The sequence below is a fragment of the Prionailurus viverrinus genome, chromosome B2 (genome assembly GCF_022837055.1).
Source record: "Prionailurus viverrinus isolate Anna chromosome B2, UM_Priviv_1.0, whole genome shotgun sequence".
NCBI classification, from domain to species: Eukaryota; Metazoa; Chordata; class Mammalia; order Carnivora; family Felidae; genus Prionailurus; species Prionailurus viverrinus.
In genome coordinates this window covers 89,159,511-89,303,689 of record NC_062565.1, presented here as the reverse complement: position 1 = coordinate 89,303,689, position 144,179 = coordinate 89,159,511, and the positions used below count along the sequence as shown (strand labels likewise).

Below are 144,179 nucleotides of genomic sequence, written 5' to 3'. Positions count from 1 at the left end.
CATTTTTTGTAAATCCTGTAAGTTAACATAACACTGATGCACAATGAAATCTATTTTTAACCTTCTATATTGCCAATAATGGTAACTTAATTTTTTTCTTATAAAATAGTAGAAAATGTTTTTGTTGTTTCTGTCCTACCTAATAGCTGAATACAAGCTCGGACAAAAAATAAAAATCAGATGTATATGTTGGCTACTAGATTCATTAAATCAATTACATCTGAAATTGAGCCATAGAAAAAAGTAAAGAATTATGGGATATTGTTTCTGAATCATTTGAGAAACTTCTGTGAGATATTGAGGCTCTGTAGGACAGTTTACAAAACAACGTACAAGAAATTAGAGTATAACATTAGTCGGCTTCCTACAAGAAGAAAAAAAGAACAATTTTTGAAGTTCCTTCAAGGACAAAAGATAATGGATGTTTTTATAGTTTGCATCTGGACTAACTCTATTAGCATCATTAGTGGTAATGTATTCCAGAAGCCATTTAATGTAATTATGCAGATAATATTTTTTCGTTAAGAATGTTGTGGAATTTCAAATAAGTACATTTTTAGATGAAATCTTTTAATCTTCTAAGAGTGCTTTCCTAGAAAAGTGTATTACCTCTGCAGTAAGAACTAGGGAAACTGTAGGTTAAGAGACCAATAACATTCATTTTTGTAACTCACTTAAATAATGATATGACCTTTTTTTTTTTTTAAGTTGCTAAGTCAAGATAGAGTTCTGCAAGTATCCTTTCTTTTAGGTCGTAGTCTAGAAATGTCTTTTTTTTTTTAATTAAAAAAATTTTTAATGTTTATTTTTGGGAGAAAGAGACACACAGAGCATGATAGGGGAAGGGACGGAGAGAGAGAGAGACACAGAATCCCAAGCAGGCCCCTGGCTCTGGGCCGTCAGTACAGAGCCTGATGAGGGGCAAGATCATGACCTGAGCAGACATCTGACACTTAACCGACTGAGCCACCCAGGCACCCCTAGAGACTTTTTTTTTAATGTTTACTTATTTTTGAGATAGAAAGAGGGTAAGCAAGCAGGGGAGGACAGAGGCTCTGAAGCAGGCTCTGGTGCTGACAGCAGATAGTCCAAAGCGGGGCTTGAACTCATGAACCGTGAGATCGTGACCTAAGCCGAAGTTGGACACTTAACTGACTGAGCCACCCAGGCGCCCCTAGCCTAGGGACATTTAAAAAATATAAGCATTACTGTACATTGATTATAGTAGACATTATTTTTCTTTATTCCTCCCCCCCCCCCCCATTCATGCTACCTTTTAACCCTTCTTGCACCACCCCCCTGACCTCCTTTGGGAAAACCCCTCTTGGACTCTAGGGACAAATGGTTTAGAAAGAGCTGATTCCTTGTATTTAGAAGTTGGCACGTAAACTCAGGCTGGCCAGTCAGAGCACTGCAGCTCTTACACACGCAAGCACACACACATACACACCACACACTGACTGTTTAAAAAGAATCAGTGAGACTAATTCTTGGCCTCAGATGCAACTCTTCAAGATGAGGCTCTTTGTAGTACAGAATACAGACCTAACTTTTATCACAAAGCCAGCAGTTCTCGTCACCAGAAGGAGTTCACCTGTCAGGAGATGAAGAGAACCTGACTCAGTCCTGATGATGCAATTTGTCTCCCTGGGCGAAGTCATTTCAAAAGTTCTATGTTTCATGATCCAATAAATTCCTTGGGGTGTGTGTGTGTGTGTGTGTGTGTGTGTGTGTTTGGGGGGGGCAGTGGTTAAGCCCGCTTTATTTAGTTTCAGTGACATGCAAATGAGAGAGTTCTAATAGTCAAATACTAGAATTCAGAGGAAAAAAATATTCTTATAAGCAGCTATTCCTCCCACCCATTTCCTATGAAGGGAAAGTTTCCTTTGCCTTTTCCAGTTGTTGCCTCCGTAAAGCATCAGCCCTTTTCTGCTGGATCACATCTCCTCATCTTACTGAACATTGCTAAATCGTTTTCTTATATTACTCTTCTGAGCTTTGAATTCTCCAACTAAGAATTCTGAGTCAGCTTACCCATAATATTCATATGCTTTTTAAAAATTTTTTTAATGTTTATTTTTATTATTGGGAGAGAGAGAGAGAGCGCGCGCGAGCAAGCGTGTGAGCGGGGGAGGGGCAGAGACAGAGAGGAAGACACAGAATCCAAAGCAAACTCCAGGCTCTGAGGCCTGCACAGAGCCCGATGTGGGGCTTGAACCCAGACCCTAGGAGATCATGACCTGAGCCGAGGTTGGACACCCAACCAACCGAGCCACCCCCGCGCCCCTTCATATGCTTTTGTTGTCCTGGAAACTGGTACGGATTTGTGTACTCAGGTTATAAACTCCTTGTGGTAATTGTAAACACTATCAATATCAGAATAGTTCAGGATTCCCGCACACTTAGCTGTAAGTGCAGTGTCATTTGACCTGGTTGTTTGAAACTTTTCATCTCGTGTAAAGGCTCACTCCTAATTGACATACCTCAGAGGACGGTGAACGGGCAGGAATGGCACCCTACGAATTTTTGAATATTTAGTTTTACTAAGATGCAGAACTGCTAAGACTCTTTCGTGAGCATTTTTTTTTATGACTTCACCTCACAGTGCAACTATGCCAGACCTACGGCGCAAACCCATTCTCATATTACTCTTTCTTTCAGTTACTTATTGCTGCATGGTAATTACCTCAACACGTATGGCTTAAAACAACAATGATTTATTATTTCTCATGACTCTGTTGTTTGGCCCGTTCTCCTGTTCTTGCCTGGAGGCACTCGTAACTGCTTTCGGCCAGCTCATTGGCTAGACTTGGGTTCAGCCAGGTTGTTGGCGGATGCACCTCATCTCTTCTTTCCCTCCAGGGGTTCCAAGAGTTCAAAAATAGAAGTCACACGGACTCTTAAACCTTAGTGTTGCAAGCCAGGTAGAGGCGTTCCTAATGGCCTCATTTTCTTGATCAAAGTCAGCGGGCCAGCCCAACTGAGATAGGACTTGTGGTCCTGTTTTCCACCATGTGATGAGACAACGGCAAAATCTCATTGCAGAGAGTGTGCGGGATGGGGGCCATTGTTGGGACCATCTCTGGAAACAACCTACCTCAGTGTTGTTTTTATTCACCATTGGAGAAGGAAACTACTGTACCTTTTTATTTCCAAATTCTCTTGACTCATGTCAGGAGAATCCTTCCTGAACCATTTAATACTTACAAAAGTACCCAAAATGAGAAGACAATGCTTTCCATTGGGAAATGAATATTTCTGAAGTGGCAAGTATTAGGACATACAGTTATTTATAAGTACACACATAGGATAGTCTATTTGGCTTATATGTACAACTAAGGTGATAATTTGTAAAAATATATAGGTTTTGCTTATTGAAAAAGGCCAAACATAAATATTGCAATTGTTATCCATTCTTCATTTTACTACGTCCTATGGAGTTTTAATTTGTGAAAGCATAACTGGTTTAGAATAGCCATATAGGCTTTTGAACCAATATATTACGTCTGAAATCAATAAATTGAACCAATTATTAAGTCTGAACAGGATAGCAGTGTATCCAAGATGTCAGTCTTTTGCATTTGAGATCTTTAACATTTTTTTATGACGTGTGGCTTATTCAAAGGGTTTTTTTTTTAAAGTTTATTTGTTTATTTTGAGGGGGGTAAGGGAAGAGAGAGAAAGAGAGGGAGAGAAAATCCCAAGCAGGCTCTGTGCTGTCATCACAGAGCCTGACATGAGGCTCGATCTCACAAACCATGAGCTCATGACCTGAGCTAAAACCAAGAGTCAGATGCTTAACTGACTAAGCCACCCAGGTGCCCCTCAAAAGTTTTAACTCATTTATACAATACAAAGTTTGAAAAACACTAAAAACTCTTAAGAATAAAAATATATGTGTAATAATATAAAGGCATTAATGGGTAGAAAATACTAAATCCAGGACAGTAGTCACTTCTGATGGAGAAGAGAAGAGAAGGCCACAGCGAGCCATAACTGAGGGGCACATAACATATTGGCAACGTTCGATTTCTCAAGCAGTGTGGTAGGTAGGCAGGTATAGGTGATATGTTCCTTTAGATCTTTCTATATGAACTACTGTAAAATTATAAAGAGAAGGCTATACTTTATCACCTGATTAAGATTACCTTCAAAGTGATGCTACCTGAAACTCTTTCAGAAATATTTTTTTTGGGGTTCTAGAATGGCGCTCCACTATACAGATCATTCTAATCGCTCAGCCCCCACCATGTACTATTTTATACTAGCTCTTTCTCTTCTTTCCAAGTTAACTGTGGTGATGACAGGCCCAGAAAAGAGGCAGGCAACACTGGCCGGTCCTCCAAGGTACACGTGCACCCTCTAACTCAGAGGGCTACCCATCTAGCCAGTTGCCCCTGAGAGGTTTTTACAGGATGCATTTTGTAAAACATTTCAGGCGGTGGTGTGGGCCGAGAGTAGAATGTTTACATCCGAAAAAGTGCTTTCAAAAGGACTCCAGAAAACGCTAATTCCTTTAACAAATAAGGACTAAATCCTATTCTGACAAATACTGCAGAAAATGGTTTCTCATGTTTTTTCCCCAGGATCCCCCAAATATTCATTTGTAAAAACATTTTCTGGGGAAAAGTTCTTTTCGGAAAAATGGAGCTCCCAAGGAAAAAAAAAATCAAGACCGTCTGGCTAGTGTGCTTCTACATGGGGAGTGGAAAGTAAAAGTAAGCAATGTAGGTTGATGATCCGAGGCATACAAAAGAGGAAGAGAAATCATATGGAAGTCCGTTCATGCTCTCTTAAAGCAGGCACTCTCAGTTACTTTATGCCATATTCAAGAGAGCATCAACAGACTCCTGTTCCACTGGCCTCTGCAAATTGTCCTCCTTTCTTCCTAACTCAAAGTAATCCACTATAGTGTTCCTATTTTTTCTTTTCTTTCTTTCTTTCTTTCTTTCTTTCTTTCTTTCTTCTTTTGTTTCTTTCTTTCTTCCTTCTTTCTTTCTTCTTTTTTCTTTCTTTCTTTCTTTCTTTCTGAAGACAAATAAATCTTGGAGAGGGGTTTGTGCACTTTAATTGGGAAGTAGTAGTAAATATAAACAAACATATTATCCCCAAATCTAACCCCTCATTGGTTTAGATCCTTGACTTGTTAAATAAGGCAAGTTTAATGTGTATCTAAATTTCTTTAAAACAGACTTCTTAAACTCCCTTAGAAGCAAGTGAAGATTTAGATGAAAATATGTAGTAGAAAATACATGAGGAAAAAAAAGTGATATGCCTTAAACAGGACTTCTTCTGGGAAGTTACAAGAACCCTGGCTGTGGTCTGTCTATTAAGATTTCTCACATGGTTGGCACCTAGTATGTAGGAAAAACATTGTGACCTCTGATATATGTTTGTTTTCTCTTCCTTCCTATTCTTTCCAGTTCAGTTCTAGAGATGTCATTTAGGAAAGGGTCTAACATATGATAGGTGCTTAATAAAAATTTCCAGAATTGAAATTAAGTTGATTTTACTGGCTTAGCCTCAGAGGTAGATTCAACAAATAGATAAGTTGTTGCTGAAAAACCTGCTACGGTGATTACTATGATACTGTGTGTGTGTGTGTGTGTGTGTGTGTGTGTTTGTGTTTGTGTGTGTGTGTGTGAGAGAGAGAGAGAGAGAGAGAGAGAGAGAGACTAGTGAAACCAGTACATCTCAAACTGAACACAATTTCTTTGTTCCCATTTCTTCTTGTCCATCTCATCCCGCAAGAATGTAATCATGGTCTCGCAATTCTTTATCTCTCCTTTTAGCCCCTACAGCCATTTCAGTACCATCATCTGCCTGTCTGTTTCAGACTTCCCTGACAACTCTGAGTCAGGACTGCTCCTGCAGCCCCCTAGCTAACCTCTCTGCTTTTCATCCTCTCTAATCTATCTGATGCACGGCGCCAACTCTCTTCCTTTCTGAAGCATTATTTTCATCGGATCACTCCTCTACAATGGCTCTTAATTGCCTTTTGAATCTAATTAAAACTTCTTCAAGATCCTCTACCAATTAACTCTGTACGCAGGCTCCTTTAGCAGCCTTCTTACGCGGGCGCCGGCTCCTGTTCTCAGGCCTGGCTCAAACCTGCTCACCCTCTGCCTTTTCCTGCTCCCCTGCCTCACTTAGTGCCAGTTTCCTCCTACCCACAGTGCCCACTCCACTTCTTTCCTCTTTGTGCCAAAATACTCTCTCTCTCTCTCTCTCAAAAAAACAAACAAAACAAGATTGCTAAATTACCGTTCCCTTCCAGCTCTGATTACTCTAAGAATCGTAATGGTTTGAGCATGGGTCTGTCCTTTTGGAAATGCCTGTGTATTCATGTACCTGCATTATCGACGCCTTGCTGCGGGGAGCAGTGCCCACACACCTCTGCTCAGGGACTCCGCGCATTTGGAAGAAGTCCTGCTGTCCTGGGGCTAGTGGTTTAGCTTCTACAACCAGGCGAAGGTGCACCTAGTGTGCAGTCCTTGGCTCACGCCAGATAGGCATGATCTGGGGCGTCTTGGTACTACCTCGCTTCCCTTCTTCACCGGCAAGGCATGCTGCCCTTGCGGGGGAGGGCGGAGGGTCCTCGGGCAGCCTCGGCTGCCCCTCCCTCCCCACCCCTGAGCTCTTGGACTGAGGAAACCCCAGGGGTCTCCAGGCGTTCAGGAGGTAACCATCTAGGAGAGAGGTCCTTGGAGCACGGCTGGGGCCACCAGGGCGGTGGACCGTAAGGTGCAGGTCATTTCCCGGCTGGGCCACCTCCTCTTCAGCGCGAGGCGTCTTTGTCGGGTCCCGGAGGGGGCTCCGATGGCGGGGCCCAGCGGGCCGGCGACCGCCTCCATCTTCCCCAGGAGAACTCCTGGGAGACAAAGTGTAAAAGTTGGCCCTGGCTGCCCCGCGTCGCCAACAGGGAGAAGAGGGGGCAGCCCAGAAGCGGCCCGGGGCGAAACTCTTGCTCCGCCTGCACTTCGGGCGCCGGAAGCCTGCCCGCACCTTCGAGTCTCCAGCGCGGGGACCCGCGCGCAGACTTCGCCCCAAGGGCACGGGGACCCGAGGCTTCAGCGCGGGCGGGGAAACGCCCAGAACCTCTCCCTCTACCCCCCGCCCGGCTGGGCGCCCCAAGAGGGCCTCCCGACGCAGGCAAAGGGAGGGACTGGCCGGAGCCACTCCTCCTACGCCAAAGTGTCAGAAGGGACCCCCGGACCGGCGGAAGGGACTTTAGGGTGGTGGAAGGACGCTCCGAGTGCGATGGGATCCTCTGAGTAGCGAAAGGGACCCTCCACCCCCTAGAGTGGGGGACCGGCTTCCGCCACAGCGCCCCTCCGGGGAACTCCCGGGTGTCGCAGATGACTTGGATCCAAACTGTCTTTATTGCCCAAGCCCAGTGACTGGATGTGGCCCGCGACCACTGGAGCTCTCCACAGGTGGGAGGCCTGCATCAATTCCAGCTAAGCTGCCGGTGGTTGGTGCCAGAGTTGCTGTTGCTGCTTTATGTGTGTGTGACTGGTTCTAAGTGTATGATCCCAGGATTCTCTTCTCGACTAATGCAGGCTGCTATAAATGACACCTAGAGAAAGATGCTATAAATGTCAAGAGGTTGTAAGACGTTAAAGAGAGCTGGGGTGGGGGTGGCGGGGGGAGGGGGGCAGTGGTTCACTGGAGTACTGGGCTGACCCTGGCATCACAGCGGAGCTACAATCGCTGCGACTACTGTTGCTGGCGCTGGAGGCCCTAATGATGGTTTTAGCCACAAGCCAGAGGTTGAACATCCAAAAAAAAAAAAAAAAAAAAAAAAAAAAAAAAAAATCCCGTGCAATGGTAGCCCTGATTTAAAGCTAATCAGAATCCATGGTTCCCTTCCTAGATAACGCAATTGAGATGGCTATTTTTTTCCTTCCTCCACAATGATAGACATAAGGCTGCATCATTATTTTTTAAGCTACATTTTTTTTTCCTGAACAGTCACAGCAGAGGCCTCGGGTGGAGCTGGCGGCAACAGCCGTTCACATCGGTCTTGCACTTTATACACTTTCTGGTACGTTATTTCAGTTGAGCCTTACTTTAAATCCTGTTGGAAAGAAAGGGGGTATTATCCTCATTCTGCAAAAGAGAAGGACTGAGGTCTGGAGGTGTCCGCTGACCTCTCCTAGGCTGCTCACACCTAAGTGCAGAGCTCCTACACAAATGCAGGTCTTCTGACTGCAGGCACATTGTCAGCTCCCTTAGTACTGTGGCCTGTGGTCCTTGGCCTCCTCTCGCCCCTTATCACGTTGCTGGGATAACAGAAGAGGGAGGAATCACCATTCCTGGCGAAAATGGCCTACAGTGTGGGAGAAGGACTAATTCACTGGGCTCTGAAGGAAGCAAAGTTCAACTCCATATACCGAGTTGCTACTTTTGGTAGTTTATTTGGGGGAGGGGTGTTCTTATTCTGGAAAGCTCTTCCATGGAGAGGTCTCTGTTCAAGTGACAGCTAGAAACTCGCTTTTGAAAACTAAGACTGAACAAACCTACTATCACAGGTGAAACCTAGGCCGAATTAAAATAGCATTTACTGGGGCTCCTCCCCCCCCCCCCCCCCCCCCCCCGGCGAAGCATCCTATTATTAACCATTACTTCTTACCTAGTATTCTGATGCCCCTCAAAGGCTGGGGCTTCTCTGAGAGACTGAACACTTGCCAAAGTCCAAACACATAAGGATCATAGGTTGGGGAGCAGTTCTTTCTTCTTACCTTTATTTAGGGGGAACCTTTCTGGTATAAAATGTATGGTCTTTGCAGATGAAGCTTTTCAAGTCGGTACTCAGGAACTACCTAGAACCGGATGTTTAGAGACCTTCGTATGAGTCATATGTACAGAGTCACCTTCGTAAGTGTTTGGCTAGGAGGAGTTGAGGGAAAGTACGAGTGGAGAGGGAGAGAAAGAGGAGGGGGAAGGCAATTGGTTCTGAAACAAAACATTCGAACAGATTGGGAGGCTGTAAAATCAGGAGTCATTCCGAGCCGATGCCACTGTGGGGCGCCAAAGTTCTACTCGGCTAAGGCCTGCGGCCGTGGTGCGAGGTGCGAGGACAGAAGTCGCGGCGAACAGATGCACTGGGGGAAGAAAAGGGGGAGGAAGGAGGGAAGGAAAGGAGAGGAGGGGTGGGGCTGGGGTGTCCTTTATTCTCCAGTTAAACCCGCCGGGGAGATTTTGTTACATAACAAGTCTGTGCGTGGTGGAGGAAGACTTTGTTGGAAGGAGGAGAGAAGGAGGGTGTGAATGGGGGGGAGGGGGGGAAGATCCTAGAAAAGAAGACAATCTCAGACCACTGGGCTGACCAAAGAACACAGACGCTCCTCTTCGCCTCAGAAATTCTCGGGCTTCTTCTCAAACTGGGGCCACGACCTCTTTTAAAGGGGCGTGTGAGGGAGGAAGATAGATTAGGAGAGGATCTGCTTGCTCCCCACAAACACTCGGGCCTCCCCGCCCCACTTCCTCGCCTCCCCCCACCCCTGTTTGGGGGCTGTCGCCTCCGGGAACCGGGGCTCGCTCTGTCTCCTCCAGGGCGCTGCAGGGCGGCCCAACTCCATCTGCAGCCCCCGAGGACTCCTCGGCCGGTATAAAGGGCGGCCTCCCTCCGCCTGCGAGCGTCCCGGATGCTCAGCCGTCAGCTGCCGGGCCGGGAGGCGCTGATTTCATTCCCGCGCGGCTTTCGCGGCGGGCGGCGAGGGGCGGAGGGCGGGGGGCTGGTGGGGCGGGGTGGGGGCGGGGGGGCGGGAGGCTGCGGCCGAGACCCCGGGAGTCTGAACCGCCCGGCCCCGCCAGGGTTTATTACATCGCAGCCACCGGCAAAGGTTAGGAACGCGCATTCAGAGACGGGATAATCCGAGTTTAAATATTAACAGTAAAAGCAGAACCGGTGGAATATTTACCTAGAAACTGAGCAGATCTCCTTTTGCCAGGGGAGAGGAGCGCGGAGGAGGCCGGGCTCCCAGGCCTGCGGCTCGGAAGCGGCGCTTCCCGGTGGCGTCTCCGGACCGGCCAAGACCCACCTCGGGAGCTTCCTCAGATCGTGCTTAAGGCGGGGAGGGCCGCTGACCCCCTCGCCCTGCCAGGTCGATCCGAGTCTGCGGGACTCGGTCCAAATCTTCTGCTTTGTCATATTCTCCTTTTTAAGGGTCTCCCCGAGCAACACAAAAGGTGCAGGAAAGTGCGTTGGATCAATAGCAAAGATTGTTATTTAGATAACGAATTAATCTCCCTGTTATAATACTTTTATAGTGAACTTTGCACCCCTTCCATAAGAAAAAGGAATTTAAAGGGAAAAAAGTCTCAAACAGGATTAAGGTTTTAATTACAATTCCCTATCGAAATAGTATGTTTGATGAGCTGATCTTATCAATTAATAGTAACATTAAAGCCCAAGAAACAGATTCACGGACAATATGCTTAAGGGCGTCTTTTAAAAGTAATCGCACCCAGGCAACCAGCGGGGCAGCAGGCCAGCGATGCGGCGCCGGAGCGGGTTTCGGATCCACGTCTGCCTGGACTCGGCCAGTGCCTGCGCGCATCTAGGGCTCGGGATGGGGCGGGGGCGGCGGGGCCCCGGCGCTGGGAGACGCGGCCGCGCGAGTGGGAGGGAAATAATAAATAACAAACGCCTCTTCCAAGCTGAGGCCCACATCAAAGTTGGGGCCCCACAAGGGCCGTGCAGTTCACTGCGTTTGGGTCAGCGTTATATTCCAGGGGCAAATAAAGTAATTTGAACATGCACCAACAGTTTTCCATAAAATACGAGTTAAAAGAAGTAATAGAACTAATCACTGTCTCCTCAAATCAAGTAGAAAACATTTCAATGCACTAATTAGAGTAATTAGAATAATAAGCCTCTGCCTATATGTGGTAAGACAATGTGTACAAACAACTTTATTTAATGTATACTGGTAATCAGCGATGCGTGCCTGCTTGAATGCTTAGCGCAATAAAACTACCCTCCGTCCGCCCAAACAATCAAATACAAATTAGTTTAATGATTGTGCCTGCTGAATGTCTTAGAAATCCACAGGCAGAGGCGAGTAAATAGAAGCATCCTTGTTTGCGTGCGTCCTCGCCCGGGATGGCCGCGGGGCCCGGTGAGTGGCCGCAGGCTGGCGCGGCGGGAGCGAGCAGGAGGCCCGGAGCGCCCGGCGGAGGCCGGGCCAGGCGCCAGCACCGACCTGCGCCCCGCCAGAGCCCCTGCTTCCGTCCCTGGCCGCCTTCCCACCCCTTCTCAGCCAGCTTCCCGCCTCCCTGGCCCCGCCGCGCCCCCCAGGCCCGAAGAGCCCCTGTTCCCCGCCTGGCCTCTCCTCCTCCAGAGGCAAAAGGCCGTGCTAGAACTCCCAGCACCTGTCTACGAGGGCTTTAAGAACTGAGTGATCTCTTCCCATTAGGTGACTCCTCCCAGGAGCCTTGGAGGGCTGAGGCGGGGTTTGGGGGCGTCCGGCCCGTGCTGTGACTGCCCAGACTGCAGAGGGGAACTCCGTGCCTCTGATCGTGGGGTGTGGCCCCTCCCCGCTCGCTGCCCGCTTCTCTGACTTGGGAGGCTGGGGTGCCCAAGAAGGGCTCCCTGGTTCCCTTCGCTGGGGAACTGGTTTTCCTCCTGTACGGTCGATACAAGAGCGACTTTAGACCCAGCAGGGAGTGGTCCGTTTCCGAGGGGTTTAGAGGTTCGTTTTCTTCCAAGCTTCAGCATTTGGTAGGTAGGTTCTTCTTCATTGGAGGCAGGGAGCTGAGGTCAGGAACAGCCAGAAGTTTGATGGGTGTGGGCTGAAGGGAACATGCTTCAGAACTTCGTTTGCCAGCTCTTGGCTCCTTTGCTCTACTCTTTGCCTCCCTCCCACTCGCCCCCCCCCCCCAAACAAACAAACAAGAAAGGGCCAAATTGCTCTCCTTCCCCCTTTCCTCCCCAGTTTTCCAGCAGTTGCCTCCTCTGCCCTCTTCTCCTGGGGCACCTTCTCCCACGATTGCCTCTCTTGTGAGGAAAGCAAGGTCCTGGGCCCAACTTTGCAGAGTCAAGCGGAAAACCCGCGCAGGCACAAAGCTCGGAGATTCCCTGGAGCCTGGACCCTCGACCCTCGGTCACCTCTGCGCCCCATTGCATCTCTGCCCCAGCCTCACGCGCCCCTAGAGAGGCCCCGCCAACTCGCTGCGACTGTAACCAACTTTCCCGGGGGCGGCAGCTGTGCCCAAGGCATCTGCCCTCCCCCGCCCCCACCTCTACCTTCAGCTTCGGGTGGGAGAACCCACCACTCGTTGGCTGCCTCCCCCCCTCCCGACCTCCAGGGTCTCCTTGGAGAGTGAGTGCGATGGAATAGCCGGCGACGTCCGGGCTATCGACCCTCCCCGTAAAGATTCGGACGTCGGAGCCGCGAGAGCCGCAGAGTCCCCCGGTTCCTGGCAGACACTCTGGAGCTGTTCGCTGTCCCGGAGCGAGGGCCGGGGATGGAGTACAGGGAATGCCCGGCTCCCCGCGCCTCTCTCCTTCCTGCACCCGCAAGCTGGGCAGTCTGGGCCTTCCTTTCAGCGGCCTGGGCTTCCCCGAGGTGGGGGTGGCACCGCGGGGCTAGGGTGCCTCCTTGGGCCTGAGCATCGAGGAGAAGCGTCCGGCAGCACCCTCGACCTCCTTGGCCAGGCGCTGTAACAACTTTGAAGAAATATTTGGTGAAGGGAGCAAACAAACAAAAAGTTATTAATGTCGAGTCATTGTCTCCAGAATCGTGCGCTGTGGAACGTAAAAATTCTTCTGCCGGAATGAGATTTCTGAACAGAAGGAGGGAAAGAAGCCCCCCCCCCCGCCCCTTTCCACGAGGATTTGCCTGAACCCTAAAGCCTAGTGATTTACAATGGCTGATGTGTATTACACACCCGCAAGAAACTTTTTCTTTTTTTCCCCACTCTCCTGCCAAACTCTGGCCAAATTTGTGTGTGTGCCTTACTCTCCCCCTCTCCCCAAATTTAAACAACAAACCCAGAGGAAACACTGGCGGGAGGAAAAATATATGCCCCAAATAAAAAAGGATGCAGGTTCAAATTTACTCCACAGCGAGGTTTCCTACTGCTGTCGTTCTGCACGCCGAGAGTTAATCGTATACAATTTATAACAATCAAAATCCCCTCCATATTGCTCAGATGGGGTCCTAATGCTCCCCTGTCTTTCTAAAATCAGTGACAAGTGAGTCTTTGTGGGGCATTTATTTCCTTCTTTTTTTCTAGATGACAGCTCCCCATTCTGAGAGCAAAGAGCTGTGTGCCGCCAGCTACAGACCACACTCCAGAGCCCAGACTCTTCACGTACGAACCGCATATGGAAGTTTTTTTGCCCCCCTCCCCCCAAATCTCAGACAAAGAGCTATAAAAACTCAGAAAGACGTGAAAGGAATAAACTTTAAGATATAGATGCACTTTTACTGGTGTATTAAATAACATTTCAGACATGTTTGTTTTTTTTTTTTAAAGAAATACATCTTAATGTTATCAACAACCAGAATTCTAACAATAAGAGGCCAGGGTTGTTTTGATGGGATATGATATTGTTTCTAAAACCTCTAACAGCTAAGCCAAGCAGAGTTGTTATTAAGGTAAAGGGAAAGTACTACATGATAAAGTTAATTAACTTTCTTTTTCTTAAAAAATAAAGGAGGGAACAAATTTCCCAGCTTCCCACAAAACGTAAGAACAATGTGAAAGTATTCTGATTGTTTATCTCCATAACCAAGCGAAGGCTTTAAGAAAACTCGAAAGCCATTTTCTGGTCCTCCTGTACCCACCTCTAGATAAGGACGCATTGGAATAACTCTGGCCCAAGTTCTACAAAGGTGGGCAAGTTTATTCCACAGTTTTCTAGCTGAGAGGCAAGCCCCTACCACTTTTGCATTATTTCCTGTACTGAATCCAGCGGTGAGAATAGGTACCAGGAACCCTGGTTCTCTCCTCCCACCATCTGCCCCCTGGGTAAGAGATTATGCATCACTGAAAAAGTAAACTTTCCCGAATAGGGATCCTGTTGGTATAAAATTTAGCTGAACATCCCATTCCGTCATATTGTGAAGCTTCATTCATAGTACCTCCAGATGTACTTTCATTTTAAATAGACACTGTCCCTTTTGCCTCATTGAAATATACAAGCAGACCCAAAGAAACACTTTTACCTTTGACCCTCCCTTCACCATCCTTCTTTCTTTTTCTGTAAAAGCTCCGCTCTTTATCTCATTCTTTAACTTGTCTAGGCATTCAATAGAATCTAGAACAGAGTTCTATAAACCGATTGAAAAAAAAATCAACAAAGACAAATCACAGAAACCAGTGACAAAACGATAATTTCTCTCCCCCAGAAACACAGCACTATCCAAGCTGCTTCCATAGTAAGGCAAAGGAAAGGCAGATGTATGCAGCTTAGAGATGCACAGGCACAGGTACCAAAGCACTCCCATGCCATCCCCCCCTGTCCCCCATTGTTGCTGTTGCATCTCTTTATTAGTTGGCTTTGGAGAAATAAGAAGATAGAAGGATGAGTGCCTTTATGAAAGCCATTTCATCAGAACGTGTTGCCAACCAGTGTGTGGCTTTCACTGGTAGGAGCAGGAGGGGAAGGAGAGTGCTTTTGTTGCCGCCATCTGAAATATAAAGGAGGTAACTTCATGGGAACTGAGAATGTCTACAAGTGCCAAGCACAGTGTTATTTGTGGCCATTCCCTCTATCTGACCTTCACACGACTCTCCCACATGATCCGCTCTCCCCCATCGTACACCATCAATTTGAAAAGTGACATATTTTGAGGAAACACAGGAGCTTTTTCAGGACGGCCGCGTTCTGCATTATTGTCTTTGGGGAAAAGAAAGGGTTTGTCACTGTGGCTAGCCAACATCTTAGGGATGGCTGCCCCACAAATGTCTCCCAGTGGCAGTGATGGAGTTTTTTACGTTAGTGTGTAATACATTCCCCAAACCGGCAATGAAAGTGCCCGAGTAGCTTTCTAATCTGAACGGCAAGCATGGGTCAAAACCATGGCGTGTCCGTTTAACACGTGATGGTTTCCAGTCAGTAGCCCCTGTGGCTAAGAACAAAAAACGCCTTCTCAAGGTCCACTAAAATGCCCTGCAGAGGGCAGATGCTGCTTGTTTTCTGCCTACAATGGAGGAGGATATTGACCCAGAACTCAAATCTATATCCAGCTTAAACATTTTACCCATCAGCATGTCTGCGGTCACAAAACACTTCTTCTTTCTGTCACTTCTCGTTCAGACTATTGATAAGATCATTTGGCTGAATCTGTTTGGGACCTGTGTAATATTGACTAGGAGTTAGAAAAGATGATCAGATGTAATAAGCCCAGAAACTACCTTTCAAAATGGACATTTATGCTTAAACCAGTGTTTCAAGGAGCACTCCAAATATATCAGCAAACTTGTAAACTAACCCAACACTGCTTGGATTTTCCACTAACCTTAAAACTGATTTTGGTAAGTATAATGCTCCATAGAAGACTATCTGAAACAATCTGTTATTAACATCACAGCCTGAGTCTCTCCCATACATTCTTCTCTCTTTTTTTCTCTCTCTGTTTTAGAGCCTGTTTGCTTGCCTGAAGAGAAATAGATACTATTGTATAAACCATTGCAAAATCCATTCCCCCCCCCCCCCCCCCGCAACCCCTGTAAACCTAACAGGAATAATATTTAGGTCCTACCTCTAATCACTCGGTAAACACACATCTTGCATATTGTCAGAGTTACTCTTTGTTGGAAGATATTTGTTAATTATTAAAAAGAATAATACCCTTAACTAAGCTTTGCTCTTTTAGATCCCAAATTATGTGAGAACAAGTGGGTAAAGATTAAAGTCCACCTAGTTGATTGATGCTCTCCAAAAAAGCACAATCAGTTAAGGTAAAGGTAACCTGGAAAGAAGATGTAGGGATATCTGCATATATTTAAAGGGGACAAACATCTCTCTGTTGGACACTGAAATGGCAAACGAATCAGAACTCAAACCCAATGACCATTTCAATTTAGTGCTATGGGCACAGTGACTGAAAGGTCTGGGACTGATAGTTTTTTGCAAAGAAAAGTGAAGTAGAATCAGAACAGTAGTCTCTCTTAAAAACAAACAAACAAAAAAGCTCTGAAAGTTATAAACATGAAACCTGGCAGTATACGCATAAAATTTATTCCAAAACTTTATGAAGTATAAAGGAAGGGAAGTATTTTACACACAACTCAACTCAGTCAGTATAAGGTCTAGGGTTTCCCCCCCCTTAAAACTTGGCACTATCTTTAAAAATAAAATAAAGATATTTCAATAATTAGAACAAACTATGAAGGTATTGTGCATTTCTGTTTTATGTAGATAATAAAATATTACTTTAACATAAATATATAAGGATCTCTGCGTTTTTATTTTCCCCACAAGCACAACCAAATGTACCAAAACAAAGTATTTTTAAAGAGACTGAACAAAAAAATTACATCCCATATAGATTTTGCTCATCTACTCATTTAAAGCTACAGAAAAACAGTTTCCAGAACCTTTTTGCTTTAAAAGAAATAAATATACATTGAGGCAGGCCACTTAAAAATGATATGAAAATATTTCCCTGGGTAGCATTAAAAAAAAAAAAGAAAAATAGACAAAGAAACATTTAAACTATTTCTGCATTTCAAAAGACAGATATTAAACATATATACATAGTGGTAAGGTTCAGTGGTAACTTTCTTCTTAGTAAACCCAAGAGAGTTAGAGGAGCTATAGACAAGTCCCCTGAACTCCAGCGTCTGACCTTACCCACTTGGTAATAAGAATCTGAAAATTCATTTCCTCCCTTAACCATTGGCTATTTGCCCTGCTCTGGATTGCTTCACTAGAGGCCAGTCCCCACACCTCAGGAACAAGCAGTATGATACAGCCCGAAGCAGCAGCTCTGTGTCCATCTCCTCGTGACATTCGTTGGGGGAAATGAAATACAGGCAAATAAATATGCCCATTCTAAGTCATCATTTATCTTGCAAAAACATTGAAAATGAAACAATCACAGGTGTTTGAAAAGACAATATAAAGCATATTTCCTAAAACCTTAACTACTGAGTGCAATGCTAATCTGATGCTGAACCATAATTTTATGGTATTGAGAATTTAATTTTTTAAATAAAGATTTGCCTAATACTTAACCAGAAAAAAAAAGCCCCAAACTTTTAAGATTAATAAAAAGTGTTTTCCCTTTTAGCGCCCTTTTGTGCTGATTATTTTTTTAAAATATTTTAACTGGTCACAGTTTAATGGTATTTATTTTCAATAGTTAGAAGTTTTTTCACCTACACTTCCCAGTAGAGTCTTTTGTTATGGGAGTTAACCATTTTCCATCAAGATAAGGTAAAAGCGCACTTAAAACTATTAACAAAGGGAGAAAAGGAAGGATAGAAAATAGCATTTTTTCCCCCAGTTCATTTGGCTTCCTTAGTGAAAGAAGGGGGGAAAGCTGTCTAGGTTAAACTGGTATTTTCTGTGATAAATTATAGGAGAAGAAGGTGTGGGACCTTAAATTTGATTTGATAAACAAATGAGCTAGTGAAGACAAAACCAGCCTAGAGTGGAGATATCCTCTGTATGCATATGGGTATTTGTGCAGTAAAAAAAGTCTCTGCATACACCATTAAGTTCCCAGATTATTTTCTTTATGTTAAAAAAAAAAAGCTATTAGAGGAACAAAGTTTAACTGCTGCTCTCAGCACAAATAATTCCTCATAATTAAGTTATTAAAACTGAAGGCAGAGAACTATACAGGGGTTTCTGAAGATATATATTTCCCTAGTTCTCTTCAAAGTGCCACTTTCTGTTGGACGACTCTGGAAATACATTTATAACCTCCACATTTCCTCTGAGCTCTTTCACAATGGGCCCGCCTGATAAAATGAAGCAATCAGTCACTCACTATCGATTTTTCTTTTTCTCCCCTCCACAACCTCCCCCAGAAACACTGCCTGAAAATGAAGTTTACTTTGTGGCTGGTCACAAAAAAACCAATGCTTGACTCATTTTTGTATTCCAAACTGGACTCTTGCCTTGGATAAAGCGGGTAGACCATGCACGTTTCCTGAAAGCAGAGAATTATTTATTTTGTATGAAGCCAATCGTTTTTGCTTTGGTAAAAGAAGCAACTAAATGTTACACCAATGTTGGGGGGAGCCTGAAGGTAACCAAAGTTCACAAACAGGAAGAAGAACAAGGGGCAACACAAGAACGTTAGAAATGGAGAGTAGCCAAGAGCTGGCTTCAACTCTCCCTGCTGAATAAAACAACAAAACAAAACAAAACAAAACAAAACCCGGCAATTTCAAAATTAACCGTGGGAGAAAGAAAAATACGTTCAATGAATTTGTTGGTGTAAACTTCAATTTTCTTGCAGTGCAAATTTATGCGGTTAAATTTTGACTACATCAAAGAACATGTGTATTTTTTCCTCCTTCCTGATGAGGATCCACATTAAATCAACACAGCAGAGCATGTGCCAACTCCGAGCATCAGGAAGCTGTTTTGTGTTTATCACGGTTTGGTGGATTTTTTTTTCTTTTTGGTAATTTATTTAGTTTTGCCAGGTATTTAACTCAGTGCTTGCCATCTCTCCTTCTCTCTCTCTCTCTCTCTCTCTCTCTCTCTCTATTACACACTCTCTCCTCACTCTCTCTATGAGACACTCCACTCCATTGCCTGGGTACTAGCCTGTAAAGGTCAAAACACATCATTACACCTGCTACCGTTTAAAGGATAGTCCAGTGCCTTAGTTGCTTTCCTTATTATTTTTTTCTTTTTAAGGGACGGGGAAATAATAATTAAAATAAAAAGAACAATCAGAAGTTAGAGAGGGAACAAGGGGGCCGGGAAAGGGCCGTGGACCGTAGGGGAGGGGGAGCCCCGCGCTCTGCCCCTCCCCCCGCTCGAGTTCACTGGACGGGCGTCTGCACCCCGTGGTGTGGTGGCGTGTCCCTACTCCCCCCGTACACATCCTCGGCGCCCGGCAGAGTCCCTCCGGGAGGGGTCATCCTTTTCTCTTTCTGTCTCCTGTTACAAAACCAAACTCTCACCACCTCCTTCTCCAGCTGTAAGCTGTCCGCGAGGGAGGTGATCTCCTGGGCCGAGGGCTTGGGGCATTTGAGGAAATGGCTCTCCAGAGCCCCCTTGACGCTCACCTCGATGGAGGTCCGCTTTTTCCTCTTGCGCCCCTGCGCTGCGATCTTGTCTATGCTCGTGGGGCTGCCCGAGGACGAGTCCGCCTCCTCCAACCACTTGTTCAACAAAGGCTTCAGCTTGCACATGTTCTTGAAGCTCAGCTGCAGGGCCTCAAACCTGCAGATGGTGGTCTGCGAGAACACGTTGCCGTACAGGGTGCCCAGCGCCAGCCCCACGTCCGCTTGGGTAAATCCCAGTTTGATCCGGCGCTGCTTGAACTGCTTGGCGAACTGCTCCAGGTCATCCGAGGTCGGCGTGTCCTCGTCCGAGTGCGGGTCGTGGTGCGCGCCGGGGTGGCCCGGCGGGCCCTGCGGGGGCGGCGGCGGCGGCGGCTGCTGATGCGGGTGCGAGTGCGGGTGAGGGTGGTGGTCGGCGTGGTGCGGCTCGTCGTGCGCGTCCCGCAGGCCGTGGTGGTGCAGCCCCGCCGGCTGCCCGCCGGCGCCCAGCATGCCGTTCACCGTGAAGCTGGGCTGCGAGTAGAGCAAACCGCCGTTGGACGCTCCCATGGAGGGCGGGAGGTGCGCTGCAGCCGCGGCGCTCCGCCATGCCCCGGGCCCCGGGTGGTGGTTGGCGGCGTGGTGCACCAGATGCGGCGGCCGCTGCTGTTGCTGCTGCTGTTGTTGTTGCTGCTGCTGCTGTTGCTGCTGCTGTTGCTGCTGCTGGTGCTGCTGCTGCAGGGCGCCTGGCCCGTGCAGCTCGTCGCCGCGGCCGCCCTGCTGTACCACCACCGAAGGCTTGATGTCCGGCTGGCCCAGGGGGCTGGTGGACCATGGGGAGCCGTCGCCGCCGCCCCCGCCGCCGCCCCCGCCCCCGCCGCCGCCGCCACCGCCCCCGCCGCCGCCGCCGTGGGACAGCGCGGTGATCCACTGGTGAGCGTGGCTGAGCGGGTGCCCGTTGCTCTGCAGCGCGCCGTAGTCGCCCTGCACCAGGCTCTGAGCCTCGCGGTAGCCCCCCGCGCCCTGCTGCATGCCGCCCGGCGGCTCGGCGTGCACGATGGAGGCGCTGGAGGTGAGCAGGCTGTAGTGGTTAGACGCTGCGGTCGCCATGACTCTCGGAGCCGGACTGAGCGCTCCGGTTAAAGGAGCCGCGCATTTGACAGTTACTTTTTTGCCTCGGGCTCCTCTGCTCGCTCGCTCTCTTTCTCTCTCCTCTCTCTCTCCCCCAGCGGGCAGCTCCGACGCCCGCTCCGACGCCTTCTGTTGCTGCTCCTGCTATTACTGCTGCTGCCGCCGCCGCCTCCCGCCCGCCCTCGCTCTCTTTCTCCTCCTCTCCCTCCTTCTTGCTCTCGCTCACTCTCTGACTAGCTCCGCGCTCCCCCCTCTCCCTGCTCTCTCCAGCTCTCTCCCGCTCTCTTGGCAGCGCCAGCTCGCAGCGGCACGCGCCTGGGCCCCGCCCCCTCCGCCCCCTCCCATTGGCTCCGCGCCCTTTGATTTACGTGGATACCGCTAGCAACCTCCCAGGCCGGCGCCACTGATTGGCGTAGAGCTGCCCCCTCCTCCTCCCCCCCGGGCGCCGAGTCCTCTCAGCCCTCCTCCAGTCCCCCCTCTCCACCCAATTCAGATTCTCTTAGTTCTCACCACCCCAGCTCTCCAACCCCGGGGCTCCTCCGCCCCTCTTGGATGGGCCCCGCCCCCCATCTGTCTCCCTAGCAGACGCGCGGTGCGCGCGGTGGGGGGGGGGGGTGCTGATGGTGGGGGGCGGGGGGCAGCCTCAGTCTTCTTTCGACCACAGCCACTTGGAAGACTTGGGTGTGTGGGGGTTGTGGTGGCGGGTGGGGGGGTGTTGGTCTACCTTTTCTTCCTGTTAGGGCTGGGGTGGGGGGTGAAGAAGGAGAGAGAAAAAGAAAAGCTGAGTCGCAGGAGCCAGGGGTAGTCCCGTTTTTATTCACCTTGGGACACACACACACACACACACACACACACACACACACCAGCGTTTCTTAAACCAAGAGTCAGAAGCCAGACTTGTCCCCCTGTTGAAGTCTCCTTTACCCCCACGGATAGAATTTCAATGTCCACGTGCTTTTTGCTTCAGGATGTGCGGACACTTTTGCCCCCAAATAAAGGTCCTTTTCCTCCCTTCCAACCCGCCGCTAGCACAGGCTCCCTTCCTTTTAGGTTCCAGGCCCAGTTGTCTCCCAGCCCCTGGGCGAGAGGACCCCATGAGAGGCAGGCTTAGCCTGCGCTCATCCACTAGTGAGAAACTCCTGTAAAGGCGCGGAACTGCCTGCTCTGACAGCGCAGCGGCCTGGACCGAAAACAAAACAAAACTCATAAAGTCTGTCAGATTAACTAACACACTGGGGCGCGCGCAGTTTTTGGCTTAGTAAAACCAGGAGTCTGGGCGGGAAGACCTTTGCCCTGTGTGAGGCCACAGAAGCGCTGGCAAGGGGTGCTCAGCCTCCGGGTGCGGTGGCGGTGCTCAGCCTCCGGGTGCGGTGGCGGCACCCAGGGCCGCTCCGGGAAGCCGAGACGCGGAGCTGCGTGCGCGCTTGCCTGTGCGGCTGGCTCTTCTCGATACAACTTTTCCGTTAGCTGCTTCCAAAGGGAGGAACGGTGTGTGAAGGAAAATGGGCTGATGCTAGGGGAATCTTCCTAATTAGTAACTTCTACGGACGCCAGCGGGTGGGGCTGGTCTAACTCAGCTCTCGGGCGCTCGCTGGCTAAGCTCCAGCTTAGCCTTCAGCCGTGAACTCCAGAGCAAGACTGCGGGAGAGTACACCGCGGCGCCGCTCTACTGGGCGCGAGCGCATCGCTTGGTCAGTTCCCTAGCCACCGGGAGCAGGTGCCTGCCGCGGGCTTAGGAGCCTGCGAGCCTGGTGGGAGAGACTCAGGCGCGGACCCTGCCTGCAGCAGCGGGACCACCACGCAGGGCCAAGTGAAGGGCGCGGATACTGCCAAGAGAATCAAAAGTTGCTGCCGGGAAAAGAAAAAAAGATCCCAGGGAAAGTGACTTTCGTCCCCACCTCTCACCCTTGGCCCTGTGCGTTGTAGCGCTGGCGCTGCCGGGGGTGGTGGATTTGTAAAGGAAGCCAAAACAACGCTCAAGGGGAGCACTTTGGGGCCTCCGAGCATCTTAATCTAGACAGCAAAGTGGAGCGGGCCAGAGAATTCATCATGACTAACGAGGAACGAGCTCTTTGGGGAGTGGCTGAGTTGTTTATAAATCACCACGTTGAGCACCCGCCCGGGCAAGGCGCTTTGGCTGAGAATTTCCACGTGCCCTGTGTTTATGAGCGTGTGTGTGGGAGAGAGAAATGGTTAGGGGAGGGGCGAACCCACAGGCCGCCAACAGGACGGACCTGCTTCCCCCCACGCGCGCACCCGCGCGGCAAGGCGAGGACACACACGGAGTGGCGCTCAGTCCCAGCGCAAGCGCGGAGCCACTGCAGCCGCGCGCCTGGGGGCTGCTAGGAATCCCGTAACTTTGCCCGGTTAGGAAAAAATGAAAAAGTCCTAGCCTCGGAGCGCGCAGACTCGGCGGCTGGCGCTGGAGGCTCCTCGACAGGGAGTGAAGGGGCTGGGCGGCGGGCAGGACCGCCTCCTCACGACAGCGGCCCGGAGTTCCCGGCGCTGGGCGCGCGGCTCTCCTGGGGCTTTGGGAGCGCACGGGCGGCGTGCCAGCAGCGTCCCATCCAGGCGGGCCTCAGCCCTCTGCCCCCCACCCCCCTCCTCCGCCTCCCAGCTCGGAGAACTCAGAGATCCCCAGATGGAGGAATCCAGCCGCCGGGAAAGGCAGTGTCCGAATACTCAGCAGCTCACCCCCCCCCCCCCCCCTTCGCCCTTTCAGGGCAGGTGTCTGCTTTTCTCTGGATTTGATTTCACATTTCTCAAGGGACAAGGCCCTCTGCAGTCCGTGGGGTGATACACTCAAGAGAAGACAGGGTTTCCAGACACATCTCTGAGAAAGCCGAGGCGGCCGGGCTCGGGCTCGGAGTCAGTTTAAAGGTCTCTCCACCTGCCTCTTCTTCTGCCGCCTCCCCTCAACCCCAGGCTTTGGGCGCTCGGTTGCGGAGTGGGGGCAAGAATATGCTGCACGTGTACATCAAAACTTCCTGTCTGTAAAGGGACTTCACTGGGACTCTGATATCCATTCCACGTAGAGGTCCCGGGTCTCTACTCCACTCCGCCCCCACCCGCCCGCCCCCATTTTGCTGGCCGACGTTGGAGCCAGAACGTTCTCAACAGGGCAAGCGGGGTAGTTCTCCCGGATTAATACACCCAATAAATCCCCGGGAGTACACAAAGCAATGCTCAACCCCTGGGCCTCAGCCTCCGCACCCCACCCCCAACCTCGGAGCCGGGCCAATCGCCGGGCGGGCAGGGCTGGGCGCGCACCAGGGCTCTGTGTCCCACCTCCCCCCCGCGCTTCCCCCGCCTCCCTGCTTGTCGCCGGAGGCCCGGCTGGCGCGAACGCCGGGTCCAGAGTAGCCTCGGCTTCCTGTCTGTCTCCCGGCGCGACTCTTCCCTGGGGCTCCGGGAACCGAGACTCTCCGGGGTTTTAGCTCCAGATGGGGGCTTCTTCATCTTCCCTCCCCCGCCACCCCCACCGTCGTGGGCGCCTTTTTTTTTTTTTTTTTGCGGCTGACCGGGCCAGGGCAGAGTCTGCAGGTCTGCCTGCCTTTCTCCAACCCGCATAAAAGCGCGTTGAAGGTGTCTCGGGGAGACACCTCCAGGTTTTGATTCAGCTCATTCCCTTTCACTGTTCAAAGCAGCTGTTCAAATACTGAGGCTGCTTACGTTGACGTGGAGAGGATTTCAAACAACCCTAAAATGCTTTGAACTGACAAGGTGTCTTGATATCTCCCTCACTCCAGCACAGCTCTCTGAGATCACTCGCTAGGACAATGGCTGAGCAGGCTCTTCGAGCGGGCCTCGCTGCCTGGGGGCGGCTGCAGGGTCCCCTGGGCCCTTTCAGCGAGAACAGACTTGAGGCACCCTAAGAAGAGATGCAGGCAGCGGCGCTAGCCTGGGCCCTTCCCTTAGGTCCCAGGAAGGGCTGTACTCTGTGGGTATCCTGACCTGGACTGGTTTGAAGAAATAGTGCGGACTCCCTCTTGCCCGGGTGCTCGGCGTGGAGAGGAAACAGCTCAACGTATCCGAACGTAACCGAAAAGACCCCTATTTATCTCCACCCTGTCACACTCCTCAAAAGAGTGAGCTGGGCCTGGCCCCTTAACCCATGGCCCCCAAAGTCTTCACTTGAATAACAGTAATGGTATCAGTCCATGCTCTCTAACTTGAACTCTAATTTATTAACTCATTCGTCTACTAAACACACTCACACTATAGGTAAAACAAAAACAAAAACATTTATTTATTTCTCTGTACCAGGACTTGGCAGAAAAAACACCCATAACCATCCCCACACACTGTGCTGAAAAGGCACAGTTATTAAAATAGAGAGATGGTACTCATTTGATAGATCTTAATTTATTTCTTATTTAGGTAGTCTCATGATAATAAAAATCAGGAAACAGGGAAATTTCTTAGGAGGTGGCAACTGGCTTAAACTTGGATAAAATTGCCTGTTGGTGTCTCCTTTTAAATGTATCTTCCTTGGAGGAGGGTTGTTTGAATCTCTTCTTTTCCCACTCCTCCCTCTCTCCCCCCTCCTTTCCCCCTTCCTTCCCTCTTTCCTCCTCCTGTGTCCCAGCCCATCATTCCTGTGCTTTCTGCTCTCCTGCTGGCCCCCCAGATGACGTTTCATTTGAGAGCTCCCCCACATTCGAATGGAACTTCTTTGCTAAGGGCCTACAGAATGTCAAAACTGAGGCTCCCACCTCAGAGCTATAGCTTTAAACAGCCAATCCACACAAAGAGGCAGCTGGCTGCTTTAATGAAAACCTCCTGAAAGCTTCAAGAACTGCAGTCTTGGGGATGCATTCATAAAGAGCATGGAAAATGCATTTTCAAGTTGCCAGTCCTTATGAGAGACACAATAAACATTTAGCTTCTTAAAAAAAAACAACAGAAATTAATATCTTTAATTATGTAGCAGCACACTGTCACTACAATTTAAAAAATCTCATATTTATATGAATTACTGCCTATACATGTATTTTACAAGTTTCTAAATGTGCATCTGGCTCTATGTCATGAATGGTCTTGAAGAAGGAAAAGTTTTCTGAAAGTGGAAACTCCCATTCTTCATATGCTTGGCAACTCTATGTTTGTCCACACCTCATATACAGATGATTCTTCGCTACTGTGTAAACCAGTGAGATATAATGTTCTAAGTTCTAAGTTCAGTATTTGAAATGAAATTATTTGAATTCATGGATATTAATCTCTTCCCCCTTTACTCCCAGTTCTGAATCTTGTCATTAAAAATGATCCCCCCTTTGTAGTCCGCAAGTGAATATTTTATAGACAGGCACGGTTTGAAGACTTCTAAAACCACATCACCCAGGCAGTCTAGCTGTTTCAGGGATTACTTTGAGTAATTTATCAAAGGAAGACTGCTAAATTTTGAGTGGTGAATAAGAGGCCTTACAGGGGAGAAAGCATAAAGGACACATTCCATCAGTGCGCGAGATAAATTCTATTTGGAGTTAATACAGCTTGTTTATATTGAAATATCAGGAACAGAACAGGAGGTGATTGGTGGCTCCTAGTTCCTTTCCTGAAATTTTGCTTTTAAAGGACTAATGACTTCCTAGCAATGGAGCCTGAGGGTGCCCACCTCCACCCCCTCCACCAGCCCCCCTCCGCCCCTGCCCTTCCCCCCCCCCGCCGCCGCCTTAAAGCAGGTGGGTAGCTGACTACCAGGAGGGAATGACAACTCTGATAAATTAAAGGGATTTCCCACAAACCTCCTTAGCTCTAAAGCATTTAAAAATAAAGCTCTTGCCGCAGTCCGTTCCCTTTCTTATGCTCTGGAATAATTTGAGAAGCGAAAGGCAAGGGGTGAGAGCACGGACACACACCTGCGCAGAGGCGCAGTGAAAGGGCGTCCTTAGCAATTGCACTGGTGCGGCGTCCAACAGCTAGGGCTGGGTTTCGATCGCTGGGGGAAACAAGACTGCATTTGGTTGAGGCTGGACTTCGGTTTTCTTATTCTGGCTGCACAGATCAGGAATGTAAATCCCTTCTAAATTGTACGAATGCACTTAACAATCGTGTTGTTAGTGTCCGGGGGACCGCATTCAGCGGGGAGGGATGATGCGCGGGAGCGAAGTTTTTCTTAAGGGCAGTTAATCACAGCGGTATTAGCTGTGGGCCAAGACTTCCTCCTGGCTTTCTGAGTTTTTAGATCTGTCATTCTAGGCACTTTTCGACTTAATAAAGTTAGGGATGACTATTTTTTTAAAGGGAGGTTTTCAGAACGTGGGTCCCGGTGATGTAAAGGGTGGCATTGTCCGGAAAACGACGCAGAAAGCAAAGGTCTAGGCAGGTTAGAGCATTGAGAACAGTTCACTCCTCTTGTCTTTCCTTCGAGTTTTCGATGGTAATCTGGGGCAGCCGGGTCCCAGCATTAAATGCAAAATAGGAAAACAGGACACGGCCGAGTCACAGGCCTGATCATATTAACGCCCTAGGTCAGAGGGAGAGAATAATGAATAGGCGCGGAGCTCGGTTCGTGGAAGGGAACCTAATTAACCTTGGGAGAGTGAAAGAAAGTCAGAGATCATGCCTAGGATCGTGGTTTAGGATGCTTATATTTACGTGAATGTGAATGTGTGCGGATGGGGGGGGCGGGAGGGAGGGAGTAGTCTGCTTTGTGCATTATACTAATAATTGTTTTCTTAACCCTGAAAGAAAGCTGGAGTTTGTGCTACTCAGGACCATCTAACCACCCACACAATCCCGCGGAGAACTCCGCTGTGGGAGCTCCCGAGCTCTGCCAGGAGGTTCTGTGTCCCGGCCTCGGCCTGCGTGGGGGATCAGCAGGGGTAGGGAGAAGGGGCTGCGCCGGCGTCCCAGCGCCCTGGCCTGACCTCGGGAGGGACTGCTAGGGAACAGAGCAGGATGGGGGTGGGGGCGTTCCCTGCCACTGAGCCACTGAGCTCCTAGGCAGGTCCTGGCTGCGATCCGGTGGAGGAAGACGAGGGCGAGAAGCGGGAGGCCGGGCCATTGTCCAGGGAGGGCGCATTTTTGTCCGGATGCTGCTGGTTGCTATAGCGAGGAGGGAAATCCAAACAGAAGGGCTCAGTTCGCCTTCTTCGGGCCTGGGAGCAGCGTTCTCTCCTCTCAGCCAAAATAAAAGTGCCGCCCGGGGCCTGGCACCCCTTCCCGGGAGAGCTGACCGTGGGCTTGAGGAGAGAGGCCCGAAGGATCCGGGCACCTAGCAAGGGGAGGGGGTATCCAGCCCAGCAGGGAACAGCCAAGCAGGTTACTGCTGGAGCGGACGGAATGCACCAGCCACAACTCATTCTCTCTCTCTCTCTCTCTCTCTCTCTCCTCACTCCCACCCGAGGTGACGTCTTTTATTTAGGAAAAACCTTACAACCTCAAACTCTTGTGACATTACCAGTGGGTGAAACTCCCTCTTCACCGGGGCTGATGGCAGCTTTTCGGTGTTGGAAGCGCCGTCGGAGGAGAGCGACCCGCGCGCTGCGCGACGCTGTGCCGGGAAGGAGCGACAATACCAGCGGCAGAAAGACCTGTTTGTTATAAGTTTAAAAATCACTCAAAGGGAAATTTCACTAGAAATGGGGGGTGGATGAAATTTTCTCACATTTAGAAGAGACTCTTATTTTGCAGTAGTGTGTGTGTCTGTTTTAATGTCTTGCTATTCAACTTTAGAAACTGTGTGTGGTGGAGAGGTTACAATAAAGGCTCTTTACGGCTTATAATTTCTCCCAACAGTATAGCTCAGAATAGCTAGGGGAAGACAGCAATATTTAGTTAATTGTGAGCTGTTATCTTTAGAAAAAATTGAGTTGGTATTTTAAAAAGGGAGGATATTAGTTTACTCTAGGTCAGGTAAAAAGTTAGGAGGTTATTTGTGGGGACAAGTTATCCACACCAGATGGGACAAGATAGTAGGGACTTAAAAAAATTAATTCTCTTACTCTCCTGTGACTTTCAAATTCTCTCTCCTCCCTCCCTCTTTTCTCCCTCTTTTTTTCTATTTTCTCTGTTTGTCTCTTGCCTAGACGCTGCCCAAAAAACTAGGGAGAAAACTTTCATTTGACCAAAGGAAGCCACTTGAAAGACTTAGTCAAAAGCATTTTTCTCCCTCCTCCATTTAAAATATATCCTTTCCTTCCCAGTGACAAGTCCCTTAAAACACACACACACACACACACACACACACACACTTCACACACACACACTTCACACAACTTTGTAAGAAGTTTCTTAATTCATAATAACATTCACATTTTTAAAAATGCTTGAAAGAAATCATGTTAATGAAGAGAACATTTGCAGTAATTTGGTGATAATTATCAGAATCGCCACATATTCGCAGAGGCTTGAACAATACGTGTTCAGAGAAAAGCAAAACACATTATTTTAATAGTCTGATATGCAAACTATGGACCGTTCAATTATGTGGCTTAATAATGCATACATGATGTGATCTTGTTATTGGGATGGGAAGGTCTACGGTGAGTCACTCCTAAGACCAAGTGTGCTTTCACATCCAGTAAAATCCATTGCCATGGATCAGGGGCCCCTGCCAAACTGCATTTAAGAGAATAAAAATTAATGACTGAGAATTTGAGCGTTAAATTAACATTAATTATATGACCTGCATGCTGGAAAGATTAAATTTCTTACGCCCTAATTAGATAACGTCTCCTCATATATCAAGCAATTTCCATTTTCATTTCAGGTTTCAGGAATACAATGCAAGGTGGGGAGAGGCAGTTAGTTCAGGGTTTTCCTTCTCTGAGGTCAGAGTTGGAATGTCCACCCACCATCTCCTCTGCTTTCCTTGCCTTCGCCATGCAAAGCCTCAGGTTGGAGGTCATATGAGAGAGAAGTAAGCTCTCTCCACTTCTTATTGTCAGCGGTAGTTAGTGAGCAGGGGGCTTGGTGGGCGGACCCCTAGTAGACCTGGAGCATTGGAAGCTGTCCCAAAGAAGGATGGGCCACCAGTCAATGTCTCAGGCCAGGAAAACTAGGGGTTAAGATCCCTGGCAGGGACTCAGAAGAAAGGAAAGTCCAGCCAAAATGCACCCCGGACCCTTTTAGAGTAGACACGTCTAAGCTAGAAGTGTAAGGACACAAGTGATCCTCAGTGTTGTGTTTGGAAAAGAAAAAAAGATTTTCTTAGGTGAGGAACAACCAAAGGCAAGACAAAGCGCACTCATTTCTTTCCGGGGGAGGTTCATAAGAGGTTGGTCTGTGATCTCCGCAGCAGGGCCCTGACATTTTGAAATCTCGCACCATGCTAGCCACAGGCACCCATGCCAACGAGACAAGTACGGCCTGTCTGACCCTGTCTGGGGCCAACACGTGGCTGGCGCCGGCCACCAAGGTGAAGAGTGAGCCAGGTGCGTGTGTATGTGCCTCTCCCATGTTTGAAAACCTGTTGCCAACGGCGGGGGTGGGGGGGGCAGGGAAAGGGCAGGATTAAGGTAAACAGTACCCTTACCCCCCAAGGACAGATGGTCTGTGGTGGCGCGTCCCTTCTCTCTATTCCTAAAATACAATTTAGGGGTCCTAGGGCTCCGAAGAGAGCTGCCATGTGCATTTGGTTTGGAAACAATGCACGTGGACTTAAATTCTTGGGATTAGAATTCGGAGTCTCCCCTTGGATATTCCTTGTGGCCCCAGACCTCTCACGTTTCCTCCTCCCCCTTCCTCCTCGCCTCCCCATCCCTAGGGACAGTAAAGACTGCCGGGACCGTTCGGACAGCTGCCCGGAGCACCGGGCGGGACGAGCAGGGCAAGATTAAAACCTCAAGGCGGCGGATACTAAGTCACTCAGAATAGAGTTTTCACGTGTCAGTGTTTCCATTCAGCCACTTTCAGGCTTCTGGGGAAAAGGGCAGGCGTGCGTGAGCGCAGTCTACGCGGTCGTAAATAGTGTGTTACATGGCAGGGTGAGGGGGGAGATGTTAGGAAAGTTAGCAGATGCGGGCGGGAGGGGGTCTCTGCCCGCGGGTTCCCCATCCCCGCGCAGCCTTTGGGCGCCGCAGGGGCTGTCGCGGAAGGGGGCGGCGCTGAGAGGGGCGCCCCTGCGGGCCCCAGCAGGGCAGATGCTTTCCGAGGCTCCAGGCGCCGCGGCTCCCTCCAGCGCTCCTGCCCGCCGGGCCCTCGGGCCGCCCGCCGCACGGCTCCCCCGCGCGCTGACCGACGCACGCTCTCACTTGGCTGCTGCTTAGCGCGCACTCCGGGTCGCGGGTGAAAAGGCAGTCTCAGGGTTGGGGGTGGACCTGAAAGTTGGTCCACTCGTTTTCGGGGGCTCGAACACGTCGCCTCGGATCCGTGCGCGGCCTGGGGCCCCGGGATTGCGGGGCGGGGAGGCGGGGCTGGGCTCCGAGGCCGCGGGTGGGGAGGGGCTGGGGGGGGGGGCGCTGGGGAAAGTCTGGTGGCGTTTAGCTCTCGGCCAGCGCCAGCTCGCGCTCCCCGCCCACCTGCTGCTCACCGAGGGGGTCGGAAGGGAGGGCATCAGGATCCCGGGGTAACGTAGGTGAGGCGGGAGTGAGAACGGATGAAAGATGGTCCTTCCCGCCTCCCCCCCCCCCCCCCCCCCAATACAGAAATTTCTGTCTTTTGGCAGAGAAACTTCTCTCCTGGCTGGTCTACAGAATTAGAACGTCGCAGCTGTTGTGGCGAGAACTTCGCAACCCCCCGCTACTTGGGCAGAGAGGAGCCTCTGTTCGCTCACCACAGCTCCCTCTTCCCATCTCCGCAGCGCTTTCGGTTTGCAATGTGTTTCTCCTTTACGCAGACCCCACCCCCACCCCCCAGCGTGCCTTTGCTCGAAATGGTTACTCCTTTTAGAAATTGGAAAATCAATACTAGTTTAGCTTCTTCCGTGAGATGATGCACTGTCTAACCTTACTGGGAGGGAAACAGCCGAAGGCACAGCTCCAGCCCCTGGGGAATTTTACATAGAAATTTACAATGAACGATCCTCCTGAGCGCTGCTGAAGTGCGCTTTGGTTAGTAGCATTACTATAAGCCCAAGATACACCTCTTACGTACTATTCACTGGTCGTGGTTGAGGTTTGGTTAAATGATTGATCAGAAGCTCTCACTGTGGGTGTTTATTCTTCCTGTTTTCTTAAACCACTTCTTGGATGGTTTCCTGTTAGTTTTCAGATGTCATTTGCAGCACAGACAGATTTCATATGCCTAGTGCAGATTGTCTTCAAAGTTCTAGTTTAAAGAGCATTATGTAAGCCTCTCTCTATTTACATAAGAGCTTTAACTCAGACGTCTCAGAAAACCATTTATTACCAACTGAAACCCATCCAGGGGAGCGGCATAACCGACCTGTATCTTTATGACACTCTCAAGAACAGCAGTAGTTCATTCTATTTGAAAAAAGAGAAAAGCAGACGTAACAAAGAATTGGAGTATTTTGCATTTTTATTCAGCTTGGTTTTATATCACTTAAGCATTATTCTTAAGCTCCAGGCAACGCCAGCTTTTATAGGATACACTTTTTCTCTATGTGGTCAGTATTTAGGCGACAGAGCTGGCCCGTCTCCCTCAAGTTTAATCCTAAAACAAAGATCTTTTAGAAGTAGAATCAATCAAATACAAATTTTACTAAATTCTAAGTCACTAAAAGGATTCATGAATTCATGACCACTGTAAACAAAAACCAAGCCATAATAAAATATATAGAATGAAAAGGCTTATTTTTTTTTATTAACTATCTGGACCTTCATCACATTCCTTTTCCTGCAGATAATCACTGCCAGTGGTTCTTGCCTCCCTTTCTTTTCCCCTTCTCTTCATCCCTCCTTTTTTTCCTTCAGTCTACTTACTAAACTTTGGGGAAGGTTTGTATTGTTATACATTGTTACAGTTACTTTTAGGAAGATGGAGCCTGAGATAGGAAACTTAGTAATAAGGGGTTCAAAATTGGGACAATATAGGAAAGGACAGTATCTTGTCCCAAATCGCATGGGATGCCAGCTTTGGGGTAGTGCTCTGTGTTAACTGCATTAGCTGAAAAAAAAAGCCATTTAGACACTGGCACCTTCATATCAATAGAAAAGATCAACAAGGGTCCTAGGGATATGCATAACTATTAGAAGCAAGAAACACTTCAAGAGAGTTGTTAGAGTCTGAGGTTCTTCCTGGTGGCTCTCTTTTGTTTAAACAATCTTCTTTCTTCCTGTAGACCCAGGACAGATGCTCTTCTACAGCCATGTCTCAAATATGGAATTTGCCTTATTAAGAACTTGTCTTGTTAGGACATTTTCTCATAGGACGCCCCTCCTAAGATGTAATTAAGTGCTGTAATGGGTAGTTTTACCAAGAGGATTTGTGAATTAGACAGGTTGTGTCTCAAGTGTCCCCTATCACCTGCCAGCCTTCTCCTCACTCTTCCCTATCACTGTGGCCACACAGTTCCAAGTCTGCCTTTTGTGATAGTTTAACACATTTAGACTCTTTTCTCTGAGGGACCCCTCACTATTGCCTTCCCTAGCATCATTAATCTGATAAGGTAATCAATACTTAGGTGTTAAAAACTGATAAATGTGGGGCATCTGGGTGGCTCAGTTGGTCGAGCACCTGACTTTGGCTCAGGTCATGATCTCAGGATTCAAGTCATGATCTCGAGGTATGTGAGTTCAAGTCCCACACCTGAATCACTACTGTCAGTGCAGAACCCACTTCAGATCCTCTGTCCCTTTCCCTCCCCCGCTTGTGCATGCTCTCTCTCTCAAAAATAAATAAACATTTTTTAAAAAGCTGATAAATTCAAAGAGACATTTACTTTTTCCAAAGCAGTTGGAGGGTCCATGTTATAGGCTCACAACAATGAATCTCAGTAGTGGAACTGGAATTTAAGACTGTGGTTGGCAGATGGGGAAGATATTTTAGGCAAGAGGAATTCACAGCATGCCTAAAATAAAGCCACATGGCCGTGAGTCATGTTCTTTGTCCTCTCTTTAAAGACCAGCTCTACCTCTGTGATGTACCCAGATATAATATTTCTACTGAAAGAACAGTGCCATTGTAGAATTCTTTAATAGTAATTGAGCAGTTTTGGAAACATTTTAATAGGATTGAGGTTGTATTGAAGAATTTGCTTCTAGTAACAGGTTCCATGAAACTGAAACCACTCTCTGGGGAGAATGACCCATGATTGGCCAATAAAAAGTATTTATCCCCATAGTGATTGGTTCAGGAAGTGCACATGACCTGAGCAGACCAATCAGAGCCAACGAGCATTATCCTATAACTTTGGCCAGAGTGATGATAAAGGAGAGAAAAAAAAAAATGTTCAGATGCCTTATACACTAAAATAAAAGCCTTGATTTTCTAGGTGCTTTGTGGTGGAGATAATGTGCTAGATAGAAACCAATTCAGAGAAAAGCAAAAGACAGAGTAATATAACATGGTGTAATTGAGCCCCTGGATTCAGCTGTGTGTGATTTTTGTTTTGTTTTGTTTTGTTACATAAGCCAAGAAATTAGCCCTTACCTCCCCCCAAGTTAGTTTGATTTTTGGTCACTCGCAATTCAAAACAAAAATTTTTTTTTTGAGAGAGAGCGAGAAAAAGAGAGAATCCCAAGCAGGCTCCATTCTCAGTTCCCGCTGTGGAATTCATGATATGAGATCATGACCTGAGGCAAAATCAAGAGTTGGTGGCTCAACTGACTGAGCGGCCCAAGTGCCACTGTCATTTGCAATTTAAACTCATGATTCTCATGCTCTTAAGGGCAAAAGGTTGAGTTAATCATAAATCTCAATAAATGACATGTTATAATCATCGATTCATGCAAAGTCCTTTTCATAGATACCTTCTTTCCTCCCTTTTACCCTCCTTCCCTCCTTCCCTTCATTCTCCTTTATGTCTGTATCTCACTTTGGTTCCTATCTCTGTCATAAGCCGCCATTCTAATATGTTGCATGTATTCTTGAAAATACATACTGATTTTCTGAAGGAATAATTTTTAATTTATGTAAATTACATCATGTTGATGACCGTGTTCTGTTTCCTGCTCTTTAACTCAGTACCCTGTATTTAATATTTATTTATTTATTTATTTATTTATTTATTTATTTAACATTTATTCATTATCGAGAGTGAGAGAGGCAGAGTGCAAATGGGGAAGGGGCAGAGAGAGAGGGAGATACAGAATCTGAAGCAGGCTCCAGGCTCTGAGCTGTCAGCACAGAGCCCGACGTGGGGCTTGAACCCACCAACCGTGAGATCATGACCTGAGCTGAAGTTGGACGCTTAACCAACTGAGTCACCCAGGCACCCCAATATTTTTTAATGTTGCTTATGTCTACATTAATTTGTTGCTTCCAACTGTTACACAGTTCTCCTTCATGTGTGTATTAGTCAAGTCCCAGCAGGCAAAGAACAAACCACACTAGGTATCTCAATAGAGAATTTAATAGAAGGAGTTGATTACACAGGTGTTGGAGAGCTGAAAATGAAAAAGCAAAGACTAATGGAATATAGAGGTTATAATTGCACAAAAAAGTGGGGCTGGGAGAACAAAAATAAAAGATTGAAGCTACTAAAGCTTTCAAGTCTGGAGAAGGAACCCCAGGGAACTGGGACTCAGACCTCTGAAGAGGGAGTGCTCCTCAGCTGGTACTAATACATAGAGGTAAAAGGAATAGTCTTGAAGAGTTGGGACTCAAACCTCAGGGGTATTGAGGGCAGAACTAACAAGGCTGCTTTTATAGGAGTGAAAAAAAATGTTGGAGGTTGAAACACACTGCTGCTTCTACGGTGAAGTATCTTTGGGTGACACTGACAGGTGTCAAATACTTGGCCAATTTTATGTTTTGCTTTTATTTTATACACTTATTATTTTAATTTTTCTTTTGCTTTTATACCAATTGGTACTCACATATACAGCTTCCTGTGAAAATTTTCTTTAACATGTTATGTTATTCAAACATTTAATGGGTATGAACTTACCAAAGTAGATAAGTAAATAACAAGGAAACACACACACACACACACACACACACACACACACTTTTAAACTATTTTGATGCTGAAGAAAGAATTTTGCAGGATAAATTCAGTAAACGTTTCATACTCAAAGATGAGAGTCTGTGGCTTTGTCTTGTAGAGTTTAAGAATATTTCAGCCTTATTTAGGCCAGGGGAGCAAGCAAATCTCATCTAATTCACACTGTGGGGGAGAATATAAGAGCAAACATTCACTAAAATTGGAAGCAGGCATTACTGGCTACTCAAAACAGTTTCTAAGAAATGACCATCCAGTAAATAATGTGTTGTGTACATTAACGTTTGTGAGACTGTCCTCTCTGGATGATGGTCTCAGCTCTTCCTGCAGAGCCCAAAGCAGTCCAGATAAAAGCCAAAAAGGGTGCATTTGCCCATTTGTTTCCTAATTTTCTCCGGGTACCCAGTCAAGGCAAAATTGTCTGTTGTATACTGGCTATTTAGTACATAGTTCTATATTTATGGAATTATCACAGTACATATGAAAGTAGAACTCGTTTTTCTCTTTTTCCATTTGAGATACATGAGCAAATCTAATCTTTTCTTACGCTTTTTATCTACTTAAAAAATCTTTCATTTAATTGACCAAGGAAACTCTTTTTGCCTTATTTCATATTGTCTTTCTCAACCCACCATCGAACTCTTAATACACGCCCAAGGGTATAAAGCCAATAAGACACTGTGTTAGATGAAGATGGAAAACAAATATAATGGCGTTTCTCATACTATGAGCTCACAGACTAGTGGCGGAAGATGGATAGGTCAATATTGTAATGTGGTATGTGACATCTTTCACTCATTTACGGACTAGGTTTACTTATTCTATTCAACATGTCCCCTGTACACCAGGTACCGTGCAGTGGTTCTCACTCTTGGTTCACGTTAGGTGAACCCATCTGAGAAATCTAAGAAAGACATGTTGGTCTACCCTCAGGGATAATCATTTAAATGGTTAAGCTTGGGTCCTAGGGTTTTGGAAACTGCCCAGGTGATTCTTATGTGCAGCCAAGGTTGAGGACCCCTGTTCCAAAGACATTCTCCTATCCCCTAGGAAACTCGTAATTTCATGGCAGAAACAGACAAGTAACCAGCCAATTGTAATCCAGTGTGAAGGACCTTATGACAGATGAGTATGGGGAGCTATGGCCCTTCTTCCTCCCATTTTTACAGATGAAGAATTTAAGAGTCTTACATGTTAATAGATTTGTCCAGTATCATGGATCGATAGATCCAGGATATAAATTTAGATCAGTCAAATCTGACTGATCTAAACCATTCCACTAACTCCCAATAGAAGGAAACTATACTTCCCCATAAAAGGAAAAGGTAAGAACCAGGACTATTTATTTTCATTATTTTACAAAGGAATTCATAGTGTTTTTGTATGTGTTCTTTTTTTTATTAAAATTTTTTTTAACATTTATTCCTTTTTTTTTTTTTTTTGAGTGAGAGAGACAGAGCGTGGTTGGGGGAGGGCCAGAGAGAGAGGAAGACACAGAATCTGAAGCAGGCTCCAGGCTCTGAGCTGTCAGCACAGAGTCTGACGCCGGGCTCAAATCACAGACTGCAAGATCATGACCTGAGCTGAAGTCAGACGCTCAACCGACTGAGCTACCCAGGCGCTCCTGTTTTTGTATGTTCTAATATGGATATAGTATTCGTATGAGTTTCAAAAGGTTTGCAAGTGAAAACCTATAGCAGCAGTAAAACAATACTCAGGTGATTCCATGTTTCAAAATATTTTCTGAACTAGATATCCATTAAGAAATCCTGCAAAGGCAATATTTTTACATCATGATTTCTATGTGCCTTGGAATATCCACCTAAAACAATTGGGCAATGTTTATTTACTTATCATTCTCGTGAGAGCATGATAATAGCAAATACAATTCCGAAATTCAGGGTGGAGTCCTCTTGGATAATCTGACCCATGATGATTATATCTTGAAATATACAACATGATGCAATTTGGACATCCCCTACGCCTTCTCAAAAGTGTCATTCTAGTTAGACATTTTTGCTTTCCTAGAGACTTCACAGCATCTTCTATTTTTTTATGCAGGAAACTGTAAAAATCTGAATGCAAAGTTTCTGTTTAAATTATTCTATTTTAGGTTTTTATTTTTTATAGTTTTTCTTTAGGAAAACTTTTGCCTGTGGAAAAACATCTCAGCTCATCATAAAAAGGGTATACGCAGGCAAAAAGCAAAATAACTTTTCTACATTTTCTACTGATGTTTTATACATCAGTGAGGTTGTGCATGACATGTCCAAATTGAAAAGAAAAAAACTGAACCAGCATCTCTGCGATGTCCATCTGGAGGTTTCCTGAGTAAGGAGTATTAGCCAAACTCTAGAAGAAACCCCTAGCCCTTGCCAATACAGCGCTGGAGCTGGAGCTGACAAAAAATATGAAACAAAGCAGAACTTTACAATTTTAACTACACTGCAGCAGTGACCCAGTAAGAACAAGTCACTGGGAGATAGTCAGCTTCTGAAGTTTGTTTATTTATTTATTCATTTATTTATTTATTTAGAAAGGTGGGGGGAAGAGAGAGAGAGAGAAACACAGAGAGAGTGCCAACAGGGGGAGGAGTAGAAGAGGGGCGGAGAACATCCCAAGCAGGCTCCTCACTGTCAGCACAGAGCCTGATGCAAAGCTTGATCTCATGAACCATGAGATCATGATCTGAGTGGAAGTCAAGAGTTGGATGCTTAACTGACTGAGCCACCTGGGCTCCCCGAGAATGAACTTCTAAAAGTAAACTTTGAAAAGAAAAAAGCCCAGTGATGCAAATACTTTATGAGGCAATAAACAGTTAAGTGTCATGAGATATTTGAATATTTTTTTTAATGTTTATTGATTTTTGGGAGACAGAGAGACAGAGTGGGGGAGGGGCAGAGAGAGAGGGAGACACAGAATCTGAAGCAGGCTCCAGGCTCTGAGCCTGTCAGCACAGAGCCTGATGTGGTGTTCGAACCCACGAAGCACGGAGTCATGACCTGGGCCGAAGTCAGACCCTCAACCAACTGAGCCAGGTGCCCCTAGTGTCATGAGATATTTGATAGTTATATTATAATGGTTTTGATTCAGAGATTTCAGAATATCTGAAACAAACATATCACAATTATTCAAATTATGAGTATCTATAGGGGCTCTTTTAAATGTCACATAGCCCTTTCATTTTTATCTGTGAAATTGTGTAGAAACTCTATTGAGCTGATTGTATAAAAAGGTCCTACAAAGTTCAAGATACATTTTCTCCCCTAGATCTCATCTTATAATAATAATAAGCAATGATTACTATTTTTGGTCATTGTGTATGATAAAAACCGCTTATTTCCTTTCATGGGTTGATAGATGTAAACCAACTTCTTTCTGGGCCACATTGAGGAAGCAGATGTTTGTATTTATTTGGTACCTTAAAGAGATTGGGATCTACCTGAAATTTAACATGGATACCTCAGCATGAGATGCCCCCCAATAGGCATTTGATTCCCAGGAAGCAATTTATGGCGGTTGGAAAGGGCTATATTCCAGGATGCAAAGTTGTACATGTGATATATAGCTTGCCTTACATACAGATTGTGTGTTTTTAAAAAAAATTTTTTTTTCAACGTTTTTTTTTTTTATTTATTTTTGGGACAGAGAGAGACAGGCATGAACGGGGGAGGGGCAGAGAGAGAGGGAGACACAGAATCGGAAACAGGCCCTAGGCTCCGAGCCATCAGCCCAGAGCCTGACGCAGGGCTGGAACTCACGGACCGCAAGATCGTGACCTGGCTGAAGTCAGACGCTTAACCGACTGCGCCACCCAGGCACCCCCAGATTGTGTGTTTAACTGGGCTGTTGTAGTGTTGCTACTGAGCACAGTCCCCATATGAGGAAGGATGCAAGTGATGATTCCTAACCCCAAACCTAACTGTCTTATTGTCCTACATACCAAGAAATCTCAAGAAAGCATAGCTCCAGTGTTGTTCGCTCATTGGCTCCTTGATTAATCAAGAACCAATGTCTTTCTATTTTTTTCCCCTCAGTTATCTCTCCTTTATCCTCCACTAGCTTCCCTCAAGGTTACAAAGTTGTTGCTGCAGGTCTAGACGTCAGATGCAGGTACCACGATGTTGGATAGAAGGATCTTTGATTTCTTTGATTCCAGTGTCTCTTTAGTGAGAGGCAGTTACATTTTCCTGAGGTCTCCAGTAGTCTATGACCATAGACTGGAACTAAGTGATATATGCACATGCCTTCACCAGCTGCTAGCCAAGGAAACAGGATCATCCCAACAGGATTCCTAATCATGGCTTATCCTGAGTCTTATGAGGAGAATGGACACTTAAATTGGAGCCACTTGGTAACGAAGAAGGTGGAATGACTCTTGGCTGGGGAAAACTAGGTGACTCTCTGGGGAGAATAAAGAGCGTGATAGAGGAGAATGAGAGAAAAAAACAGTTTAAGGAAATAAAAGCTCAGAGATGATTCTTCATAGGAACAGATCAGTTTACAGCTATTGGAAGCAGGTGGCAACAGGGTAGAAGGATTATAATTTTAGCCACCTTAAGTGGTCCTCTATGCACACTAAGTCAGCAATGTGGGTAAAACAGAACGGGGAATTGGAAGCTTCCGGTATTGGTTACTGAATTAATGTCATTTTTTTTGGTTGATTAAGCCAATTAAGGTGATTTTACAATAAAACTTTGCAGGAAGAGGCTGCAGTTAAGTGACTTGCTCAGACTCACATGATAAATTTGACTATTCCCTCCACTTATGCAACCTGGAAACAGATGTGGAAATAGTCTAGGGTGAATGCCCAATTCCCATTCGTTCATTCATTCATTCACTCATCCATTCATTCCCTCCCTCATTCATTTCTTCCAAATATTTATTGAGCACCTATGTGCCAAGTACTTTTTAGGTTCTGGAATTAATATTGAAATAAGTATAGAATGTGTGTCATGGAGCTTACATTCTTGAGGGAAGAGAAAAATAATAAATAGATAAAGAACAGATGGTGATAAGCTCTATGGAGAACAATAAAGCACTACAGACAAGGGTGAGGCAAGTTTGGTATTTTATATGGTGTGTTGAGAAAAAAACCTTATTAAAAGGGTTTTTGATCTGAGAACTCAAGGAAGGAGTGGCCTTGTGGTTATCTAGGGGAGGAATGTTCCAGACAGAAGGAAAGAAATTTCGAAGGTCCTGAAGTAGGAGCTGGCTTGAAGGCCAAAAAGGTCAGAGTGGCTGGAGCAGCGAAAGAAGATGGGAAATAATGGGGGATGAATTTAGAGAAGTAAAAAATACTGCAGGCTGTTGGTTTTCACAGCACGAACCCCAGACCAACAGCCTCAGCGTCTCCTGGAAACTTGTTACAAATGCAAATTATTGGGCCCTACCCAGGGTTCCTAAATCTGAAGCTCTGGGGAGGTGGGATCTAGCAATTGGCGCTTTAACAAGACCCCAGGTGATTCCTTTTTTTTTTTTAAATGGGTTTTAAAAAGTATTTATTATTTATTTATATTTTTTTTAGAGAGAGAGAGAAAGCATGAGTAGGGGAGAGGGGCAGGGGAAGAGGATATCAAGCAGGCTCCACACTCAGCTTGCCAGGGTCACTGGGCGGGGAGGGGGGGGGTGTGCGACAGATGGAAAGGGGCAGGGAGCTCCATGTGGGGCTCAACCCCACAATCCTGGGATCAAGACCTGAGCTGAAATCAAGAGTTGGATGCTCCACTGACTGAGCCACCCAGACACCCAAGACTCCAGGTGATTCTGATTCTGTTGCAGGTAAACTTTTACAAGTAGTGTTAGAGGCTAGTGTAAGAACTTTGGATGTTAATATTTAAACAAAATATCACCTTTCACACAGAAACAGGATCTGATCCCACCTTTAAACATTTACTTTGCTCCCCTTACATTGGTCTGAGCCTGATCAAATGCTGTCTTCATTCAAAATTTTGACATTTTGTTCATCATGAAGTTTTTTGCATTTATTTTCTTTGAAAAATATTACATTGAAACATTATTTATGTCAGTTACTGAGTTTTTGGCACCTCCTCAAAATTTGCACCCCAGTGAATATCTCTCCCAACTTGTTCCACTGTCTGGATAAAATAAAGACAGAGGATTGGAACACAGTCAGGGGTGACTCCAACAATAGATGTCTCAGTGATGCTGGTTGGATAAAATTAAACTGCGCAGGTTCAAGAGGGAATGGGCAGGGAGGAACTGACAGACAGTGAGTTTAGACCATTCTTTCAAGGAGTTTTGCTATCAAAGAGGAGCAGAGAAACGGTTATTAGCCACAGGGCACGTGGGGTCAAATGTGGGTTTTATTTTATATGGAGAATATTGCAGCACAGTTGATGCAGAGAGAATGTTGAGAAATTGGGGGGTTGGTAATTCAGAAGATAGAACGTGTGTCATAGAGGAGAACAGAAGCTGGACACCTGTGAATGCAAATATGTTAATGAGAGGGTCCAAGGCTTGGAGTGAGGGCAGGGATGTAGTTTTGGTTTTCCTAGAAGCAACTCAAACCGCCTGTTAAGAAGACAAATGCAATACGTTCCTGTAACTAACCCTTGTAACTATTGTATATGTAACGTGTGTAACGGAATGGGTAAACATTCTTAACGAGTGCTTCATCATGCATACAGCAGTGTGATCGACATGGATCATTCTTGTAATGTCCTTTGACAAAGGGCCAGGTTGTATCATGAAGAGAAGTTGCCCGAGTATGTAACCTTTTGATGTTTAATAAGATGTAAGTCTAGAACTTAGACTTTCAGAGGAGCAGACAGATGAGCATTCTCACATTTACTTTCTGTCCATTGGGTTTTTGGTTGGAACTGGATGTCAAACGTTTCAAGGTGATTCTTTCAAGAGTGGTGTATATCAGTTATGCCCGCTGTGGAATAAGAACAGAGGGCATCTTTTTGGGAACCAAGTGGTGATATCAACACATTTATTAAGAAAGTTAAGGAGCCTGCTTTTGTGTTCTGGCCCTGACATGAGGCCTCTGAATCTCCACCTGCGGGGTCATGGACAGAACAAGGGCTTTCCCCAGAAAGCGATTGAAACAATGTTTGGTTAAGACTAGGGGGCATGGCAGAGAAAATTTTAATTTTAATTTTTTTTAACAGAGGGTGTTACCACACATCCATACCCATATAAAAACGATAGGTTGCTACAGTATGCATTTACTAGCCCCGCACCCTGATGGGACTCCCAGGGAGTGTGGAATACACTCCTTAGATGACAGCATGAATTGGAATCTTGTATGAAATTATTTGTCATTGATGTTTTATTTTATTTTTTATTTTTTAAAAATGTTTTTGTTTATTTTGAGAGAGAGGGAGTAGGCATGATCAGGGGACGGGCAGAGAGAGAGGAAGACACAGAATCTAAAGCAGGCTCCAGGCTCTGAGCTGTCAACACAGAGCCTGATGAGGGGCTCAAACTCATGAACCGTGAGATCATGACCTGAGCCAAAGTCGTACACTTAACTGACTGAGCCACATAGGTACCCCTCGTATTGATATTTTAAAGGTTGGAGATATCAGCCTGGAATTGTAATTTTCATTTAAATTTTGTTGTTGTTGTTTTTTAGTGTTTTTTTTTTTCCTCCCGAAACTAAGATGGTTCCTAGGATCATTTGGCACTTAAAAAAAAAAAAAAAACAGTCAAATAAGCAAATACCACAATTAAAATATAGCCAAGCTAAATATTGTGTGTCATACAAACTCAACAATGGTGCACTGACTAAATTTTGCAAATTTTGGCTTGTGAGGTTAGTGACAAGTACATCCAGGCATAGCATGTGTCTCAAATGTCCTTTTTTCTCCCTTTTTTCTGTCACCAGTGAAGAAACTCTGTAATGGGGGTGGGCTGAGGAAGTGCAGCCAGAGTATCTGAGTATCAGCCTGCCCAGAAGAGCTTGGACATATCAAAGAGGGTGGAAGGAAGGAGCAAAGTCTTCGGGCTATGCTGGATGACAAGGGAGTGACAGCGTGCTGAGGGACCCAGAGAAGAGTCATAGGGTTAAACTCATGCAGACACCAAAGTTTCACTGGGGGAGGATCACCAACTGCTATCCCCGGGTTAAAGTGCCAGGATTTTTATGAAACTGCTAAGAAGTCCTATATTTAAGGGGGAACTATTCAAGTCTCTGGTCTCTTGGAGATGACTCATCTCAAAGTCATTTTATACTTTTGAAATTTGTCAATGATATAATGGGAGCAAAGTTTTTCCTGTAAAGAAGACATAGGCTGTTTGTTCCCTGCAAAGGAAGTGAAAAATGAGGAAACCATCTGGCATTCACTCAAAATATCTAGATAATTGAGACCAAAGTATCTTTTAGCTTAATTTTATATCAATGAACATCCTTCATGCCCCCTTCCACATTCACTGTATAGAAGGTATCTTAAGGAAAGAGCCTGGACTTTTCTAAGTAGAGTTTTGAGATACAATGGTTATTAATACTATTGGATTGTGCTCTCCATTATCCTTAGCAATTCTGCTATTCTTGAATTTAATATATGTGTGTGTATGTATGTATATATATGTTAATTAAATAGATGTTTTTAAGAGTTTTTATAGATTGAAAAACTCCTACCTTTATTGAGAATTTCATAGCATTGATCAGATATTTCTCACAGGGGATGTTATCTTGCTGTTATCTCTCAAAATTGCATTTCAAAGCTGGTTGATAGACTAAGTGAGAGGAAGTTAATGTCCTTTCTGTACAACACAGGTGTAGAATGCATTTCTGCTTAGAAACATTATTATTTATTGCCAAGGTTATTTAATAAACTTAGTTTTGCATTTCTAATTCGGAATTGTATGTTTTGTACCATATATTCAAGTTCTGTTATAAAAACTCACATTTCGGGGCCCCTGGGTGGCGCAGTCGGTTAAGCGTCCGACTTCAGCCAGGTCACGATCTCGCGGTCCGTGAGTTCGAGCCCCGCGTCAGGCTCTGGTCTGATGGCTCAGAGCCTGGAGCCTGTTTCCGATTCTGTGTCTCCCTCTCTCTCTGCCCCTCCCCCATTCATGCTCTGTCTCTCTCTGTCCCAAAAATAAATAAACGTTGAAAAAAAAAAATTAAACAAACAAACAAACAAACAAACAAAAAAAAACCAACTCACATTTCTTGGGAAGACAGGGCCATATTTAAAAGACATTTAATAGTTGTTTCCTCACTCTCTACCTAAGTGTATAAAGTATTGTTTTATTATTCTTAAGTGTGATTATGTGATAATATCTTGCCATGTCAAGGATGAGCACCACTTTTCATTCCTTATTTTAATCTGGGTATAGATCATTTTCTGTTTTCCTGGGAATAAATGTACAAGACTTGGGAAACATTGTAACTCCCTAAAGAAAAAGAAAATCTTTATCACCTAGGAAACCCAGTATTAACACCCAAACTTGCAGCTACTATGTCAAACTGGTGTTAGTATATTCAGCTGGATTAATTAAATCTCCCAACTAGTCAGTATTTGAAAGTTGCTGTCAATTTTCGTTTGCATCAGAAATTTTCCTAAATTTCATCACCCTAAATGATATACAAAGATTGTATTATATGTCATGTCCTTTAAAGTTGAGAAATTGAATGGTCCAATTAGGTCCTAGGCTTAAAGGGAGCACATTGACCCAGAGTCCTAAAAATATAGAATTTTGTGGTTTTACTGGGAAATGATATATAACAGGAAGTTATATGGCAGAAACTTGGTTTTGTCCTTAGTATTCTGTATTTTAAAAATATATTCCTACACTTCAGGTTTTTTCTTCTTCCTCTCCCCTCCTTTCTCCTCTTCCTCTTCCCTTTCCTCCTCCATATCCTTTAACTTAGGATTCGACTCCATTTTCAACAAAAATTGCAAACGTCCATTGGGGACCACTGTGGTTAACTAGCCAAACAGGAGATGAGCAGCAGCTTTTCTTAGCTGAAGAATCAACATGATTCCTAATTCACATTTCCCCCCTTTGCCCTAGGCCATTCCTTAACTAGCCATCAATTGAAGATAACTCTGGTTGATCATTTTGGATGGAATTTGCCTATTTTTTCCCCTGTATTAAAAAAAACCTTCTAATTTAGAAGGAGCTGGCTTACCTTCTTACCCTAAGGAACTACAAATCTGGAAAACATATATGAGATAATGCTTTTTAAGACATGACATTAGACAATGAAGAACAGTGATTCCTGACAGGTTGTAAAACTAAATGGGGAGCCCTATGATTACCCCAGTTTACTGTCTGTAGAGAGTTTCAAGGCTACAACACAGGGAGGAGGGAACCCAAGTAGACTGTGGTAGTCTCTCTGAATTCTATACCCAGTAAAAGTATTTATTTTTAAATAAAAGTTAAAAAAAACTGTCTGGGGGTGCCTGGCTGGCTCAGTTGGTGGAGCATGCAACTTTTGATCTCAGGGTCGTGAGTGGGTCAAGCCCCATGTTGGGTGTAGAGTTTACTTAAAAATAAAATAAGGGGCGCCTGGGTGGCGCAGTCGGTTAAGCTTCCGACTTCAGCCAGGTCACGCTCTCATGGTCCGTGAGTTCGAGCCCCGCGTCGGGCTCTGGGCTGATGGCTCAGAGCCTGGAGCCTGTTTCCGATTCTGTGTCTCCCTCTCTCTCTGCCCCTCCCCCGTTCATGCTCTGTCTCTCTCTGTCCCAAAAATAAATAAACATTGAAAAAAAAATAAAAAATAAATAAAATAATATAGCTTTAAAAAGTAAAAAAATAAAAAAAAATTGTCCATTTTATTGAGATATATTTGACATATAACGTGTTAGTTTAAGGTGTACAGTGTGTCGATTTGATATACTTACATATTATAAAATGATTACAACCACAGCATTAACAACTCCACCATGAGAATATTTTCTAAAAACAATGGTGAAATAAGGACTTTTTCAGACACACAAAAGCTGTAAGAATTTATCACTAGCAGAAGAGTACTAAAGGAACTGTTCGTGGAAGTCCTTTAGGCAGGAGAAAAGCGATACCAAATGGAAATCTGAACCTATAGGAAGGAAAGAAGACACTGGATTAGTAACTATGTGAATAAATGTAAGATATTTAAATCTCTTGGAAAGATGATTGTTTAAAGAAAAAATAGTAATGTATTTTGGGGTTTACAGTAGAAGTAGAAGTAAAATGTATGAGAAAAATAGAACAAAGGTCAGGAAGAGAGAAATGAGACATTATTCTAAGATCCTTATATACTGTACCTAGAGTGGTATAATGTCATTTGAAGGTAGACTACGATAAGATATAGTATAAATCCTAAAGCAACCACAAAAATAACATGGCAAAGAAATTTATCTACTAAGCCAACAAAAGAGATAAGACAACATCATGAAAAATGCTCAATGAATTTCAAGGAAATCAGGAAAGGGGGAACCAAGAACAGGTGAGACATGTAAATATGACGTGGTAGACGAAACCAAATTTTATTACTAATCACATTGAATATAAATGGTCTCAATATCCCCATTGAAAAGAAGAGATTGTCAGATTGAATAAAAAAGCCAGACTCAAATATACACTGTTTACAAGAGATATGTTTTAAGTATAAGGACAAAAATAGAATAGGTTACAAGTAGAAGGAGGGGGAAAGATACACTGTGCTAATCAAACAAAAGCTAGAGTGGCTATGTTAATATCAGACAAGAGAGACAAATGACATTTAAGACAGGTTTTACAAATTATTCATTGCTTTATCTAAGTCTGAAATACAAATACTACAAAACTTTGTTCTGATCTCATTCAGTAATGTGATTCTTCAACCACAGTTTTTAAAAATTGTATATGCATGCTCCTCCATGCATATCTTTCTTTTAAAATGTTTTTTCAAGGCTGGAGAGAGAGAGAGAAAGTAAGTTTGTATCGAAACATTGAAACAAGCACACAAATACAGAATGGATTCTTAGCTCTACAGCTGATTTTGGGTCAGAAGAAGGGACAGAGGAAGCTTTCTTTCTTTTCTCATGAGGACCCTCCCTATTTTTTTTTTCCTGTTTGCAATTGTTTTACCAATGCCTTAAGGTTTCCTCCAAACATGCTCAGGCACTCCCATTTGTCCCACTTGACAGTAAGTTCACCTTTTCGGTTGCGTAGGCTAAGAGCCTTGGAATCATCCTTGAAACTTCTCTTAGCGGTTAGCCTATTTACTTTACCTTCAAAATACACCTGGAATCTGATACCTTATCATCTTCCTTGCTATTACCTGGTGGGAGCCACTATCTTCTCTTCCCTGAGTCACTGCAATGGCCTTTTATATGGATTCCCTTCTCAGTGATATGCTTTATCCATTTAAAGTCAAATCATGTCCTCTTTCCTTCAACAACCACCACACTCTACCTTCACTAGCATTCCCTCTTCTCTCAGTGTAAAATGTGAAATCCTTACAATGGCCCTTAAGGTCCAGAATGATCTGGCCCTAGTACTTCTCTGCCCCCCCTCTTCTGCTCTTTCCCTTCCCTCACTGACTCTGCTCCAAACCACCCCCTTCCTCTGTTTTCCTCCATCACGGGGCACATTCCCCCTTTAAGGCTTGAATTGACTGTTTTCTCTCCCTGGGACATTTTCCCCTCCGATATCCTTATGGAGAACTCCTTCACCTCTTTCAGATCCTTGTTCAAATGTTAGCCTCTCTAGGAGCTCTGCCCTGATTGCCTTATTGAGGTCATAAGGCTTCAAGGTCCCTTTCTGCCTAGGTCCACTTCCTAACTGCCTACTCTGCTCTAATTGTATTTCTTACATTTTGATCTACTATATAATCTGCTTATTTATTATGTTTATTCTTATTGTTGGTCCGTCTACATGAGCATAGAATCTCCATGAGGACTGGGATATTTGTCTGCTTTCTTCATTGGTGTATCCCAGTGGCCTTAGAACAGTGCCTAGTACGAAGTAAGAGTTTCATATTTATTAATGATTGAATGGCCATTTGCAGAAAAGGGTGAAGAATCTTGTCAGAAGATAACAGTGTATTTCATCTTTTCCACCAAAATGTGTACCACAGAGCCACATGCCTCTCAATTTATATTACTGGTTGGCAAACATTTAAAGCTGACACTTTTGACAGATGAGAGGATGACTAAAGATTTTGGCCACCTCTGCAATTTTTAAATTTTTGTTACATTTATGTGTTATAAAGAACTGATTGTTCCTATTTGGATGTAATTCTTATATAACTCAGTCAAATGATTAATGCGTTATTAGTTGTCAGACCTGAGGGGGTAGAATTTTACCTGTTTAGTTATTGTCAATTGTCAATCATGGAGGAAGGAAATGTACCGCTCAGAATGGAAAATTTCCCTGGTCTCGTGGGTTCCTGAGAGTCACTCTTAGGCTTTAGCAGAAGGTTTCAATGTTTCTATAGGATCTATATGGTAAGTCTAGGCATAGTACCCTTTACATGGAGAAAGATTTGAAGCAAGAATATAGGGAGTCAAAGCTTTGATGTACCTGACTATGGGGCTACTGGACACACACACACACTCTCTCTCTCTCTCTCTCTCTCTATCTCTCTCTCTCTCTCTCTCTCTCTCTCTCTCCGCTCCCCAGCCCCACTGTACTCCCTACTCAGAACAGCTGTAGAGCAGGACCAGTGCAGTTGAAGATCAAGTCAACCAAGGTAGGAGGTGACCACCTCCTTTCAAGGTAAATCCTTTCAGGGTTTGACTTTGTTTAAATGTCTGGTTGACATTTGCAGTTTGCATTTGCTTTGCATTTGGCCAGTAGTCTGTACAAGGTGCTTTGTTTAAAGTAGCCAAAAATTATATCTGCAATACCTTGCTATTCGCTGAAATTGCAGCCCCCTGTTTGACATGGTTGTTATATCATCCGTTGAGCTAATTGAGGACACATATCTTATTTCTTTCGTCGTCTTCCACTGCACTGGTATTACTTGCAAATGACCTAGGCTGTGACAGTGGCAGCCATAACATCAGGAACGACTCGCTCAACTTCTATTTATTGATCATCTGCTACATGGCAGGAAATACATTAGATATTTTACAGCCTTGTAAATGTATATTGTTATTATGCTGTCTTTCATTTTCTTTGGTTTTCTTAGGCTTCATGACAATTTCTGGAGGAGACGAATTTACTTTTTATCTGCCATATTAGGCAGTGTCATTAGAGAGAGCAGGTAGGGGCAGGAATAGGGTGATGGGGATAGGAGTGTGGAATGTGTAGAGTGACCACCAGGTAATCCACAAGCAGACAGATTAAATCTGTGGCCTAAGAAACAATGAGAGCAGTAAACCGTGAGTCCTGCTGTTGGAAATTCATGGGGGAACCCTTTGTCCAGGATAACAAAAAGATGAGAGATGGAGGGATGGATACCAAGCCTTCCTAACTAACTTTTGATAATCGGCAATGAATCAGTACTTCAAAAAGTGTGAAAATAATTTTGAATCCTTTAATAGTTTGTCTGCTTGCATATCCCTTCCCTTACTAAGAGTCAAAACAAAATTTGCCAGTTTTCTGTTGAAGTTTAAATTTTATCCTACCAAATTGTGTGTATGTATATATATATGTAACACACATACACTTAAGAGCAGAATTGTCAGATTTAGAGTTTGTGAATGTTTCGCTTTACAAGGTTATGCCACATTATTTTCTAATAAGCAGTGCTCATTAAATTATTTGTTTTTAAACGACAGAATTATCCATGATTTATCCTTAGCTCTTGCCTGATCACTGTATTCCTGGTTCTTGGCTGCTTATAGGAATCATTTTGATGCATTAATTTTAACACCAACTAACCTCTCTTTATTGCTGTCTCTAATTATGAGGAAGATCATTTTTAATTTATTCCAGTGAAAAGATTTCAGGTCCTGTGTTGTGTAACTCAGAAGACGAAGGAATATCATAATTCCTAGCTCCTCCTAGGAGGTGAATGTATTGTGAAGCTAATGATGGTTAATCTTCAAGACCCCTTATTTGCCTGGGTTCCTACTAGCATCATCGGAGAATATTCATTTTTGGATGCATTAAATTTTTTTTTTTTAATTTTAGAGAGAGAAGGAAAGAGAGAGCATATGGAGGGGAGAGGCAGAAGGAGAGAGAGAGAGAGAGAGAGAGAGAGAGAGAATCCCAAGCAGGTTCCACGTTCAGCACGGAGCCTGACACGGGGCTCAATCTGATGACTCTGGGATCATGATCTGAGCCAAAATCAAGAGTCAGATGCTTAACTGACTGAGCCACTCAGGGGCCCCATGTATACATTTTTTATTCATAATTTAAAATTATGTTTCTTTAAAAGGATTCCAACTTGTATAAGCTTAAGGTCTGATGAAACCTGACTTTGTCCCTAGTTTCTTTTATGTTATAACCTTTTTGCTTTAGGGTTTAATTTACATTTTATAACCTTTGTCTTCCCAATATTCTGCAATAGCTTTCAAGAGACTTTCTAAAAGATTCAAAACATTTTCCCCTGAATATTAAAAAAAATCACCTCAAACAGTAGACTAGTCATTTAACTCAACAATGGGCTCTTCCCAAGGGACATCATCCCAGTTTTAGTGAAGTTGCTTGAAAATGAGTTAGAATCCTAACAGTTTTCAACACAATGAATTAATTTAATCCACATAAGTCATTCTTGGAACCACTCAGTTTAGTTTGGTTATGATGTGGCTCCATGTGCCAAATCAGATTTAAGAGTCAATGTGTGGTATTGGTGTTTCATAGACTGGTCCCAGGGTTTCCCTGTAATCTCTGCCTGATTTCTCTGAATTAAATAATAGACAATATAAGGTGTAATAAATCAATTAACTATTCATGAGAAAGTTGTGTGCCTATGAGTAGCTAGCAATCTACTGGTGGTTATTAGTATGTTTGATTACTAATTTAAAGATATCTTTGTTGGTTTCTGATCATTGACAGCAAGGCATATGACTACAAAAAAAACACTCATTAAGAAAATAGCAAAGCTGAATTGGAATATCGTCGTTGTGTTTCTAGGCAGATTTTTTCTTGTAAGTGTAACTCTGTGGCAGAGTCCCTTGATTTTTGTTCCAGATCCATGGGATAATCGGAAAAATCTTTGGTTTCTAACTAATGCCAGAACCTTCTCCAGGGCTTTTGTATTATGGCACTCTTCCCACACTGGTAATCAAAATCCTCTTTCTTGTTTTGCACCAAGGGCACCAAAGCCTTCCAACCATTCAACCATTTTTCTTACTGGCTCCCTGCAGGTGGAGTGAATCAGGTCAGACCTTTACTGAGTGCTTTGCCCTTTCTGTCCCAACCTAACCAAATGCTATGCTTAACCTTCAAAGCTTCTTATGTGCCTGGGCCCTATCTAGCTTCATTAAAAAATACTTACTTTTGGGGCGCCTGGGTGGCGCAGTCGGTTAAGCGTCCGACTTCAGCCAGGTCACGATCTCGAGGTCTGTGAGTTCGAGCCCCGCGTCAGGCTCTGGGCTGATGGCTCTGAGCCTGGAGCCTGTTTCCGATTCTGTGTCTCCCTCTCTCTCTGCCCCTCCCCCGTTCATGCTCTGTCTCTCTCTGTCCCAAAAATAAATAAACGTTGAAAAAAAAAATTAAAAAAAAAAACTTACTTTTGCATATCATTTTTGTTCATAGTATTTTATTCTTTTTCATAAAAGGGCCCCCCAGGTGCATGCATTTCTTTGTAAGGAATTAGGTAATCTCAGGAAAGATTTTAGTGTAAGACAATGTTTCTTGAATGTAAAAACTCTTAGGTTCCTTAGAATATACCCATAGACCTCCATTCAAAAAACTGGCATAGAAAACTTGACATTCCAGTCAACTTGAATATCCTCAAACTCATCAGGGGGAGGCCGTTTTCCATTTAAGCCTCTGCCATGAGCATCTCCTGTGGACTCTCCCTCCATCCAGACCTTTCGTGCTCTGTTCTCTGAGTGCTTCCTGTCCTCTCAGACTCCCTTCAAGTATATCTGTTGGTTACCCTACTCCTTCCCAGAGCAGGATTTGCCTTTGTATTTCTTTCTTTCTCTTTTTAAAATTTTAATTTAGGGAGAAAGATTGCATGTAAGCAGGTGAGAGGGACAGAAGGAAAGAGAGAATCTCAAGGAGGCTCCACGCTCAGCACAGAGCCCGATGGGGGGCTCGATCCCACAGCCCTGGGATCATGACGTGAGCTGAAATCAAGAGTCGGACGCTCAATCGCTCAATCAACTGAGCCACCCGGCGCTCCACCTTTGTATTTCTTAAAAACCCCAGAAGCACCTCAGTCTCTGATAGGGTGTGCACTGATCTCTCCCCCCAACCCTCTGAAAGTAGCACTAATCCATTCCTGACCATCTCAGATTAGACCCTGGGATACTCAGCCAGAGGTAGGATGTTTTTAGCCACAGAATAGCAGCCCCAGTTAATTTGCACAGAATATCTTATTCTGATGTCTCTCTTAGGTAACACTTTCCTTCTGGTGAATGTAAGACTTCTCAAGCAATAATAACTTGCATTTATACAGCCTTATGAACATGAACTCACATAAATCACATTCATTAGTGCCTCTTCCCTTCAGAGATCCCTTTCCCAGGTGACTAGCACGTCGCCAGCCTGCCTCCCAGCCTCTGCTTCGCCTCTATTATTGGTATAATCGTACTTGGCTCTCCCGGGGGAAGCCCACCTGCCCAGTCCTTTTCCTCACTCTTCCGTGACTCTCTCACCAATTTAGCTGAGGTCCATGACTCCCCCCACCTATTCTGCCAAGCTTCTACTGGGTTTTGTCCAGAGGACTGAGGATCTCTGTCTCCTGTGAGCACCAATCTCTCATCTCTCTTCTCTAGCTCAAAAGTCTTGTGTTTTTTTTTCCTTTTTACTCCCCCATCTTTCCCATAATATCGGCGATCTCATCAAATGAATCAATACAGCTCTACTATGCTAATACAACCAGCAAAGTGCTTAAAAGCGTAAACTGGGGTTGGCTCCGGCTTGACTGCCAGTTTTCTTAAAAAGTTTCAAACACCCTCCTGTCCTTACATATTTCAACCAGGGGGACTATTAAAAAAAAGTCCTCTGGGCTTCAGTTTTCTCATTTCTAAAATGGATTTAATAATAGCACTTACCTCAAGGAGAGGTTGTGAGGATTCATTGAGAAAATAAATGTGAAGCATTTATCCAAGTGGTTAACATACAGTCCGCAGACAAAAAGTGTTTAGTTTTCATCGGAGACTCATCTGATAGGCTTGCGATTTGGTCTTTCTGTGCCAAGGAGAGTGCAATGTTTCCATTTTGTGCAACATACCCAGAAATGTTTAAAATTTGAAATGTTAACATTTTATGCCACATGTTTGATTTATTTATTTATTTATTTATTTTTTAAAATTTTTTTTCAACGTTTATTTATTTTTGGGACAGAGAGAGACAGAGCATGAACGGGGGAGGGGCAGAGAGAGAGGGAGACACAGAATCGGAAACAGGCTCCAGGCTCTGAGCCATCAGCCCAGAGCCCGACGCGGGGCTCGAACTCACGGACCGCGAGATGGTGACCTGGCCGAAGTCGGACGCTTAACCGACTGCGCCACCCAGGCGCCCCACGTTTGATTTATTTTTAATTAGGGCTCTTAGTGTGACTATCCCTTCTTTAAGTGTTTGAAAATAGAACATTGTTTTCCCCAGCACTGCGTGGATAGTATTTTTTACATAGGCTGAGCTTTTTAATCGAAAAACATTCATCCATTTTGTCCACCTCATGTAAAAAATTTTAGGACAGGAAACATACTTTGTTATTACCATTCCCATTTCAAAGATGGGGCAACAAAGGCATTGAGAAAAGAGGTAATATGCCTGAGGTCACAGAATGACTACGTGGGGAAGCTAAGGCATAAGCCTAGTCTTAGTTTGGTCTTCGTGTAATTTTGTATCAATATTTTAAAAAAATGCACCAAAAAACCTAATCAGAATCTTCTGAATAGCAATCATGTGCTGAAAGATGGTGTATTCTTTTTGCATAAAAGATTTTCTGCATTACAGCAGGGGGCCCTACCCTGATGTGTCAGGAGGAAGAAGAAAATTCATTTTTTATACCAGCCTGTCAGCTGCCCTTTATGATTGAACCATATACCATTAGACAATCACAGTGACAAGAGCTTTTGCTCTGTAGCGATTCTCATGTTTGAATTGGTTTGCTGAAATGCTGCTCTATGCTGTATTACTGGAAAACACTACAAAGAACAGATGTGCAGTACCATGCAATATTTATCATTTAGATGTTTAATCTGGGTGTTTTAAATACTACTCCGATTTTGTTACAGTGTATTTGCTACTTGAAGTGTTTTTTTTTAAGAGCTATGTTAAAAACACAATAAATGGTATATTTTTATGGATTAAGTAAATCCTCCGTTGTGGACGTAATCATATCCTGAAAGTGACTGAAAAATAAAAATATTCCCAATTTTCATAGATACATAATTTTGATGGTGTATTTGTAGCAATTTTACCAGAGTAAATTCACATCCTCTGTAGCTGGTGTAATTCTTACACCTACCTTAGGGGAGACTTCTGTAGAAACACGGAAGATCTGTGCTCTGGTATTAACTCCCAGTAGATTACAAAAAGTAATCAGAACCAAATGGAAGATATACTGTCCATCATATATTTTCAGGCTTGAAGTAGTATTTTTTTTCCTGCATACTAAAGCAAGTAGGGACCTTTCACATTATCTCTGGTCCCTTTATAACTCCTTGAGTAAGTGTATTGCAAATAAGCACATTTATCATTGAAGACTGTTAGTAAAGAATATGGTATTTATTCAGACGATTCAGAGACACAGCGTTTGAAGAGTTTTTAAATTGCTTATTTGGTTTAGAGCCACATTCACTTCTTGACTAAGGTATTGTTAAGTGATGGAAGTTCGAAAGCTTATCATTTCACTGATCTCTGTCATAACCAATGAAAATGTTAATTTTAAAGAATTAAAATGTAGGAATAGGCTATATGAATTTTAATAATGTTTCATGTTTAAATTATTAGAAAATTTAATAGAACATATACTCCTAAGGTTAATTTTAAAGACACTGCATTTCTTGAGTCAACATGAACGCTACGAAGAGATTTCAGGATGAAAAATTAGTGCCGAACAAAGCCCACTGTGGAGAATCACTAAGCACCAGCTATGATAATAGCCTATTACGAGGCACCTGGTTATACCATGGATTTGATCACGGAGGTCAAATCATGTTCTCTGTGTACACAGTGATGCGTGGTACATCCCTTTTCTTATGACTTGGAAAACATACAAAGAAAGGGTTCTGTGTGTCCTCTGGCTCCTGCATTATAACAGGACTCCATGTAGTAAGGCCATTAAGACATTTATGAATGCATCCATGGTGAGTTACAAAATGCCTGTGGATGGACAATTCATGCTTATGTATTTATTTATTTAGGATTTTATCCTTACTGCCATGAGGATATGGAGTGGCTTCCATACTGAAAGCAACGAAGTAAATATATCAAAACAAATATTAGCCTTTTAGACAAACATTTTCTCATTAGTCTTCTCTTTGTGAAGAGAATGAGGTTAAAAATGGTTTGAAGTTTCTTAAGTCATTATGTTCTGTGGCTTTTCTAAAATTAGAGTGTCATGTTTTCAGTAACTGTGTTTGTATTTACATAATTTTATTAATTTTTATTACAGTTCAAAGCATACAACCATTTTACCAATTGCCTTTTTGTAATTAGAATGTTATATCTTCACTTTGTTTTGGCTCTCAGTGAATATAGTAGCATCACATTTCATTAGCAAATACAGAACAGTATTTCCTGATGTAATTAGACAAGTGTATTTGGTGTTTAACATGATTTTCATCTTCATTAGAGAGAGATATGAAACTTACGCGTCTCTTTTATCACTTAGAAAATTCTTCTGCCTTGAAAGAAAATCTCTGCATTTTTTTTTATTACTATTCCTGTTTGATTTTGTGAGGCAACATGTCACCTGAATCCGTGTATGTAGCAAATTATCTGAGTTTGTCTGGTGGAAGAATACAAGGGTGTGTGTAGGTGGAAGATATAAAGGACTGTACTTGGAAAAGATAACATAAAAATGATTGTTTTGATCAATCTGAGAAAGTTTTTGGCATTAGAGTTGCACATTTGAGATCTTTCTCTTGAATTAAGGACAATTTTTGAACACTGGCTACTTGATTACCTAAAGCCCACTTTGTGGAGATCAATGGTGGGTTAAATAGAAGAACATTATGCATTAGTAGACAAACTATTATTCAAGAAGATGGAGAAGCAGATCCCGTAACAGCCATTTGTCACTATATTTCCTTCCTCTACTAAAACCAGAGGGTATTCACTCTATCTTACAGAACTTGAGAATCAGCAGTGGAAAGAGGGTTTTGAAGAGTTTTAAGCTTGCTTTTCTTTCTTTCTTTCTTTCTTTCTTTCTTTCTTTCTTTCGACAAACAAGTCACCTAATCACATTGATTATCCCACTCCTTTTATTGGCAAAATATGGACAATTTGTATATTTCTATTTATATCACCACTATGTGGTCAGTTTTAATTTGGCTTTTATTTCTATACATTTTTGCCAAGTACAAAAGTTTGTCCTCGAAGTGGTATTGACTTATAAATTTTATAGGATTAGGCACTAATTATGATAATATAAATAGGAATTTGGAAATATATAGAGGTTGAACACTTGTGATATTTTCGTATATAAAATTATTTATATTTACTCAAATTTAGGATAGTCCTTTTTAGTGAGGTCTTCTCTGCAGTGGTTTTCAATTAAATTCTTAGTTCAGTGGAACATACAGATATCAGGGGACCTTTGTGACAATCTCAGAAAAGCGGGATTATAGGATAAAATATTGTGTTCTTTTCTTGTATCTTAGGCTCTGTTTGTCATATAGGTCTATTAAAATACTATTCATTATATTCCGTTTATTTACTCAAGGGATTTGAATTAATTTGTAAAAAAAAAAAAGGCAAAATGAAAAACATAAAAAAATAAGATTAAGGAAAATAAGAAGTAGAACAAATGTCAAGATCAGAAACAAAATAGGACGTAGGTGAAATAGCTGTGTTCTATGTTGAGGTTCAAGATTTGTGGTAGCCTAAGTGTAAAGGGAGATTTGGACAATTATCCGTGATGAGGAAACCAACACTCTCTCTGATGCATGTGAAACTTTTCTCAGGACATAGCCCTAAAGGAAATTTCTCCCATAGAGCTGCATACGAGCAAGCCCCGGATAGGGCTACTCAACAATGTTCTTATCGCCAATACAAAGAAACATTTCCAAAAACCAGGCTATTTTCCTTCCTCTTAATTTGAATGAAAGCTAAAGGCAGATGATGAAAGAATAGTTTAGTATAAGCAACCCCATAAGAGGTCTTGACAGTATGGTACTAAAGAGAGTTTTTGATATCTACCCCGGTCTCTCTAGAGGAATGGATCATAGCCAGCCCTTCAAATTCTTCCCCACGGATGGTAGGCAGTTTGAGGCTGAATCTCTGGTGAGGAACTCTGTGTTGTGTTAGAATTGAGGTTGTGAGTGCTTGTCGTGCTGTGAGTGCACACCATGTGCCCACCGTCCTTTTATGAGCAAGTATTTCCTTATATACACGTTTCCTGCCTTGTCTTGTGATCTTGCTACTCCAGCCACAGCCAGAATCTGGCCTGCAATCAGTGCTAAGACCCAGGTCAGCATCTGAGTGCCCAGGGAGGATAACTCCACCCACTGTGGTACTCTAATCCGGATGAGGACTGATGGCCAAAATGGTATCTTTGCTCTTAGGGAGCGTGACTTTTTTTTTTTTTTTTTTTTAATTTTTTTTTCAATGTTTATTTATTTTTGGGACAGAGAGAGACAGAGCATGAACGGGGGAGGGGCAGAGAGAGAGGGAGACACAGAATCGGAAACAGGCTCCAGGCTCTGAGCCATCAGCCCAGAGCCTGTCGCGGGGCTCGAACTCCCGGACCGCGAGATCGTGACCTGGCTGAAGTCGGACGCTTAACCGACTGCGCCACCCAGGCGCCCCAGGGAGCGTGACTTTAAAATAACCAAAAAGAGATGGAGACCAAAAGGGTGGTTTTGAAGTGAAGACATACCCTGAAGGGAGACAAGCAGAAGCCCTGAGCTGGAAGGAGGAGGAGAGGGAAACTGAGGCACACATATACAGACTCCTGGAGCTGCGGTTGAGCTACTGGCAATGCAGTGGAATCATGAGATCTGCTTAGCTATTTAGAAAACCTTGCTTGGGGAGGTATTTCTTGCTTCCTTACTTTCTTGAATATCTTTACAATAAACGCCATTATAGAAGGTAATCTGCATACCTTGTTCTTTGTAACCAAAAAGAGCCAAACACAACTTGACCCTTGTAATGTGGAGATTAAATGATAGTTTATTATTCTTTTATAGAAATTAAAGTTTCCAACAAAATGCTTTCCAGGAGGAATCATTATGTATGTTTACGTCTTTTTGTCATTAGTGATAGCAACAAAACATCTAAAATTTCTTCTTGGCATAATTAGAAGTAGTAACACCTATTGAAGATTATTGAGGCTTATATTTTTGTTAAATCCATAAAAACATCTAAGAATTACACACAGAGACCTGGTCATGTATTTGTTTTGATAATAACCCTGGGATTAAAAGTTGTGATGTTTTAAAAGAACACAAGATCTCTTACTACTGTGGTGTAAATGTTAAAGAGCACTACAATCTGGAAATTAAGGTCTTCTAGGATTTAGCATGTCATGGGGCTGATATCTGTGGTTATAATCAGAACAAAAAGGTGGGCTGCTTTTACTGCATTATGTTTGTATTTTGGAGAAACAATGTCATGGTGCAATTACCTACCCATTTCCAACAAGAGGAATGCGGAACCTGGGACTTCAAGCCCTCTTATTGCCTCTTCCTACTGTAAAATCAGACTATCAAGTTACAGTGAGGTAACTCTAATGAAGCAAAGTACATTCATTCTTCAGCCCCTTAAAGAGCGCTCTGCTAATGCGGTCTCCTTTCTTTAACGTTTCAACCCAAATCGGTGATGACCTTTCTAATGAAACATAAAACCTACGATATGCAACCTTACTAATATATTCTAATGTAACTAGGTCACACAAAAGGCTTGTTAAGTTTGCAATGTCTACTTTTGCCTTTGCCAGAATTTCGAGTTATACCCAAAGTGTGTCATTCTTGACGGTATCACTGTAATCCTACTCCAAATAAATAGTTCTTTAAATAAAACTTCTAAACATTATCACCCTGTAAAATATGTTAGAGTGCTTGATGATTCAAAAATCATGACAGTTTTACATATGACTAATAGCCATCTTCTATATTATTATGTATATATTTAAAAACGATTCTACATATTCTTTTTTTTTTAATTTTTTTAATGTTTTATTTCTTTTTGAGACAGAGAGAGACAGAGCATGAATGGGGGAGGGGCAGAGACAGAGGGAGACACAGAATCGGAAGCAGGCTCCGGGCTCTGAGCCATCAGCCCAGAGCCCGACGCGGGGCTCGAACTCACAGACTGCGAGATCGTGACCTGGGCTGAAGTCGGACGCTTAACCGACTGAGCCACCCAGGCGCCCCACGATTCTACATATTCTTAAATAGATATAATTTGATAAGTGTGTTAAATATGTTTCACATTTAATGGTGTTTTGTAGTTGTGCTCATGGAATGGCTTCCTCATGAGGAAGAATTCTTTATTTAGAGCTGCGGTGGGGATGTTGCCTTCCTAAATAAACATCCACGGGGCCAATGTCCTGTAGTGACCACACTTGTTTGTTTGTGGAGCTCTTTGTTGAAAACTGACATTTCGGAGTTACCCCCTAGTTCTTTCGAAAAGTCATTAACCATCTGCCCCATAGACGCTTGTCATATATATATGGATATGAAACCACCCAAAGATCTCTTAACGTAGAGTTCCTATTTTGCATGAATAAATAGGGGAGAAGGAAATCAAAGCACTTGGAATTGCAAGCATCTCCCTTTAGTCTCTTATCTGGCTACACATGGCCACTCATACATACACCAGAGTTTCCCAAGCTGCTGCCACCGCAGACCCGACTGGCCAACGGCTCTCTAGAGATAGGTGGTTGCTTGCTTTCCGTGGGGAATTGATGCGACACAGATAACTGTCGGCCAGAACTAAACGGAGCCCGCAAAAGTTACTGAAGGTATGAGATTAGATCCCGCCTGGTGAAGGGGACCGCAGAGGAGATCCCGGAGGGGACTTGGAGGGAGCGGCCGGGCTCTGCTGAGGCGGCACAGAGGCCCGGCTCCTGGCAGGCGGGTCTGGGCTGGCTTCACTACAGTCAGCCTCCCGTGGATGTTGCTGCAGGCACATCGGCATCTCTTAATGTACTGAAGAAGAAAGGGGACGAGGACAGCAGGGAAGGAAAACCAGGGGGAAAAAGAAACGTATAAAAAATTCACCACATAAATTAGCTGCGTCTCTTGTCGCAAAAACTGACAATTTCATCTGAACGTGAATCCTGGGCTGCTTCTTCAAGTGCCTGGAGGAATTGCATCACGGAACCTACAAGGTAATTATTAAAAATGCATAGATGGTCATGTAGGTACAAAAAAATTGGGCAACTTGTCTCCAGAAAAAACATTAAAAGGTCCGCATATGTCAATGAATTAGAGTCTGTTTTCTTCTAACAGCTGCTATTTTGGGAATTCCTCTGAGGATGTTTAAAGAGCAAGTTTTGTATTTTGAGGTGGCTGCTCCATTGTCGCGGACAGTTGAAACCAGAGTAGGCTATTGAGGGGAGCTAACGGTTTTGGCACTGGTTTTGGGTGTTAAGTATCAACTAACATGTTTATGCCCGCCCTTCAGATGTCCACATACAAAGACCCCTTTCTCTCCCTTCTGGCAAGAATCCAGGCCAATCTTGGAATGCTTAGTCCCCCGCCCATCATTAAGGGCACTGTGTTAATCGTGGGGCTTCATCTCAGAAGCACCCTGGAAAGGAATGCTCACTGACCCACAATATCCACATTTCCGCTTCTGTGGAAATTGCATGCATATGAACATGGGGTTCTGAAGCAGAACTAAGAAACAATCAAGTTCAAGTTCACTTAAAACTACCTAGAGATTTAATATGTTAGCCAGGCTAATGGATAGGTCATTGAGTTGTTGCAATCACTTAAAAAAAATGTGTGTTATAGTAGAAGTGTATGATATACGTATATCTATGATATAAATATGAGATTCTTTCTCACCATTATTTCTGTGAAGAACACAGATACCACACACTTTATTCAGCGAGTTGTAGACCAAGTTTTCGGCTGCTAAAAAGATGTTAGCTTGATTTGAAATAATACGTTCAAGTTGGGTTTGATAAATACGATGATAAATAGGTAGACAGAGAAAACATTACATCCTTCCTTATAACTTTAAGCCGAGTACTAGAATGTCCCGGAATAACTAAAAAAAAAAAACAAAAAAAAAAAAACAACTTTCTTTTGTGATCTATTTGGCATTAAAAGTATCTTGATGTTCTGTAGGCTTTGTTAGACTGAAGATTTTAATGAGTTGTATGTTTATGAATTTATTAAGATGAAATCTAGTATCAATGGAGAAGAGAAATTTGAATCATTCTAGTAAGTAATTTACAAGGTGTTCCTTGGAAAATATAGAAGAAAGGAGTAAATAGTTTGTTTTGTGAATATTGCAGGTTGGGCATCTTCAACTTGTTATTGGGGGAAGGAGTGAAACAATCTCACATCTAAAGTTTTCGGGATTTTTATATCACATAAGTGATTACTTTTTTGCTTAAACTTGTGCCTTATTTAGGTTACATCTAGAACATTATGGTTCTTCTCAGATGCTTAATATATTTGTTTTTATGATTCAAAACTGAGTCTTGACAACCATGATTCTGTTCTCTGTCTTTATGAGTTTTGTTTTGTTTGTTCATTTGTTTTGGTTTTCAGATTCCACATGTAAGTGAAATCATACAGTATTTGTCTTTCTCTGTCTGACTTATTTCACCTAGTATAATGCACTCAGGTTTCATCCATGTCATTACAAATGGCAAGATTTTGTTTTTTTTATGGCCGAGTAGTATTCCATTGTGTATATATATTTTATATATATATATAATATATATAAAATATATACATATATAATATATACATTTAATTTATTATAAATTATAATAGTTATAACAAAATATATAATATATCAACATATTACATATTAATAGATATTACATATTCTTTATCCATTCATCTATCACAGATGGTATCTAGACTTATTGTGGTAATCAATGACAGTGTATACAAATATCAAATCATTATGTTGTACACCTGAAACTAATATAATGTTATGTCGATGATACTTCATTTAAAAAAATGAGTCTAGGAGCACCTGAATGGCTCAGTAGGTTGAGCGTCCAACTCTTGATTTTGGCTCAGGTCATGAGCCCAGGGTCATGGGATTGCACCCTACTTCAGGCTCTGCACTGAGCGTGGAGCCTGCTTAAGATTCTCTCTCTCTCTCTTTCTATCTTTCTCTCTCCCCCTCTTCCCCTCCCCCACGCATCCCCTCTCTCAAATTTAAAAAATGAGTCTCGAATCTTTAGAAAAGCAGAAAAATTCTCCCCTACATGCCAACTATTTTACATATTTATGCTGTCCAATTTACATTTTTTCTTTCAAGATATTAGTGCAAGAAAATAATACTGATGACTAGAATAATTTGTTTACTGCTTTAAAAAGTCCTCACACATTAGTTTTATTTATTACTTCCCCAGTTACTTTGCCAGTATGATATGTTTTTCAGAGGAGCACAGGCATGATTCTTCATCCCTCGGGCTCGAACTGTGGTTTTACAAATCCTTAGGACTGTATGCCTGGCACATAGCTGGCACTCAGTAAATACTGTTTGAATAAATACTGGATAAAGATCTTAGTGATTTATGTGAGTGTGGGAGGAAACATTAGGCCCCCTCCCCTCCTCTATGTGTGCACTCCGCAGAAGTCACAGCATTTGACAGGCCTACAGCATGGATCGGGTCGCTCAGGTTTCTTGAGAACAGGCTACAGCTGCTGGGTCCTTTGAGACCAGGCCGCTCTAGCCCTTTGTGCCATTGCTGGGAGTGGTCCGACTTACCCAGCCTCACTTCCCTGTTACCACTATGGAAGGTAAATGATTTCTACTGGAGACAAAGGAAGATCAGGGGAGGAAAAGCAGGGTAGATATAGCCATTGTTTGTTTTCAGAACTCTCTTCTCCATTCAGCTCTGTTTCCCCTCTTTGATCCAACACCCCGTTGACCTTACGATAGATAGCACCCCACCTCTCTTTGATATTTAATTTTCTGGTGTTTCCATAGTCTTGTTACCCCTTTGGCATTACTTTAGATTTTTACTTTGTCCCATGGAACTGGTTCAGCTCTGATGTCTCATTATCACATTTTCTGACCATAATCCATCATTTTTTCCTTTTTCACTCACAGCCAGATAAGAACCTCCAGTTCCTTGAACTCCTTACCTTCCCCCTTCTCTTTTCTGCCTTACTTAACCTAGACTTTGTCCTCCATCCTTTTAATTATCCTCTTGCCTACAGCCTTCATCCCCCATTGCTCCACACGCCGGTGGAACACAACCCTGGTTCGATCTAGCTCTTTGCCTCCTCCAGTCCTACACCAAGATGCCATGCCCACTTGGCAAACTAGAAATTTAGTCATCAACCTTGACAGCTTTTTTCCCACTCTCCCCTCCCTCCCCCACCCTGCCCAGGTTCTGTGCCTCTTCCCTAAATACCTCTGAAGTTTTTCCTCCTCCCGTGTTGCCCATGGCCATGCCTATAGATCAGGTTGCTATTACCTTTCACCCACATAGCTGCACTAGTTAACTGGTCTTGCTGCCCTCAGTCTGGTGTTCCTATTAGCCAGGCTCTGCATAGCAGCTATAATGTTCTTCATACGTTTCAACTATGATCAAGAAACTCACTTCTGAAACCATTTAATGGTTCCTTGGTTAAAGGCAGTGTTCAAAGTTTTAAAGATGGTGTATCCCTGTGTGATCTGACTTCTGTCCATAGCTCTGATTTTGCCCCTGCCTCTTGCCTCTCCTTTCTGCAACTCCAAAAGTTGCTTCTTTTTTTTTTTAAATGTTGTCTGTTCCTTTACTTTTTTCTTCTCCACTAGCACCATGAAAACTAAGTAGGGTCTTGGGGTGCCTGGGTGTCTCAGTCGGTTAAGTGTCCGACTTCGGCTCAGGTCACGATTTCACGGCTGGTGGGTTCGAGCCCGGCATCAGGCTCTGTGCTGACAGCTCAGAGCCTGGAGCCTGCTTCAGATTCTGTATCTCTCCTTCTCTCTCTGCCCTTTCCCTACTCACACTCTGTCTCTCCATCTCTTAAAAATAAATAAACATTTAAAAAAATCAAAAAAACCCCCAACCAAGTAGGGTCTTGATTTCCTTTCCCCAAAAAGCTGCTACCTCATTCCCAGGCAAATGAGGAGAATAGGACTTGAGGCTGGAACCACTGTTAGGGTCTCCCTCCCCCAGTCCAGAGCCAGGGAGAGGAACTGACACATGGAGAGGAAGTGGGATCAGGGAGGGCCTACTCCAAGTAAAGTCTCCACTCGGTCCAGTCTTGCTTCTAGGGATAGAAGAAGCATGACTGACTCTCAGAGCCAGAGTGGTGCCTAGCTGGGCCACAGCCCTCTGTAGGGTGGTCCAATGAAACTTGAGGATTCCCAGCACTGCTGGTGTCTGGTGTTTCAAGGCTGCTGTGGCCATAGACACCTCTTGGACCTCTTGGCTTTGGTTCCCCAAAAAGCCAATGGTGACAGCAAGTGGTAGACAGGGAAAGCAGACCCTGCCCTGAGAGTCTGCAGGCTGCACAGGAGAGTAGCCAACCTGGGGTGGAGGCAGCTGGATCCAGGGAGTGGCTGACCCACACATCATAGATGCTCTTGTTGGGCAGCACCCCCTAGAAGAGGGCATCTAGATCCCAGAGCAGCCCCCACAGTGGAGGGGAAGGGGCATGGGTTTTAAGGACCACCCCCTAGTAGGCTGGGCTGGTTGAAGGTGGGCACTGGGGACAGGATGTGGGTGGTAGTGGAACCAGGGGCATTATCACTTGGGGAGTGTAGATTGGCAGCAGGAGGTGGGCAGGTGTCCCCAAAGTGAGGCCCTATGACTTCTACTGGATAGTCCCCAGGGGCCTGGGTACCCTGCAGTAAGTAGAGGAGCCAGGCTCTGTGCTCAGGGGAGAGGGATGAGGGCCTGATGGTTTCCCCCTGGGAAGTCTCCTCCTGGGCCCGGGGAGGGGGCAGAGGTGCCACAAAGTCCTCTTGGAGGTCAGAGGTGGAGTGGACACCTCCACTGTGCCCAGAGCCTGCCTGACTGGGGCTGGTCTGTGGCCCCCCTCCCTGAGGTCCCTTAGCAAAGACACTATGCTGAGGCCCTCACTAGGCGGTGGCTGGGGTCTGGGCAGCCAGCAGGGCCAGCCGTGTAGCACTTAAGGGCCTGGATCCTTGGCGAGGGTTCCCTGTACCCCTCCTCCTGCTCTGCCAGCCCCGGCACAGGGCAGTGTTCTGCAGCCTCAGCACCTCCGCCGGGATCAAGCTCACATCTACTGCCTGGGAGTTGCCCTTGGCCTGGGGCTTCTCAGGGTCCGTAAGTACCTTGCAGAAGCATCCGAAGCATGGTTGGAGGAGATGTTGTGGTGGATGGAATCCTCCCAGCCCTCATAGTCCTCCCAGTAGTTGGGGAACCCAGCCTGAACCTGACGGGTGATCTGGGCCAGTTTCAGCCTGCGGGAGGGCCAGGTCTGGATCCCCTAGGAAATCATGGCCAAGTAGGTGTAGGTGTAGGGGGTGCTTGTCGGGCCGCAGGTATCTCTTTTTCCTCCTCTTGGGGGGCTGGGAGGATGACTCCGACCAGGGAACCCCCAGGCGTGTGTTGCTGCAGGGCCCCACGCAGAGGAGGTGAGCAACGTGGGCAGGGGCCTGGCCCCATGGAGGCCTCAGGGCAATGGGGCAGTGTGGTGAGGCAGGGCTGGGGGTCTGGGGCTGCCAGAAGCGCTTTTCATTCTGCCCATGCTCCATGCACTCTCTTCCCTTTGCGAGTTCTCTTTCTTTCACCCTCCTCTTTACCCTCTCACATCCAACTTTATTTCTCCTGGTGGGTGAAATACTCCTACTCATCTTTCCGGTTTTTGTTTACTGCTTCAAGGAATTCTTCCTGAGATCCCTCTCCCTCCAGAAATAATCAGACTTAAGCACACTGTATCTCCTCTAGGCTAATACTTAGAATCCTGTATTCTAATTGCTTATTTATCTATATCTCCCACTGTTTCATGAAACCCATGAGGGCAAGGACTCTACCTGCCTTGTCCGTTGTTGTGCTCCCAGTGCTTAGGACAAGGCTTATAATATACTAAATGGTTAATCATTATTTGCAGCAGAGAGTGTAGAGTGATGGTCAGGTAAGTAAGTGAACAGGAGCCCAACTGCCTGGGTTCGAATTCTGAGGCTGCCAATTACTTGCTTGGATAATCTTGGATAAGTTAATTAACTCCCTATGTCTAGCTTTTTTATCTGTAAGATGGGGATTATAGCAGTGTTCACCTCATCTGGGTATTGTGAGCATTGAATTAATACATGTGAAGTCTTTAGAACAACACCTGACACACAGTAAGCACTCAACTGACTGCTGATTTGTCAAAATATTTAGTATGGCCATTAAAAAATAATGGAAATCTATCTATCTATCCACCTATCTATCATCTATCTACATCTACAGATATATCTAGCTGAAAATGGCTAGATATTTTTACACACCTTTATGAACCCGTTGCACATATTAAATTGGAACTGTGACTCAATCAGTTGAACAAGTTCCCCATTTGAATAATAGAAACATCAGTCTAGATTTTGTGATTTCGAAAGCACAACTATGTGCCCTTCTACACATTAACCTGGGCTGCTTTGTCTTTTTTGTCTGTCTGTTCTTACAGTGATCTCCCCCAGCACCACCAGCAGGGAATCTGGCTATGACGCTGGCCGTGTCTGCCTTTATATCCAGCTCTAAAACCTGGCATTATCAGGCTTACTGGGTTTTCAAATTAGAGCTTTCCTTAATTTTTAGAGGTTTGAGATGGTTCTTCACTGACACGGCGTGACCAGAGGTGGAAGCAGTCACACCCTTTTTTTCCAAGAGGAAGGGGATTTCCAACCATCTTTTATCAGTAAGAAGATAGAAGCTTAGAAAGGCCTAGTTATTTGTCCAGAGATACGTATCAGTTAATACTAAAGCCAGGAATAAAGAACCAGCGTTCCATGGCTCTCTCTTGAATTCACACTAAAACAGTGTATAATTAGGAAAGGAAAAATCAAGTATGAGAACATAAAATATGGTATTCTTTTTGAAACTATAACTATGAATTTATGCTACACTGGTCCAGTTTTCTCATAAGGTGAAAAGAATGGATAAAAAGAAGTCCTCCAGCGTGTGTATGTCTGTCTGTCCAGACATTATGTCTCCCTCTCCTTCTCTCTCTCTGCTCCCCTATCTATAGATATATGTACTATATTGCCTGTGAAAATAAAATGAAGCATTGGAGAAGACATTAGATAACAGTTGCTAGTTCTAGTTGTGTTGGGCCAGACCTTTGTTCAATTTGAACTTCATCTCTTTGGAGAGTGAGGTGAAAATCGTTCATTTGTGTCCTTGGTTGCCCGCGGACTTAAATCCTAGATTCTGCTATGTGAGCAGCACTCATTTCCTTCTCCTTTTTACCCTGTCAGTCTTCTGTTATGATGCACTCTTCACCCAGAGAACACTGCTTCCTAACTGCTTTCTCATTGGTCTTTGGCAATCTAGTTTCTGGTCTTTTCATTCTACGTATAAATAACAAAAGTCACCTGTTGTCTTCTGACATTTTCTTAGCTGTGATTCACCTTGAAATTTCTTTCTGGGTAATGCTGTCTATCAAGTCTACATCATTGAAACATACCCCTGCTCTGGTGGCAAGGACTCTGAGCTCATCCTGGTCATGCTATCCTGGTTCTCTCCTGCCTTGTCCTTCTTAGCTTCCTCCATTGGCTCTTCTTCCTTCTTGCATGTTCGACAAAGGATTCACCAAATTGAAGCCTCTTCTTTTTCTACTCTAATTTCTGCCCTTTGAGCATTCCATTCTTTTCCACAATTTGTGCTGAGCTTCTTGTGAGGAGGAACTCTGTTATTCTTATTTCTATTCCACGTACTTGGCACAATACCTGGGTCATGGTAGGTGCTCAAAGTGGTCTGTTGCCTTGAATGTAAGCTATGTCGAGGATTCCAAAATTTAAATCAGTAGTGGGCTTTCTCAACTTCGAGTTCCAATGACATTACCTACTTTCTGTGCATTTCCAATAATAATAAAAATAGTTACTGCTATTAAGCACCAGTTGTGGGTTGGTCAGCTTGCTAGGTGATCTCAATACATTATTTGTACTCTATACAACCCTACAAGGTACACTTTATCATCAGCACTTGGTGTAGGAGGAAATCAACATCTATTTGGATATCTAGTGAGTATCTCAGACTTACAGCCAATGAAGAACCCTTGCCCCAAATCTGCTCGTATCCAGTTTTGCCCCCCAGGAAGTGGCGCTCTATTCATGAAGTTATTCTCCACTCAGTGCTTTGCTTTCCAACATCTGATCCACTAACATGTCTAGTTGACTACAAAAAAGTACTTCTAATCTGTTCGATTTTCTTCATTTTCCAGCTCGGGACATCATCTTTTCTAGACCAGGGCAAGAGCCTCCTAACTGGGCTCTCCTTCCATTCCCCTGCCCGCCGTTCTCCACACAGCAGCCTGTGGTTCTTTAATCAGATCATGTTACAGGAGTCATTACACCCTGCTGTGGCTGCAAAAACTATTTACCGGTTTGATTTGATGGTATCAGCAGTGTGGCTGCACTCGTGCTCTACTTTAAGACAAATGTTTGAAAATTTAAGTTAGCTAAATATATAAACTGAGGATTGATTCACCTACGAAGGGACTAACATCTACATCCATAAGCAAACCTAAGAAATGACTATTTTATTAGGGCATTCTATACTTTATAGAAACCTAGTCTTTCTTTAAATAGCAGGTACTTAAAATATTAGCTCATTTACCATAATTTATTTACAAAACACTTTGAAGGAATATACTGAATACATAAGGTGAGGAACGTGCATACCCACATATGGACAATGTATGCTTCTTAAATTTTATTATCCTATTCAAGCAAGTGCAAAATAATATCTCTTATAATATTTGTATTGCCTACAATTTCGATTTTCATTGAAATCTAACTAATGGAAGAACAAACAACCAAAGAGAGAAGTAAGGTAGCCGAGGGAGCTGTCATTCTTGGTTCATGGTTCTGGCTTTTAAATTCTTATTATGTATTCGGGATCAAATTGGCTGGTGTTGGCTGTGAGACTCATAGATGTCACCTGCTCTTGTTGTTTCTGGACTCAGGTACTCTTATCCAGAAAGCAAATACTTGGTTATTAAATATAAGTCCTGTGTATCTTGATGCAGTATTACAGTGCATAAAAAATTTCTCATACACATAGATTCATGGTCATGTCTTTGAACAAATATTTTTAAAAAATCCAGTCATTTTTTTATTAGAAGAATATGACTTTTAATGATTATCAGTGATTTATCAGTAATGCAAATATTTGTCTCTCTTTTAATTAGTGGAGACAAGTTGCAAGCTAATTGTGTTAATGTCTGCTTAACTGGTGCAATTTTCACTGAAAAATATTTACCTATTTGTTAGTCTGAACTTGCTCTCATGGAAAAGCAAGGGTGGAAAATGCCTAAACTTTTTTCTACATATAAGGGTTTTATCAGAGTGTGTTTGTTTGTTTGTAATTTGCTCTTGAGTTTTTTTCTGAAGTTTGTACGTTTAAGAAACTATTGACTTGGGTAGAGAATTTGTTGTTTAGAATATCTCTGTTGATTATTTGCAAATAATGTAGTTACTCTTCAGCTATTAAAATAATCATATTTTAAAGTATGGGAGGGAAAATGAAATATAAGGGTATTTTCATCTAAGTCTCCATCAAGAGTAAGATTACATTTTGGAAATTTATGCTCAGATTCTTTATTTTGCTTAAAATTTTCTCATTTATTCCCATTTTCCTTTTCCTTCTTCCTTTCTTTGTGGGCTTTTCTTCCTCACGTAAGCTCTTATAGCCAAGGTTTACATCCTAGGTAATCTCTTCTTCCACATCTGCATGAAATTTATTATCACTGCTAGGTTCACTCACTTCCTTGGCTTCAACTGTGCCCATGACAATAACAAGCAAATTTATATCTTTTTTTTTTAAATTTTTTTTTCAACGTTTATTTATTTTTGGGACAGAGAGAGACAGAGCATGAACGGGGGAGGGGCAGAGAGAGAGGGAGACACAGAATCGGAAACAGGCTCCAGGCTCTGAGCCATCAGCCCAGAGCCTGATGCGGGGCTCGAACTCACGGACCGCGAGATCGTGACCTGGCTGAAGTCGGACGCTTAACCGACTGCGCCACCCAGGTGCCCCGCAAATTTATATCTTATGCCTTACTTCTCAACATCTGAACTGTTTTTCTAAGAGTAACTCAGACTCAAAACGTCCCAAAGTGAACTTACTAACATCCTTATTCAAACTTCCTCTTCTCATATTTCTATCTTGGTTAATGCTTGGCCAAGGGACTCGCCGTCTCCCCCGTGGCTCAGACTAGAAACTATGCCATTCTAGACTCTGATCTCCATCTCACTCTCTATCTTATGTTCTCAGGGTCACCAAACCCTGTTAATACTACTGCTAAATATCTTTTTGTTCTATTTCTTTCTGTGTAGACCCATCATCTGACTAAAATCCTCACCATGTCTTGCCTGTGCTTTAGCAACAAAATCTCAACAGGTCTACTTGCCTCCAGTTTTCTTGGTCTCCATCTCCTTCTTTATGCTGACACTAGGGTAACATTTCCCCAACCAAAATATGATTGTGTTATTTCTCTACCTTGAAACCTCTGATGGCCATACTCTATCAATTTCAAATGCTATTGCAGGATGTATCAAGTCCTTCACAACTTGTCTCTGTATCCTCATGAGATGCTATGTAATGGTTAGGACCTGTGCTATAACAGTGACTAGTCAACAATTCTGTATTATTCTTATTCTCATTCTTATTCTTATCATTACTTTTTAAAATTGAGGTCCAATTGGTATATAACATTATATTCATTTCAGATGTGCAATCTAATGATTTGATTTGCACACACTATAAAGTAATCACCCCAATTAGTGTAGTTACCATCTATCACCATACAATTGACCCATTTTACCCTTTTACCTACCCCCCAAACCCTTTCCTGTCTGACAACCACCAAACTCTTCTCTGTATCTATGAGTTTTGTTTTGTTTGTTCATGTGTCTTGTTTTTTAGATTACACATATAAGTAAAATCTTAAGGTATTTGTCTTTCTCTGTGTGACTTATTTCACTTAACATTATACCCTCAAGACTCATCCATGTTGTAGCAAATGGCAAGATTTCCTTCTTTATTAAGGCTGAGTAGTAGTTCATTGTATACATACTACGTTTTCTTTATCCATTCATCCACTGATGGACATGTGGGTTATTTCCATATCTTGGCTATTGTAGATAATGTTGCAATGAACATAGTGGTGCTTTAAATTAGTGCTTTTGTGTCCTTCAGATAAATACTCAGAAGTGGAATAGATGGATCATGTGGTAGATCTACTTGTAATTTTTGGAGGACACTCCATAATGTTTTCCATAGTGGCTGCACCAACTGACATCCCCATCAATGGTATACAAGGGTCCCCTTTTCTCCATATCTTCTCCAATACTTATTATTCATGTCTTTTTGATAATAGCTACTCTGACAGGTGTGGGTGATGTCTCATTTTTGTTTTGATTTGCATTTCCCTGATAGTGATGCTGAGCATCTTTTCATGTGTCTGTTGGCTACTTGTATGTCTTTGGAAAAATGTCTATTCAGATCCTATGCCCCCTTTTAAAATTGGGTTGTTTGTTGTAGCCACGCACTGAGGAAAAAGTTCTCAGACACTAGACCAAGCAGATGTGCAGGGCTGCTCTGCCAGCGAAACAGCAGCAGCAGCAAACTGCACATAGTCTTTATTTCATGTTCGCCAGGTATAAACATCAAAGAATGTTAAAGCATGGGAGGAAAACACAAGGAGCCCCTAGACATAGACCAAACACACATCTGGTGTTTATGGGAAAGCATACAGGGAAGACGTACAGTTTCAAGGACTGCTGGGCAATTGCAGTGGGTCTGTCTCCTAACTGGCTCCTGGGAGATCATGGGGCTCTGTTCCCGTGGTGGTATCGCGTCTGACAGCCTTGAGACCACAATATCACTGATGTTTCAGCAATTACCCCATTCACTTTCCCAGGGCTTACAATACATTCTCTAGAAATAACTCCACAGTTTGCTTTTTTGCTGTTGAGCTGTTTGAGTTCTTTGTATGGTTTGGATATTAACCCTTTATTGGATTTATGATTTGCAAGTATTTATCCCCTTCACTACGTTCCCTTTCCATTTTGTTGATAGTTTTGTCTGCGTTGCAGAAACTTTTTAATTTGATGGTGTCTCACTTGTTCATTTTTGAATTGTTTCCTTTGCCTTTGGAGTCAGATCCAAAAATTCATTACCAAGACTGATGTCAAGAAACTTACTGCCTATATTTTCTTCCAGATTTTTTTTTACATTCAAGTCTTTAATGCATTTTGAGTTAATTTTGTGTACAAGACTGTGGTCTAGTTTCATTCTTTTGCATGTGGCCATCCGGTTTTTCCAGCACCACCTGTTGAAGTGCCTGTCCTTTCCCAGTGTATATTCTTGGCTCTTTTGTCATAAATGAATTGACCATGTATGTGTAGGTTTATTTCTGGACTCTTTATTCTGTTCCATTTCCGTGGATCTATGTGTCTGTTTTTATGCCCGTACCATACTCTTTTGATTACTAAAGCTTTGTAATATGGTTTGAAATCAGGGAGCGTGATACCCCCGCCTCTGTTCTTCTTCCTTAAGATTACCTTGGCTATTCAGGGTCTTTTGTGGTTCCATACAAATATCAGAATTGTTTGTTCTAGTTCTGTGAAAAATTCCATTAGAATTTTAATAGGGATTTCATTGAATCTGTAGATTGCTTAGGGTGGTATGAACATTTTAACAATAATAATTCTTTCAATTCATGAGGACAAAATGTCTTTCCACTTGTTTGTCTTCTTCAATTTCTTTCATTAATGTCTTAGAGTTTTCAGTGTGTCAGTCTTTCACCTTCTTGGTTAAATTTATTCCTAGATATTTTATGCTTTTTGATGCAGTTATGAATGAGATTGTTTTCTTAATTTCTCTTTCTGATAGTTTGTTATTAGTGTATAGAAACACAAAAGATCTCTGTATATTGATTTTGTATCCTGTAGCTTTACTGAATTCATTTATTTCTGCTAAGAGTTTTTGGTGGAGTCCTTAGGGTTTTCTATATATAATATCATGATATCTGCAAATAGTGACAGTTTAAATTTCTTCCTTTCCAGTTTGTATGCCTTTTATTTCTTTTTCTTGCCTAATTGACATGGGTAGGACTTTCAATACTCAGTGGCAACAGCGGGCATCCATATTTTGTTGCTGATTTTTTTGTTCCATTGAGTGTGATGTTAGCTGTGAACTTTTCATATATGGCCTTTATTATGTGGATTATGTTCTTCTATCCCCACTTTGTTGAGTGTTTTTATCATGAATGGGTGTTGAATTTTGTCAAATGCTTTTTATGCATCTATTGAGATGATCATATATTTTTTATCTTTCATTTTGCCAATGTGGTGTATCACAACAATTCATTTGCAGATGGTGAACAATCCTTGTATCCCTGGCATAAATCCCACTTGATCATGGTCCTTTTAATGTATAGTGTATATTCCTTTTAATGTACTATTGAATTTGGTTTCTTAATATTATTTTGAGGTTTTTTGCTTTATGTCCATTAAACATATTGGCCTGTAATTTTCTTTTTTTGCTATGTCCTTGTCTGGTTTTGGTAGTAGGTAAATGCTGACCTCATAAAAATGAATTTGGAAGTGTGCCCTCCTCTTCAGGTTTTTTGAGGAGTTTGAGAAGGACAAGTATTAAATCTTTGAATGTTTGGTAGAATTACCCAGTGAAACTGTCAGGTCCTTGACTACTGTTTGTTGGTAGGATTTTGATTGCTGATCAGTCTCCTTACTAGTAGTCAGTCTATTCAGATTTTGTATTTCTTCATGATTCAGTTTTGGAAGACTGTATGTTTCTAGGAGTTTATCTATTTCTTCTATGTTGTCCAGTTTGTTGGTGTATAATTATAAACAGTAGTTTCTCATGATCCTTTGTATTTTTGTGGTATCAGTTGTAATTTCTCTTTCATTCCTAATTTTATTCATTTGAGCCCTCTCTTTTTTCTTGGTGAGTCTAGCTAAAGGTTTGTCAAGTTTGTTTATCCTTTCGAAGAACCAGTTCTTAGTTTCATTGATCTTTTCTTTTTCTTTTTTTTTTTTTAATTTTTTTTTCAACGTTTTTTATTTATTTTGGGACAGAGAGAGACAGAGCATGAACGGGGAAGGGGCAGAGAGAGAGGGAGACACAGAATCGGAAACAGGCTCCAGGCTCCGAGCCATCAGCCCAGAGCCTGACGCGGGGCTCGAACTCACGGACCGCGAGATCGTGACCTGGCTGAAGTCAGACGCTTAACCGACTGCGCCACCCAGGCGCCCCTCATTGATCTTTTCTATTGTCTTTTTAATCTCTTTTTCGTTTATTTCTGCTCTGACCTTGGTTATTTCCTTCCTTCTCCTAACTTTGGACTTCATTTTTTCTTCTAGATATAAAGTTAAATTGTTTATTTGAGATTTTTCTTGTTCTTGAGGAAGGACTGTATCACTATGAACTTCCCTCTTAGAACTGCTTTTGCTGCATCCCAAAGATTTTGGACTGTTGTATTTCCATGTTCATGTGTCTCAAAGTATTATTTGATTTATGGTTTGGTTTCTTCGTTGACCCACTTGTTGTTCAGTAGCATGTTGTTCAGTCTCCCCATAATTGTTTTTCTCCCTCAGTTTTCTTCTTATAGTTGATTTCTAGTTTCAAATCATTATGTTTGGAAAAGATAGTTGATATTTAAGTCTTCTTAAATGTATTGAGACTTATTTTGTGGCCTAACATGTGGTCTATCCTGGAGGATGTTGTGTATGCATTTGAGAAGAATGTATATTCTGCTGCTTTTGGACGGAATGTTCTTTATTTATCTATTAAGTCCATCTGGTCTAAAGTGTCATTTAAGGCTGATGTTTCCTTATTGATTTTCTGTCTGGATGATCTATCCCACGATGTAAGTGAATGCTAAAGTCCCCTATTATTATTGTATTGCTCTCTATTCCTCCCCTTAGTTCTGATGATGTTTGCTTTGTATATTTATGTGCTAACAATTTTGTATGATGAACTTCAAAGTTGCTGAGAGACTAGATCTTAGCTTTTCCCACCACAAAATAGAAATCATAATTATGTGATGTGACAGAGGTGTTAACTAATGCTCTGGTGGTCATCATTGCAATATATACATTTATGAAATCCATACGTTTTCCTTAAATGTGCACAAAGTAATATGTCAATTATATATTAATAATAATAAAAAAATGATGGTCTCTGGCTATCCAGGTTTGTATGTCAGTTTGCCCAACTGAACCTTGGGTGTATTATTTGACTTACCTCAATCTCAATTTTCTCATGTGTTAAATTTGGGTTATTTTGAAAAGTGTGTTGAGGATGAAATGAGTTAATGCATGTCAAGTGTTTTCAAGAGTAAATGTTGGCTAAATAATGTTGCATAAATAAAAACCCCTTTTTCCATGTGCATATGGAATTTCATGGTTTCCCAAACAGGCCACATATTGTCTTGCCTTTGGAAATTTGCATGTGGGGTTGTTCTGTTCAAGAAGCAACTTCAATGTCCTTTCTCTTGTGAAATTTTCTCTGAGACAGGCTAAATGCATGACTCCTTTCTCTATGTTCCAGTGGGGCCTCATAAAAACCTTTATTACAGACCCTGTTGAATTGTTTTGCAATTGTTTATGTATGTGTGTCCTCAAATAGACTCTTGGAGTAGATGATCTTATTCATCTTTTTATTTCCCTCAGTGCCTATCATATAAAAAGTGTTCAATAAACATTTGTTAAAGGAATGGATTAATTGTGGAACTCTCCTTTTTTTGGACTCATGTTGTTTCAGTACCATAAAAGATTTTTTTCCTAAAAGACAAGAGTATTCCAAAGGGAGATTTAATAATTCTGTGACTTGAAAAAAAAATCCACAGTTTGTTCAGGATGAACATTTATCTTCTCTGAAACTTCTATCCTGCTGATGTGAGCAAAATGAATACAGTGTTATCCTGATTAAAATTAACTTAGATTAGGCTTTATTTAATTTATATTTGGAAAATATGAAATTTCTAGACATAAAATGTTAAAGGAGAATTCGTTCTCTTCTCTTGCATAATTCTTTTGATGCATTATTGCCCTTTTACACTCCAAACTTGTTGATTGCCAGGAAAGTTGCTCAACACCACAGTTATATGTTGTGAGAATTTTTGAGTCTAATCTGGCAAATATTAGCAGTACTGCTGAACTAGAGCAAAATGTCTAAGTAGGTGAAGTTTGGAGCTTGAAGCCTCCACTCCCAGCCTCCCCTCTCCCTCTGGGATCCTCTGCTCTCATGATGACCTCTGCTTTTTCCAGCCTGAACTTCCAGTCACCCTCCTCAGGACTCCTTCTATGTGCCTTTGCCAGCCCCTCCTGTCTCTGGAAATTTAGTGATTATTGCACTCAGTCCAAGATGGACCTGAGTTCTTCTGACCCCCATCTCAGGTAAATAATCTGCACTGCAGCATCTAGAAAGCAAGCTTTGGCCCAGAGGAGATACTTCAATGGTACCAATAACATAGCCTTTACCAGGACCCTGTAAGAGACATTTGATTAATGAAGAGCCCCTCCAAATCACTCCGTTATGGGTAAAGGACCCCTTGCGTGCTTGCATGCTCCTAACCGTCATTGGAAACCAGAATGAAAAAGCAATTATTCTTTCATTCATTGTGGTGTTGTCAGAGGGGCATAGACTATGAGGTCCAGAAGACTCGGGTTTGAACTTTCTCCCCCAAAGTCTGGTTATGGTTGTCATTGCATGACTTCTTTCCCAGTTTCAGTTTCTAGCTGTGAAATGGGAATGATGTCACTATCTAGGAAGCGTTTTTCTAATGATTAAATGAGATGATGTTGGTCAACTGCTTAGATGGTTCTGGCACACAGGAGTATGTCATGAATAAAAGACATAACTATTAATATTTTCACTCGTTCAAACTTTAACTGATGGCTAACTTCATCCCAGCTATTGTGTTAATAACTGAGACTTCAGGTAATCTCCTATCTCTATTTTAGCTTAAACTTGTGCTTATCTGTATTCAAACCCTTTAAACGCTTTCCCCAAGTAGTTTTCCACCTTATGGTTAGGGTCAATTCCCCTTGGGAAGACAGTAAATGTTGAGAATGGAAAAGGAGAAGACTGTCATTAGGACACAGAATTGATAGCCTGTCCCAGAATGCAATGTGCCACTGTGAAAATGATTCAGAGAATGTAGAATCTGCCAAAGTTAATCAAGGAGTATCAACAGCTTGTTGAAATCCCTTATATTTAGGGGAGAGGAGAAGAGATAGGGGGATAAAAGGAGGCCATTCAGTAGCGAAGCGTTCAAAAGCATAAGTGTGAAAAGCCAGTAATATTTAGTTTGGATGATCAGGTCCAAAACAGTGTGAGTTGTTTCCAGGTTCCATGCTGGTCCCTTTTCCTCTTGGAGCAGCTCACCTGAATTACTTTTTAAAAAAAGTAGTAAAGGTTCAAAAGGTAGAGTAAGAATTTTTAACTTAGGCCACATACAGTTACTGTCCAGCCGCACCGGAGAGCCTACTCTTTGGGAAATATAAAATCAGGATCATTAATGTAGGCCCTTTAAGCATGTTTTCTAGAAATTAAGAATATTTGATCACTGAGATTCGCTGGAAGAATATTTGCTCCTTTTCTACACAATTTCAACGGCTCATTCTGCTGTACGTGTTAATAGCACATGTTGCTTATATCTCTGCAAGTAGAATCTGTCTGATACTCTCTCATAAACCTTTGATTAGCTCTCAGTTGCTTGAAGGCTATAATTCGGGGATCATTCAGGGATACAGTCACCCTCAGAAGATTGAGCAGACTCCTCCAGGGGAAAGCTGCCAAGTTTCTTTTTGGATGAATTTCTTCAGCAAAGATTTCAGTAGTCATATATATGGAAAATTGCATTACCTTCTCCATTTATTTTACTATTGGACCAATAAACATCTTTTCCTGAAATGGACTCTGTAATGTAGCTTTTGCTACATCCTTTTACTATTGTAAGTTTGATGGTCAAGCCATATGTGCTAAAGTTGATATTAATGATGATGGGGTCAGATTAAGTAGAAGTGCAATTTCTAATTTATCACAGTTACTTCATTCAAGCTTAACTGTAATTGGAAACTTGTAACCAAATGCTTGACAGTATTATGTAAAGCAAAACTTTTATTTCCTTGCACAAACAGAATTTACATGACAGTGTAACAAAATAATGAACGATGAGTTGCTAATGAATATATCCAAATTTTCAGGTAAGATTTTAACTTCAATTTAGGCAATTTTGCATTACATGAAATAAACTGTATATAGCTTAAATCAACTTTTAATCATTCAGACATGTTTTTTTTAAACAAATGATCTAAAGTAGCGCTTCTCAAACTTAAGTGTGCATTAGCATTGCTTGGAGGCCTTGTTAAAACATGGCTGGCCCTCCCTTTTCTCCTTCCTTCTAACCACTACCTCCCTAGCTCCCCCTGGGGGTTGATTCAGTTGGTTTGGGGTGGGGTCTGAGAATTTACATTTAGAGCAGAGTCCAATGAGGCTGCTGCTGCTAGTTGTGAACCACAGTTTGAGAGCCTTTGATCCAGAGACTGTGGTGTAAGAGAAAGAAGAGAGTCTAAGGAAATGGATTTTATATCATTGGCTTCTCCACATACATGCAGTGTAACTTTAAATGGATTTCTTTTTGGGGGGGGGCTTATATGTTCATTGACGAGATAGGGATAAGAATGTTTGTCTTGCCCACTTCCCATGGATGGGAGGATCAAAGACCACACTCTGAGTAAACACAGGACGGTATTAGCATTGACACAGAGTAGGAGTCGCTTGATGGAAGCATTGGCGCTTCTCAGGCTATTATTTACAAAAGGGTACTTTGAATTAATTGCGAAGAACTGTATTATAGAATGGGAATTCAAACCTCTCCATTTTCTAAGAGTTGTCTTAATTTACATGCTGCATAAATAGTAATATTTGTAGAGAACCTCAGGACTCCAATACATAATCAGGTCAGAGGAGCTGATTAGAGACAGTAAATTAATCTTCTTTTAGTACTAATTAGCATAGAAACTTGGTTCTGAGTCTGCATTTACTTAAGAAGACCTACATCTTTTCCTTCTCAGTCTTTTACTCATCCTGAAAGCGTTTAGGAGGGCCCACTGTGTGTTGGGCACCGTGCTAGGAGGGCGGTGACGGAGATGCACTTGTTGTGTTCATGGTCCGTAAACATACTTACAATTCAAAGTAGTAAATGTTGCACAGAGGAATGTGCTAAGCAGTGCAGGAGCAAGCACAGAGCAGGGAAGACCCGATTCTGCCTGAAGGGGTCAGGGAAGGCTTCCAGTTAATGTTGCTTTCTTTCTAAAAAGCAAATGTAGAGCTATCTCAGAGGCAGTTTCAAAGTCAGTCAAACGTATCACCCTCATAATCCAAAGGAAGGAGGAGAGATGACAGGAATGTGATATTTATTTAAGGAAAACAAACACCTAACAGCAAGATATGATTCCTCCCACTTTAAAAACTCTTGCTTTTGAAGGTCAAGTAGTTTCAATCATTTATTCACTCACCCACTCATTCACTCCGTCTCTATTTCTGAGCATTTAAGGGCTTATCAAAGCACTTACAATGAAATCTCAATGGATTGTCATGGCCGGTAAGGTCATGAACGAGCTGGCTATGACATGGCAAAAGATGGTCACTGCCTCCCTCACTTTTTGCCTCTTAGCTCTGTGCTCCCTTGAACTACACTGGTTGCCTCTTGGTTCTTTACCAAACCACAGTCTCAATGCCTTTGCATTTGTTGTTTCTTCCACCTGGCTCCGTGCGTGACAAACTCTTCTCATCCTTCTGGTCTCAAGGTACAGGTCTCCTCCTCAAGATGTCTTTCCTGTTCATGGAATCTGAGACCCATCCCGCTCATTTCCATGATCCCTCATCAGACCACTCTGTCCTGCTCCGCTGTAGCATCTCACCAGTTTACATGATGTGTTGGTTTGCTACTTATTTGTTATCCACCTTCCCTATTGTTTTGTCTCCACCGTCAATCACAATGCTTTGTATACAAAAGAGGTTTTTAATTTCCATTTGTAGAATGAATAAATATTTGTCGAATGCTTGCCAGGGTTAGAAAAGTGATCACCTGAGATAAAGCTGAGAACTTTTTGGGGGGCTGGACTGCACAATGGAGCTCAAACAGGGGCTCCATTTTCCAAGTAGTGGGACTGGGATTTCTGAGCTTCCTCCCTAAGACTTGGCTCCCAGTAGGAGCAAAAGGGATCCATCTGCTGGCAGCACAGCCATGGCATGTTGTCACTCCTTTGCCTCACAAAGCAACTACTGCCTCTCTTGTAAGTGTTGCTGCTATACATTCGGGGAAATAGTCCGGAGGGATCATGAGGATTCTAGTTAGCCTAAGACTTTCCTCTCGGTTTACCCAACCAGCAAGAACTTTTCTTTAGCATCCAAAGGGCATTACATTAGAATAAGTAGACAGATAGGCTATGTTGCATTTGGATTCAAGAAGATTTAAAAAAATTTTTTTTAATGTTTATTTTTATTTTTGAGACAGAAAGAGACAGAGCATGAATGGGGGAGGGTCAGAGAGAGAGGGAGACACAGAATCTGAAGCAGGCTCCAGGCTCTGAGCTGTCAGCACAGAGCCCAACGTGGGGCTCAAACTCATGGACCTCGAGATCATGACCTGAGCCGAAGTCGGACACTTAACCAACTGAGCCACCCAGGCGCCCCTGATTTTTTTTTTTAAACAATGTCTTGCACTTAGTACTCACCTGGGAGGCAATGAAAAGGAATAAAGGTTTTTGATATGTAGTCCCTGTCCTTAAGAAGCTTCCAGCTTAGATGAGGAGATAGGAAGTTTGGTTAAGTAACTGGTAGATCAAAATGTGGAGCGATTTCTAACTGTAAAATGTGATGAGCACATTGGACTTTGAATGCTTTAGGACAAAATGTTATATGCTCATAAAACGGCTTTATCTCTATTGGAAAATAGCCATGGTCTATAAGGTAAAAGACCTCCTGGTCTAAACAAAAGATGTGTTGTCCAGTAGAACTTTTTGCGGGGATGGAAATATTTTATAATCTGTACTGTCCAGTAAGGGAGCCACCAGCCACATGTGGCTTTGGAGCACTTGAAATGTGGGTAGGGGCACCTGGGTGGCTCAGTCGGTTAAGCGTCCGACTTCGGCTCAGGTCACGATCTCGCGGTCCGTGAGTTCGAGCCCCGCGTCGGGCTCTGGGCTGATGGCTCAGAGCCTGGAGCCTGCTTCCGATTCTGTGTCTCCCTCTCTCTCTGCCCTTCCCCCATTCATGCTCTGTCTCTCTCTGTCTCAAAAATAAATAAACGTTAAAAAAAAATTAAAAAAAAAAAAAGAAATGTGGCTAGTGTGAATGGGGAACTGGATTTTTAATTTAACTTAAGCTAAATTTAAATAGGCACATATGGCTAGTGGCCACTGTATTAAATAGTACAGGTCTATGGGGAAGGACAGAATTTGTGTCCACTGGAATGTTCCGCAGAACCAATATTATATATATATATATATATGTCTAAAATAATTTTTTATGATCGGAAAATAATTTATCAGGGGTAGCATTGTGGCACAATATGTGTTTGTTATTATCATAAAATAAAAATTCTAACTAATATATTTGGGTCATCTGTAGCACCTTTAAAATGAGGTGGCTTAAAGGAATGTTTGTTTCTATTTTTAAAGCATATGTTCTTGAAAATACTCTATTCCTTGAGTTTGCAAACTTTGGTGCTGAGACTTCTATAATTTTCAAATGATTGTGATGACAGAAGGAAAAAAGTAATTGGAATTGTAGTTGAAGTGGGTACTCTGCAGAATTTTCTTTCACTAATTTAAATAAATCAACATCTTTCCTTGTATGTAAAATTTTTGAAATAAATGCAAAATTGTCTTAAGAAAGGGCTCATAAATATCCATGTACTTTTTGGATATCATTTAGTTAAAGGGCATGAGAAAGGGAGAGGGAGAGAGAGAGAGGCAGGGAGGAGGAAGCCTTATAAAGCATAGCTTTTCGGCAAAATTTGGGAATAGTCTCTAAAGTTAGAGGAACTGTCAAAGACATAACTTGCATAATCCATTCATCCAACAAGTATAATCCAGATCAATCACCCACTATAAACTAATCAGTCACCCAAAAGACACAATCGTTCACCAACTCTGCCCACCTCACCCACCAATAACTCTTTACCAATCTTGCCTCAACTCCCACAGAATATTGAGCAACTGTGAGTCATTCCTGCAAAATATTCCACTGGCATTAACTCAGGAAACTAAGGGTCTTAGAGTATTAAAAGCTTTCTGCGAGTAAAAAACCCAGCCAACCCACCAAGCAAAATCTGCCCGGCATGGCAATTCAAAATTGCTCTATGAGAAAACGGATGCAGTTTTATCTGGACAAATTGGAATAACTTTCCTCCCGTTTTGCGAAAAAGAGCAACGAAATTCTGAAGAATGACCCCAGTTGTGGTTGTAACAAACAGTATGCCTTGTCTGACTTCTGATCGCTGGCTCTTAAATGCTTTTTTGAGATTTGCCTGCAACAAGAGTCCTGCATCTGGTCTTATTGGATCAGCTTTGGAAAGAAAACACAGTGAGACTTCATGACCCTGGTAGAATTATTTTGTTTCAGGGTGGAATGGTCTTTCAGTATTCCCTTAAAGTTTGCTGAAGAGCATTTATTTGATTTTTAAAAAATTGTACAGAGTAAGTAGAAGAAATCCATCATTCTGGAAAAAGTTTATCGGAAGATAAAAGCTGGCACTCTGCAGCCAGTCAGGGCACAATCATGGAGAGAGTACACATGAAAGATGCTGTAAGCTCCAGGACAGAATCATTGAGGCACGCGTCTCTGAGTTCCGAGAGTGTGCCTGAGGGCCTGAGCCATGTGCCCGGTGGTCATGTGCCCTGGCTGGTGAGTGCGGGTTGGGAGGTCTGAGAGGGGCACACATGCCTCAGAACCACCCATATGCCCAGGGAATGGGTACACTGGGGTTCTAGAGAAAAGTCTCTCCAGAGAACATGCTTATCTGAAAGAAGTGTGGGTTTTCTTTAATAAAGAAGTGGGAACCCAAAGAACTTTGATCCGCTTGCCTTTTTGTTCCCCACATACTGGAGTAGGAGGTCCTTAAGTTGTGTGCGTGTGTGAGTGGGTTTTTATGGGTGGTGATGGGGAGTGTCAGAATGTGATCAGTAGCTGTTTAGTGAAGGCTCTTTGCAGGTGGTGGTGGTTAAGTGCTTTAGTGGGTATAATAGGAACCAGTTTAGGTGTTTAATTGGGGCCTCTGGACAGCTGTCACAATCCTGCCTGCAACTAGGGAGGAAGAAAGTGTAAATAATGAAATTCACGTAGAAAATTAAACTAGCTTGTGTGCTGGAGATCATTACTTACATGAATTACAAAATGAATATTTTATGTTTGACAGCTAAATCGGTTAATTTTTTTTTTAAAAATAAAGGGTTTGGATCAGTTGTGGAAGTGAACATTTCATCGAAATCTGTCCGGGAGCTTAATGCGTCTCACCCTAAATGCATGCAACTCTCATATGCTACAGAAACACTCAGCTATCGTTGATGAATCATAAATGGCCAACTAACCCAGACCTAGATTGTAACTCATCTTTGAGGTATTGAATTCACTTATTCCCGCTCCCCTCCCCCCAGCCTGAATTGGTGTGCCCAAATAAAGATGCTCTTCTAAAAAATCCTCAGATGCTTCTGAAGTTCTTTGTTAAATCAGACTTACCCTGTGGAGGGGTGGTAGTGGTATTTGGAGTGTATCTCTCAGTAGAGCTCAGGAGGGATGAAAAGGTGAGCCGGTCCTTGGAGCGGATTGCCTGAATGGGCCACTTTGCATGTTGTGAACACAGATCTGCCGGGTGTCTCTCAGAGGAATAGAATCAAGTTGCCGCATACGGAGGCCGGTGTCAGTTTATAATAGGAGGTGCAAATGCTTTTTCCTAGCCGTTGATACACTTTCAGAATTTCTTTGGGCTGAGGGTCTACCAGATAAAATACTTAAAAGTGATTGTCCAGGCTACTAACTCAGTGCTCAGTTCCAGGGTGAGCCAGAAACTTCAGAACCAATGGGCGAAGGACACATTGAATATGCCTACCAAGAAACATTTGGCGGATTAGAATAGCCGCTATTTTTGTCAGCAGTAGCTCCATTACTGGGCCTGTCCGGTGCTTCCAGGAGATGTTGGAATTAAAAGTGGGAAGTTGCACATTGTATCTATGTCCTTCAGAATATTCCACCAGTTTAAATAATCTTCCCTGTGGGAAAGTCTGTGGAAGACTTAGATGACACGGTCACAAATAAACGCTTTACTTGTTTGGGAGGCCCTGGGCGCTGGAGGCCATTTGCCTCGATCTTAGCGGAAGGGAATATTTGGAAAAGGGAAAGGACAGACACTGTGGGGGAGACATTTAGAGCTACATACGTACTGAGGCGGGGGCAGCAGCGTTTAGTTTACAAAAGGAAAGGTTAGGATGTGCAGAGATCAGTGCCGTTGTTTATCTCAGAGATTTATACAAAATACTCCAAAGCAGGATTCTTTCAGTTAAGGGCAGGGCTAGACCACAACGTACACAGGCTCTGGAACGGGACGCCCAAGTATGAGTTCCCACGTAGCCACCAGGCGGTGACTCAGCATCTCTGTGCCTTAGTTTCCTTGTCTGTAAAATGATCACAACTGTACCTACCTCACTAGGTTATTATGAAGATCAAATTGTTTATTAGTAGTAAAATGCTCTTAATAGTGCCTACACATAGTAAATACTACACGTGTTCATTAAAGAAATAACACTGATACTTGAGGTGGCAACACATTCTTAAGACTTGGACCAAGACTGCTGATAAGGACGGAAGTCAAGAAAATGGATGAAAATTATTTTTGTCTTATGCTGCTTAGCATTTCTTGTACATACACCTTTCTTCAGAGTACATATTCAAGTTTTATCAGCTCCTTGTCCCTGGAGCTCCCCCAGGTGGGGGTTGTGGAGATACAGGTCCTCAAGACCTGGGATAGGCTTCCTGAAGAAGCCCCCTTTTGAAATCGAAGAGAGTGAAAGGCCCTTAGGTTTACATTTGACAAGTGTGACTATTGGACAATCAAGTAGCTAGCAGAGTCTGAGGATAAGAACATTAGTTCAGGTCAGACATGTAAAGCAAAGTTAAGTCATGCTCTACCTCTGAAATGAAAGTCAATGCTGTTTAGAATAGATGCTATTTATTATTAAGGGTACACCCAAGCCCTATTTCTAGAAGCACCATGAGATGTATTGATGAGTCAAGTTCCATTTCCTTCTGATAAACTAGGCAAGTTTAATTCTCTATTCATAGGCTTGGTGAGGATAAATCACCAGCCTATAAGAACCATTAAGTTCTGATGTTGCGATCTACCTTTGCCCGAGGGCCCCACTCACCCCGCATGTGCTGACAATGCAGTTTTGCCCACGTGTCTCCTTACTGGCAGCTTCCATCGAAGAGCTCCTTTCTCTTCCTCCATTTTTATGTTACCGGGGATGGAGATAGTCAGAACCAAACTAGCACTCTGCTCTGTATGTGCTGCAAAGTGGGAGAAAACAATGGGTTGGACCTTTACAGAAAATCCTGAGAGGCTCGTCAATTATCCCGTAGTTTCTCTTTGTCCCAGCTTGCTTTGATTGTCTCATTCTGCCAGAGCAGAAACCACATGGGCCCTCTACGGCGACATTTTAACTTGTTTTCAAGGAGGCTTGCTCCTTAATGGTGCCGATGTCTACGTCGAGCTCACAGTGCTCAAGGATGCCTCCTATTTTCTGCTTAGTGGGACCCCAGGCCAGGTTGCACTTCCTGTCCTCAGCATTCTGTCTGGAACACACTGAGTCAGGGGCTCGGCTAATGCTAAGCACCCTGAGGTTGATATGTGTATAAAAGTGGTCAGGATTATTGGTGTCGAAGGGGTCTTATAAATGGCTCCTCTTCCCCACCACATTCATAAATAACTGAGAGAAAGGCAAAGGAGTTGGGTGGATGAAGACAAAAACTCCAGTTTTATTCCTGATGGAGATGTTGGAGAGCACAGGTGAGGTATGCTGCCCCCGAAGGGCTTCCTAAACCAAGCCCGGAGTGAGACGTAGTTGCCCACTCCACTCCAGGTGCACGAAAGAACCTCCTGTTGGAGGGAGAGGCAGAGCTAAAAGGAGAGTTCTCCTCGAGATGAAGGCAGATCTCAAAGGAAGCCGAACAAGTGGCCAAGCCATGGATACCAATTTAGGGTTCTCCTAAATTGGTGCTTACCAATTGAGCATTCTCCTAAATTGGTGCTTCTTCTCAGAGTGTGGTCACTGGTGCCATGAGGTCAAAAGTATTTGCATTTTCACTCTCTTTCTCTCAAGAGTGTACGGTGGAATTTTCCAGAGGTCACATACATGTAATATTACCAAAGGTTGACATGAAAATTCATCTACCTTCTCTTAAGTCTGACACTGAAGAGATTTGCAAAAGTGTAACGCAATAGTGCTCTTCTCACTACAATCTTGTTTGGCAAATATATTCTTTCATAAAATGTTATTTATGTCGACATCTGGTGAATTTAATCTTGTTATTTAAAAATAAGTAATCTTTAGAGTTCTCAGTTTTAATTTCTAATGCAGTAAATATTGATCAATATCACCCTCCTAACTAAAAGTTCTTAGGGGTTATTTATGAATTTTAAGAGTGCACAGGGATCCTGAGCCCAGAAAGCTTGAGGATCGCTGTCTCACATTAATAATCATATACATCCTGCCTTCTTCCCCAGGTAAGAATGAATGAGGGAGAAGAGAAACCAGAAGGTGTTAGCTTAGTACATTTCCCAGCACAGGGTGAATGCACTACCCACCCCCCCTCACTAGGAACCCTAGGACAACCAGGGGTAGTAGCTGCTAAAGTTCATTGCTCTGATGTTTGTGAATGATGCCTGGAAAAGGCAAAACCCTTTTATTAAAAAATTTTTTGTTTGTTTACATTTTATTTATTTTTTAGAGAGAGAGAGACAGAACACAAATGGGGGAGGGGCAGAGAGAGAGGGAGACACAGAATCCGAAGCAGGCTCCGAGCTGAGCTGTCAGCACAGAGCCCAATGTGGGGCTCAAACCCACGAACCGTGACATCATGACCTGAGCCCAAGTCGGTTGCTTAACCAACTGAGCCACCCAGGCACCCCATGGACAAAACCCTTTTAATTTCAAATGTAGTGACATTAAGTTCTCTGATGGCTCTGTGGATGGGCAATAGGTACCGGTGAAGAATCTTAAGCCGGATTTTGAGATGGGGAATTGTCTTAGAGTGTGGAGACTATGTGATATCTAAAAGGAAGTTGAAGAAGGAAATGGTAGATCAAGAGAGTCGCTGATACTCTGCAGCGTATCTCCTGATCAGTAACGGCTTGGATACCCTCAAATGCATTGCGACTTTTTCCATATTTTTCTCTGTTACTTATGAAAAAAAGGCCACTTCTGGAGATGGTAGGGCATAGTGATCAATATCTACTCTTACACCAACTTGGAGAACATTTTTTTTTTTCATGCTGGTTTTCTCTTCTCATTTGATATTTCTTTTTTCTAATGTAAGGAGGGTTGAGATAGGGAGAGAACATGCTTTAAACATAGTAAACTAATGCATATGCTTTGATTAAATATAGATTGGGAGTTGGGACTCACTTGCTGGAGATATGAAGAAAGGCCAAGTTTTATTATATCCAAATAGCCTGATCCTGGAGGTAACAGCATGCAGACATTGTAAGACTCAGTATTTGTTGAATAAATGATACATTCGCAGCTTTGGTCTCAAAATGTAAATATTAAAGGTGATTTCAAAGTCCCATTCTCCTCAAACATGGATTTGTAAGCTGTGAATAATTGAATAAGAATGATTAATTAAATAAATAACAATTGAAGGAAATATTTTAAATTAAGCCTTTATTATGCTCTCTGAAATGACAAGTGGATATGCCTGGGAGCTAAGGCCCTGACCACCCACAACAAGGCAGGGATGACTTTAAGGGTGGTATACTGATGTTTGATTCTCACAACCATCCTGTATACTGGGTTATATGACTCTGCCTGCGTCATATACGGAGAAACTGGAAAACTCCGAGCGGGAAGAGAATCTGAACGCTGGCAGCCCATTCAGGGCCACGGTCAGTGGCCAGGCACGTTGGCTACCATTCCCCCACCTACACTTTAGAAAGATGAATTTGGTTCCTTTACAATCGCTATGCTCGCTTAGGAGGCTGTGCTGGTATTGATTGGTTTGGCCAAAAGACAAGTTTGGAACACTTTCTGCGGCTCTCTGCCACCCAGCATGTCCTCGTCTCACGCGAAGCACGTGGCTCCAACTTTCCCTGTCAGTTTGCTCCTCTTTAGGTGGGCTACCCCTTCGCTGGAGGGTCTCAGTGACGAGGGTGGAGAGTGTGACAGAGCCGGAATAGTAGCCTCATGATTACACAAAACCCCTCCACATGTTTCTTCTTTTTCATCCACAATGGAAACAGCTTTATTTTGTCTTCTCAATAATTTAGCTGAAAAAAATTCAAACTTTGTAAAAAAAAATCGTTGTCAAAAAAATAGAAATGAACTTAAACCTTACGTGCATCTCTTTATATACACGTACAAACACTTTAACACATCATTTTACACACATGGGATCATATCACATGCTATCTTTTAATACAGGACTTCAAATCATTTTTTATTTTTTCTTATCTCTCCCTCCTCTTATATTTCTCTCCTACTACAAATCACTCTCCTTTACCTAAAAGAACCCATGCTGTTCATCTTTTGTATTTTTCTATGCTTTCTTCAAGCTTTTTAAGGAATCTAAAATAGAGTTACTATGTAATACATATATGATTATTGTTTTTGATGTATATATGCACATATAAAATTTTTGCCATTTTTTACACACAGTAGAATTAAATATTTATTTGGCTATATCTTGTTTTTTCTCATTTAATAAAATCTCATGAATATTTCTCAAATTGATTGGTATATATCTAATTCATGTTTTTAATGACACCATTATAGTCCATGAACTGGAGGTAGCTAATACCTTTTCAGCTATCGGCTACTGATGGGCATTCATTGTGTTTCTTCTTTTCTAAATTAAGATTTTAAGACTCTTCCCAGTCACCTAGGGATCTTGAAAATCTTATCTCTGGTGGAAAACTAGAGGAAGGTATTTCATAGTTTACATTTTCGATATGGATTGGAAAGATGTTCAAGATTACCAATTTATAGATAAATAATGCAAAATGGTTCATATATAGTATTGCATCTGACAGAAAAAAAATCTTCTTTGACCCTGAAACTGTGCAATTTCACTGGAAAGTTTTAGTAAAATTATTTCGTGGAATCCCTTATATGTCCCACAATTAGAAAAAGTGCTTGAATAAGGAAATGACTGCGTTATTAAAAACAAAAAAGTGTGCAAACATCCAAGGGGCCAGTAGTGGCCAGCAGCATTGAATTTCTTATTTCTTAACAGACTGTGTGTTAGGAAGCAGACCAGATAAGGCAGGCCGCGTGCTTGTAGCTGTGATAGAGGATTGCTTTCTCATTCGTGGCGGGCGATGGCCAATGAGGAGGAGAAACAATACCAGCCTGGGCATTGTGTGTGATGCATGGGGTCTGACTGCAGGCAGAACGGTTCAGAGGAATCTAGGAAATAGCGATCCCAATCTCCTTGTGTATGGGATCAGGCTGAAAATGAAAGTGAAAGAAGATAGAGCAGAAACAAGTGAACTTTGGAATGGCCCGTTTCAATAGAACGCAGAAATTGTTAAGAATAGGTTGGGAACTCATGGAAGAAAAATAAGATACGGCAATAAAATTTCTCGGAAAGTCATGAGAATGCCTAAGTGAATTAGCCAACTAGTAATTTAAGAATTATAGTGGAAACAAGATAAAAGGCATACAGAGTTATGTATTAGAGACAGGGAGATTAAAAGAGACCTAATAAAATTATCAGTGGTCAAAGGCTGCTAGAGAGAGAAAATAAAAACATAATAAAACAGAGCTTAGCTAAAAAGGCACGCGGACTTTTCCTAGACACCAAAAGGCATCTGGTGACAGAGAAAATGTGTCATTGAGGGTTTCCGTGAGCTTTTTGCCTTGCAATCGCAGGGGTAGGTGAAGGTTGCATTTTGGAAACTGGGATCTTTTTTTCTCAAAAGAAAGAGGGAGCAAACAAAGTACTAAAGATTCTGATATCAGAATAAAGGAAATTGACAAGAGAGAGAAAAACCGACTCTTTGGATAAGAAAGACAGTGTGTGTATTCAGTGTTTTATCGAGAGTAACCTGAGGTCTAACAGAGACAAGACATCTTTATCAAAAGAAGATCTCTGTCGTTGGACATTGAGGCTGCTTCTCTGAATCGTGCTACAGTGAACATAGGGGTGCTATTAGCCCTTTGAGATTCTGACTTCAGTTCTTTTGGACACGTACCGGAAAGTGGGATTGCTGGATCATTTGGTAGTTCCATTGTTAATTTTTAGGGAGCCTCCATACTGTTTTCCAGTGGCTGCACCATTTTGTATTCCCACCAAGAGTGCGCAGAAGTTCCTATTTCTCCACATCCTCACCGACTCTTACCATGTTTTGTTTTTCTGATAATAGCCCTCTTGACAGGTGTGAAGTGGTATCTCATGGCAATGGGATGCTTACTATTCAGCCTTAAAAGAGAAGGAAGTTCTGCACGAGGGAACAATATGTGAATATTGAGTATATTATGTCAAGTGCAATAAGCCAGTCATAGAAAAATAAATACTGCCTGATTTCACTTCTATGAAGAATCTAAAATAGTCAAACTCATAGAATCAAAGAGCAGAATGGTTGTTGCCTGGGGCTGGGTGGAGGGGAAATGAGGAGTTACTAATCAACGGATATGCAGTTTTAGTCAAGCAAGATGAATAAGTTCTAGAAACCTGCTATACAACATTGTACCTATAGTCACCAATAATATATTGTGCACTTAAAATTTGTTAAGAGGGTAGATATCATGTTAAGGGTTCTTTCCACAATAATAACAACAACAATAATAATAATAATAATAAAAGAAAGTGTCTGTGTTAATGGGAAGGTCATCTAAAGTTTTAGTAGGACTTTCCATCAGAAACCTAGAGTTTTGGGCAAAAACTTCTAGGTGCTTAAAAGTAACAAATGACTAAAATTGGCATGTCAACAGCACTGATTTTGTTCTGCCAATTCTGAGCCCAAAATACTAGCAAATATCATTCAATAAGTGTCACCTGGTGAAATATTTACTTTCAAAATTATGGTGGCTACCTAATGCAGGCAAAGACATAATTATTGAAAAAGTTTAATTATAGCAACCTAATTTGCATCATAAAATCCGCGTTAATAAGTTAACCTCTGAATGTTTTTACTTTATGGCACACTCGTTATGGTGTCCATTTCTTTAAAAAATGAAGAGATATAGACATAAACATTTTTAAAAATTGATGTGATATGGATATCATAGACTCTCTGGCTTACATTAAGGAAAAGAAGAAAAGCAATTGAGAGCTATTACCACACATGCAAACGGCGGTATTCACAATCGGCTTTGTTTAACCTTGTATGACATCTGCCTCTATTCCTACTGAAAGTTGAGAAAGGCCTGTAACAGTTTTTAAACCATTTTAGGAACAGGTAAACATGGATCTACATCTTAAATATAAAGCCTGAGGTAGCATTAAAGATGACAGTTGTAGAAAGAAAATGACATAGCTTTGGTGGAGATATTTTAGCATGTAATTTTCAGCACAAAATTCATATAATCAAAAGGCTTGAGATGACCTTGAGAGGTCATCAGGCTCATCCGACTGCTATTACAGGGAACGGTTAACGTAAGGCACCGTGCAATGATCAGTACAAGCAGGTGAGGTAAGGGCAATGCCTGCCTTGTCTAAAAGTAACATTATTTTCATTTGGGTTTCAATATAATGAATGGCCTTCTAGCAAATACCTGACTCGCTTGGAACTTGCCTAAATCCTGTGTAGTAAATATTTTTTCTCAAATTGCATTCAGCTTTATAAATAGCAATTGCATCATCATATGTTACAAGGAGGTAGTTTAAGGTAGCCATCAAGGATAGCTATTGAACTAAAAGCATTTTGTAATGACAAAATTTTCAGAATTTGTGCTGTGGCTTAGAAAAATTTTGAAGATAGTCCTTGGTTCCAAATTTGATTATCTTTTGTCCTAGCTTTTATTTTAGATTAGGTTGTGAATCTGTTTTGCAATTTAGGACAACCTTTCTTTGGACGTATTTTCACAGAAAAATAAATATAGTAGGTCAGATTTTAGGGATATAGATGGCAGAATAGAGAAGGATCAAAGAATTTCCCTCCTCCCAAAGCTTAAAAACATTGTAAAAAGTCTGGCCCTGGGGCGCCTGGGTGGCGCAGTCGGTTAAGCGTCCGACTTCAGCCAGGTCACGATCTCGCGGTCCGTGAGTTCGAGCCCCGCGTCAGGCTCTGGGCTGATGGCTCAGAGCCTGGAGCCTGTTTCCAATTCTGTGTCTCCCTCTCCCTCTGCCCCTCCCCCGTTCATGCTCTGTCTCTCTCTGTCCCAAAAAGAAATAAACGTTGAAAAAAAAAAAAGTCTGGCCCTAAATTCCCAGCAGCAGTCAAGTAAGGAAAAGAATATGCTTTTTATTAATAAACTTCAAAAATTGGGGGTGAAAGAAAGAAAATGGAAGATTATGGTACAGGGGGGTGTTACTTCTTACTTTGCTCCTAGTTTTCAGGAACAGTGCAGAGGAAAGGTGAATGGGAAAAAAAGAAAGAAAGAAAGAAAGAAAGAAAGAAAGAAAGAAAGGAAGAAGAGAGAGAGGGAGGGAGGAAGGAAGGAAGGAAAGAAGGAAGGAAGGAAAGAAGGAAGGAAGGAAGGAAGAAAAGAAGGAAGGAAGGAAGGAAGGAAGGAAGGAGAGAGGTAGAGAGAGAGGAGGAGAGGGGAAGGGAAGGGAAACCAATTCTGCCTAGTATCCTATTTTGGGGAAAAGTAAACTGAGTGCAGTCTTTTTCGATAAAGTCAAGGAAAAATCCTCTAAAACAGAAATCATATATATCCAGTAGTGGCAAGAAGGGTAAGAATCCAGGCCTAGCCATTGTCCAGGGCACTGAGAGGGATGGACATTTCTCATGACTAAATAGAATGACTATCATACTGGATATTTAATGAGATTTATCAGTAAAGCCCAGAACCCAGATTCCTCAGCCAATTTACACTCAATCTCAAAAGTGTTGACCATTTCCTTATGTGATGATTAATTTTATGTCAACTTGGCTAAGCCACGGTATCCAGATATTTGGTCAAACATTCTAGATGTTTCTATGAAGGCATATTCTTAGATGAGATTAATATTTAAACCAGCAGACTTTGAGGAATGCAGATAACTCTCTACAACGTGGGTGGACCTCACCCAATCAGTTAAAGGTGTGAATAGAAAAAAGATGCTTCTCCCCGGAGGAAGAGGGAATGGTGCCAGCTGCCTGCCTTCAGATTAAAACTGTAACATCAATTGTTACTCAGCTCTTCAGCCTGCCAGCCTACCTGCAGATTTTGGACTTGCCCCTTCCACAGTTGTGGGAGCCAATTCCTGAATTCCTCTCTCTCCCTCTCCCTCCCTCCCTCTCTCGGTTTTTGTATATACACTCACATACACATCTCCTAGTATTCTGCTTCTCTGGAGAACTCTAATATAGCCTAGTAAGGTAACTCTTATTTCTTACTCTTGGACATGCCAATAAAGATGTTTTGGGTTAGCACATGGCCTTCTATGAAGTTAATTAGGGGTCCAAGTGCCTTCCAACTAATTCTAGGGTCTTGAAGTTCTCTTCTTGAAGTTCAGGTGAAGAATCCCTGTACCTGGGCAGCAGGCATGGGAAGAATGAAGAAAAATCACTTGTGGGAGGCTTCTCTGGGTTGGACCTAGCACTGCACACATCACTGTGTTCACAGTCCATTAGGCTGAACTCAGTCGTGGGCTCACCCATCTGCCAGGGAGGCTGCGAAATACTGTATATCTGTCTGCCAGGGAGGAAAAGAAAATGCACTTTTGCAAACTTACAGGGGTCTCTGTCATACTGTCTTACCTAATTCGTATATACGCTCGGATTACCGAATGAGATAATGCTTGAAAACAATCAAGTCTTAGCCAAATGTGTGCTATTATGATCATTATCTCAAATATTGAGGTTCTGCAAAAAAGGCTGATTTTTCAATTCTGCGTTGAGCTCAGTATACTATCTGATATAAATAATCATGAAACATATTCAGTGTGGGGCATTTGAATGGACTACTGCATTTGAATGGACTACTTAAAATAACATTTATTGTTCTTACTAATGATAAAATAACAGGTGCATTGTAGAAAATAGGCAAACTAGAGTGAAGCATAAAAAGCAAATCCCAGGTGTTCCCAATCTTTGTACACACGATCTGTACAATTAAAACTCTTCGAGTTCTAGCACTTCTCGCCGAAACTGGCTTAAGCAGAGCAGAGAATTAATTGGCTTGCAGAACGGAGCAGGCCAGGGATCCGTCTCTGGCTGTAGGCAGTTGAAGGCACGGTTCCGGTCCGCAGCGGGACTGACTCCACTTCTACGTGGTCCTTCCATCTTCACCCCCGCTGGGCGCTAACTCGGGCCTCAGGCGGCTCTCTCCTAAATGCAGAAATAGCTGCGGCAGTTCCGGTCATGCGCTTACAGTGTACTAACCAGAGGAAGGCAGGGTAGTTCTTTTAGTCTCTTTCAGTTGCTTTCTCTGCAGAGCTAAATAACTTTTTTCCCTTCCATCCAGAAGCTTCCTCAAAAATCGTGTGTCTCATGGGTCTGAAATAGGTTGTGAGCCCATCCCTGATCCAAATATGGATGTGGGGATTTGCTCAGGTCAGATAAGACTCACCCAGCAGCTGGGTGCAGGGGGGTGGAGGGAGTGGGTGGGAGTGGGAAACAACTTCTCTCTGAGCGCATAGGCTGCAGGGGGAACGGATACCTGATGAAAGTTACAGAATTGCTATCAAAAAGAAAAAGGGATGGACACGGGCTATTCTAAAGCAGCAAATAAATGCCTCACACACTCATGAACGCACACACACAGCACTTAACAGAAGAGTAGTGTCAGCACCCCACAACCTCTTTCTTTTATAGCCTGTTTTATTCTGCCTAGGGATACATCATAACCATGCACATACGACATGAGGAACATCCCATTATAAGATTGAGCAACAGAAGACAGACACAAAAAAGTCTCTACGGTATGACTCTATTTGAAGTTCAAGTCCAGCAAAATCAGTCCATGGTAGTAGTGGTTGCCTTTGGGAGGTATTAGCTGGGAGAGACTATTAGGGAGCTTTCTGAGATGCTGGAAGTGTCCTACATTTCTATCTGAGTGGCGGTTTACATAGATGTATTTTTTATGGGAAAAATAATTGCACCGTGTACTTAGGATTTATACCCTTTTCTTTTTCAAAATTATACTTTAATATGAAGTTAAAGACTTAAATTAAAAATATTAAATTAAAATGTAAACATGTAAATATGCAATGCTGAGAAGGACTTTAAGGAGATAAAAACAAAATTTTTGGTGAAGTTGAAAAAGCTAAGTCACTTAGGAAAACATACCTATAACGTCATAAAACTTTACTGAAATACATTAAAAAATAGTAGACTATCCATGTGATAGCTATTAGAATAAAGGCTTAGGGGTGCCTGGGTGGCTCAGTTGGTTAAGCATCTGACTCCGGCTCAGGTCATGATCTCTCAGTTTGTGGGTTTGAGCCTCACGGCAGGCTCGGTGCTGACAGCTCAGAGCCTGGAGCCTGCTTCTGAATCTGTGTGTCTCTCTCTCTGCCCCTCCCTTGCTCGTGCTGTGTCTCCTCTTCTCTCAAAAATAAATAAACATTAAAAAAAATGTAGAATAGAGGCTTAGTATAACCAAATGTGATACCTCATGAGGTAATGGATGTGAAGATGTATTTTAAAATATCAAATGCTATGTATTTATTAGTTTAAAAGTGATTTTGGAAGTAATGAGTCTAGGCAATGATTATCCATAGCTGCTGAAACCTTGAAGTGGAAGACCAATAGGAAACCCTATGGCCCAGGGAAAGGCTGACAACAGCTGATGTCCCTGATTAAGCTTAAATCACAAAAAGGGAAAAGCATTCATTACGAATTCCTGATGTGATGTATAGAACATACATAGCACCTCCTACGAATTATCCTTGCCACAAAATTGGACCTGAACCTGATGTAGCCTCTGGCTCCGATTGCTAGTCTTCAAGACTTATTAAGGATAAAGGACCATGTTCACAACACTGTGGGATGTAATCAGTTAAATCAGGATATGGGACACTATAGGATAAGTGACCTTCTTTTTAAACAAACAAATGGCAAGGAAGGAAAAAGAATGAAGAGAGATTCTGCTATCGCAGAAGGCCTAAGGGATAATTTAACTAAATGCAATATATCAACCTCATTTAGATTCTGATCCAAAGTAAGCAAAGCACATTTATGAGACAATCAAGGATATCAATCCTAATGAAATATCAGATGATATGAAGAAGCTATTATGACTTTTTAGGTGTGGTGATGTTGTTGAGATCGTGTAAAAAAAGAGTCAAAGCCTTATCTCTTGGACATACATATGTGAGTATTTATGAATGAAATAATATGAAATCCAATGTGTGTTGGGAAGGGCATAGATGTAGCAAGTTTATCCATATGTTGATATATTTTGAAGCTGGATGACAAGTGTATGAGGGCTCATTATGCTGCTCACTATACTTTGACTTTGTTTAAAAAAGTTCAGTAAAAAAGTTAAAATTATTTGTATCTAATTTAACAACTAAGACTGACATTATTAGGGAATAATTTGGGATGGGAAAGATTTTCTGTCCTATCTTTATTCACTAAAACATGATACATCAAATGCCTATACTTTTATCTTCATAGACTACGTTTATATACATTTATTATGCACTTACATGCATACAATTTACACAAATATCTTTTGTGAGGTTAGATATCCTTCAGACTACTCTTACCTTTAACAAATTGGCACTGCTTAATTTATCATAAAAATAGGTTCAAATAATTTTTTCTAAAAATTGAATTTTTTATAACACCCAGAGGGTTATTGTTTCTCTTATATATATATTAAAGTTTATTTTTTATTTTTACTTTTTATTTTTTTTAACGTTTTTTTTTATTTTTGAGACAGAGAGAGACAGAGCATGAACAGGGGAGGGGTAGAGGGAGAGGGAGACACAGAATCCGAAACAGGCTCCAGGCTCTGAGCTGTCAGCACAGAGCCCGACGCAGGGCTCGAACTCACAGACCGCGAGATCATGACCTGAGCTGAAGTCTGCCGCTTAATCGACTGAACCACCCAGGCGCCCCAAAGTTTATTTTTGAGAGACAGACAGACAGAGTGCAAGCAGGGGAGGGGCAGAGAGAAAGGGAGACACAGAATCCAAAGCAGGCTCCAGGCTCGGAGCTGTCAGCACAGGGCCTGATGCGGGGCTCGAAATCACAAACCAGGAGATCATGACCAGAGCCGGAGTTGGACACTTAACTGACTGAGCCACCCAGGCGCCCCGAATTTTTTAATATTTTTATAAGCTTAAGCTTATCTAATAACACACTTGTTTAGTATTTTGAGACCTACTGAGACATTTATTTGGCATTTTTAATAGGTACATTCCAAAGGAAAAATTTCTTGTCTTAAACATTCTAGAAAAATGTTCTAGAAATGTTCTAGAAAAACATCCTAGAAAAATACTACTTTTCGTGAGTAATTGACCAATCTCAGTGTACAGTATACAGATGCCAATCTGCCCCAACAAGGCAAGAAATTAGCTTGATGATTCTCCTCTGGTGGATGTGTGTTACACAGTATCTTTGCTAGGCCTTGGGTAGGCTTCTGTTTGGGGCTGGACAGTGTTTATCTGCTTATGGGATGTGCTCAGTCTGAGGCGTTGAAATCGAGTCTGTTCCCCAGACTGCTGCTGCCACCATTGCCTTTCCAACATCCACCCAGCATGGCAGGACTGATGCAGTAGCAGATTTAGGGGTTTCAGGGAGGATTGTCGAGGAGTGTTCCTACTTGTCTTCTCCTCCCATCCAGCTGTTGAGTCAGGGCTAACGCTTGCATCTTGTAGAGATGGCCGAGTTTCTAAGCAGAGCTGGCTGACTTATTGGGTATAGAATAAACAACACAGAACAATTGAAAGAAATCTAGCTTTTCTTCTCTACTGCATGCCTCCTTTTGCTAATAAATGAAATCTTTATATTAATAATAGCTCATTAAACTTTTTAAAGGCAGGTGTAAATTTTAAAATGGTCTTTTGCATTGGAATGCATGGCATCACATGTGAATTTGTGTTTTAGCCCAATTAGTCTATTTTTAGAAATACTTTCTCAAAATTTATATTTTAGGTTTAGTTTTTGTATCATCAAAATATTCAGGAAGAAAATATCATGAGCGATATTTCCTTGCTTAATGGATAATTACAAATTGGAATTGTTAGTGAAACCGCATTATTAAATTTAGCCTCAAATTACTCTTAAAATATGCAGGACTAGAGGACTAAAGATATAAATAGCTTTGATTATAGGCCAAATTCTGCATAATGTTGTTATTTTGTAACTTGGTATCTCGAAGGGGAAATATCTTAAGTTCAATGGACCAGGCCAAAAGTAATGATACTGGTATTTTTTACAAGCATGTAAGAACTTAAATGTTTACCCATGCATTATTTTTCTTCTAAGAAACCGTATTTGGAAGCTTCCGTATTTAATAATGTTTGCTCAAAACATATCTCTTTTGAAATAGTCATTTTGAAGTCACACACAAAAATTAGTCTAATTCTATATTATTTTTGAACAAAATGGTATTAGCTCATTCAACCTTCTTATTCACAAGATTCAGTGCTGAGTACATTTTATTTCCGAAAATCAACTCCTCTCTTTAAGAATGAAGATTTTCCGTAGTTGAAAAATACTCAAATGAATGTGATACCAGCTTTTGAAGTCCCAATACTTGTTACTGTGGCAGTAGTTTTGCTGTATCGTATCACCTTTGAAGGGGGCAGTGCGTACTTGGATAGAAAACTTTTGATGAGCTTGTTAAAATCCATCGCGTAACTCTGAAGTGACATGTTCTAAGAATTTTATGTGACTTAATTTTTATGCTGAGTTTATTGATTCTTGTAGACTATGTCATGCCTCTCTAAAATTCTAGATTTTAGACTTGAAGAGGTCAACCCTGCACTCACCTTTGTTTTCCTTACATTAGTCCTGTCTGCATTTTAAAAATAATTCCATGCAGTTAGAGACAGAGGTGATATTTATTTATATGTCTTAGGAAAGGGTGTAGGAAGGCAGAGCCAATATGAACAATTAAGCCTGTCACTCTGCACATATAGGTACCAAGTACCAATGACAAATCATATCAGGAGTTTGGATGTTGTGCTGTAATCACATCCATGCCTGGTTTATATAGGTTTGTTGAGTTCCTGGGAGAGGAAGAGAGGACATACACAGCATTTCACATAGGACTCTAGATTGCAAGTGACAGAGAATTGAGTCTAAGCTGGATTAAACCAAAAAGCTGTCTTACTGACTCATGTAACGAAATGGTACACGAGCACTGTTTTTTAAGCATGGCTCAAATCAGGATCTGATTTCTTTCTATTTATTGGCTTTTCTTTCCTTCTCAGAATTCATGTGGAGTAAAGAGGACAGAAGCAGTTCTATTCTACATGCTTCAAGGCTCAAGTCCATCTGAGAAGAATCCTTGCATCTGTCCCCAAAGTCTCAGCAAAAGTTATTGGCTCTGATTGGGTTCATGTGCCTGTCCCTCATTTCTTTGAGAGGAATGAGATGTGTGAATTGATTTAGCCGACCAGGACATATCCTTGGAATTGGCCATGGGATTAATTCTGCCCAAATGCATGGGGTAAAAGCAGATTTAGGGTCTTTGCCCAAGACCAATTTGGATATGGATGCTGGCCGGCAAAAACAATGGATGTCCCCCACAGGCACTTTGGTGATTCTGTCTTGCCTGCAGGATATTGGGAAAGGATGGCGGGGGAAGGATAGAGAGAGAGGACTCAATCTTGGTGTGAACTGGGGAAATCTACTCCTTGAGGTGACCTGGATATGGGGCTCCCAGTCTTAACCTAAGTTGATTCTTTTTTTTTTAACGTTTATTTATCTTTGAGAGAGAGAGAGAGAGAGATAACGTGAGCAGGGGAGGGTCAGAGAGAGAGGGAGACAGAAGATCTGAAGCGGCTCCGTGTGGACAACAGAGAGCCGGCTGATGTGGGGCTCGAACTTATCAACCATGAGATCATAACCTGAGCCAAAGTTGGACGCTTTACCAACTGAGCCACCCAGGCACCCCTCCTAAGTTGATTCTTAATTGTGTTTTCTAACGAAAATATTTTTCTTGATAACATGATTGTGTGACTTAATGACAAATAAGACGAAGTAGCTTTTGATGTAGGTTAACTAGGCAGCTGACAGCTTCTATACCTTGTCCTTTCTCATCGGTTTCTTGGTACTGCAGAGAATGGGTGACACGATTTTGAAGCTAGGTATATGTAATATACGATTTAAATGTAAGAGAAAATAGCCCTTTTGTATCCCATCTACTTTCCATCACAGAGCCAGCTACCCAATAGGATGATAATTGTTGACAAATGTTCCAAAATGTAGATGTAAAATTTTGTGGTGCATAATAAGCAAAGTAAAATTCCTCTGACTTCAGGCTGCTATTTAACAGCCTACATAGACGTTGTAAGGGATCAAGGAAAGAAGATATGCTGTGAAGATATGGCCCTTCACGGCTGAGTCAGTCACGGGAGAGGAGAGAGACAACCAGTCATTGAGCAAAACCCTCTGTCTTGTAGTCCTGACCTTGAAAAACCCGCACTTCCCTCTCCTTCATGTTGGTCTTCCTGGGACAGTCAAAAGGAAGCGGGAGGGATGCTGTTTTGTCCCGGGCTCTGTAGGGAATTAACCAGTAGAATAATTAAATGGTGGCTCAGGAGAGTTTTATTTATTGGATCATTTATTGGATTAAAAAATCCATTCTGTTAAAGACCTATTAGAATATTTTATGATCATCTTGTAAGTGATATCTGTACTCAGATAAGATACATGCTACAGAAAATATTATAGTTTTTACATTTCTATAGTTTTTAAAAAAATTTCCATGGTCTCGAAATTATTCTAATGATGCCTGCGCTGTGGTTGTGATGTGGCTTCTGTGAAATCAAGCTCTCTCGGCCCGTGGACACACATTCGATCTAAGAGGTAATCTCTAAAAGGGGTGAAGTTTTCTTTTGGGGCTATAAACCGGTCAAAATTCACAAAAAGGAAGCTTTAAATTTCCACATTGGGAAGGGAGCTGTGAAAGCTGGCTTTTCGAGAGATGAAACTGTGATTTGGTGTTCTGAATACATTCTCTGTTGTCCCCGCCCCTCCCTCTACTCCCTCTGTCAGAGCACTTGCATTTAGAAACTGGTAGAACTGTTGTCTACATTAACATTGCCTCCTTTCTCCATTGATTTCTGCTGTGAATAGGCTTCCTTGAATTCATGGTCATCTGCATCTTTAGGGTTCCCCTAAGGGATATTGGATTTCCTGCTTGGAGGACTAATCAGAACCATTAATCAGCCACGAAACTCAGCACTGGCCTATAAGCCAAAGGCCTGAAGGAAATCAGGGCAGGCTTATTGAAAATTAGGCAGAAGGTATGGAAGAAATATATTTACTTATGAACACTGTGTGGGTTTATACGGAATTCGACGTTAACAAAAGAAAAAGATTTTTAATGTTTGTGTGAACCGGGGAGGGGTTCAGCACCGTCTTCAGGGATACGTAGAGGCTGCAAGGAGGGACTGACATTCCTGTGGTGGGAACAGCGCCACAGGGCACAGTGGATGGAACTGGAACTTGAGCCTTAGGTGGCAGGAGTGAGAATCCACACCGCTGACTTGCTGACCTTCATTTCCACATCTGTGATGAAATACTCTGCGACTCTAATCTCTACAATCGTTTTTCTTAGAGAGTTAATATGGAGATGAAATGATGGACTATATACATCACAAAACAGGAACTCCAAGCTGCTAGTTTTTGACTTAGTTTGGGTTTTCCCTGAAGCACGTCCTGAGACACAAATTTGAGTGTCCGAAGGTTATGTGGGAAGTGTCAGGTATACTGGCAGGGCAGTGGGGGAAGTAGAACGGGGAAGGTGGGTTGCTAAAAAAGCAAAAGCGAGATATCAAGCCAGCTATCATTGTGGCCAACTGTGGCTTAATCGCACAGGGAAACTCTGGGAAATGGGACAAAGCAACCATCTCAGAATTATTGCAGCCAGGGGCTGAGGAGCTGGGGTATTGATACAAGTCCTGAAAGCGATTGCTTCGGTGTGTTCCCAGCACGTGTGGATTGCTCAGGACTTTTGTACGCTTCCTGCTCACGGGGAGCATGGCTTTCTGTATCTATTTATTTTTTTCAGCAGGCCAAGAAAAAGAGTCCTCAGAAGGGCCAGAGTGCAGATCTGGACAATGAGAAGATCTCAACTGGGCATGCAGAGTGATATGATGGGCTAAGTGGTTTCCTGACCTCATGGGCAACAGAGGTGGATGTATTTATCCTGAAGAACAGAGTAAACCGGGGACCTCTCAAGCTGAGTTTTTTAGGAAGATGCTTGAAGATACACTCCAGCGAGATGAAGATGACATCAAGAACGGGAAATCATGCGATGCAGAAAACACTAGAAGCAACTCAGGAAAGCAGTGAAGTGAGGCACCAGGATGGGGGCTAAGTGGCATGCCATGGGAGCAATCAGTCTAGGTTAGATATGAAAAAGCAAAAGTTCTGGGAGAACGGTTTCTGGGTGAAGAAAACAATGGATAGAATATATAGAGATGGAGAATTATAAAAAATGAAAACACTGATAGAGACCACCAGTTGCTGAAAAAGAAAATCAGTGAGGAGTTTCAGGAAAGAAGTGAGCTGTATGTGGAAGCAGCTATTATGGTAGTTTGCTACTTGAGCTTTGAACAGTGTTCACATACTCACATTTCCAACTTTTAAAATCAACCTACAGACAATGCCGTTATGGTTATGATTGACCTAATTGTGATATTAAAATGCAATGTAAGTATTACCAGCGACGGTAAAATTTGGAGACTGAAAGAAAGCTCAAGGGAAGGGTAAGAGTATAGGGGTGCCTCAGCGGTTCAGTCCCTTGAGTGTCTGACTCTTGATTTGGGCTCACATCATGATCTCACCATTCGTGGGATTGAGCCCTGCATCCCACTCTGTGCTGGCAGTGTGGAGCCGGCTTGGGATTTTCTTTCTCCTCTCTCTGCTCTCTGCTCCTACCCCCCCCCCCCCCCCACAATAAATACATAAACTTAAAAAAAAGATATTAATATTGGCCTCTTCCAAAGTGAGGAGTCAAAAGATATCTATAGATGTTGGAACAACAAAATGAAATCTGTAAATATTTCTCTTTCCTCTTATCTCTGTCTCTGTCTCTATCTCTAGATATATAATAAAGACCAAAACAGTAAATTAAGTCTCAAAGGAATTTTATGAAGTAAATGATTTTTAAAAATATTTTTAAGAGGAAGTTAATTATTAGTTTATTTGATATAAAAGTATGAAATAGATTCACAAAATTTTACTTCCTTAAGAGTCTTAGAGATGATCCAGCCCAGCCTCCTCACTTTATAGCTATAGCGGCCAAGACCCAGAGAGTGGAAGTAACCTGTCCAAATCTGCATAACCAGCTAGTCCGTAGAAAAGACAAGCCTGGAGTTCAGTTCTGTCAGATATTCCTCTGCTCTTTCCCTACCTTGTTGTAGAGCTAGAATTTTGAATGAAGAGCTATTCGGATGTGCAGCAATAAGAAGTGATGAAAGCCGTTGTGGGAGATGTTACTAACACCCATGTTTATTCTTTTCTGGAATCAAGAAAAAAGACACTTCTCAGCTCTCTCACAGTTAAGCAGGGTCATGTGGCTAGTTTTCCCATTGGGATAATGTGTTTAATTGCTAGTGAGCTATTCTCTCTCTCCCTCTCCCGCTCTCTCTCTCCTCCACTCTCTTGCCAATGACCCAGAAGGTGTTATTCCCAACTGATATCGTTATGCCATTGTCAGTCCAGGTCTCTAAGGGACTTGTGGAGGAGAACCTGCTGTTGAAATGCACTGGACACATAGTGTGAACAAGAAATAGCCCTTATGGTGTTAAGTAACTAAAATTTCAGGGTTTTTTTCTTTTACCATAACATAGACTTTCCCATTTTAATACAGACATCAATACTATATTCACTGGAATTAATTTATAATATTCCATAAAACTGAAATTCGCCTTGAAATGATTCTACAGTGTAATGGTTTAGTCCATGTATAACAAGGCAAAAATTATCTCTATTTTACTTTAATGTATTCTACATAGAACATTCCATTTGAAATTAAAAATATACATATTTTTCCAGTGGTATCAATTAAATTACTACATAATCTCAAAAATGAATTTCTTGTCCTAAATCTTTGTTGAAAATCTAATTTAAAATTTTTGTATGTTTTTAATTAAAAATAACCTTTCTTTAATATATGTATTGCCAATATCACTTTACTATCTAATAATATATTTATAATTTTCATAACTCTAATAACTAAAAATACCTGAAGAAAAATAAAAATGACTTTTAATCCATCACTGTTACTAAGAAAGAAAAGATATAGTATTTGTTACTTAGTACTTCTAAAATGTACAGAAAAATAGTAAGAGTGTAACATTTATAGTTCTGTGAACTTCATTTGTGTGTAACATATTTTTTGTACATGTTACCAGGATTTGTAAGTTTTATAATTTTTTATTTTCTTTCCCAGTATTTGTTTACAAGTTGACTTTCCTAATTATTAATGTTTTGCTCTTGGTGTTGTATCTTACTACAGCCCACAGGCAAGAATTGTCCTGGAATTCTCAAAGTGAAGGTAGAGTTCATCGCATCATTCCCGTTTCCTCGGGCAGACCCTGGAGGTTACATGGGAGGAACAATCACTGGAAGACGTTAGGGCAAGAACTTGCCGACAAACCAGATTTTTTCACTTTTGGGAATTTTGGTGTCATGTATCATTGAATACTTTTCATTTGCCTTTTAAGAGTGATGCATAACTGGAGTGCCTGGGTAACTCAGTTGGTTAAGTGCCTGACTTCAGTCTAGGTCATGATCTGCCATTCCCCAGTTCGAGCCCCGCATCGGGCTCTGTGCTGACAGCTCAGAGCCTGGAGCCTGCTTCAGATTCTGTGTCTCCCTCTCTCACTGCCCCTCCCTCACTCACACTCTGTCTCTCTCTCTCTCAAAAATAAACAAATATTTAAAAAATTAAAAAAAAAGAGTGATGCATAACTGATATGCCTGTATGTGTCTGATCAAGTGAATACAAGTAAGTCCACAGGGCTACTTTTCGTGAGTAATTGACCAAGTCCCAATATGAATGTTTCTACACATGAGGAAAACGGGGTCTGGCTTACATCATGTTTGTGAGGGTGTGTGTGTATGCAACCTTTTCTCAAGCTTCTTTTCTCAAGCTTTCTTTTCTCAAGCTTTTTTTTCCTCAAAACTTCTCAAGCTTTCATCTTATGATGAATCGTGTTACTGATTTGCTGGTTTGCCCACCACCTCTCCTAAGTTGTAATCTCATGGAAAGGCAACATCATGTCTCACTTTACTTGTCTCAGCTTTCAGGATAATTTTGAGGATTACAGGGGAAACATATCTTTTTGAATAAATAAATAAATATATTTTTCTTAGCCTGTGTATTATCATTTATACCCCTCTATCAACCCAAGCCAATATATCCTATTTATTTTTTCCAGTTTATTTGAAAACAAAATGCTTCCTTATCCTCAGGGCTTATTTATTTATTTTTTTTAACTTTTTAAATGTTTATTTATTTTTGAAGGAGAGAGAGAGAGACAGAGTGCAAGCAGGGGAGGGGCAGAGAGAGAGAGGTAGACACAGAATCCAAAGCAGGCTCCAGGCTCTGAGCTGTCAGCACAGAGCCCGACATGGGGCTCAAACCCACAGACTGTGAGATCACGACCTGAGTCACCCAGATGCCCCAGCCCAGGGCTCACTTTTTAACATACTTTCCTATGGTGCTTCTCCCTGTCCCAGACCCAGACATCACAACCTATGGCCACTTCACATGCATTTTTACTTTTCCTCCATTTCCTCCCTTCTCGTCTCAGTTCTCTCTTTTGCTTCCTGGTGATTTCCTCTACCTGCTGTAGATTACACAAGTGTTCACTTATTTTGGTTCTTGGGGTTAGTATTGGAAGACTTGATCTTTGGGGCCATTTCATGCTACATCATTTTTGTGTTTCTTTCCATTTGAAGTTCATGACCTCTCACTTTACTTCTGCTGTTGACTCTTCTTTCCTACTCTCTTGTCCTGAGGAGCCTTACTCCATTCTCACCTGCCCCCACCTTGCATATTTCCTGCCATCATCCTTAGCTTCACCTTCAGCTTTGTCCTCAGCTGTGTCTCTACTTTTATTTATCACCCCTTGGATTCTTCTGCCTGATATTTTCTTTCTCTCCATGGTACTGCGCTGGCCTTTGCCATCTGACATTGGCTACTTAGAGGCATATCCAAACTGTACCCTCAGATTCCAAGGCAGTGGGCCACCTCTGCTAAGACAACTTCAGCCTGGCAGGCTGAATCTAAGTATAGAAATTCAGGCACACAAGAAACACAACTTTTTAGTCGTATTTTTAGTATTGCCTACACTTAATTCCTTCCTTCCTTCCTTCCTTTCTTTTTTTTTACATTTTATTTACTTTTGAGAGACAGAGAGAGACAGAGCACAAGTGGGGGAGAGGTAGAGAGAGAATGAGACACAGAATCGAAGCAGGCTCCAGGCTCTGAGCTGTCAGCACAGAGCCTGATGCGGGGCCGAACTCACAAACTGTGAGATCATGACCTGAGCCAAAGTCAGACGCTCAACCGACTGAACCACCCAGGTGCCCCACCCAAACTTAATTTCTATTGTAAGTTCTTATTTCCTAGGTGGTACAGCATGATCTTGGTCAGTTCAAGGTTTCACCTTTCCCATGTTGCAGCTAAGTTCTGGGGTGGAGGAGGGCATACTTATGCAGATTGATCGGGAGGGTCTGGTCCTCATAGATAAGTGTCCATGTTGCATAGATTGGGTGTTCTTGCTTCTGTTTGACTCAGCATCTGGCCTAAATTTCTGCTGTGCCAACTTTTGCTCCCAGTGGCAAGTTCTTTCTCTCCATCGTGTATCTTGTTTCACCTGGTACTGCACAGTACTCCATGAGTGTGTCAAAACCTCTTTCTGCTTGGACACAACCCACAGTCAGTTCTTCCTCATGGTCTTCCCATGCACTCAGAGATTTACCCTGAAAGGGCCATACACTCTTCTCCTTGCAGATTTCCCAAACCCATTTGGGAACTCCATCATTCCTACCCATCTTTCCCTACCCAGTTCTCCCTCAACATCCCTTCCTAGATGTAGGAATTTTTTATCTAGCCCTGGGATGGGATAGTCGAGTTCTTTCTCTTCAAGTCATCTCTCCCAGTTTATATTTATATTCTGAGTTCCATCAGAATCTAGGCTTTTGAAATGCAAAGCCCTTTTCTCTGCCTTCTACAGCAACTTTCCTTCTCTGATACAATGAATGCAACGGGGTTGTATATGTTGGGTGAAGGAAATCAGAGAGAGAGAGAGAAAGAGTCCAGAAGGAACAAGAATTAGTTAATATGAAAAATATTTTGCTCACCACTCTAGCTTTATCTCAATCACAATCACCTATATCTCTATCCTTTCCCTCCCACACCCTTGCTGTTTGTTCTTAGCCTCCAGAAGGAACTACAGCCACTCACCCCACCAATTGCCCTGAGAGCCTCAATCCCCCAAGGCTACACTGAATTCTCTGAGCCTTCCAGTCTCCCCTGACTCAGTGCCCTCAATGCTGGCATAAGAGTGCAGGATGGAATCAGAAGATCCTTTCCAGTCGTGACTTCAACCCTCACCGACTCTGATACTGTGATAGTGGACTCATCCCACATGCTCTCTGATTGTATAATCTCCTTATCTGCAAAATAGCAATAATAGTATCTCTTTCATAGCTTTATTGTAAGAATTTAAAGTGTATGTAAAAGTGCTTTATAAATGGAAATATTTACATGAATTATTATTCTTTTCCTATCTCCTTGACTTCTTGCAATTCCTTGACACCTCACTCTGACTCTGAATCTTAGGATATAAACAACAAAAATAAGTCAGTTAACAAAAACTTCTAATATTTTCTTGATGTGGGTGTAAGAATTGAAGTCTTAACTCACCTTCAGCTTCTGATCTTTACTCTCAATCCTGAACTGATGGAGATTTAATTGAGCAAGATATAGAATTATGGTGATTGGGTCTGACCCAAGTTTAAGTTACAATAATTTTTTTTTTGGTCTCCTCCGTATTTCCCAGTATATCCTGTCTGTTTTTTAATCAGATATTCAACTATTTAACTTTCAGTTTCCTTTCCATTCCCAATTGATGGTGAACTACATAGCACCTGGCACATGGTAGATGTGCAAGTCTTATTGGTGAAAAAACACATGATATCACTCGTCTTCTTGATTTTCCTCCTTTTCTAAACTATTGTCTCTTTCCTTTCCAATTCCTTCTCTTAGTGCTCTTTCTGGTTCTTTCATCTTATTCTTGTCCTTTTTCCAGTAGAGAAAATTCCTGGAAGCTTCAAGGTTAAGTCTTTCTCTTAAGCCCTTGATCTATATTTCCAACTTTCTACGGAGCGTCTTAGATGTCCCAAACCAATGTCATGATATTTCCCAGCTCAACTTCCAACCCAGTTGACTCTCCATTGAACTGGACCATGATGATAGATGATACCTATGTCACAGACTTGTTTGGTTGGATGGGAATGAGATGGTAACTTTAAACATGGTTCCCAACACATTGTATATCCTAGTAAATGTTAGCTATTACTGTTATTGTGTAAATGGATTGAGAGGCTTCTAAATACCTAGATTTGTGAGGTTAAATTGTTTTCCTTATGATTTCTGTTTCATGATGATTCTTCAAGAACAATTGTTAACAATAGCAGTTATTTAAAATGGGAAGTTGAGGGAAGTAAAAGAAAGAAAAGAATGTTTAGGTGAAAGCACAAGTTACAAGTATACACTATTTTTCTAAAGATCACTAGAAGAATCTCAGATCTTTGCGTTAAGCAAGGCAGATCCTGTTGATTGAGTAAACTAGATGAAAGGTAAAAAAATCATCAATTTTCAAGGCATTCATGAGTATCTGAAAGGATAGAAGAAAAAGGGATTTTCTTAGGTTGCATCAATGATTCACTGACAATCAAAACTAGTTGATTGGGGCTCCTGGGTGGCTCAGTCGGTTAAGCGTCCGACTTCAGCTCAGGTCACGATCTCGCGGGTCCGTGAGTTCGAGCCCCGCGTCGGGCTCTGGGATGATGGCTCAGAGCCTGGAGCCTGCATCTGATTCTGTGTCTCCCTCTCTCTCTGCCCCTCCCCCATTCATGCTCTGTCTCTCTCTGTCTCAAAAATAAATAAACATTAAAAAATTAAAAAAATAATAAAAAAATAAAACCAGTTGATATTCTGGGATTAAATGAATGTAGAATACAAATAGGGAAATACTTAAAAAATTGTTAAAGAGATTTGGGAAATAACAACGACCTCAAAAATTTTTTTCCAGGTAATTATTGTTTTGCAAAAGATTGGCATCAAATAGTTGTCTGTTCTAAATACCAAGGAATGAATAAGTGAATGCATGAATAAATAAACAAATAAATAAATAAATAAAGTTGAAGTTTAAAGGCTAATGGTATTGAATTCAGTCAGCATAATTATTGTAACTACTTACTTATTCTAGCCTTGGCAGTTCAATACAAATACATTTTGGTTAAAAAAAAAAAATCCAAAACCACCTTTCAGTCAGTACACAGCAGATTAAATCCAGCATTGGGTAAATTACCAACGTTAATTTGAATTTTTAAGGTAAAAATTAGAAAGGGGGAATGCGAGAGCATTCTTCAAATCTTTCATTTGAGATTTGAATCTTGATCTTAAGTTTGCAGAGTGCAGAGAGCATTCTCCAACGCTACTGTCAAGGTCCCTCTTCTCAGTCAATTTTATTTATGTAGAATCTTTCATCAAAAGATCACAAAGAGCTGTCTAACCAGCTATAAAGAAACATAAATCAAAAAGAAAATGAAATGCTCAAACAATAAAATTATACATTAGAGGCCCATTTAAAGCAGAGCATTTTAAGATGAGAGAAAAGTCTTGGCTGGAGTATACAGAGCATAAGTTATAATGGGAAGCTATTTCATAATTTGGTGAAAAATGAAACAGACCCACTTCTAATAGTGGAGAGCCTATTATTAAGAATGATCACTTGCATACCAGTGCTTTAATGAAGGGGGTGAAGAGCATAATAACTTGAAGTGGAATTGACAAAGTATGGAAGCTCTCTTCTTGCTGCTCCAGGGAGAAAAAAAAATTTTTTTTTACTCATAAATGGGCATTGTGCCCAAGTATCATGCTCTTTAGCATGCCTATTGCTGATTGCTATTGTGCCTTTCTCAGAAGGCTCTATGCTAAGGTCCCACAGTACATATATAATATACATATCGTATTTATGATATATATCCACCACAAGGGTCTCAAGGAAGCCGAGGTGATCCTTCAATCTCCCCTGTCATCTTTACTTGCTTCTTCAGCACAGATTAATTCCGTGTCCCCCAAGTCCCAGGATTTCCAATTTATAGTAGGAAAATATTCATTTTAATGTCCCCAAGCATAGGGAAAATATAAGAATGTTGTAATACTATTGCTTTAACAAAACCCAGCAGAAGTCCTTTTAAGCTTGCTTGTATAGAGAGGCTCAAGAATTCGGAGACATCAGTCTTTTGTTTTATTGGCATTAAAATAAATATCAAGAAAATGTTCTTTGGCATAAAGTTTATAACATTCAGATTAAAGCCTACATTCTGAATTTTAGAATTTCAAATATCTCTAAGTTTCCAGTCTCCTTTTGTTCAAACCTGACTCTTCAGATAATTTATCTTATGGCTTGAGGATTATGCCTGACAACTGGTAGTAAGAAAATTTACGCAAAGTGTGATATTTACACCTTTGTTAATGTTAAATTTCATGTTCAATGCGATGTACACTCTGCATGTAATATATAGTGAGTATAAATGATAGTGAAAGTGTATATAAAATTTTATCTTTTATTCATTTGTGATCTCAAGAATATGCGGTTTTTTGTTTGTGTGTTCCCCAGAAATTAAGAATTGGCAAGCAATGGACTAATACATAGGCAAGTGAAGAAGAAGAGAAAAAAAACAACATGGGCATAGGATCATCTCTACCACGTGAGATGGTCTTTCTGAGTTAGTGACATTTGAAGGAAGACCCAGGAGAAGAAAAAGAGATAGCTATGCATGTAAGAAACAAGAAAAAAAAAAAAAGAGCTCTCAGCAGAAGGAATTGAATGTGCAAAGGAAGGGAAAAGAATCAAATGTTTGAAGGACTGAAAAGAAAAAGTCCAGTGAACCTGAATGCAGTCAACTCTGGAAGAGTTTGGTAAATATGAAGATTCATAGGCCAGGTATCAGTCAGATTCTTGACTGCGAACACTGGAAGGCAGCTATGGGTATCCTAAACAGAAAGGAATTTATTGTCACATAGTGGATAAGATCCATAATTGATGGAAAACGTGGACCAATACGCTTGGAAAATGAGCAGGAACTAAGGAAGGGTAGGGGGAGAAACTATCTCTTTAGGATAATGCCAGTGTTCATGACTCCATTGGCTAGTTAATGCTACTAATTGACACGGACAAGGAAGAACTTCTCACCTATCTCTATAGCTTTGTGGCCTTCTCTCAGGCTTCAGAATGCCACCTGGAGGGGTCCAACTAGCCAAACATAGGTATGGCTGTGTGCCCTAGCAGGCCAGGGATGGAGAAGTAACGCTCAGACCTGTGGTTTCGAGAAGACTCACAAAATGGGGATCGCCCTCCGCCTTGGTAGTTTAGTTGCTGAGCAGTCAGATGGCCACCAACACATAGTAAGAAATTTAGGTTTTTTTTTAAGGTTCTATGGGAGGCCAGTAACAGTTTTGGGCAGGGAGGCGGTACAGTTCTACATTTTATTATAGAGATCACTTCAGTTGCTGCTCTTGAATGTGTCTTGAGATAAATGAAACAACACTGTAATCTTTGATATAAGAAAACTATCAATCCCAGATAGTTGAAACATAACGTCTGTAATAAGATAATCCCTTCTTTCATATAACTAGAATTTAAAATTTGATCAGGTAAGGTATAAGTGCTTTGAATATTTTTTCTCTCACATTTTAACTGCCTGTATTTTCTCATCCTTTAAAATCAGGAATTGAGGAGGGTTTATTTCTGACCTCCACTTTGACTCTGGAGGACTGAAGCAGGAGATCAAAGAACAAAACAGGGACTGCTTAAAGCACTGAAGCCTACACCAAAAACTTGGTAAGGTTTCAGTAAAACTCAGAAATGGAACTGGACAGAATTTGTTTTTTTTAAACAAAGAATACAAAACTACAAACAAAGCATTTGGCCCCATGAATGCTGCTCTGTTCAAAATTGCTGCCCTCTTCATTGTGTCTTCTTTGAAAGCAATTTTGGAGAAGTATAAATAATTTAAAATACCAGTTTTTCCCTAGAGTCATAGATTTTCTAATTTTTTAAATGTTTATTCATTTTTGACAGACTGAGAGAGACAGAGCACAAGCAGGGGTGGGGCGGAGAGAGAGGGGGACACAGAATCTGAAGCAGGCTCCAGGCTCTGAGCTGTCAACACAGAGCCCGACGCGGGGCTCGAACTCACGAATCGTGAGATCATGACCTGAGCTGAAGTCAGATGCTCAACCGACTGAGCCATCCAGGCGCCCCAGTAGAGTCATAGATTTTCAAACCACCAGGAGACATGTTACAAATTCTTAGTGGATGTCTAAAAAACAGGAAAATTCCATTTGAGAAAAGAGTCAAATTTGCCCATTCATTTCTCAAAGTGAGCAATAAGGATCACTTGGAAGGAAACATCCCCAGAATCACGGTAGTCAACTGCAAGTAGCTAATAGATTTTAATCTACATTCACAACCTATTGGATTTGCTAAATGATTAATAAATTCATAAAACAGTCTTTAAAAAAAGTTTTATGCATTTATTTTGAGAGAATGTGCACGTGTGAGCATGCAAGTGGGGGAGGGGCAGAGAGAGAGAGAGAGAGGGAGAGCGAGAATCCTAAGTAGGTTGCATGCAGTTAGCATAGACCTTGATGTGGGGCTCCATTTCATAAACTGTGAGATCATGACCTGAGCCAAAATCAAAAGTTGGCCGCTAAACCCAGTGAGCCACCCAGGTGCCCCCCAAACAGCCTTTTTGTAACAAGAAAATGAAACTTTTCCTGAATTTACACTAGAGATCAAAATAAATGGGAAGCATTTCATGAGATTGATTCTTGCCAGAAAGGCAAATTGTGTTATAGTGTGATATGTAGCTCATCTCAGTGTGCCCGGGTGTGTGCATGTGCACACACACACACACACACACATATACAAACACCTGATTCATGCAACAAATTAGAGGCACTTACCTGATCCATTTGTCAATTGCCCTTTGCACTACAGTTTTTGGAGCTGATTTGATTTCCATTTTTAAAAACAAGAAGAAACAGAAAAGACGAAATACTTGGTGAATGTCTTCTTCCAGGCACTGTGCTTGATGCTTTGTATGTGTTTTTTAATGTAATTCTCAGGATAACCTTCCAGGTAGTAATTACTATTTGATAGGTGAGGAAATTAAGGGCTCAGAGAAGTGAAGAAGTTTTACAAGGTCACAGGACTAGTATGTATGCAAGACTGAGATTCAAAACTAGGTTTGACTAACTTCCCTCTTCATATTCTTGCAGCCTCCCAGAGTTTAAACAAATAAGCTACCTCAATTTAAGGCTAGAATGTGTGTTTGTATTAGATGGAGCCATAAGAAATCCTAATGTTTGATTGTTTTGACCTACAAAAATGGTTATATTAATGTTTTTATTGAAATTATAAAAGTCTGCAAATGATGGTAACTACTCCATTGCAAATACTGGTGAAATTAATTGTGGCTTCAATCATTATCTGATGATAACATGATATTTAGGCAAATAACAGGAGCGTGTAAAGTTTTTAAATGTTAGAATGGTTTTGTGCAAATGAGAATGTAAAAAGTCACATAAAAAGTCAAAGAAAAACCAGAATTGAAACACCAAAAGAGAGAGATTCAAGTAGATAAATTAAATCTCTCTGATTTGCCCATGATAACACGGCATTATTTAGCATTAAGTGTACTTGTATGAAATTGGTAACTAAATTTCATTCAGACATAAAATATCAAGTCCATTAAGTTATTAAAGTTATTATTTTAAACACATTTCTCTGGAGCTACAAAGGTTGAAAACAAAAGTGTTAGATACAATTTTAAGGTGAAACTGATTAAAAATTCTAATATAAAAGTACTGGATGATAAACTTTTCTGATCACGTGCATTAACTAGAGCAGCTTTGAGTAAATCATTCATCACAATGAGCATATACTGTGTAAAAGTTGATGGAAAGCTCACATTTTAAAATGTATACTTTATATGTATTAAAATCTTTGAACTAGGGGTGCCTGGATGGTTCAGTTGGTTGAGTGTCCAAATTCAGCTCAGGTCATGATCTTGTGGTCTGTGAGTTCCAGCCCACGTTGGGCTCTGTGCTGACAGCTCAGAGCCTGGAGCCTGCTTCGGATTCCGTGTCTCCCTCCCTCTCTACCCTTCCCCTGCTCACACTCTGTCTCTGTCTCTGTGTCAAATATAAATAAATGTTAAAAAAAAAAGAATAATGTTTAAAATCTTTGAACTAATGAACTATATAAGGTATTGGTAATATTGAAAGTTAACATAATGGAGAAGAAATGATATGGACGAACTCTCCAATTTATTTGAAGGTATGTTGCTTTGGTTGTAAATCTCAGTGACTCTTAGTGGGGAATGTTGATGCATATTTGATTGGGACATCAATTTTTGAAGAGTTCAGAGAAGATTATTATACTAATCATTTAAAGAATTAATTTACTGAAAGCTTTTTCAATACCTACCATGTGTCAACAGGGACTCAGAGATTAACAAGGCATTTCAAGGAAGTTTCAAACTGCTTGATCAAGAAAATGTGAATCCCCTTGTCCTTTAAAGGATACTTGGTTTATACCTTAGTGAGGAAGAGAGCAAAACTATGAGAGGCATTTTCTTGCAGTTAATAAGAGCTCAGGAAATGATAGCTCTTTCTGTAATTATAGTGATCATTATAGTGATCATTATAGTAATCATTTGTAAAATAAAAATCTCTTTTTTTTTTTTTTTGGTGTTTGGATTCCAGCGAGACTCTTAACATCGCCCCCTCCCAAATGAAATCTCACTGTGACAAGGAAAGACTAGCACTGGGAGAGGTCTTAAAATGGAAACAGTTCCCAAGATTTTTGGTTTTTTCTATGATCAAAACTCACAAAAGCATCATTTAAACTGTGAAGTGTTGTGCAAAGCAAAGCTTTATGATTGTCATTTTCAGCAAAAAATGTTTTTGGATATAGGGAGCCTGGGACAGTAAGTACTGTATTAATTACCTGTTTTGCAGCAGGCTGATTAGAGGGAGGGCTCATTTCAGGAGACCTGAAAGAAGTCAGAGTTTGACTCTGAACCAGTGCTGGAGCGACTCTTGTTGTCTGGTACAGTTCTTCCTTTTTTTACACAAGACCTAGTCTTCACCTTACTGTCTTCAAACCCACAGCAATGGATGCAATTTGTGCACATATTAAAAAAAAATTGACATGTGGGTGGTTAGGGGGCCACTGCCTGAGTTTGTCTCCGCCATGAATAACTTTGGCAACCAGACAGGGCTGGGGATTTGGAGGGTGTGACTTTTGATGTGAGCGTGTAGGTGCCAGTTCACTCACAGACTCAAAGGTTGGGAGAATCAGACTTCTCCAAGCTAGCAGAGGCTGCAGTGAGTGTTCCCATGGGAATCCCAACCAGGTGCGGGGTGAATTCTGTTATCCTGAGGGTGGAGGAGTGTACCCCCGGTGAGTCTCCCTTTGTCAGACACTGTCCATAATTCCCAGTTCAGGAATCACTGTTGAAAACGTTTAGGTCAGTGCTTAAGAAATTCTGGCATCTTCTGTTCTGTCTTCTAGTATGATCCTCTGCCCTGTGAAAGATTTCTCAGAAACCTGGGTCAGAAGTTAATGGTCTTAATGTGGTGGAAAATTGGGTGAGTCTATCCTTGCTTGCTCTGTTTCAACTTTAGTGGAATACTATTTCTGCTTTTTTGATCATGGTCTCTGTAGGAAATTTTCAACGAGTGCTTTTCTGCTTTGTCACATCGTGGCACATAGAATGACAATATTTGTATATTACGTTGGGGAAAAGTATTGAGGCTGCTCATTGCAGAGGTGACTGCAGGCCTGGACCAGCATCTCTGAGGGTCTGTATTTTTAGTATGTCCACTTACATTTCAAAGGTTGGTAATTATTTTTTAGGGGAACTATGTCTATTACATAGTGAACAAATGGTGTAACCTAGCTTATAATCATGATGGCAACTACTTACTATGCCCCAAACCCCATTCTATGCACTCTGTGTGTACTAATTCATTTAATGCTTTCCCTACCCACAAGGTAGATAGTGTTGTTACTCCCAAAGTAAGAGAGAGGAAACAGGCATATGAAGACCAGCAGTTGACTAAAGGTCACAGAGACTTGTAGTAACTGACAGAGACAACATTTGGACCTATGCAGACTGACTTCAGAATTATACTCTTAAATTATATTGCCTGAAGGAAGCAGTTGCAAGAAGGGTGGACTAAGCCAATAATCCATATAATACCGGCACTAAGCCTTTTGGGTCCCTAATGCTTTGAGAAGATTCTAGGCAGCAGAAAAATCCCACCAAAAGCAGGCATTGGACCAAGGCCAGGTTTAAGATCTGGAGAAGACAAATTCTTATAACACAAAGTCCTGACTGACTTTGGGCAGGAGGAATATGAGAACTGAATCTTTTGATTTTTGAGCATAAAACCAGCCACCTTCCACAAGTAGAGATTTTTTTCTTTTATCTCTAGATAGGAAAGAGGTCCTTAGGTGATCAGGAGATCCAGACCCAGAGGGAGGCACAATAAAGGGTTCCTTGTCCGCGGAAAGATGGTTCTATTCTTGGCCTGGCAAAATCGAGGCTGCTTAAATTCCACTTGATGGAACAATGTAGAGTTGAAGACAGTGTGCAGCAGGAATCCTCAGTGAGGAGCAGGGCTGGGAATTGGGAGGTACAGTAATCATGTTGAGTCCTGGGGGCACTTCCCAGGACTACATGCAACTACAACTCAGCCTCAGAGAGCCAGGTCAGACTCAGTTTAGTGACTTCTATTTTTGTACAATTCCCTAGGACAGAAAGAATCAACCTGGAAATTTGAGGCTCTCTCTCTCTCCCTCCCTCCTCCCCAACCCTGAAATCATCTAGCTAGAAAACTTCATTGCTTCATGCTGATAAGGATAAGGAAATGAGAGGGAGGACAGCTTATGGTTGATAGGAGATAATATCAACAGTTGATAACTCAAAGTGAGTTAATTAGCGTCTAAATTACTTCAGTCTTAAATTAGCCCTGAGGTTTGTTCAGGAACAATTTCCCTTGAGGGTCATGAGGCAGTTGTGGGAGAGACTAAACTAACACAATATCACTGAAGGTTTGTTTTTCCTGGGCACACAACTAGACCAAAGCTCCCTTTCAGCTAGATGTGGCCATGTGACTTGAGTGTTGGCCACTGGGATGTACAAGGGAGTAGGGTACGTCCTTTCCAGGTCAGGCCCTTCAACACTGCCCTCAGAACCCTCCTTTCTCCTTGCTCCCTACTACTCTCTCTTTCCTGATCTGCTGGCCAGAGAAGATCCCACAGATGAGCAGGGGATGGCACAGAACCAGGATGGGTGGTGTCCGTGCTGTTGAATCCCCACAACTGGATTTTGTGAAGGTAAGAAATGAATTTCTGTGTTGTTAAACCACTGAGATTTCAGTGTTGGCCTGTTACAGTTGAAAGCACAGTCTGACTCAGTGCTGGTGATAACAGAAACAACCAACATAGATACAGTGCTTCTGTGTTCCAAATACGCTTTGCTTATAGTCGCTCAATTAATCCAAATCCAAATCCTATGAGGTAAGTACTTAAAGATGAGGCCCAGTCAATGTTGACTTGCCCAAGGTCACACAATTGGAAGGAATATGACAGTATTTGAACCTGGACAGTGTAGCACCAGAGACTATACTGCAGTTAAATATCTGAAGAGTTCTCTCTGATGTAAAGTTCTTTCAGAAGACAAACTATGTTCCCTTTAGTTAGGAGAAAGGGGTATGATTTTGGCCCATGCATGAGTTGCCCGATGGCTGTGGGTCTCTGACCATGAACACAAATAAATAAGTAAATAAGTAAATAAATAAGTAAATAAGTAGAGGAACTGGCCCAGGGGAGGGTCACAGGGTGGTTAAAAGAGAAAACTAATTACAATCTGAACTTCTGGAGCTGTGGAAGAACTGTAAGTAGGGGACAGATGGGTAGAGTGAGCTGTGTGTTCAGTGCCCCAAATGAAGCTTGCTGGAAGAGGGGAAGAGATGCTTGCACTTATAGGTTCCCTGTGACCTCAAACTGATCCCTCAGAGAGGCTCCCCTGCAGAGAAGAGCAAGGTGCAGAGGGGAGGGTGGGCAGGGGCTGGACATTCATTTTATCCAGCTGCTCTGCATCCCTACTGATTCCTAACCTTGAAAATGCTGCAAATGTGTCAGCCTGGGTGTCAGGTGACCCAAAGCCCCAGCTCACAAAAGCCATGTGTGAAAAAGCCAAGGGGAGAAGACTGTTTGTCCTTCTGCTCTCCTTTCTGGCAACTCTCAAGCAGATATGGACATCAAGCATCCTGCCATTATTAGCCCATCGTTCCAAGAGGACAAAGTACAACTATTGCTATTAAGGGTTGCTTTGGAAGAGCCTCCCAGGGCAATAACCAAAGATTGAAAGTTCTGCTTTTCATGACATTCCATCAGAACAAGCTTGCCATGGGACCTGAAAGAACTTAACAGAAATTTTGATAAGGAGTATCTGGATATTAGTCAGTAAATGGGTTGTTGGAAAAGCTCATTTCTTTCCACTAATATTAAAAGAAAGAAAGAAAGAAAGAAAGAAAGAAAGAAAAAAAGAAAGAAAGAAAGAAAACTTATTATAATGATCTAGATACAGTTTCTGTTAGAACTAAAGTTACAAAGTGCAACTTCCTTTCCATGCCTATGTCCTGGAATAAGTTTGCTGTATTTATTTAATCAGCTCTTATTGAGAGCCTGTTACCCAGAAGTAATTAGCTCAGTAGGACTTGGGTAGGTGCTGTTGGTTGAGGGTAGTGGGGGAAAATGGTGGCTACAAAAGCAACAACACAGGATTTCTTACTATTCACTTGGTGAGGAAGACATGTGCACAATTTATAAAATGAAATGAGTAACACGAAATGAGGGCAGGGAAAACGCTGTGTGTGAGCTAAGTATTAACCTACGTACTCTTTGGTTGTTCAAAACTGATATTTAGGGGTGTTTGTATGTTGGGAGGGGCTGGGGACAGGGATCAGGTGGTTGTAAAGAGTCATATAGGAACCCTACCGAGGAGCAATCGGTGGGGCTAGTAACTTGCACCAAGTACATTGGCTGAACTTGAGCACGCAGTCCTCCCCGCAGGGTAAGTTCTTCTGCAAGTTATTGTATCAATCCTATAAATGAGGAATTTTCCCTTTCTTTACATTAAGTGTGAGTGGAGTTCTGTGATTGACAGCAAGCTTCGTGTGCAGACCCTGCTTAGGGAGGGAATGCTGGGGAAGATATACTGTATACTTTCTGACATTTCAAAGAGGCCTCTGTGTGAGTTATAGGTGAGCACTCAATGGCTGCCACATTTGTTCACACCATCCCAGTGTTGAATTCATTGTTTGTAAAGCTCTTTGGGATAATTTGTATATGAAGGATTCCATATAAAACCAGTGTTTACTCCTTTTTGTGTTTTGCCTTTGGAGCCTGACACATAAGGGTGCTTTTATATGCAGCATGCAGGAAATTGAGCACTCAACTCTTACTAGCACCACCAGGAACTGGGCTCCGGGTGGTCTACCTAGGAGTGGTGGAAAGGGGCTCACAGGTATGCAAGTAAATTGAAACAAAGACAGAGCAAAACTCAGATATTTATTCAGCTGTTGAAAGCTTTATGGGCAACCAGACTACAAATAATGTAAATTATTTTACTGAGAGTTTGCTGAAGAAATGGAGCTTAAACTACCCCCTTCATTTTATTTATGAGTGTTGACGTGTTGATATATATATGTATATATATATGTGTGTGTGTGTGTGTGTGTGTGTGTGTGTGTGTATGTGTGTGTGTGTAATAAAATGTCTATCTCAGCATCTTGTTACCTGGAAATTTCCATTAATTGACATAATTGTGGTTCATTGTGGAAATGATGCTATTAATCTATATTATAAGCCTGAGACACTGCAAAATCCTTAAATTAAGTCCTATTGAGACTTGATGTTTATTGCTTTTGAATTCTTTGAGCAGAGATAATTTCTGTGACATGTATGGTGACTCCTTAAACAAAGTATAGAATTATTCAAAAATATTTCACATTTAGATTATGTAAGAGATTACACTAAAAGGCACACAAACATGTATCTCATGATAAAAGCATATAAGTATCTCATGTTCTTTAAAGACATGCAAACTAATAAATTATTCTTGCCTTTATATATATATATATATATATACACACACACACACACACAATATGATCTATATCACACACACACACACACACACACACACACACACACACAGTTAACCCTTAAACAACAGGGTTTGAATTGCACGGATCCACTTATATATAGATTTTTTTTCTATAAATACAATGCATATTGTAAATGTATTTTCCCTTCCTAGTGATTTTCTTAACATTTTCTTTTTTCTAGCTTACTTTATTGTAAGGATATAGTATATAATACCTATATAAAATATGTGATAATTGACTATTTACACTATAAGTCTTCTGGTCAGCAGTAGGCTTAGTAGGTAATTTTTGGGCGAGTCCAAGTTATACTCAAATTTTTGACTGCATGGGCTGGGAGTCGGTGCCCCTAATCCCCATTGTCCAAGGGTCAACTGTATGTGATAGTTGTTGGTCCATTTGTGACACAGCAAATTAAAAGGGTGTTGGCTGAACCCTGCGAACTGTGGTTGGTCTTTCTTACCTGTAATCTAATCATTGGGAAACCCTTGTGTTATAATAAAAAAATGATAATACAGCAGCTAGATGGTGTCAATGAACTGTAGATAGGGACCAAGAGTGACTTAAAGTCTGATGTCCATGTTGTGCTTCCACTAAAGTCTTCCCTGGCACGTTGCACCCACTGGAGTAGATACTGAAGTATGCACATAGCGTGAGGTTCTCATTTCTTAGGGATTTTAATGCAATAGATTCTGATTTTCCCACAATGACCTTCGGAAGTGCTATTTGACTCACATAACCCAAAAGTTCACAGGACTCATCAGCATGTGGGTTCGAATGAGGTCCCTTATTGATGTTATAATCACAATACTTCTGTGACTTTGGGAAGTCACTTACCCTTTAAAAGACCTGTTAGCTTATCTGTAAAATGAAGGTAATAATAGGAACAACCTTATTTTGAATATAGATCAAAGAGGCTGATCTATGTAAAGAATTTAGCAGAGTATCCAGCATATAGGAACTTAAAAATAAATATTGCTAATAAAGATAATATTTTATTTATTGATTGGTTTACATTCTATTTTTTAAAACTGATTTGAGGTGATAAAATAAAAATCAAAAGAAAAGTAGAGATTATATTAAGTTTATTTTTTTCCAATGAAATTTCTTCAGAGCAAAATATCTAAAAAAGAAAACAGGGGTCATTGAAAGAGTAAGAGTTGTCGGCATCTCAAAAATTCAATTTGAATACATCCTAAAAAGTTAAATCTTAAAAGGTGAACCATTTAATGCATCTGTAAAGTCAGTCAATTTTTATAATTTGAAGATAGATTCAGTTTCATCGTTCTTTTTTGCCTGCAACACAGCTAAAATATAGAGTTTTCATTTTTTCTATCCGACTGAATTGCTATCAGATTTTTGTAAACCATTCACTCTGGAAGAATGCTTTGTTCTGGAAAAGGCGAGTGCTGGGAAAAACTCAGCAAGACTGCATAGCTTATTCTTTGAAAACTAGCACTTGATAAAGGTGTTAACTCGACATGTAATTCCACTTAGTAAAGGGATCATTGAACAGAATGGATGCAACGATTAAACCATAATTATACACTGTAGCTATAATTATTTTGCAAAGAAAAGGCACATATAACAAATAAAGGAAATATTTAAACACAGGCATAGAAAAGAAGAAAAATCCATTATTTAAGATGAGAAAGGGTAAATATGTGTGAAAATCAATGGAAATAAAAGCAGGCTGGAAATGTTTGCATTGAAATAATTGTAAGAATAAAAAGCATCAGTTATGTGATTCACCAATCACAACAAAACTCTCTTAGGCAAGATGTTTTATAATGCAAAAATTGAGAAAATGGAAAGGATAAATGTTTGTTGAATGAATGAATCAGTGAATGAGTGAATCAGTGAATTGAAGAGGTTAGAGACCTTTAATAAAGTACTGTGCTACCAAGAGGAAATGACCAAATTAAGACATGAAGTTTAGTATAAAACTCAGTTTACTTTTTACCATATTGAGGGTGTTGAGCTAATTGCTTACATCCTTTCTCTAAGAACAAAAAAATAGAGGGATAGTAAACATTATTCACATTTGGAAAAAAAAAAACTAGCAATGAAGACCTCACAAAAATAGCTATTAGATTACAGAGAATAAGGGGAAAAGGTAGTTTCCTAAGCGTGGTGTATTGCTGTCATAGTCAGGTGTGCAGGCTTACCTGGAAGAAGCTGAGGCAGTCCTGAGGAATTTTAGGGACCAGGCTAGGGCCAGGGCCAGGGTATGAAGGAGAAACAGAGGTACCAACTATGGGAACACAGTCAAGAGACTACATAAGGAGCCAAGAAGATACAATATGGAGTCGTGGGGCGTGGGTCTTTGGGGCTAATACACAGCACTGGTGGCAGTGTCTGGAAGGATGAGATGCCCGACCAGCTGACTGGTAAAAGGATAATCTGATCTAAACAAGGAGGTCGTGATTTTTTAGAACCTTTGATGGTCCGTTTCTTTCATGACTGTGACCAAGAAATCCCAAGTACTTTCCAAAATTTGGGGGTGGGTGGGTCTCAATGGATCTACAAAATGACGTTTGAGCATTCCTAGTTTCATCATTGGGGCTTTATTTGTGCTTAGTTTCATTTAAAAAAAAATAAGGAATTTTAGGCCGGGACAGAATTTTGGTCTGTAGACGTGAAGGTGTTAGTTACCAATAGATGGTTATTAACTTCCAGACACCTCCAGAATCTTACCCGAGTGTTCCCGTTCTTTGAACAGGCATCACTTTGCTTGATACAAGTCATAACCTCGTTCCAATGGGAACTATCTAGTCAACGGTGGAGGTCACTTCTGCAGACCCTGTTAATGTTCATAACACGCTGACAGTTACCACATTCAATAAAGCCAACAGGATTTTGTGTCCCTAAAGCAATGACAGAAATGAGTTTACAGATATCTCAACTGCCCTGTGCTCTGCGACCATGATCCTTTAACTCTCTCCAACAGAGACCACACAGCTAACCTCTTGTATCTCATGGTTTAGAAGGTCCAGCCACCCTGGAAAGAGGAAAATCATCCCTGCCACCTGCATCTTCTCCGTTTGCTGAGGCTGGAGAGCCGGCAAAATTAGAGTTTCACTGTGGCTCCTTCTGGTCGTTTTACAATTTGCCAATTTCTTGCAGTGATTCGGATTGCTACAATCTTATCATTTTCAAAAACTCATCATTACTTGTTCTCTCCGTGTAGATCATTTGTAGTTATGAGGAAAACCTCCCTCTGCTTTTAATCTCACACTGGGGTAGGGTTTCACATTTTACTTCTCAAGTGCACTTCCACAAAAGAGAAATAAATAGGCATTCTGATTCTCTCAAGACCAGAATACTATCATAACTTTTTATCTTTTACTGCTCTACACTCAAGGGTGGGTAGAGAGGTGTTTTCTTGCTCTCACATGGAATTACTATTAAATATAAGTGTTAAATTTGGATTGACCAGGGAAAGAGGCAAAGAAGCCTGAAAGAGCTCTTGAATAGTCTTTGTCATTAATCTGCTTACAGTAAACAGAAATATTTCTGAAAATGGAAAGTTACATTGTCAAAAATCGTATATGTTTGTGGGCGTATATATGTATAATGTGAGTGTATATATGTTATTTTGCAAAGGAAAAATGGATATTATTCTTATTAAACCTAAGCCTTCCTGAAAAGATGGATGTTGTGGAATAAACTATTATAATTCAGGTAACAACAATGAGAGGGTTAAGCTAAGACAGACATGAGGGATGTCAAATATTTGGAACTCTGTTGGAAGTTTCACTCCAGCAAAGCATAGCATCTAATCTGATGCATTCTTTACTGGGCTTGCAAAAATTGGATTCTATTTGTGAGGTTAAAACTACTGAGAGCCTGAGTGACCTTTTCTTTTCATGACTATGACCTCAAATATTTGGCCCCACTCAAGAAAATTTGTTTTGGGGTAGTCTAGAGATATCATAGAACCTGAGAAATTGTGTGTGTGTGTGTGTGTGTGTGTGTGTGTGTGTGCGTGCGCCTGTGTCTGTGTGTGTGTGTGTCTGTGTGTGTCTGTGTATGGAGGGACCTGGGGGGGTGTTGAAATGGATGGGTTCGGAAGGAGCCATCTTGGCCTGTCACTGAAGTAAGAAAGGAGAATAGTCAAGAATGTGAAAATTAATGAAACTATAGGGAAAATTACTGCCCATTGTAGAGATTTGGGCAAAGGGCTGCAAAACTAGACATTGTCAGATAAAATTTAGACTTTGGGAAAGTAAATTTCTTAAACCTCAGAGACAATGCAGGTATGATTCTCTGATCAAAGACTCTAAAAGGGTAGCAGCTTAGGTAAGATGAGAGATCCTGTAAAGGATCTCTCTTCAATAATTAAAAAATCATTTCAGTTGAATAAAGGGTGGAGGCAAAATAGCTAATGACACGGCAGTAGCCCAGGACCCCCAGATGAGTTCCAGATATGTACTAAAGATGGCGAGAGGGCCATGTTATCAATGTTAGAGTGACATGGTCTTACAAAATAGAGCAGTGAGTTGTGGAAAACACAAAACAGCCACACAACACACTTGAAGAATAATTGTTTACATTTGAATGAACATTTTTTTTTTAAATCTTTTTTAACGTTTATTTATTTTTGGGACAGAGAGAGACAGAGCATGAACGGGGGAGGGGCAGAGAGAGAGGGAGACACAGAATCGGAAGCAGGCTCCAGGCTCTGAGCCATCAGCCCAGAGCCCGACGCGGGGCTCGAACTCACAAACCGAGAGATCGTGACCTGAGCTGAAGTCGGACGCTTAACCGACTGAGCCACCCAGGCGCCCCTTGAATGAACATTTTTAAAGCATTTTTATTTAAAATTTTTTTTAATGTTTATTTATTTTTGAAGGAGAGAGAGACAGAGTATGAGTAGGGGAGGGGCAGGGAGAGAGGGAGACAACGAATCCGAAGCAGGCTCCAGGCTCTGAGCTGTCAGCACAGAGCCCGACGCGGAGCTGGAACTCATGGACCTCGAGATCATGACCTGAGCTGAAGTCGGACGTTTAACCAACCCAGGCCACCCAGGTGCCCCTTAAAGCATTTTTAAAAAGTTTATTTACTTTGAGAGAGAGAGTGTGTGAGGTAGAGTGAGAGAAAGAGAGAGAATCCTGAGAAGTCTCCCACTGTCAGTGCAGAGCCCAATGCGGGGTTCGAACTCACAAACCGTGAGATCATGGCCTGAGCCAAAGTCAGACGCTCAACCAAGTGAGCCACCCAGGCTCCCCTATAAATGTTTGAAGGAAGAATGAACAAAGGCAAAGTTCTCTTTGCATCTTCTGCTTTGCATGTCCATTCAGAGGAATAATTTCCAAAGCAGAGTGTGTGGGAGGTGAGAACTGAGTATGGGGAATAGCCATTTACCCTTGTGGATAATTGGTGATTTGGTTCATTAAATCAAGCACTGGCTGCTTTTGCCTATACAACTCCTCTCTCTGGTTACAAATTGCATATGTCTTTGTATCTGCATTGTTTAGTACATTTCTCTCAAAGGGAGGGGTTTCTATTTTTGTTACCAGCAGCCATTATGTTCAAGGCACATGGTTTTGAAGACTTGGATTTTCCTTTTGTTCTCACTTCTGTGTGTACAGAAACGTCTGAAGTTTAATTTTCAGGAATCTGAGATAAATGAGACTGGCCATTGAATTGATTTCTTCATTGTGGGTAAGAATGACCCCAGGAGCAAATGAGACTTGGGAAATCACGATATTCTTCAGTTCCTCAGTTTGACAGTTAACCTGCTAGGAAGAGCCCCACATCCAGTTAGACTAAGAAGGGTCGTATGAGTGTACAAAACAGTGAACAAAACCGTCCAGAAAATCAGAGGCGATTGAACTTTATGTCCCTGCCCAACTGCAGCGTTACTCAGAATTTATGGCTATGCCAGCCTTTGCACCCTCAAAACATTTTCCCAAGTATTTTAGGATTCTCACATAAATATTGCTGCAGTAAGTATCATCAACATTTAGTAGCTGTTTTTCAAGAATAGCCAAGTGACATTATTATGGTCTGCCATCAAACCAGGGGAGGTGTGGAGGAGGCCAAAGCTGATCATTGCAGAGAAAGGCGATATTTATACAGACACACAAAGCAGAGTTTATGCCTAAGAATCTATATACGTTTCCACATATTAGCAGCATATTTGGGTCTTCTGCCTGCTTTTGGTACAGTGCTCCTCCTATGTTTCCATCCAAATATTTTTAATGAGAGAGGAGGGTGAATGTGTGTCTACCTCATAGATAAATTTTTTGAGGTCATGTGTTTATTTTTAAAAAGGTGTGTGGATTTTGAATTCAATGAAAAAAGGAGGAGTTTGAGGCGATATGTAAGTCTGTACTTCTGCTCAAAGTACTATTGTGCCCTGGCACATTTCCCAACTGTCTTAGAAAAATTATCTCATACTATAGTATAAGGATCACCTGGAATTCTTGTTCAATTTTTTTTTTAACATTTATTTATTTTTGAGACAGAGAGAGACAGAGCATGAACAGGGGAGGGTCAGAGAGAGAGGGAGACACAGAATCCGAAACAGGCTTCAGGCTCTGAGCCGTCAGCACAGAGCCCGACGCGGGGCTTGAACTCACGGACCGCGAGATCATGACCTGAGCTGAAGTCGGACGCTCAACCGACTGAGCCACCCAGGCGCCCCTGGAATTCTTGTTCAAAATGTGAATTCCTGGTCTCTACATTCACCTCCTCCCTCCAGATCCTGAATAGGTGAGTGTAAGTGAGGCCTGGAAATAAGAGCCTCAGGAGACTGGTTCTGTTTTGATGAGCCAAGTAGCATACTAAGAGAAACCTGGCTCTAGAAACAGCCTTGGGGTGTCTTGTTACCTCACTTGGAGAACCACTTCTCTAAATGTTCTAGGAGTATCCTCCACAGAAATGGATAATCCACTCTCAGCTTTGTTGACCATCCCTGCCCTTCACTAATCCTGTCTGTAGTCAACCAGTCTGAATTCCTTCTGGCTTTCTTACAAGACCCACATCTCTCCATCGTCAGTCTTTTCACTAGAGTTGTTCTCAGCCAGTCCCTAAACCTGATTGGCACACCCTCAAATTCTATTGATCTTTCCTGGCTCTCAAATGCTGCCTTCCCTACAAGAGCCTGTCCTTCTCCACCCACTCAACTTGCCATGGTTTTTCTCCTGAGCTCTCTTCAATCCTTGTCTTAGTACTTTTATCCATGTTTTATGCCTCCTAATTGAGCCTAGGTTCCAGAGAGGGAGTCCATGTCGGATACATGTCTGAGTCACTTGCTGCCTCAAGGTCCTTCGAATGCAATAGATGTTCAAGAGAAGAAACAAATAGCTACTACTTACCTCTGGTAATGTGGTGATCGATTGGAATGGGCTTCTTTTTTGTACCAGTATGTATTTCTCTTAATTAGGTGGGAAGAAAATCCAGAAAGGATCACAGCAGTGATGCAATGAAAAAATGGATATTTGGACCCATAGAAATAAAAGCGAACTCTGATCTCAACTATGTAAATTAGTTAATAATTATATATCACTATTGCAACAAGAGTGCCACACTAACGCAAGATGTTACTAAATAAGGAAAACTAAGTGGGAGGAGTTTGAGGCGATATGTAAGTCTGGACTTCTGCTCAATTTTTCTGTAAACCTGAAACTGCTCCCCAAATGAAGTCTAGTGTTTTTAAAAAGTTTGAAAAATGGGTATTTGGTAGTGAGAGGAAAAAAAGAAGCGACCGAGTAAGGTGAAATGATAAGAAATTAATCTAATCAGAAGAAATCCCCCAACGTTTGTAATGAGTGGTATTTCAAGAGTAGGAATACAAGGCCTGGCTTGCTATGGTTGGGGACACTCTTTCGTGGTTGTTTATGTATAACACTTCTAAAGAAGTCTTTGAACTCAGCTTTCTCATTAGTGAAATAAGATTTTCACGCTGAGACACATTTGATAAAACCAAAGTATCAATAAGCAAACATGAACCTGACAATAAACACTGCCTAAGTAAGAATTTACCTTGTTACAAATGAGAGTAGGATTGGCAATGGAAGTGTATTTATAAGGGCAGAGGTGGAACAGGGCTGTAGGGGGGATGCATTCTACCAAGGAGTTTAAAGAATACTTCCAGTGTAACCAAGAGACATATGATAGCATCAGCCATCATGGTTTGACATCAAGAAAGATAAGGGGGAAAAAAGTGATAAGGGGAAGAGAGGGAGAGAGCGAGAGAGAGAGAGAGAGAGAGAGCGCGAGAGGGAGCGCTTTATAGAGCTGGGCTCACACATACTTAGCAGTTCATTTCAGAAGAAAAAAATAACAGTTTTCAATTTATGCACACTGTAAGTATCTAAATGATTCAATGTAGACTATCATACCACAAACTCCTTCAGAATAATATAGTCAGCACAACCTGCAAATTTGAATTGGTTTTAACCTTCATCAGGGTTCTCCATCCTCCATTTAGTGTTATAGCAACCCAGGATCTGTCTCTATTTTGTTGCTAAGCCATTTTCACGTGCATTAATATATATAAAATTATATATACTTCATATGCATTTCTCCATAAATAGAAAAGGGATGTTTGCACCGAGTACGTGTTTTTATTTAGCTTTCTCTTCCTCTGTTGATATGAGAAATACCATTTGTAGTTTATGAGGATACTTTGTACGTATACCAGACAAGGTGGTTTGCTCTCAGGGCAAAAGTTCTACATGCAATTGACTCCTCAGGCTGCATCTTTTCGGAAACACCTACCACACCATCGTGCAGCGCAGCGCTCCTCAATCTTTGATGTGTAAGCGAACTATCTGGAAATCTTGTCAAAATGCAGATTCTGAATTGGTAGGTGTGGGGAGGAGTCTGAAAGCCTGCATGTCTAACAAATCCCCTGTGTAGCAGGGTGCGGAGAGTCATATGATATGATCTTATTTATTTATTTTTTACACTTTATTGTAAGCTGTGGACACTCCACAGAGGAGGGAAGTCTGGTTTTTTTTTTTTTTTTCCATTGATCCTTTCAGATGCCCTAAGGTTTAACATGTTGTTTGTCTCTTCCTTCTGTGTGTAAGGCCAGTGGGTATAAAAAGTTTGCATGAATACCTCCAAACACCACACATGCTACAGCCTGTGCTGTGCGTAAAAGAGACTGTATGTAGTCAGATAATAAATGCAATCATCAGGGGCAAGCAAGCCTTCTTTCCTTTCTCAGAAAGACAGATTAAGGGCAGCCAGTCTGGCATTTGGCTATTTTGCACAGCAAAGGAGGTATTCTCCATCATAATTTTTTTTAAAAAGGTAAAGTGATGATGAACTGGCAATTAAAAACAGACATTTTCATGAGTTTAGGGATGATTTCTCAGTGGCCTTGTTCTAGGGGAACTTCTGCCCTCTGCAAATTTTCACACGGTTTCATGACGAAACTCTATATAGACAATATGGAACACCTTAGATCAGTATTTCTTGTGTAAATATATTTAGCATAAACAGACCCATCAATGAACTCACAAAGATTGTCTGCAACTCCAAATTTTCCTGCCAAACGAATGCTTTAACCTGCAGAAAGCACTTTGCAGAGCAGCTGAAGTCAGAGTAGGGGAGGGGTGGGCAGAGTGAGAATAATGGCAAGCACGAGAGACAGCTTCAGCTGAGGGAATTCACTCCAGAGGAGGAAAATGTGTTCAGCTCCCCAACCTTGCAGGTAGCATGTTTGGCTGCCACAGGAGCACATTATTTGTTCTTTTTCCCTGACACTGAACTAAAGAATGCATTGTGGGAAAACCCATCGTGACATATGACACAGTGCAAAGGAAGATCACAGCGTGAGGCAGCATCAAGGGGTTGACATGGCCTTGATGCACTCGGGCACAGCACGGGGTCGCCGGGATGAGTGGCTCCTTCCAACGGAAGCCCTGGTGCAATTTGCACAATGCTCCTGAGAGCTCTCGGTGAAGCCCCAAGCCCCCGTAAACTGGGCCAAAGAGGAGAGCAAAGTCCCTGCCCCCCTGCCTGCAGACACACAAAGGGAGGCATTTCAAAAGGAGCTTAGTTAAAAGGAGGAAAAATTATACACAAATATTAGAGGAAAATTGAAATGGATTTTTAAAAAGAAATCTAACAGTAAGAACGCGAGCAAAGAGGATGGGAAGGAAATGGGAAGTGCAGAGAACTGGCTGGCAAAGCACATATCAAAGTGATGTGTTAAACTTTCTTCTTTTTCTTTTTTTCAGAGAAAGACTCTTGGGAAAGCTACAAGTGAACCTGATTTGTTTTGGTTAAAGAGTCTTCCCGCTCCTCGCTCTCTCCTAACTTTTCAGCAGCTGTCCGCGTCCAAATGAAAGTTGGCGCCGGCGGTGGGGGTGTGGGGGGTGGGGAAGGGACCCCCCCGCAAGCCCAATCAGGGCTACTTTCTATCCTGTCTCCCAGCACAAGGCCCTCCTCCACGCCTTCTCCCTTGTTGCGCCTGCTTGTCATCGTATGCCACTTTTTGTTCATCAGATTTACATTTCAAAATTTCCGTATTGCTGCCGTACATTAATTATTAATCTCCCACCAGCCCCTTCTGTGGAAGCATTTTAAACTTTGATTTTGCTCTCCATTCTGAGGAGGATAAGCTTTAATCATGACCCCTTACTACTGGGTCTTTTCCTTTTCTTATTCTATGAGGAATTTACTGTATATGTTGCTAGATGTGTACACACTTAGGAGGACCTCACGGATTTTTTTTTTTGAAGCAGCCTCCAAATGCTGGAGATTGAGAATCACCATTGTCTTCCAGGGTCGTCGAAAGCTCTTTTGACCGATTCTGGGTTATTTTACACACAAGGATTTTACTAAGATTTAATTAGGGTTACGGTAGTAAAAAATTAACCAATTTTGTTTTGACTCTGTTAACCAGCTGCCTGCTGTTCAAGCCACCACGAACTGTCAGACCAATTGTCGCCGTGGCCCCTGCCTTTGATGGGGTCTTCCCTCTGCTTGTAACCCCAGAGGTTGCTTGAGTGTTGCTTATTGATTTCATTTCACATTTAATCAAAGGAAACAGATCAAACTTACCATTTCAAGTTATCTTTCAATGTGACTTCTTGATGGTTATGATTTTTGGTAACATGTCCGTCTCTGAAATCAGCTTACTCCCTGTGCCAGCCATTCTTAATATTTTAGGAGGATCACTTATCTCTAAGAGTTTTATAAAAGCTATAAAGGTGAAGTATGTGTGTGTGCGTGTGTGTGTGTGTATGCGCTCGTGCACATATACTTTCTCCATACTATCTCAGGAGGTCCCCAGGGCCCTGAACGATTATGCAGGAAACTTTAAGGTTCTTGGATCTTAGATCGAGAATTCATGATTTAGCATAGAAGTTCCTGAGTTTCACTGTCCCACTTTCTGACCTCTACCTACCATGAACCCCAGCTGGAAGCTGTGTTGTATTTAGTATCACATATAAGGGTCCTAACATGATGTCTGTATCAGTTGCACAATTTAGTGGTTGTGTAGAATTTTGGGTACCAACTCTGTTAGTTTTTGGTGCTACAGCTGAATTTACTTGGTGCTATATTCTACGTGGGGTCCTCTTGATTTCACTTTTGCTGTTGAGCAATGGGTCTGATGTTGTAAATACCAGTTGAAGGATCACAGCTCATGGAAGAAAACCACCTGACTAGGAAGCAGGTGAGATGGCTTTAGGGTCCTTCTTGCTATGACCCAACTGTGTGACGTTGGGCAAGTCACTTCATCTTTCTGGGCTTTAGTTTCCTAATAATAGCTACCAATTATGGTGTCCATGCTATGTGCTGGCTAAGTGGTTTACATCTATTGTCGCATCTCATACTCACAAGGACCATAAGAGACCACTTCTGTTAGCCTCACTTGAGAGTTGAGAAAACTCAGGTTTGGAAAGGTGAAGAGGGCAGAGCCTGGATTTGCACTTAAATGTGTCCTATTGAAGAGTCCAAGCTTAGTGATTTTTGTATTCTCTGTGCTGCACAGCTTACTGTGTAAAGTGAGGCACTGGGACTAAACCACCTCAAACATCGTACAGCTCTAAAAGAGGCCACTAGGAGCCCTATTGACTAGAAAATATTCTAATCCTTTAAAAAAAAGATTTAAAAAACAGCTGTTTTGAGGTATAATTTGACAAACAATAAACTGCTTATACTTAAAGTGTACCTTTTGTTGAGTTTTGACCTACCTGTCCATCTGTGAAGCCATCATCGCTATCAAGATAATGGACGTATCCATTACTCCCTAAAGTTTCACTTGCCCCTTGGTAATCTCTCCTTCCCAAACTTCCCTGCACCTCGTCCAAAGGTAATCGCTAATCTACTTTCTGTCACTAAAGATTAGTTTCCGTTTTCTGGAATATTTTTTTGATAAATAGAAATCTCTTGTCGTTATTTAAGTTTGATTTCCCCAGTGAGTAGTGATGCTCAGCATGTTTTTATGTGCTTACTTGCTGTTGTGTATCATCCTTGGTGAAATGCCTGAATCTTTTGCCCATGTTTTGAATTGAATTGTTTATTGAATTTTTGAAAGATCTTTACATATTCTGGATGTAAGTCCTCTACTAGGTATAGGATTTGAAAATATTTTGTCCCAGTGTGGTTCTTAGAGTCTTTGGTAGTGCAGCAGTTTGAAACTTTGATGAAGTCCATTTATCAATTTGCTCTTTTAGGGATCATGTTATAGTTGTATCTAAGAACTCTATACCTAACCCAAGGGCACAAAAGTTTTCTTCTAGAAATTTTATAATTTTAATTTTTACAATTAGTTCATGATCCATTTTAAGTGAATTTTTGTGTATGATATGAGGTATGGATCAAAGTTTTTTGTTTTTTGTCTTTATTTTTTGCATATGGATATCCAATTTTTCTAACAATATTTATTGAGATTTTTTTTGCATATGGATATCCAAATTTTTTTGCATATGGATATCCAATTTTGCCAACAATATTTGTTGAAAAGTCTATAAATTCTTTACTGAATTGCCTTATACATTTGTCAAAGCTCAGTGGTATATAAGTGTGTAGGGGTCTATTTCTGGACTCTCTTGTTTCACTCATCTGTCTATTTTTGTATGTATGCCAGATTGTCTTAATTATATGAGCTGTAAGACAAATTTTGAGATGAAGTAGTCTTATCTCAATTTGTAAAAATAATAATAGTAAATAAATAAATGAGAAATTATGCCAATCTACATAAACTATTCCAGAATATTGAAGAACAAATATTTACCAACTTTTTCTTTTTCAAAGTTGTTTTGATTGTTTTTGGATCCATAGAATTTCCATATGAATTTTATAACCAATTCATCAATTTCTATAAAAATGCATGCTGGAATTTTGATTGGGGGTGTGTTGAATCCTTAGATCAATTTGGGAAACACTGACCTCTTAACAATATTGAGTCTTTTGACCCCTGAACATGGTCTATCTCTGCATTTATTTAGCTGTTCCTTAATTTTTCTCAACAATGTTTCATAATTTTTAGTGTATAAAGTGTGACACATCTTTCATGAGATTAATCTCTAAGTTTCTCAAAATTTTGTTGCTATTATAAATGCTATTGATTTTTAATTTTGATTTCTGACTGTTCAATGCTAGTGTACAGAAACAATAGATTTTTCCATATTGTCTTGTGCCTGCAATCTTGCTAAACCCACTTATTAGTATTTATGTGTTTTTTTGTAAATTCCATTCCTTATTTAGACATCTCTTATCTGGGCAATTGTGCTGTATGTGAATAAAGACCGTTAATGACTTCCTTCCCAATACGATGCCTTTATTTCTTTTTCTTACTTTATTGCACTGATTAGACTCTACTACAATTTTGAACAGAAGTGGTAAGATCAAAGTCTTGCCTTGTTTCTGACCTCAGGGAAAAAAATCATTCGTTCTTTCACCATGAAGTATGATATTGCTGAAGTTTTAAAAACATTTTTTAATGTTTATTTGTTTTTGGGAGGGGGGTGGGAAGAGAGAGAGAAGGAATGGAAGAGAGGCAGAGAGACAGGGAGACAGAGGATCCCAAGCCGGCTCCGTGCTGACAGCAGAGAGCCTGATGCCGAGCTAGAGCTCACAAACCGTGAGATCGTGACTTGAGCTGAAGTTAGTCACTTAACCGACTGAGCCACCCAGGTGCCCCTGCAGTCTTTTACATATATACCCTTTATCAGAATAAGGAAATCTCTCAATAGATGTCTAATTTGCTGTAAGTTTCTGTAAGAAATATATAGGGAGAGTTTTCAAATACCTTTTCTGTTGTTTTCTAATATTAAAAAATCTTTTGTTGTTATATAATATTAAAATAAAAACCACTAAAAATAAAAGTTTTTAATAATGTTAATACTATGTTATGTTTTTAAATTGCATTAATTGAATTTTTAAACCTTTTTTAAAATATTTATTTTGAGAGGGAGAGAGAAAGAGCAGGGAAGGGGCAGAAAGAGAGAGAGAATCTCAAGCAGGCTCTGCATTTTAGTGCAGAGCTGACGTGAGACTCCATCTCATGAACCATGAGGTCATGATCTGAGCTGAAATCAAGAGTCAGTTGCTTAAATGACTGGGCCACCCCAGGTGCCCCTGCATTAATTGAGTTTTGATTGTTAAAGCAACCTTAAGAGAAATTACTCCTTGATCATGATATATTCTCTTGTTAACATTGTTAGATTTGACTTGATCAAATTTTGTTTAGAATTTTTGAATGTATGTCCATGAGGAATGTTGTTCTGTACTTTATTTTTGTATTGTAATAACTTTTGTTTTGCTGTCAGGATAATGATGCTGGCTTTATAGAATGAGGTGGGAAGTATTTGCTGCCCCTCTTCAATATTCTGGAAGAGTTTGTGCAGATTTGGTATAATTTTATTTATTTACTTATTAGTTTTAAAAATTGAGATGTAATGGATATCCAACATGGCAGAAGTTTAAGTTGTACAACATGTTGATTTGAAACATTTATGTATTATAATTTTATTCCCATCATAGCATTAACCAACAAGTCCATCACATCACATGGTTATCATTTTTTTTTAATGATAGTCTAGTCTCTTAGCAACTTTGAAGTATATAATACAGTATTGTTGACTATTATCACAATGCTATGCATTAGATCTCTGGAACTTATTCATGGACTAACTGCAAGTTTATGCTGTTTGACCAATATTTCCCCAACACACAACTAGCCACAATTCTACTCTGTTTCTGTGAGTTCAGCTTTTTTAGATCCCACATACAAATGATATCATACATTTCCCCGTTGCCTGCAGGGTCCATCTATGTTGCAGCAAATGGAAGAATTTCTTTCTTTTCATGGCTGAATAATATTCCATTGTATATATACCCTTTCTTCTTTACCCATATATCTATTGGTGGACACCTATGTTATTTCCATATCTTGGCCATTGTCACTATTTTTGAGCTATTTGATTATTATATGTTTTGGTGAAGCTATCTTTATGTTTCTTGTGCTTGGACTTCTATAATTGCTGATCTGTAGGCTTATAATTTTCATCCATTGCAGAAAAATTTTGGCTATTATTTCTTTAATTTTTTTTGTGTGTGTGCTCTCTTTCAATTATGCCATATATATATGTATGTATATATATGTGTGTATATATATATACATACATATATATATAGTTCTCTGCTCATGTATATAGCATTTCATGCTCATTGCTTTGATTCTCTTTTCTCTCTGCATTTCATTTTGGATAGTTTTAGTTATTGTTTCTTCAAGTTCATCAATATTTTCTTCTACAACGTCTAATCCAGCTAATACTACTCCTAGTGCATTTTTTATCAGACATGTCCTAATTTTTATTTTCTACGAATTCAACTTAAATCTTTTCATTTCTAATGTCTTTGTATATTAAGTCAAAAATCTGTATTCCATGTATTGATTTATGGGTCATATTTTTCTGCTTCTTTGCATATCTGGTGATTTTTGATTGGGTGTGTGACCTTATTTGGTGCTAGATATTTTTCCATTCCTGAAAACAGTCTTATGTATATTCTGGGATGCAGTTATATTAATTATGTGCAAACAGTTTGAGGCTTTTGAATCTTGCTTTTTTTTCTCGTCATTTGTTAGATGGGTCTGCAGCAGTGTTCACTCCAGGGCTAATCGTTCCCCACGACTGAGGCAAGACCTCCACCAAATATACCGTGGGATGTAAGGTTTTCCAGGCTGGCTGTGGAAACAGGCATTATTACTCCTAGCCCTGTATGAGCTCTGGGCACTATTAACTCTAATTCGTTCACATCATTCTTTCCTGGACAGCACGAAGTTTGCTCATACACATTCATGGGTAGGAACTCAGCTGAGTCCTCAAGGAGAGCCCCTGCCAATCTTGGAAGCTCTCAGTCTGCTTTGCTTCAGGGGCTGTAATTATGCAGGAAAGTGGGGTATGAAAGATGGGTTTGCTTTCTGTGGGTGGAGAGGATACTGCAAGGCATCTAGGCATGAGAATTCCTAGAAAATGGGACTGTGGAGGACTAAAAGCGCCATCCAAACGACACTCTTGAGGAGAGAGTGAGAAGAGTCATTCGGTTTAAACTGAAGTTTCCTGCATGAAAGAATGCAGTCCTTGTGGAAAAGTGGGCTAATTCCTCTTCGAAGGACTTTTAGTCTAAAGCAATGAAGACTGGGGCCAGATTTATATCTTTAACTAGTATTTCTCAAGGGTCTAACTATGCTAAAGAGTGGTAGATGGTGGGTAGACATTGAAACTTGCGGTTCTGTCCCAAGGAGCTCATCTGTCTCAAGGGGTGTGGGTGCTATAGGTGGAGCAAGACCCAGATTCAGGAGATTTTACTCTATTCCTCAGAACCTAGGGATCTAATGACTGGCTTTGCAAAGGGCCTGATGAAATGAAAGCCATGCTTTAGAGAGAATCTGGCGGTTGTGTGCTGTAGGTACAGGACAGGGAAGAGCCTGGGAAAATCAGCAAGAAGATTTCACAATTGGATGCGAAAAGCTGGGATGGAAGCAGTGGGGCTGGGCAAGGAAGGGGCAAATACGGAAAAAGAAGAGTTGCCGTCATTCTCAAATCGACTTGCTAAGCGAGGTAGGGGCAGGAGGCAGCCCAGGGTGACTTGAAGGCTTGGAGGAGGCTTGATTGATAGAAGGCTGGTACCAGGAATAGAAGTAAGGATGACAGAAGAGGAACTTGTTTCAGAGTGAAAATGACAAATTTATTTTTAGGTGTTTGAATTTTGAGGTGACAGTGGCATACCAAAGTAGATATATACAGCTTTGGGTTGAAAATATAGGACTGTCGGGGGAGTTCAGGGTGCAGGATATAGATTTAGGGGGTTCTCCTGATGAAATTATAGTTCAATTCATTCGCTTAGTTATTCATTGACCAAGTGATTGGAATCAGCAGTTTGCCAGATGCTGAGCTTGAAATTGGGATGCAAAGACACAGAAGTGTGGCCTCTGTCCTTGAAGAGCAGGGAGCAGGATGTTATAATACCATTTGCTATAGGCTAAGAGACTCATGTTTGTGGTAGAATGGCAGCACAGTGGAATGACACTCAACTCAGAGTAGGGGTGCTGGGAGAGCCTCCTGGAGCTGCTGTCCCCTGAGCTGTGTCCTATAACAAGTAGAGGTTCATCAGGGAAAGAAGGAGGTAAAGGGTCTTTAATAGACCAAACAGACAGCATGTGAAAAGGTACAGAGGCAAAAGGGAGCATGGACTATTTGGGATCTGGCTGGAGAAATGGATCCATGTGAGGGTGAGGTAAAAGAGAAGAGGGCAGAAGTTAAGCTGTGGGGCGCCTTGTAGGGCTCTTGGTGACTTTGAGCTGCTTTGTAGAACATACAAATGGGATGCCCAAAAGCACTGGACTCCATATTGTGGGTTGTGGGTTTCTCTTAAGCTTGGAAGCAATTTGGTAAGAGTAGCAGTTTGTGAACCGGAAGACTTTTTGTTAAGTGAAATAAGCCAGATACAGAAAGAAAGAAACTACATAATTTTACCTATGTGTGGAATCTAGAAGAAAGTCAAATACATAGAGGCAGAGTAGACCAATGGCTACCAGGGGTGGAGAGAAAATGGGGAGATATTGGGCACAAAGTTGCAGTTATGTAGGATAAATAAGTGTAGAGTTTTAATGTACAGAATGATGACCATAGTTAATAATAGTGTATTGAATACTGGAAATAGACTAGGACAATAGATGTCAGGTGCTCGCATGTGAGAAGATCTATTCATTAGTTTGACTGAAATAACTATTTCACTAAATCTGTATATCAAATGATCATATTGAATGCTTTAAATATATACGATTCTTATTTTAAAAATCAAAGAAATAGAAAGACTGCTCCAGCAGCAGTGTGATGAATTGATTGGAAGAACGAAAGGCTGAAGTCAGGAGCACTAGTTACACGACTTCTTTAGTTACGAAGGAGAAATGAAGAGGGCCCGTTTTGAGACAGTGTCAGTGGGAATGGGGACAAAGGGATAGACAAAAAGATGGAAGAGTTCTAATAGGCAGGATTTCATGACACATTAGAGAGCAGAGATTTGAATATGGGGTTTATCAGCGTACAAGAGATGTTTGAGGCATTTGGAGGGAAGCACTGTACCAAGGAGTGTAGTGGGGGAAAAAATGGAGTCTGGGTTGAAACCCTAGATACCCCCGATCCTGGGATTCCTGTGACTTGATGGGTTTTCTGAGGAGGAAGGAATGAAGAAAGATCTGACAATAGAGGAATGAAACTACATGGCTGTTACCATTGATGGGAACAAAAAGAGGGCAGGAGTTAGCAGAGGAAAGGATAGAGAGGGAGTAAAGACTGTGTGATGTCAAATGCTCAGTGAGAGTCTCAGGAGAGAAAGTGTGGTCAGCAGTGCCGTCAAGGAAAATGGAAGCGGAAAAGTTAGCACCTTTAAGACATTAGGAGGTCTCAGGGCGCTGGGGTGGCTCAGTTGGTTGAACGTCCTACTTCGGCTTCGGTCATGATCTCATGGTTTGTGAGTTCGAGCCCCACGTCAGGCTCTGTGCTGACAGCTGAGAGCTAGGAACCTGCTTCGGATTCGGTGTCTCCCTCTCTCTGCCCCTCCACTGCTCATGCTCTGTCTCGCTCTCTCAAAAATAAATAATAAACATGAAACATTAGGAGGTCTCAGGTGACCCCAAACAAAGCTGTTTCAGTAGAATGGTGATGGAATAGGCCAAATAACCCCAAGTGGAACTGAAGAGATTTTGAGGAAGTGGATTTGGTAAGTGTAGGTACCAGTTCCAGCCTGCTGGACCTCCAGCCTCCCCAGTCATCTGAATTGTAACAGAATCTCACATTTTAAATTGAGTTCTGATAGTGCCAATAGTCTGTGAGAAATAGGCAACATCTGAAATAGAACCAACTAAAACACTACAGTAGAATATGAGCATAATGGTGGTTCCCAGAGTAGGTGCCTTCCGCAGTATTAAGCATATATGCCAAAACATATTCATGGAAAATAATCACAAAGAATAAGAATAAACTTCCTTGAGGGATTGAATATAGTTTAACTCAGACTTTGCATCAGCTGCCTTCTTTTCTGAACTATTGATGGCCCACTGTTGCTAGTTTCTTTTCATACTACATTTTGTCTTCTCATCTCTCTAACAGAGACTTTCCTAAAGTGAAAAAAAACCCCCAAAAACCCAACAAACCCTTCTGTGCTCTTTATCACTTTAGTTTATTTCCTGCCTTGTTGGAAAGCTTGCTCCTTCTGTGTGAAGCAGCAGATGGCAGCGTCCCAGACTGGTGAGAGGCAGGTGGGGTGGGTGGCCATGTGCCGTCAAGGCTGCACCCCCCTGTTGTAGGTGGGGGTACCTGACAGATGTGTAGACCGCGCCAGCCCAAACGTCTGAAGAAGCTCTTTCTGCCCACCACGAGATCCAAGGGGTTTCTGCTCTGATATCTACTGTCATGGAGAAAATCTCCCCCCCCCCTTTTTTCTTTCTCCAATCTTATACCCTGAGATTTGCAGTGATATGAATTCGCTGATGATATCGATGATAAAAAATTATGTACATAGACAATTTTGTAATTTAAAGTAGTGTTTTACATACCTGATCTCATTTGATCTTCAAATAAAAAATAACCTGTAAAGAAATCACTTCATGTTGCATAATAAGTGGGAAACACATCAAGGTTTTTCTTTCTTTCTTTTTTTTTTTTTTGTTTTAAAGCTGTTGGTTTTTTATCAAGATGATTCAGTAAGAAATATCTGACCAAAGTGCATCCTCTGAGTCCAGTGTTGGAGATTAGGAAAGAGTACATAAAAAAATTCTTATACTGAAAACTCTTGAGAAATTATTCTGGAGAAATCAAGGCTTTGTAGCAAAAGGTAAACATACTATCGACTGTTTTTAAAATATTTTTATACTGCAAAATATATTTAAGAATGTGGACAATTTAAGGGGAAAAGGCAAATATTTAAAAACAATTTTTTTCACTCTGGTTTTTGGTTTAGAATTTAATTTTTTAGTGATGGTGCCAGGTAGATATGCAGTCTTTCTCAGTCCTTCTTATAATCAGGACTAAATTTCATACCTAAAATAAATCAGGATATATGTCTGGCAAGTTCAGACATCTATAGGAGCTATGGGACAGCTATGTGAAAGCACATTTAGAACATGATTTGAGTTAAGTGGAGTGTACTATTGAGGAACCCAGTTTTTCTCCTTGGACAAAATGAGCATAATGGGAACTGGGGTCTTGTTGATGTTATTAGTTAAAGGGCATTAGAATGGTGCTGGGGCACCTGGTGGCTCAGTCGGTTAAGGGTCCAACTTTGGCTCAGGTCATGATCTTGAGGTTCATGGGTTCAAGCCCCACAAAGGACTCTGTGCTAACCGCTCAGAGCCTGAAGCCTGCTTCAGATTCTGTGTCTCCCTCTCTCTCCGCCCCTCTCTTGCTCATGCTTTGTCCCTCTGTCTCTCAAAAAAAAAACCAAACAAAACAAAACATAAAAAAAGAGAATGGCGCTAAATTACAAAAATCAGAATCAATGAATTATGACCATTAACAAGCAGAAAACCAGCTGAACCAAAAGTTAAGATTCATTGGTGGATGACATTTTTGTTCCATCATCAAAATATCATATATACATATTTTTTTTCATATATACATATTTAAAAAAATCATCAGATCATTAGTAGTGATTTTAACCTCTACCCAATAAGATGAATCCATGTGAAATAGATACCTTATTTCTTGTTTGTTTTCTTCTATTTTGAAATTCCAGTTGTAGTCACAATTTGCTAATAGTTTAAGAAGAATACAAAATTCTAATCCATGTTTACTGCTTTTCTGCTGTAGATATCTTTGCTGGTTTTTTTTCTTTCCTGCAGATTAAAAAAATATAAGTGAGGTTTTTTTTTTTGACACAAATTACAAACATACATAATATCCCTGGAATGTGTTTCAGTCGCTAGTTTATGTGCTCTTATAATTAACTAGATATCTTCAAAAGAAAGAATTCTAGTTCAGGGCTCAAATTAAGAGCAAGTAACTATAAACAGAGTGCTTGATTCATAAAAATAAACAGCACATATGGGCTTCTGCTGCAGATGTTATACCCTGGAGTGTGCCCTGATTTCCTCTTAGCTAAATAAGAATAGCAAAATCACATAGACGTGTAGTAATATATGAGCGTCAGTTACGTTAGAATGCACGCCGTATATAGATAAGACAAGAGCATTTGTAAGTAGACTTTTCTAACCTCCGAAACTACAAAATGTTGGTTATATTACCTTTGGCTTTACAGAGAGCAACCTCCCCCAACCTGGCTGGTTCCCTTTCTCTCCACCACTCAGTTCTCAGGATGTTTCGTGCTTGTACAGAGCAAACACACATGTATGAGCCCTTTTTGGTAGGAAAGATAAAGAATGAACATTTTACTGAATACCCAATATGTGATACTTTCTTTTTACCTCTGTTCAATTACTGTTTATATTTTAAGAATCTCCCCCAAGTCCCAATATTTGCACCATTTCTAATATAGATAGCTTTGTTTTTTTCCAGATTTTAGTGACTAATTTGCGAAATTCGTTTTTTTAATGTTTATTTATTTTTGAGAGAAAGACAGAGTGCGAGAGGAGGAGGGGCAGAGAGAGAGAGGGAGACACAGAATCGGAAGCAGGCTCCAGGCTCTGAGCTGTCAGCGCTCAGTGTGGGGCTCGAACTCACAAACCCGTGAGATCATGACCTGAGCTGAAGTGGGATGCTTAACCAACGGAGCCACTCAGGCGTCCTGTAAAATTAGTTTAATCTGTACCATAGCCCTTCCTTCTGCAAACCCTCACTGAACACCCACT

General features: G+C 41.8%; 1 protein-coding gene and 1 pseudogene across 1 annotated transcript; both read right to left on the bottom strand.

Moving 5' to 3' along the window:
* Window positions 1-18,966: 18,966 nt before the first annotated feature.
* POU3F2 (POU class 3 homeobox 2) lies at window positions 18,967-20,298 on the bottom strand. Its single transcript, XM_047860124.1, has one exon. The coding sequence runs from the start codon at window positions 20,296-20,298 to the stop codon at window positions 18,967-18,969; it is 1,332 nt and encodes a 443-aa protein (XP_047716080.1).
* A 44,619-nt stretch (window positions 20,299-64,917) lies between these two features.
* On the bottom strand, window positions 64,918-134,078 carry LOC125166476 (forkhead box protein H1-like; annotated as a pseudogene).
* Between the last annotated feature and the right edge of the window lie 10,101 nt (window positions 134,079-144,179).

What these genes read in the sequence shown, in the direction of transcription:
- POU3F2 (XM_047860124.1), bottom strand. Translation starts at nt 20,298, where the DNA reads ATGGCGACCGCAGCGTCTAACCACTACAGCCTGCTCACCTCCAGCGCC.